This window comes from Anguilla anguilla, chromosome 6, assembly GCF_013347855.1.
Source record: "Anguilla anguilla isolate fAngAng1 chromosome 6, fAngAng1.pri, whole genome shotgun sequence".
NCBI lineage: Eukaryota > Metazoa > Chordata > Actinopteri > Anguilliformes > Anguillidae > Anguilla > Anguilla anguilla.
The window spans coordinates 26,778,379-26,922,557 of record NC_049206.1 but is presented as its reverse complement, the minus strand read 5'-3'; the positions used below and the strand labels follow the sequence as shown (position 1 = coordinate 26,922,557).

Sequence of the window (144,179 nt, the reverse complement as noted above, 5' to 3'; positions counted from 1 at the left end):
TAGGAAAGTGTATCGACAGCATGTAGGGAATGTATCAGTATGTGCACACATGGGATTCTCAGAGCTTTCAGATTAAAGACCAAAGCATCAAGTGGGGCTACCGAAGGACTCTCCCAATTGCTAGCAGATTAAAACAGCGTAATTGCCTGCCCTTTGCTAATGCTGGAGTGAAATCATACTTCCCTTGTTTGGTGGACCAGTTAAGAATACACTATATCAATATCACATTACACTTTAGTTTAAGATTCACAGACATTATGCTGCTGCATTCTGCACAATGTTCAGCCCAGTGATTAATCTCTGAACTGGATGTTCCTCCTTTTGTGGTTCATCTCTATCTCAACACCAGTGTTGGATTTTAGATGTGCATATTGCATTGTGTGTGTCTCAATGTGTGTGTGTGTTTATTCATGCATATGCTTGTGTGCGTGCATGTTTTCTCTGTCCCTACAGATAAGCGTGTAGAGAAATGGCCTCTGATGGAGTCTCCTTTCCCTACTTTGGCCATCAGCATCCTCTACCTGCTCTTCCTCTGGCTGGGGCCTAAATACATGCAGCACAGAGAACCTTTCCAGCTGAGGAAGACCCTGATCGTCTACAACTTTAGCATGGTCATCCTCAACTTCTACATCTGCAAAGAGGTGGGGTTTTTGCTAAACAAGGGAAGACTGGGCATGGCTGGGATGTTATGATTTAAAAAAACAGACCTTATCTGGTGGGAGTTCAACTTTAACCATATTTTGTCATCATCTGTATGCATAAAGATCTGCCATCTGTATGCATAAAGATCTGCCAATGTCATGCAAGAATGCAAATGGAAAGTGCATAATTTAGGTTTGATTGTATTAGTAAAGCAATTGTCTCTATATATATATAAATGCATATACCTCTGTATATCTCTTTCAGCTCTATCTTGGCTCTAAGGCAGCTGGTTACAGTTACCGTTGTCAACCTGTTAACTACTCCGATGATGTAAATGAAGTGAGGGTGAGTATTTCCTCTAAATCCCAGATAAAAAACTGCCCCAGTCTGAGGAGAAAAGGCCATGTAGTCCTGCTGATGATTTTTGAATGGAACCAGCCTCAAGGCATTCTGGAAAAGTCCCCGGATGGCATGCAGAATGAAACCTTAGGAGGAAGCAGACTCAAGGAAGTTGCATGCGCCACTGTGCTTCTGGGGTGCTCGTGTGCTAAGGGTCAGGGGTCAAACTGAACAGCTGTCTGCAATTCGAGGAGGCGTGCTGTGGGGAATTATTACTGCAGCTCCTTGTTCAAATGGGAAATGGAGGAAAGCAAAAGCTTCCTCAAATAGTGACTCTTCCTGTGGCATCACACAAACTGTATGCAGGCATACTTAGCCATTAGTCTTTCCAACTAAACTCAGTAAGAAATTTATATACTGTTATTAAAATGTATTGAGTGTAGAGTAGATGGCACTTGGCATGCATGTTGATTGTTGTATAGATATACTGCATGTTTCATTTGTTTTATTTAATGTTGTATTTCAGCATAGATACACTTGCCTGGGTCTGATTAGATGAGGGTGGAGTGCAAGTCAGGGATGAGGCTTTCTGATGAAGGCCAGCTTGGCTGTCGCAGATAGCAGTGGAGGAGGGAGCTCCGTCGGTCTCGTTGGAATGGACGGGGGAATGCGAGCAAGATCATTGGAATAAACGGGGAATGCCAGCAGGATCATTGAAATGAATGGGGAGGCGCACGCTCCAGCGACCGTGAAAAGGGGGTGAATGGCGCAGAGGGCTGGAGGAGAGGGACTCTCTCTGCCGGCCCTGGCGCCGGGAAGAGGCCTCCCCGGCTAATTAGAAGCTTTTCGGTAAGCGGCTTGAGAGGCCCAGTTTTGCGAGGGTTTATACGATCACTCCTGACCTTACAGCCGAGGCAAGGTTGAACTGCCTCCCAATCTGCTCCTGACCTAGGCACAGGCACAGCGCAAGAGCGCGCCTGAGTCAGAGCGGGTCCACAGAGAAACACCCGGAGCAGACTGCGCCCAACCTAGCAGCCCAAGCCTGGGGGGCTGTTTCCTTTATGGAGCACAGTCATTATTAACAATTTTATTTTAAGGACTGCAAATATATCAGCTGCGGCCATGTTTTATATTATTTTTAATTTGTAGGTCAGCCATTTTATTATATGTGTGTTTGTAAGAGAGAGGAAAGAGGGAGGGCAGACTGCTGTGTTTCTAAATGACATAAGATGGGATCAGCGTTCACTGCAGTATACTGAGAAGGCATATGATTTAGGAAGGCATTTTCTGCTTTGACCTTTAATGCTTCTAACAAACTTGTTCATACGAGGCGTTGTCTGAACACATCGGGCAGCGTAGTGTTCATACCTTTTCTGAAGTAGCTAAACTCGAAGGTGGGATGAGAGGCTGTTCCTTATGGAGAGGGGTGGGATTTTCTCCAAGAATTCAGTGACTTCTGTGTCTATAATCGCAATGCAAAGCCATACAAATGCGCATGTTGGCGAACAGGCAGGCAGTTTTTCTTCGAAGTTGTTCATGTTAGTGGTCTTTTTCTCCTCATCCTCCTTCTGATGTTTACTGGTGGTTGGCAAACAATATTTTAAAATGAGAAAAAATGAAAATTGGTGGGTCGGCACTTCTTTAGGTGAGCATTGTAAAGGAACGATTATATGACGTCTGACTTCGGTAATAACAGTAGCCTAATAAAAATGTACCGTTAAATCAATAAAATAATTTAGACTAGAGTCGAATCTAGAAGGAATGATGAGGCATGTGTTTGACTCCTTGACGTGTGTGTCAGGCAGCATGTGCGTGATGGTCTGATAGCATTGCAGCTTGTTCTGATGTACTGGGCCTTGAATAGGCTGAATAAATTGCATTTAGGTTTTATATGCCGTGTTCTGTTCTGCCAACTGTATGAAGCAAAAAGAATTTTTCCAACGAAAAATTGACGAATCAGTATATCTGCGCACGGGTGACCTGCTGAACAAGTAATATTTTCGAACTGAGCAGCAACAGTCCCGATTTGATAGCCTATTACCGTATATCATATGAATTAAATTGCAATTAATTTATCTGTATGATGTTGTGGATATATTTAATAGTCGTATTATTTTATAGGTTCCACCTGTAATCAAAGAGAATCCACAATATGTCAACAATGGTGCATAAACATAAATAGGCCAAAATAAATAAAACCACTATGAGAAAATAACGTAGGCTGTGGAAAGTGGGCGTGGACTTTGGAATGTCGATTTCGGAAAGTTGCAATAAATTTCAGATGTAGTCTTCCTATTTGAACGTAGGAAAGGGGGGTTTCTGCTCTCTGACCTTCCGAACAGCAGTTAGGATGAAGCATGCAGAAGCCTACCTCTGTTCAACGCTTTTTCAGCCCATCCCCTTGCCTTACTGTGGCTTGGGGTAGGTTCCTGTTTCTCCAGAGGACAGGTTTTGGGTTGTGATTTAAGGAGGTGGTACTGTTTATTAAAACTCAGCTCATAGTTAAGTTTCATCTCTAAGGCTCTGTCCATAATGCTTTGTTTGAACTGGAGGCTATCCTTCACTCTAAACAGCCAATCACAACGCCAATGATGCAACATGCAAAACTTCCTAGAGCCTTCTTCTTCAGTAACCATCTGAAAGTCTTCCTTAGGGTAGATGAAGTGTTGAGCAGGCATTCATTGGGATGAGTGCTTCTCTCTCTAACAGATAGCGGCAGCTCTGTGGTGGTACTACCTCTCAAAAGGTGTGGAGTACCTGGACACGGTTTTCTTCATCCTGCGGAAGAAGTTCAACCAGGTCAGCTTCCTGCATGTGTACCACCACTGTACCATGTTCATCCTCTGGTGGATCGGGATCAAGTGGGTCGCTGGAGGACAGTGTGAGTACCACACCCGCATGGGTGTCTCAGGGTGAGGCAAGAGACAGGGTTGGGCAGGTTCAGGGTGAGGCAAGAGGCGGGGTAGGGCAGGTTCAAGGTGAGTACCGAACCCATGCAGGCAGGCAGGGAGGGAGCAGTGTGACAACCATGGGCGGGGCAATGAGGGGTCAATGTGAGTACCAAGTTGGTGGACACAGGCCTCCTGGAATGGGACCAGGGCTGATTTGAGGCAAGAGGGGTGGTGAATCACAAAGTGCAAGTGGAAACCAATCCCCTCCCTAAAGAGCTAACGCAAGGGTATGAGCTCAGCTCTGCCATGATGCAATTACCTCGATGTAACTACAGTATCTTGGACTCGGTGTAGTGTGTTAATGGTGAGTATTCTGTTTGCAGTGCTTGCTATTTGTGGTACAAGGGAACCTTGACCAGAAATATGGTTTCATCGTGCAATGTCAAAACATCATTTTCATATTTCAATTTTGGTGTATGTTTTAGATTGGCACAGTTTTTTGTGTTCAGTTTATGATACATTACATACTTACAATGGTTTCTAATGACCCGCTGGCATTAGAGTGGTTGTGTAAGGGTATCCAGGGGTTTATGGGTAACATGGGGGTCTCAAACTCCAGTCCTGGAGAGTTAGAGGTTTTTGTGATTTCCGTTTAATCAGCAGGCAACTTAGGCCTTGGGAAAAAGGTGCACAGACCCGTTGGCTAATCCGTGGCGTAAATCAGGCACTTCACTGCAATATAGCATGTCAAAAACCAACAGAGGTCGCAGCCCTCCAGGATTTTGCGGAGTATGAGATCCCTGGGTTAATGCAAGGAACTTCAAAACTGCTTATACGGCAATGTTTCCACTGGCCATACATAGGTGAGATTAGTTTTCTAATTCATACACCATGCACCTCTGCACTGTGGTCAGGCCTGCTCAATGTGACCGTGCACTGTGGTCAGGCCTGCTCAATGTGACCATGCACTGTGGTCAGGCCTGCTCAGTGTGGACCCATCTCTCCCTGCAGCCTTCTTTGGTGCACACATCAATGCTGCTATCCATGTCATCATGTACCTGTACTATGCTCTGGCTGCCTTTGGACCCAAGATCCAGAAATACCTGTGGTGGAAGAAATACCTGACCATTATCCAGATGGTAAGAGAACATTTGGCCATGTAGAATACAGTAAGATAGTCATTTCCCTTGAGAGTGTTTACACACAGTCAAGTAGAATACAGTCAGATAGCGGAATTTTACTTTAATAAATGCATGCAGGACATGTGGAATACAACCTTGTAGACTAAATTCTTCCCTGGGCTGTTAGTTTCATAGTAGGGGGAATTATGCGAAAAGTCATTACGCAGCAGATAGAAGCATGAAATTTGGTACGTATGTCCCTTGGGTGATCCTAAGACATCCTAGAAGGGGTGCCCAAAAAAACCTTAAACAGGAAGTGAGTTACTGAAGAAATTCAAATTGGCCGCCTAAACAGTTGGCGGTTGACTCAAAAGGCAACTAAAGAACCTCATAAAAGCATGAAATCAGGAGATGTTAGGGGATGTTGCACGTTTAAAGGTGCATCTGGCCGGTTTTCAGATCCAGTTCCATGTGACGATCGGACACGCCGCCCACTCCCTCTACATTGACTGTGACTTCCCCCAGTGGATGCACTGGGCTCTCATTGGCTACGCCGTCACCTTCATTATCCTCTTTGCCAACTTCTACTACCAAACCTACCGCCGCCACCCGCGACAGGAGCGCGCCCCCAAGGGCGGCAAGGCCGTCGCCAATGGCAGCTCCGCGGTAACCAACGGCATCAGCAAGGCGGAGGCGAAGCAGGCGGCGGCAGAAAACGGGAAAACGCAGAAGAAGGGGCGATCAAAGCAAGAGTAGGGGGGATGTAGGCATGGGCCAGCCTTGCTACGGACACCTGAATTCCACATTTTGGAGTCGGGGAAGGCAAGCAGACAAAGGGCGTGGTCAGATGCCAGGCCTCCGAAGGTTCTTTGTAAGTTTAATTGTGACCGACTTTTGTGGAGGAGAGGGTGCAGCGGGGATTAGGGGTCACGTGTTCTCAACACTTTCAGGATAAGATTCCCACAGGACATTGCACAAATTATTATGAGCAAACAGGTCTATTGAGGGTTAATTCTCAGCTCCCTCTTTTTACAGTGCTGAATTGGGAAAGCACTGTAAAGAGAGGAGAGCTACTGCCCCCCCGAACCTTCTCCTCCCGAAACCGTGCTGTCAAGCAACAACATACACTTTTAACCTAACTGTCATTTTACCCATTGGATTTTAAGTTTCCTCACGTTGAAAGTTTTTAAGCAGTTGAAAGTTGTTTGCTCATGGAAGCTCGCTAAAGAGAGGTGTGGGACAGATGAGTCGCGTGTTTATGCACCCCGAATGAGCATTCCATCAAGAGATGACCGCCGCTATTGGTCGTCGCTCGGCACTTGAGCTGTGATGTCAGTAGGACTGATCAGATCCCTGCCTGGCAGAGAGACAAGTATCTGATTGCTCAACAAATGGGCGGGCCTGTCATTGGTCCAGGTCTGATTGTCAATGGTGTTCTCTCTGCAGTCACAGGCCATGGCAGTGTATGGGGGCATTGTGTAGGGCCCATTATTGCTACTCATGAGATGATGAAACTTGATATTTATTGAGAATTACTTGTGTGGCTGCTATCATGCCAACAAACTCATTAGCCTGGGTGAGTTGGGTACCTCCTAAAACTGTATAAACGCTGGTAGAGAAGCACCTCCTGGTATTTTTTACAGTTTGCTTAGTGTTGACGTCTGTGTTCAACACATAGAAATATATCATAACTTTATTGAGAATGTGCATATATTTCCCTTGCAATAAAAAGTGATCCTATAACAACAAATAAATAACATGAAATGCAATTTATCATTGCTAGATTGTTATTGTTAATATTTATTTGATACAAAAATTATTTTTATGCAAAGTCATGTGTTTGTTGTTCTTCTGAATCTATGATGGAAGGGAGAGGAAATTGATAAAGAAAATACTGTGAAAGATGATTCTAGATGATTGTTTTGCTTATTGTCAATGTAGTCTTTGGAGGCATTGACTCAGCAAGCAATTCGGTTCATGTATTTCCTTTATTTGCCATACAGTTTTATATTGTAAGTATTATACAAATATTTAATAATATTTAATTAAATTGTATATGATCTTATACATATGTTGGGCCAACGGCTCTGCAAAAGGTCCCTTGAAGTAATGCGGGATTCTTCAGTTTGAGCAGATCCAGGTTTTGTACTTTTACGTCTGATAGCTTGTGTTGGAAATAGTGGTTATTTTTGTAATCATAGAAATTCAGGGTAATATCTGTGTGATTTTGAGTATTTAGGATGCTGGAAAGTTTTTGACCATTCCAAAGAAGAGTGGCAAGTGTCCAAAAATTTGAATAGAATTAGAAATGAGAAAATCCTTTTAATCCTGGAGGCATAAGGAAAGCTCCGTTGTAGAAATCATCAATGATGTGTGGGAGGTCTAGTGAGTCTGCATCTTCTCTGGGAAGTGTAATGAGTCTGATGAATCTGAATCGTGGAACTTTCACTGCCCTTTCACCTATTTCATTCATGCGGACATTTTGTCTGTGAGGTTGAGCATGCTTGACTGTGTTTCAACTCATTTGGAATTCAGCAAGAAGAAATGCTTTGCTACCACCACAAACAAAACAAACGCAGCAGTTTGGAGACCTTCGGTGTGGCGCAGGCGCTCTGAAATATCAGAGGTGAGTTACTTTTTATTTTGTATCCCGTTTCTGCCTGATAGAGTTGACTGAGGATCCTTTCATGCTTGGCGACGGAATCTAGGGTGTCATGTTTCCGGAAAGGTCTGTGAGGTCTGGAAAAGGTCCAGATGCATACAGTACATGCAGAACCCACCCGATGAAGGAGCTGAGCAGACGCTCACCACTGCCCATCCCCACGGCTCCCTTCCCATTCTGTGCAATTGCGTTATTTTATTTCTGTGTCATATTCATTAACATTTGTCTTGCGCTGTTTAGACACAGAATAGTGTAAATATGTATTATCAACCTAGCTAAAACAGAAAATCGTCCATTAGATAGAAAACAGGAGAAATCAGTGTAAACAGGAGAAATCTTCATGACATTTTTGTAAACTCTTCGTACTTTCACAAAGCGTAGCTGACTGGTACAAACACAGCTGAAATAAATGTGATGGCGGAACTCCAGAGCCAGGTTCCTGTCATTTACCTCCTAGTCAGTGAATGTGTCTCTACAAATGGAGTGCTTAAATCATAATCAAAATTGAGTATCCACTGGACTGAGATGGCCGTAAATTTGTGAACTTTTACATGTGAAGGTGAAAGCAGTCATGGGGTGGTCTAAAACCGAAGCGTTGCGTCAGAAGACTATCATTAATAAAAAGCTGTATTTCAGCACAGTCATTGGTAACTGGATTAGGTCATAGAGAGCTGTGCATTTAATCAGGCTGAGCAGTGCAATAGCACTGGGTGTCTGATCGGGCTAAAGTGCAGTCATACAAACTCACTTGCAGGGAGTTCAGTTAGACTGTGGATGTTCACATTGTTGGACCACACAGTCAATGTGAAAACATTAACTGGTGAGGCAGTTGCTGAAATTCAAAATGATCCTTGTATATGGCCTACCTTACCTACCCAACACTCCTTCATGCTCCCACCCCCACTCCACCACCTTCCTGTTCCTTCAGGCAAAACCAGCACCCACTCTCACTCCCACCCCCATCCCTTATAAATGCGACCCACCTCCGGTGGATCGAGTGGTGTACAGTTGTGAGGGCCAGAGCTCTCTTGCACTGCGGCTGCAGCAGACAGATTGGCCTGAGCTCAGGGCTAAATTGGCTTTTCGGGAAAAGAGCTTACGCCTGCATCACGATGGCCATTTACAGGAGAATTGAGGTCGCAGTGGACGAGAAGAGCCTGCTATAATCTTCCATCCTATTTCACACAGGCCATAGGCCTGCAGTCCACAACCCCAGATTACTTTGCCCACAGACCAAGAGAGGAGGGTTACAAAGGGATAGTTTCCAACCCCCCCAGTATCTCACACTTTCCCTCCCTCCCTCATACCATAGAAAAACAAATAAAATAAAAAGTACATTGTATAACTAGGATAAAATAAAATATATGTATTGGAATACATTCAGAATAAACTCAGTGTGTGCCTTTTGATGATACAGAAGGGTTTGTGAAATACATGTAAATGCATGCAAAATGTATGACAGTGCAGTTCAGAAGTATTTGGACAGTGACACAATTTATGTTTTCGCTATACTCTAGCACATTGGATTTGAAATGAAACTGAATATGAGGTTAAAGTGCAGACTGTCAGTGTTAATTTAAAGGTATTTACATTCATATCAAGTGTATCAACTATGTAGGAATTACGTAGTTCCCCCATTTTAGGGGGTCAAAAGTATTTGGGCAATTGACTGGTCAGGTGTTTCTTGGCGAGCTGTGTGATGTTGCATCATTAGTTCATGCACAAGAAAGCCAACAAAAGGTCTAGAGTTGATTCTTATTGTGGCATTTGTATTTGGAGTCGTTCTGTTGTCTCAAAATGAGGAAGTAAAGCAGGTCATCATGTGGTTGAATAATCGGCAGCACAGCTAAAACATTGGGTGTGTCAAGATCAACTGTTTGGTATGTCGTTAAAAAGCAAGAATGCACCGGTGAGCTCAACCATAGCAAACAACTTGGATGACCACAGAAGACCACCCCAAAAGTTCTTCTGAAGCAACCGAGGAGTTTTTCAGGGCTGAAAAGTGGAATGTTCTTGACTGACTAAGTCAATCTCCAGACCTGAATTCAATAACATGTGTTTTACTTGCTGTAGAGAAGACTGATGAGAAAATGCCATAAAAACAGGAACTGAAGATGGCTGCAGTACAGGCCTGGCAGAGCATCACCAGGAAACACACCTAGCATCTGGTGATGTTTCAGGGTCGCAGTCATCGAATGCAAAGGATTTGCAACCAAGTACTAAGTATGACAACTTCATATAAAATGTTATTTCTACAATTACTTTTGGTCCTCTAAAATGGGGAAATTACATGTAGGCTGTAATTCCTACACAGATCAGCTGCTACGGATATAAATACCCTCAAATTAAAGTTGACTGTGTTCACTTCAACCTCATATTCATTATTTATTTATAAATCTGTCACTACAAATACATATGGACTGCACTGTGCTTTGTATATAATTATATACCGTATATAATGCAGTATATTTTCTGGGAAATGAAATGTAATTCAAATGCATTTATTTCCTTTCAGTCGTATGTTGTAAATGCTATTCATTTTGAGTCTCCACGCCCCTACCTTGCTCCTCACATACCCTCTACCACATTCTGTCACCCCCACACCCTCCTGACTTCCCTTTCCCATGTCCTCTTTTCCTACTTTATACTATCCTAACCTCTCTCGCACCTTCACCTAAACTTACTCCATTCATTCAGCAGTCTAACACGCATTCAGGAAGCTGTGTGGAATTCTCAGCAAGATTTTTTCAGTGGAGGGATCTAGGCAGCGCTGAGCGTTCTCCTGTTCCCTTAGAGGCACCGGTGCTGACAACGCTCCAGTCTCTGCGACCTGGGGGGGTTTTATATATCACGTATTATTACACACCAGTATGTCTGCATGTCAGCAGTGCACATGGGACTGCACACACGCTGCTCGCAGTAATGACCTCATGAGTAAGGGTAGTGTAGAGGACATGCTGTCTGGTGAGTCAAGGTCTGCGCCCTTGAGACGGCCATGATTATATCCTCTGAGACGGTAATAGGATTGTACTAGTCCAGGGTTTTCCATCAGGACCAATTAGTACAGCTCAGCACTAACAGGACAGATGCACATAGTAATATACTGTACACATCCAGACCAATATATGCGCCGCACTGCTCATACTATATGCCGGGCATGTATAGTGATTGAAACAGATACTAATTGTGTAAATCAATATACACCAGGGCACATATGTTTCATATGCAATAACACATACAGCATTGTGCATGCATAGTCACTGTACATTGTACTGTACTTCTAGAGACTGTACACACATACCCACACCACAAAACACACTGAGGGTGATCTCTTAGGATAACACAGTCCACCTGACTGGATTATTCTGAAAGTGATGGAAGTAGATGGCACGCTTGAGAGCACAGCCAATTACCTGGAAGTGGGTGGATCCTCTAAGGCTATGATACAGAGCACAGCCTATCACCCCTTGCTCACCTACTGACATCATAATAGCTTTATACACAGGAAGAGTGGGACTGGAAACAGGGCACCCACTTACCGACGGAGCCATTAAAGACATTGTGTCAGTAATACACTTTAAGAAAGGCTGTGACAGAACAGAGAAGTCCTGCTGGTGGAATAATGGGTCCCCCTTGTGCCTGTCAGAAGAAGTTCTAGATGAAAGGAAAGATGTGGAGCCATGTGACTACAGGGTGTCAATTTTTGATGCATTTTTATGGTTTCTTATACTTCTACAGTCTGTATTAGGACAGTGACGCCATTTTTGTTGTTTTCTTGGTTCCCTAAATTGGGGGGAATATGTATAAAATGAGTTGTAATTTTGAGAAGGTTCATGCAATATGGAGCTAAATACCCTCAAAATTCTTGTATCATTTCAAATTTGCTGGAGTACACAGCCAAAACCACACCTATCGGGTACCAAGTAGGACCCCCTTTTGCATCCAGAACTGGCATGGATTTATCAAGGTGCCAGAAATATTCCTTAGGAATGTTAGTCCACTACACAGTATATATGCATCTCATGTAAAAACCTTGAGGAGGATTTATTTATGGAAATTATTATTTCAGGAAAACATAAGGGATGATGTCATAAGGTACAGTGAATGTAGTTTTAGGGGAGATCAGGCTTAACAAATAACATTCTTTCAGAATGTAGTTTTTAACCTACCAGGCTTATGACATGTATTTGAAGTTTTCAATAAAATATTTTAGTGATGTTTTGTTGTCAGGTGAAACGAAGTTGGAACATTTTGTTTTTAAAACGAAGCTTTGGTGCAAATTCAACAAGGCATATTACATATAGACAATTCTTACTACCAGACGTGGGGACCACATCATTATGGAAGGACTTTTCAGTCTTTACAGTTGCAGGGACTGAATATGGATTGAGAAAAACACAGGAGAAACGCCTTCAGTATGATTAAGGCCCAAAACTGAAAATTCACCTTTCAGAAGGACAATGGCCCAAAGCACAAGGCCTAAAGCTATGCTGGACTGGCTTATGAAGAATAAATCAGCACAACTTCACAGGGCTTGAGACAGTTTTTTGAGAAAAATGAATAAAAGTCATCACATTTTCAGAAAGAGAGGGCATATTTGGAAGAGGCTTTACATACACAGGTATACACATTTGCAAGGTATGGTACATATAAAATTATAGAAGATTATACAAATATATGACCAATGAAAAATAATGAAAGTCTTCCATCTGTGATTTTGAAAGCAGAAACATTTGAACATGTAGTCTCATACTGAAAACATGAGGAACAGTTAAACATGGGAGTGAGAGGGTAGGGGCGGATAGCATGATCTATAACAAATCTACATGGATTTGACATAACCATTAATGTTAATAGAATGTGGAATGTGTTGTCATTGGCCAGTGCACAGGTAGACATTTGCATTATGTTCAACTAATTTCAGGAAAATACCTCATTGTGCTCTGAACTGCATTCATTTTACTTGTTAAAATACCCAACTAATTTTGTATTGTATTTAGATGCTTATGTTTTGTAACTGTGCTTGTGTCCTTGAAGTGGAGCCTGCGTACAACAGTACTCATAACAGCACCCACTGGTCGTGTTAGTGCAAATGAGCTAGATATGTATGAAAACTTAAATTTTTTGAATACAACAATGTCTAAATGGCTTGCATAATTTTTTGATTAATTGCCATGCTGTGTACAAAGGTGAAGTCATGTTCCACATTCCTTTCGCAAGAAAGCGCAACCTTTTAATACATGCAAAACTACACACACAACCAATGATCGGTGCAAAACAAATACCGTGACCAATCATTGATCGTGTTATAGGTTTTGCACATGCTAAATGTCTCAATAAATCAGGCCCTAAGTGTTCACCTATTATATTTTCTGAAATATTACATGTTTTCCACAAGGAAACAGTATATTTATTTTTGAGAGTAGCATGGAGAGGCAGTCTGCAAACAAAGTGATTAGATGAATTCAAGCCTGCGTGGGCTGAATGACCTATTCTCATCAGTAGACATGTTCTTATGTCAAAGAATAGTTTTTTTTAATTAAGAGGGCCATTTGCCTTTGATCAAATTGAAAAAAGAAAAAAAAAAAAAGTTCATATGAAGATACACTGGATTATTTGAACTGCCCCAGTAGTAGGGTAGGGCACTAATATGAACACTCACACACCGGTAGGGAGCTAAGATAAACCACATTTTCATGGTGTTTTCATGAACCAGCACTGGCGGATCTTCAGGATGTTTATGAAAAGACAAAGTGTTTGTGCGGTATGTACAGCTAAACTGGTAGGGCACCCATAGAAATATTAAACAGAAATGGAAAGCTATCAGATGGTTTATACATACAGACAATTTTTTTTTTTACATATATTGTCACACTGATGTTCATGTAAACAGATGCATTAGTTCACTGTTGAAGCAAACACAGTTACATTCATATGGACTAAATCCTCTGGAGCCAAGTGATCACATAAAATAAGACTACAGAGAGACCTGTGTCCCTCTCAAGCACCTGTCCCTAGATGCCTGTTTGTGACCATTTTCATCCTGGCCCCTAGATAGCACTGTTCCACTGTATAGAAGAACCAGCAGTTTGTTCTCTTGCGGCACTCAATAGTGGTTATGCAATATATACAGAGGGGTAGTGGAAAGGGACCAAAAATATCAGCTCCCATTTTCCATGACCTAAATGTTGCACACAGGATAATACAGCTTGTCCTCCTATTATATCTAGAAATATCTATCTGGATGGACAGACAGCACTCTGGGTAAATGGAAAAAAAAAAAACTTTATTTTCTTTTTTGGTGAAGTATATCTTTAATTTGAATGTTGATTTTATCAAAATACTATCTCAGTTTATTTTGGGGATGAAAAACGAATAGACTAATCTTACTACATCAAACGAATAGACTAATTACTTATTGGTTCTGGGTGAAACGTGTTCCTCCCAACCTCCCAACATGTTCTGTAGAGTATATGGGCTTGTTTGCTTTTGCAACCAAGAAATATCAAGGCACGTGCATTTAGGACCAGCATGTTTACAAAGGTAAAAAATGAAAACAATCAAAAAGCATTTACTGAAATCATATTATTTCTCTCCATTCACCCAGAGACTACTTCAAATCTGATATGGGTGAAACTAATATGACAAGTCAACCATGCCTTTTGGCTGTTTTGTATATTTATCCGCATCTTTTTATTTTTAACATAAAGCTCGGTGTTAACACTGAGCTCTCTTTGTTCAGTCATTTTATGCATTTACCTACAGTAAGTGAAGGTCATCTTAATGTGGCTGGGAGTAGCTACAGCCATGCATACAGCATCCTTGGTGTTCAAAGTTGGTTGATTTGTGATGATGTGCATGCTAGCAATATTAACTCTAAATGATTATGTTAGTTCATTTTCATTGATTATATATTTTAAAAGAATATTCATATTGAACGCATAGGCCTTGTGACAAATATATATATATATATATATATATATATATATATATATATATATATACGTAACCCCGATCACACATTCGCATGCGCCAACACAGTGCTATGGAATACACAGTAAAATGTTTGGTGTTAATTCAACTCTTAACAGATACCATGTGGCCCCATTCCATAATGTGGGATCAAATGTTATTAGACTGTGTGGCTACGTGTGAAACCTGATATTGAATGTATGATCGATAGTCACAGAAAGCACTCACTACGGAAAACAGGAAACTGAATCAACTATTAACGCCGGCCTCTACTTTTGTTTACGTAACGTCATGAATACTGGAACAATTTTGGTTGCGGTCAAGCAGCGCCTGGTACCCATTGTCAGCGCAGCTGGGTTTTCTATGACGGTAAGAAACAGTTTATAACCCACGAGACTGAGAAATTGCAGCAAAAAAAATAAAAAAAATTTGCAACATATGATGTTATTTCATGCAACATAGTTATGATTTATTTTGCATTTTTTAGAAGTGCGAAACACTTTTACCTGAAGTAGCCTTTTAATTGTATTAGTTTAAAAATATATATTTAGTTGTTTTTTTTTTTGTTGTTGTTTGTTTAAGAACTTTTTTAGAAGCAGAAATACGGTGAAGTTGGAGAAAATAAAATATGACTGGTACGTTGCGTAGTTGTGTTTACTAAAGTAGGGGAAGTAGGCTAGGCCTTGTTTTACATCTAGTTAGCAAACTATGAGTAAACGCGATGGAATTTGTTTACTACGTTTGTGGGGGGTGCTTCTAATATGCCATTTTCCTCTCGTTTAAGTATGTTGTTCGGGAGCCGTTTTATTTATTTATTTATCCGTTTGTTTATTTTTTTAAAATGATTTTCATCAGCTGGTACCGGGTCTTTATCACCTTGAGTTCATGAAAACAATAATGAAATTCCAATAAAATTCTTGGGAAGATTTTGGCTCCTGATATTGGTTCCTCTTTAAGACCACTGCTTCACATTACATTGTGACATGCTTGTTGTTGTTGTTGTTTTTAATCTGTTATTATTATTATTTAACACCTGGCCACTGAAACAGCCACTGAGCACTTAATCGACTAATGAGGAGTCTCTTATAGTTCCGCGATTGTTACAGTTTGAGTGCAGTAATTCTCTTTGAAATGGAAATATACTCTCTCTGGAAGTAGAAATGAAACATCGAAGTCAGAGTTATAGCTTTGAGTAAAGCAATTCAACAGACTAAAACTCCACACAATCACTATTGGCAGTAATAACAAATCAATGTATTTATTACACTATAGGCTATCGAAAAAACCTTGGAAATGAATAATGTGATAATTAGTGAATGTTTACTGATGACAGCTCGAATCATGAGCGAGCGGTGCTACGTACGGATTCCGCGTGGGCGGAGGCATAGCAAGCAATATACGGGACTCAGACTCCAAGCAGAATTAGAGAAAGAATGTCCAAACCGCAGCCGAAAAGGCATCAAAATAAAAATGAACACAATTAAACTTTCACCTGGGCACATAGTTTTGGTGGATCGGAGGTAGACATTGGCAAGGATACGATGGTACCGCAAGGTGCGGCAGCTGTCCATCCTTGTGGTTCTGAAATCAATGATTCAACAGTGGAAGCGTAAACCGAACTACTATTTTACTGCCTTCAGGTGCGTGGACGTATCATATCTTTCAGGTAACAGGTATATTTTTGTTTCTCACCAGCCCTGCAGCTGTAAACCATTTGAGCTAAAATAAAAAGCCTATCGGCGATGGGCGGAGGAATCAGCGCGCTGCAGCAAATAGGGCGAAATCAGGTCGTCTGTCGCTGTTGCTTTTGGAAGGAAGGATGCTTACATTTGGAATTGATTCTGTTTTATGTCAACAAATTATTTATTTAAATTAGAAAAAAACATGTCCACGAAGCCATTCACCGGATCTTCTCCGGAACCAGAACTGGTCCAAGAGGATTTCGTCACGGAGACAGTGACACAGCATGACCAGAAACTACGGGACGAACTCGAGAGATTGGCCGAGGAAAATGAAAACCTCAAGGTGCATCCCTGTCTTTTAATTGTTTTGATTCTCATGTAACGCAGGCATACGAAACAGAGCACACAATTTGAGGTTTGCAAGGTTCTACGTTGACAAAATGACAGAAACAATTTTGTGTGGTGGGTTGTTTATGTCTTGTGTAGTCCTAAAAAAATTTAACATCTACATTTAGGCTTTTAGCAGACGTCCATTGATATGTTACAAATAGGCTAGGCTTACAAGATTGTGTTTGTTGGTTTTTGCTGTTCGTATCAGATCGAAATCGAAGAGATGCGGATGGAAATGGATGAGATTCGAGACACTTTTTACGAAGAAGACGCCTGCCAACTGCAGGATATGCGTCGTGAATTTGAGCGAGCCAACAAGAACTGCCGGATCCTGCAGTACCGCTTGCGGAAAGCAGAGAGGAAGCGGCCGCCATACGCCCAGACCGGCGAGACAGACGGAGAGCTGCTGCGCAACCTGGAGCAAGACCTCAAGGTATAGAGTAGGCTACTTCACGGTGTAGTGGTAATGGCAGTGCGGACGAACCAGCGATTACTGTATGACCACAGACTTTAAATTTAATTAGCTGCGAGTTCTGATATATGTGCATATTGTGGAATTCTGCTTTCGCGGGAAATATTACAGAAAACCAACAAGTTGTTTATACCAAAAATATATACCAACAAGATTTCCAATGCAACTGCCATATCCTGTGAAGGAAAAATTAAGCCCCTGCTGTTTCAGTGGCAGAAATTATGTAGCCTATTACTCAGATCTTGTACGAATAACGCCCCCAGAATTTAAAGGCAAACACATTGTCTCTAAATGCCACCCTGCAATCTGGCATGACCCTCATTGAGTATCACACTCCGGAGAAGTCTCATCTCCTTCCACAGAACCTGAGAGAAAATGTGTACACTTCCCTCTTGTTTTATAGTGTACCACCCCCTCAATTGTGTGTAGCCGAAGTGCAGACATGGAACAGAAAGCATGTGTAAATGAGGGAAATGAGTTTGTTAGAAGCCCTTCCCAGTCTTAACATTCAGCAACACCCTCAGGTGGCGAAGGACGTGTCTATCAGGTTGCACCAAGAGCTGGAGAGGGTGGAGGAGAAACGCACAAAGACGGAGGAGGAGAACGATAACCTGAGACAGCAGCTGATCCAGGCGGAGGTGACCAAGCAGGCCTTACTGAATGAGCCAGACAAGACTAAGGAGGTGAGATCACACACGCAATGCACATATGTGTACACAAACACACACAAGCATCCACAAGTATACACATTCTCACCTGCATGCACATGTACACACACACTTGTATGGTTGCCCTCGTAGGTACATACACATTCATACACACACTACACACACACATACATATTACATTACATTACATTTATTTGCCAGATGCTTTTATCCAAAGCAACATACAATAAAGGCATACCAAAGCTCATTGGAACAACTACAAAACACAGGTCCAATAAGGTACAATACTCAGTTTAACAGTAATTCATAGCCATGAACACATCGAGTCCAGTTCACACAGTAGACATTTCTATGCTAAGTCAAAATAGGAGGCATGACAAACTACAACATCAATATAATGATACAAAGTACATATGCGGGCATACACATGCACAAACATGCACGCATATTAAAATGCACAATGGACACACTAAACCTTTACACAGACGTACAATTTACACTCACATGTATTTACACACCCCCTCATCTTAACTCACAAAAAGCAAGATGACACTTGTGATCTGTCTGTGTAAATCTCACTTTCACAGAAAAGAAGGGGAAGCCGAGATGTACAGAAACCAGACAGGAAGACACCGCAGGCTTCACCGGAGGTGAGACTGAGCTTGAAACATGTCTGCTGTGAGCTTTCACTATGTGCCCCAAGAAGACGTTTAAACATTTTTTTGTTTATTTTTTCTGGCATTTTCACAAAAATAAATGATAATAACTCAGTACCTAGTTTTAAATTACACAATATACAGCTCTCATTATGGTCCAAAAACGTCTGGTTGATAGTTCTGATTGCCATCCAAAAAAAAAAAAAAACATTTAAAATGGTGTCATTTCAGGAGGAAAATGAAGACCTGAAGTGTCAACTGGCCTTGATTAAGGAGGAGGCCAACCTGATGAAGAGGAAGATAGCAAAGACTGACAAGGAGAAGGACAGGCAGGAGCAGGAGCTGCATAAGTACCATTGTTTCTATGGAGACCTGGACAGCCCCCTGCCCAGGGGTGAGCTGGGCGGGCCCCCAAGCCCCCGCCAGGCAGAGCTCAGACTGCGGCTGCGTCTGGCCGAGGAGGAAGCCAACGCCCTGAGCCGCAGGATCGCGGAGCTGGAGGTGCAAAACCAGGGCCTGTGGGCGGAGCTGGGGGAGATGCGGGGGGCGGAGCCAGCAGGAGGGGGCGGGGCTGACCTGCAGCAGCAGCTTCACTTGGCGGAGGAGGAGACGGAGCAGCTGCGGAGGAGGCTGGCCGACCAGGAGGAGCGAATCAGGCGGGTGAACGGCGAGATCCAGGACCTGCGGCGGCACAGGGGCAAACCGCAGGAGGGCGGCAAGGCCGACGCCCTGCAGGACGAGCTGAAGGCCACGCGGCTGCACATCAACGAGCTGAGCTGCGCGGCGCTCCGGCTGCAGTACGAGAACAGCGTGCTCCTGTCCGGCGCCCAGCCGCAGCGCTGCGACAGCGACGGGGGCCAGAGGGAGAGCGACGACGACTCGCGCCCGCCGCCCCACAAGCGGGAGGGTCCCGTGGGAGGGGAGAGCGAGCCCGAGGAGGCGCCGAGCGCCCTCCGCCTCAGCCCCGCCCGCTCCCTTCGCTCCCCGGAGGGCTGCTTCCTGTCCGGGGCCTTCCCGGACCGCCGGCAGATGACCGGCATCCGCAAGGAGGCGGAGAGGCTCAGCCGAACGGTGGACTGGCTGGTCTCCGACACCAGCGGCATCATCGCGGAAGCCCGCGTCTACCTGGCCAGCGGAGGCTGCTCAGGCGGCGCGGACAAGGAGGACGACGGCAGCCGCATTCGGGAGCACGAGCTGCTGTACCGCGTCAACGGCCACATGAAGGCCTTCCAGAAGGAGCTGCACGGCTTCATCGACTGCCTGGAGGTTCCCAAGACCCCAGACAAAGAGGAACCTTTGTCTGTAAGTCAGGTGTGTGCTCCTGTGTGCGTATTAGTGTCTGTGATTACTCTACAATGTGATATCGTTTGACGAAAAGGTAAAAGTTGTAAAACATGCCAATGCATGTTTCTTATTCAAACGTGTTATTTCCCATGTAATACACATGCATGTTAATTAGATATATTTCTGGTATTTTTACAAATACAGATATAGATTATTTCCTCATTTTTATCATAAGGCCTGTGATGTTTTTGTATAGGACAATTATAGACAGGAAGGACGATGATCTGAATGCATTCTCTTGCAAACCTATGATGTATTTATGATTGTTTGCTGTGACGTGTTTGTGATAGGCATTCCCTCAGTCACACTGACGCTTTCTCCCTCTCTGCTCTCGTTTAATGCTCCCTTTTGGTTTTTTTGTCTTGACTCGCCCAGATGTTTCAGCCCATCATTTTACTTATTCTCATCCTTGTGCTTTTCTCCTCACTCTCCTACGCCACCATCTTTAAACTGATCTTTCTTTTCACCCTTTTCTTTGTCCTGTAAACTCTTCATCTCCATTAGCGTAGTCCTGCCTTTTCTCTCGTTTTGTTGATTTTGAACTTTCCATCCTGGGTTTTGCAAATGCAAGAAATTCATTATTCATGCACGGCCGCATTTACGCCACAGCGCCCCCATTAGGCCACACACTGGAGACCACATTCTTTTACACAATGGACTCATGTTATATGAAAAGGTAAGCAAACAATATAAATTACACTACGTGGCCAAAAGTATGTGGACACCTGACATTCAACATCGCATCCAAAATTACGCTCATTAATATGGAGTTAATATAGCAGGTCTACCCTATGCTGCTATAACAACCTCCACTCTTCTGGGAAGGCTTTATATTAGATGTGTAACCTACTAGATGTTGGAGCATTGCCATGGGGATTTGCTTCCATTCAGCCAGAAGAGCATTAGTAAGGTAGAGCATTGAACGGATGATTAGGCCTGGCTTGCAGTTGACTTTCCAATTGATCCCAAAGATGCTGGAAGGAGAAGAGGTCAGGGCTCTGTGCAGGCCAGTCAATTTCTTCCACACTGTTCTTGCGTTTTTGAGAAAACCATTTCTATATGGTCCTCGCTGTGTGCCTGGCAGCATTGTCAATCTGAAATAGGCAAGAGCATTCCCCAAACTGTTGGGGAAGCACAGAATCATCTAGAATGTGATTGTATGGTGTAGCATTAAGATTTGCCTTCACTGGAACTTAGGGGCCTAGCCCAAACCATGAAAAACAGCCGTAGACTAAGGGGTGTTCAGATACTTTGGTCATATGGTGTATATCTTAACCATTTATGGGTCAGTTGCCATGTGCTTAGCTGGAATGTAAACCGCATGTTTAAGACTGTAGACCGCAGAACTGCACATACAACTGAAAGAAAGCTAATCTTTATTAGACAGATTTCACAGATTTCAATAGCCATTCTAGTCTCCTCTAGCCATTCTACCTGAGGTTTAAATTCCAGCTGAGTATGCTGCAATTCACGCTATGTGTTTGCACCATTGCAGATCTTTTGAATGCATACTATACATACATCATATGCTAGTGTGACACCCCTGGCAGGGAGATGCGCCAGTTCCGGGTGTGCACTGTTGGTTGGCGCATGGAGAGAGAGAGAGTGCACCCACACCAACACAAAGTCAAATAAAAACACCTTCACCATTCCCACTCATGGGTTCCAGGTGAAAACAATAAACTAAAACAATAAAGACAAAAGAAAGTAAAATCCAGCGACACCTTTTCAGCTTGCTGCTGGTGTCAGCTGGCCAACTTTTCAGCTGACCAGTTTTTTCGTCTTTGCGTGATGGTACAAACAATACTCAGACTTGCTGTCTGTGTGTACTCCCAGTCTTGGCTCCAAACCATGGAGAGGAACACACCTTTAAGCACCTGGGCTAATTATTTAATGCAACCCAGGTGCTTGTGCTCTCTCCATCAGTCAGCGTTGCGACAATACATTACTATGATCTATTTATATGACAACAATGTTGCTTTAGACATTTTCTTTATATACTGTAACACTATAGGTTTTGGCCCAGAAAGCAATACAAATCCCAGAGTGGTGTATTCATAATTTAACTAATATTTTACCTCTCCTGCTAAAGTTGTAAAATCACACAAAATTGCAATGACGTAGGAGTCATGGCACAAACAGTTGTGTAAAATATGAATACAATCTATTAAGCCAAACTCTTTTTAGAAATAGCACCATGATTTATATGCATGTGCATGTGCCTACTCAAAAATCGTGGCCATGGGGAAAAAAAGAAATATTAGCTTGCAACAATGTCTGCAAGTTGTACCCATATTTTAGTACATTGTGGAACCTCTGCTGAGACAAAACACACTTAATAAATGCAAAATATGTGATGACTTCCTTGAAATTTCTAAATCTCTTTAATAAATATCATTGAGGATGCATTGTGAAAAGTATCTAATGAAATAATTTTTAAAACTAGCTAATTATCTCATTTTCACCATTATAACATTTTCTTGACCACCACAAAAATATATTATTTTATGATAATACAGTATGTACTAAAATGTTATTATTTATTTTAAAAATACGATGTGTTAGTTTGCAACCAAAGTAGCTCAGTTGTGACAAGGTTGGAAAAGATACAATTGATACCTATTCAAAATGGAACATGGCTTTCTCTGCCTAATATTGTAGTTCTTGTACAGAAAAGCCACTGAGCTAGAACTCTCTGATATTGGCTATGGTGCACAGAGTAAAGACTTGGGGGTTGTATCCTTGCAAAAAAAATTTTTTTTGTCTGAATGTGATCATTTGTATGCAGCACTTTGCCTACGTGAATAGAGCTGTCTGAGTGGGGTTACTATTGTTTAGAACAAAGAAAAGCTTTCAAGAAAGGAAGAACAGTATCAGTAGAGAAACAGCATTGACCACTACGTAGCAGATATCTGGCTAATGAAGATAAGGCTTTCTTTTATTAACAGAGTATCTTTTTCTTTTGTGGCTCACTTTCAGATACTTGCCCAGTAATTCAGAAGTAGATGTTTAAAGGTAAGAACTATAATTTATTGTTTTGTGGTAGTTCTTACAAGTCATAAAATGCCTTCAACTGTTACTTTGTTAGTATAATCTCTGTTGGTGTGTTTATTTTGACGGAAACACGCGGGAACATTGATTAAATTATTGTCATTTCAAATAATTTTTCCTCAAGGTGGACGTTGTAGCTGTCTGACTTGCGTTTTGTAACAAGCCTGTTTTCCTCCGTGAAGGTCTCTTAAGTTATTTAGGTCGTTTGCCGAGTGCGCGCTTAGTGCCACGTGACCTGGGGTATTGCGCAATCTTCATCAGAAATGATTGAGAACATAAAAGCGAATATTATTAAGCGACTAATAACGTTTACCAATATGCCACTGGCATGCCGTCATTTCTGGAAATCTCACTTTAAAACATGAACTAGCTAAGCCGGGCCTATTTAATTATATTTACATCATCAGCGTCACAAATTATCGTAGCATGCATGCCATGGATGCCATTTGCCAGATCTGCCAAATCCTATTTGAGAGTAGCAACACAAGTTCCTATGCGCGCAGAGGCTGTGCGATTAAAATAGCAATGTAAACACTCCTTTCTGACAAAATAAATATAACCAAGAATTATGTGACGGCAGTCCCCAATCAGTACCGGAACGCATCTGACATAATGACACTTGATCTTGGCTCCTGCTAGGACGCCACCCAAAGCCTTCATGTCTCACTATAAAACCTGACTGTGCGCTGGAACCTGACTTGTTTACCCGAAAATACGTGCACGGTCAAGAAGGGGCGGGATAGCTGCTAAGAACCGACCCCTATAACTGTACGTCACGCTTAAACCCCTGTGGGTTAGTCGTGCGAGCGAATTTTTCACAAGACATTGTGTAGAAGCGGATGAGAACTGAACTATTGTATCTTGTCTGTACGTTTCTGAACGGGATGCATCCAGACAGTTACGTTAATCGGAACGGAATGTTTTAAAGCTACCGCAATTCATGAATCTTCCCCGAAAATACAATTAATTGAAGTGTCACTGAACATAAAGAGAAAAGGTAAGATGCTACCTTTATGAATAGATGCAATTATAGCAGACCTAAAATTTATTCAACTTTTTTCATGAAAATGAAGTTGATGAAAATAAGCATTGATTAATGTTAGGCTACATCATGAAGTAATAATATGGTAGATTGTTTCAGTGCAGCTGGTTTAAGAATTAACAGGATATTTAGCCGTGATAATAGGTAAAAAATAGTTTAATTCGTTAAAAAATTTGAAGCCTATAACATATCATGAACATGGTAACTTAAAATGTATTTTGGCTGTTAAAAACCTTCCACTGTGTTAAATTGTCAATTCACATCAGTCCTCATCCTTTATTTACTCTGTATCCTCTAGCGGTTGACGTACAGGAGAAAGCTACGATGCATAGTTACAAGGGGTAAAAATAATACCTTACTCTTGCGTCACTTAGTGTATTTCTGGATACTTGTACTTTGGAAGGGGAGTAGTTACTGGGTGTCAGCTTCTGTTTAGGGCAGAAGAGCTACCCCACGCCCCTCCCCCCCTCCTCCAACTCCCCATCCACCTGCTGGTAAACTTTCTGTGGGCTGTTGTATGCCCTGAATGTAAATCATGTAATCATTGCCCAACACTAATGGTATAGGAGACCTGCACGCCTTTAATAGGGTGAGGAAAACCCCAAGAGCCTCTGTATGAGAAGGATGTGCGATTCTGTTGTGGCACCAGGTATGAGTGATGGAAGGAGACGTATTCAGCATCCAGTCATTTCACTAGGTCCGGTCAATATGGCGGCTAAGTGTTACACATTCACAAATATCAAACAGTGAATCGTGGGGTTTGTCACACCTCTGTTTGTGCGACAAATGTTGAGTTGTTTAGGAAATGGTTCCGGGGTTTATGCTGTTAGGCACGGGAGCATGTGGGCAGGAATTATTGCCCCTCCCCTCACTCTGCCACTTTCACTTTGTGCGCAACACTTGATACGGCAGCTCAAACGCAGGCTGCGCAGCAGGAGCTAATGCGTCAAGCACATCGACAGAAAAAGAAATGTCAGTGCTTACATAAATGACCTCATACAATATGATAGAACGGGATGGAGGAAAACTTATCAAATTTATTGAAGCTATTCATTTAAAAAATCTAAAATGTGTAAGCTTGCATGATGTCTACCTATTATAACAAACCCCTCATGCATTAAGTCTGTGTCTTCCTTAAATTTGTCGAATGAATACGCTAATGAAATATCTTTCACGCAGCTGTTAATCAGGAATGTGGACTGTCATACTCAATGACAGTCCACATTCCTGAGTTCTCGTGGTTAGCTTTGGTACCACACTTCCTGTGAGCGTGTAGAGCTGGGCAATATCTAACTTGCCATGCCTGTCTCTGTGCCCACAGCTAGAAGCCAGGAGCCAAGAGAGTTGCCGAGAGACACTGGTAAACAAAAGGACAGAGACTTTGGTTCCATCTGAACCAAGAGGACAGAGACATTGTTTTCATCTGAACCAAGAGGACACATACATTGGTTCCATCTGAACCAAGAAGACAGGGACATTGGTGCCATCTGAACACAAATTAGAGTGACATTGGTGAAATCTGAATAGAGATTCTGAATTGAGACCCAGTTAGTTTGGGAAGAAGTGAAAGGACACACCCATGGCTGCCATGGACCTGCAATGCCGGCTAGACCACGGCGAGGGGAGGTGGGGTCAGGACGAAGCTAAGCTGCTGGAGCGCTTTGATGCAGAGAGAAAGGAGTGGGAGAGCCAGCTTAGGGACATGCAGAAGAACATTGAGGAGGTGAGATCCTGACTCAAACTCATCTACTCCTGTCAGAACTCAAACACATTGGCACCTGTCCTAAACTGAAGTGCACCCAGTCAAATCCATGTTCAAGCAATCGCACCACTACAAATTCAAGCCCATCCACTCTTATTCAATCTCAAACACATCCAAATTTAGCCACATTGAAGCACTCACTCCAACCCACATACTCAAGCATATTAACCGAACCTGGATTTAGGCCCATCCTGTCACATTCAAGCTCAAACACATTCACTCCAATCCAAACTAATTTAAAGCATGCCTACTCCATCCCAAACTCAAAAACACCCTTTTTTATCTAGAATGAAATACACTTATTCTCACCAACAATGAGACAGTTGGATTTGTGTTGTGTGAGTGCAGCTGTGTAGAGCATCCTTTTACAAAAGTAGGTTGTGCACATGTGCGTGTTGTTATGTAGGATGTTGTACAGTAACATTTATGTTGTCTTTTGATTATGTCTACGTGCATGTTGTTGTTTATTACGGGTGTGCTGTATGGTATTGTCTCAGCTGTAGTAATGACTGTGTATATGTGCATGCGATATATAAAGGATGTGTTGTGTGGTGTTGTTTCAGCTGTGTATCGGTTGTGAGTATGTGTGTGTTGTTGTGTATAACGGCTGTGCTGTATGGTGCTTTCAGCTGTATAACGAGGTGAAGGCTCGTCGAGAAGGAAACACTACTGGGCTGGACAGCAAGACTCAGGATAGCTTTCCTCCAAACTTTGAGAAAAATGTTCAACCTGCTCCTTCCAATCATCCATGCAATGGATACTTTCACCCTCCCAATCACCATAGCAATGGCATCAATAACCCCATGGATCACCATGGCAATCCATTTAACACTGCCCTGCCAGATCACCACAGCAATGGTGGCTATGATCCTGTCGGTTGCCAGAGCAATGGTTATAGCTATCATAATCACCATAGCAATGGTGGCAGTCACCCCGCAGACCACTATAGCAATGGCAGGAGGGACTCCGCTGAAGTGGAGCTGGAGGATATCCTGAACAGCTGTTTGGGTCCGGGGCTGAAGCACGTCCCCTCCTCCTGTGGACAGACTGCTTCCCTCAGAGCCACCGACGGATGCCAGGGCGTGGAGCACAGCCAGCCACGCCCCGCGTGCGACGGCGATGAGAGACAGAAGTGCACTGGCGTCGTCAACTCTGTGAGCACCCGCATCAACTCGCTAACTCTTTCAGCTTCCAGAAAAAAATGCGCTGAATTATAGCCACAATACAATTTTCTACGTGACTAATATGGAATTGAGTCCCTCCTTTAGTAAATGGTTCCAATTTTAGGAATTCATGAAAAATATATATTCCCCTCATACAACATATGCATTCAGTACATATACGAAGGGGCATACAATAGTATACAGCTATTTCACTTTATTTTCTGTCTGAAAGGGTATTGTTATATAACAGAAGGGTTACTGCACCGCCATTATGTTTCCATTTGGCTTCTAGCCTGTAGCTGTACTGAACAGACCATGACAATGATTGAGTAATTGCTTGATATAAATACAAAGTATTTTCCATGCTGCAAGATTTGTCTGATTTGTCAGGCACAGTGTGTGCAGCTGATAAAATCAACAGGAGTCATCCAGATGTTACACTTGAGAAACTACACATGGGCTTGCATTTACATTTGACGTTTGCTTTGTCTAATGCAGCTGTAAAGGAACGTTTTTTGTTCGCAAGTCAAAAATGTTATATATTTTGGTACTTTATGTTGGCTGAAAGAGAATTTACTGTAGATCAGGGGACTGAAACTAAAATCCTGGAGGGTCGCAGTGCCTGCTGGTTTTTCAGCCTTGATTTACAAGCACTTTGTTCCCAAGGCCTAAACTGACTACTGATTGAAAGAGAACCACAAAAACCTGCAGACACTGAGGCATATGAAGTTTACAATCTCTCCTCTAGGCTATACTGTGGATCCTTTGACATAGCCGTTTCTCTCAAATAAGGGCCAGCAATCTTATTCAGTGTTTTTGGAGTACCCTGTTCATTTTTTAGTGAATTCCCTCTTGTTATTGTGTTATTATTATTATTATTATTATTTTCAAATTACAGTGACAATCAAAGTAGTCAAGTTCTTATATTTTATTTTACGATAGTATTACACAGCTGGAAGGAACCCTAGGCTGATTTTTGTTCACTGCTAAACTCAATTTATGCCAATTGCTTCTTTGACATAACAAAATATTTGTTAGCCAATGTGAATGTATCTGTTGATACCATTGCCTGAAATGGAGAGAAAGCAGTCTGTGGTAGGGTCATAAGCAGTTATTGTAAAAAATACATATGTTTAAGCAGTTGGTTGGTTTGTGACTATTCATCACACATTGTGTTAGCATTGCGATGGTCTTAGTCTAGAGAGCAGTGGTTTCCAATTAATTTTAGGTATGCTGGAGGACACTCCTTTTCATACCAACCCAGATTATATATATGCATCTTGATTAAAAAGTCAGCAAATTCATATTTATATGTTTCTGGCCCAATTTCCAATTCCCTGCTCTCTACCTGTCATCCAATTTATTCTCTCCCTTCCTCTCTCCCCCTCAGGCTCTGAAAGATATCGCCAGAGTGAGCGAGGATCTTTGCAGCTATCAGAATGCAATCAGGAAAAAATCAAGTGACACAAGGTAATGACATTGCAACACCTCCTGAACTCTTTTGTATCTGCAGTGTGACTGCCCTCGTTCAAGCATAACTGAATTGGAACTGAAAGCTTTTCCGCACTCATGCCTGTTGGATTTTCAGCTGAAGCAGTTCCAGTGATAGGACACATGTCATCTGATTTAATTTTGCCTTTGTCTCAGGAGCGAAGCGGATTCTCCGTGGTTTGAGGAAGTGGAGAATGTGAAGAACAAACAGCCTGATTGGATGAGCCAGCGGGGTGACAACTCCTGGGAAACGGCAAGCAGGGGCTCAAATAAGGCAGACGGGGTCAAACCCTCCTCAGGGAAGCCAGAGGCCCCTCCCATTCCTCCTCGCACTACTTCCTCGTACATGAACAGTTCAAATTCTCCAGAGCCACAATTTCCCGTTCGTGAATCCTTCACCAACAGAAAGTGTCACAGCCCCTGTGTCCTCACAGACAGGAAGTGTACCAGCCCCTCTGTGCTGAGAAAGTTTGAAGCCATGCTACAGGAGAATGAGGGAAAGACTCTGACAGACTCTGGGGTCGTTACAAATATAGTGCCTGCAGAATCTAAGTGCAATACTGGCTCCTTCCACTGCAGAGTCGGAAACACTAAGTCATCCGCTTTCGTGCCTGTCCAAAAATGGCATCCTGAGGCCAGTACATTGCCAGCAGAGATAGACTGTAGAGCAGACTGTAGGCCAGCTGACAGCCAAAAGTTCCCCAGGGGCCATTTTCAGCCAATGGACAGAGAGCCTGTGGGGAAGAGTATGCCCACGGACTTCAGGAGCTCACCTAAAGGCCCATGGAGAAGCCCAGCTATGGCAAAGAAAGGGGTGGGGCAAGGGTTTGAGGGGGAGAATGTCTCTGAGATGGGTGTCAGACCCAGGGGTGTTAACTCATATTCTCCAGTCCAGTCTGTGGATAACAACGTGGGTTCAACCTGGGAATCCAGGTTTCAGGCTGTGAATGAAAAACCTTTCAGGCCCACGGCTCCTGCTTCTCAGGCTCAGTCCCCAGACTTCTGGTACAGCTGCAGAGGGGAGGAGCCAAACCTAAGGGGATATGAGTGTTCTGACAGGTTCCAGCAGGGTCAGAAATTGGCTTTGAATGGCTCAGGACAGCATGAAGACCTCATCGAGCTTCTGGGCATGCTGGGGATAGAGCACCAATATGACACTGCCAAGACACACCCACAGACGCCCTGTCAACAGGAATCACCACAGGTCAGTTCACACATAAACAAAACACACACACACACACACACACACACACATACACACATCGAGACACACAGATGCATGAAGTCCATTTTTTGGACATGCAAGAACTGTAATATGTTATCAAAATTAATTATGATGACTGTAACTCAACAATTAAACCACTTCATTTTTCAAAGAGTATAATTCTACTGTAAGCTGAGCCACCTTGTCTTCTCATGCCTGATGTGTAATGAAATGGAATTGGCTTGTTTGGTAACTTCCTTTACATTTGCGTCTTTTTTCAGGAGAACCAAAAGTCGTCTGTCTCTGTGAAGAAGGCCTTTTCTCGACCCGCCCGTCCTGCAAACCGACGCCCTCCATCCCGATGGGCCAACCGAGTGCCCTCTGCCCCTGTCACTCATGTGACCCCATTTCCGGACCCGCCCCACAAACAGACTCTCAGCCCCTACTCATACCAAATTGAGACAGTTATCATGTGAGAGGGCTTTTAATCTCCAAGCCCCTGATTTCCCTTGTGTAAATTTGAAAGACTGTTTTTAATTTGTATATATCTTTCCTAGCTTTGAAGTGGTTTAACTGTGCTTAAACTGTGTCTGGACACAGCACATTTTAAGAATGCATTACATTCAAGAAGATTTTCACACCTCAACACTGAGTCTCCAGTGTTTCAGTGGCCTAATGATCTCATTTACTAAATCCAATCTTTACATTCTACCTGATTTTTTTTTTTCCTGACTGCTGTGTTCTACAAGTTTCATGGTTCTGAGCATGGCTCCAGAGTGGTGGGTGCATGTGTTTGTGAATTAATATTTCGGATGTACAGTATAGGTCATTGTAATTAACAAAGGGTTGTTCAGTTATAATTAGCAGCAGTATTAAATGTGGTGAATATCGGGTGCTCTTAAACCTCTTTAAACTAAACGGTGATTTTAAACATTATGTAATTATGTAAAGGAAAGTGTGTTTTTTTTTCTTTTCTGATAATAAAGACAACAGTGAGTTTACATGATATGTGTTTTACTTTAAGTTACCAGATATATGTTCTTGGGTTGTGGTTGAAGTGCTGAACCTGAGCCGCATCCATTTTCAGGGATGCTGAGGCAATTTTAGAAGGATTTATTGATGCTCTGCAGTATTCTTTACATAGCTTACTGAATTGTTTTTGGGGTCAAATTTAAGGGAATTATAATCCAAATATTTATGTATTAAATAGCATCTATTTAAAGAAAGATTGACTGAATGTTAATAGGTGAACAGCCAGCGTGGCAACCAATTACTCGATATGAGTGGAAGAGACACAATGAAATCCTGCCTAAGATAGGACAAAGACACATCTGCAGTGTGTGTGTGTGTGTGTGCATTTACAACCCACCACTTTATTAAATTTATGGATGGGTCACTTTATTGTATTGCTGTGGTGCCATGTAAGAAAGAACCTGTGTATTGTTTACAGTAATCTGATTGGTTTCCTAAGTATTTGTTGATTTCTTTTGAAAAAGTTTGTTATTTATTAATTAAAATGGTTTTCGAATAGCCAACAATGTTCTCATATGATTTTTCAACAATAGACTGCTAATGATGAACCTGTTAAAGGATCCCATTAAGCCACAACGCATCAACATATGGGTGATGCATAACAGTGAGTGATGCTTTTGGGAAATAAAATGTAAAAGCATTCAAATACTTCATTGGACAGTTCTTTTGTTAAGCTCTGTATGACTCTGTATGGCAAATCTTGAGTGAGGGCTATTTGTGCCTGGAGTACTGGCAGACCTGATCTTTATTTTTTATTTTATTTTATTTTTCTGGAAAGATAAGCGCAGATTTAAACTTTCAACAGCGATGCTATTGACAGACACATTGAAGAACAGGTATTACAAAAAGTTCTGAAATGCATTCAGTATCATACATTTTTTATGGAAAGAAATATATACACAATATATGCATACCATCAATTTGACACAAGGGTGACATTATGCAAATTATCACATTGGGCAGTGAAATGGAAAATAATCTTTTCCCATTTCACTGCCTAAAGTCTGGGGTTCAGTCAAAATGGCAGAACAATGCGAGAAGCCAAATTCATACAGTTGCCATTTAATTAGTTACACCTATATAATATAAGTCTCCACAACAGTCTGAATTTCTTCACGGCTTGGATTCAACAGTCTTTCGGGATTTTGGTCCATACTGAGTTAATAGTATGACACAGATTTCTGCATTCCTGCAGAGTTTTGGCCACACATTCCTCCTGTGAACCTCCTGCATCAGCTCATTCCAAAGGTGCTGTTTTGTATTGAGATCTGAGGACTAGGCAGGACATTGGTGTAAACTGTTCATGGAAACAGCTTGACATGATGCCTGCTTTGTGACATGACACTTTATCCTGCTTGAATTATCCATTTGAACAGGGGTAGACAGTGGCCATGAAGGGATGCTTATGGTCAGCAACAACACTTAGGTAATGCAGTGGGACTGAAATGATAATTGGCATTAAGAAGCCTAATGTGTGCCAAGAAGACAGTTCCCAAACCATTACACCACCATCCGCTTGCACGGTTGACACAAGGAAGGAAGGATCCATGGATTCATTCTGTTTGTGCCAAATTCTGACCATACCATCTGCATGTCGTAGCAGAAATTGGATTTGTCTGACCGGGTGATATTATCCTGATCTTCAGTTTTGGTGATTTACCCACTGTAGCCTCATCATCCTGTTCTTAGCTGACAGGCGTGGAACCCGCCATGTTCTTCTACTGTTGTAGCCCATCCGCCTCCAGGTTTGACACATTGCACATTCAGAGATGCTCCTCTGCACACCACCGTTGTAAAGAGCTGTTATTTGAGCATGTGTAGCTTTTATGTTACCTTGAACAAGTCTGTCCATTCTCTGACCTTTTTAAAAGGTGTTTTTAGCCACAGAATGGCTGCTCACTTGGTTTTTTCTGTTAATTGCACCATTCTCTGTAAACTCTAGAATCTGTAGTGCATAAAAATCCTAGGAGGGCATTGATTGTAACCCATGCTGAACTATTCTTACTGACTGGACAAAAAGGCAACCTGCAGAAGCCATATGAACAAACCATGGACTTCAGAGTCCAATGAAATTCTCACATGCCCCCTGAGTTTGTGCATGGTAGACACTGGCTACATTATGCTGAATACAGAGTTGGTGCAGGACCTGAGAGAACACACAACACATAAAATTATAGCCATGATCAGTTTGGACCACCTTAGGTAACCCAAAGTTTGAAAAAACCTTTTAGGTAACGCAAAGGTTAAACGAAGGCTTTCAGGGGTGATATTACAGCACGTAATGGATATGCTTCAGGATATCTAGAGGCTTGGTACATCTCCATTAATAAGTATTCACTGTCAGACTTTGAACATGGGACTGATCCCACACAGTCATGAGTAAGATGTTCAAATGGTTTCCCTACAAATGAAATAGGGTACAAGGGAGCTGGCTTGGTACACTGATTTGGCTTACCAGTGATGTGACGTGTTAGGCCTTACAGAATGTAGCCACATCTTCCTAACACCCAGGCCAGAAAACATGTTTTTTTCTAATGGCTAAATGGCCTGCAGGGCCATCGGGAAATTTTAAAGATTTGTTCTCTAAATACTGAAGGAATTACTATTTGCTTCATGGCCCCACCATCAGAAAAGCCTGGTCTAATCCATTTTTGTATCAACATAGGATTATGGAGGCTGTATCGCTGGGAGCTGGATTTCAACTCATCCCCAAAAAGAACTTCATAAAACAATATAGCCAATGTAGCATCAGCTTTCTGCTCCATGATAACCTCCTGGGGAGAAATTGACATAGGGCCAACTACCTTACCGGATCCTTTTTCACTCATTAAGGCTCTATCTCCAGGCAGAATAGCTTCCACAGTGTCTGCAAGTAAAGTCTCATATGTAAATCAATCAATGAAAGGGATCCTTCCTTTATAAAATTGTCAACAGGGGAATAGTGCTTTTTCAGCTCATAGCCCGAGTAATGGCACAAGACATTGTGGCATATTCTTGATAGGCACACTATGGGCCATATGCCATATTACCTAAGCATGCCGCAAATTACCATCAGGGCCGCAAAATTCTGCATTTCCGCATGTTTTCATTTTAGCAGGGTATTTATTGAGGTGGTGCAGTGGGTAGCACTGCTGTCTCATAGCAAGAAGGTCATGGGTTCGAATCTCGGCTTGGGCCTTTCTGTGTGGAGTTTGCATGTTCTCCCAGCCTCCGCATTGGTTTCTTCCGGGTACTCCGATTTCGTCCCACAGTCCAAAGACATGCAGATAGGCTAACTGGAGACTCTAAATTGCCCAAAGGTATGAGTGTGGGAGTGAATTATGTGTGTGCCCTGTGACAGATTGGCGGCCTGTCCAGGGTGTATTCCTGCCTCTTGCCCAATGCACGCTGGGATAGGCTCCAGCACCCCATGCAACCCTGCCCAGGATAAGCAGGTATAGATAATGGATGGATGGATGGATTTACTAAGACTGGTTTTATAAATATGCACAGCCACTGCAAGTAAATTTAAATGCATAAGATGCATGTTGTATATAACTGTACAAAATAAGTATTGCATCTTATTGAACCTGTGTTTTGTAGTTGGTCCAATGACCTTGATATTCACTTTTGTACGTTGCTTTGGATAAAAGCATCTGCTAAATAAATAAATGCAATGTAATGTAATGTAGTGTAATGTAATGAAGTGTAATGTTGTTTCAGTGAGAAGAAAAACTGTATGGGAGGAAATTACAGCTAAAGTAAATAGCGAAGTGAAAAGATCTATAACTGACTTTCAAAAAGAAAATGTTGCCAAACATCAGACAACGCACCAAAGAAAAGATGGCATATAATAAGATTGTTAATTAAAGGGATGGTTGACACAAATTGCATAACTCTGTATTAGCTTTCTTCTGCTTCTCCTGCTATGGTATGTTGCAGCTAATAGTGGAATTGGACCCTCAAATCCATTATTAGCTGCACCATAGGAGGAGAATTAGAAGGGGTATTTTATGCACACTACTTCCCATAGACAATTATTATAGAAGTGTGCAATATTGGTGAACTGTCCCTTTAATTTGGACTTATTTTTGCACAGGTGAAAAATTCAAACAATGCTCATGATAAAAAAATTACGAATCACTTCTTCTATTTCCAATACCTCATTAACATAGGTTCAGGAGCCCCGTTCTCCTCCTCTCTCTCCTCTTCAAACAATTCCACTGCCATTCAGTTGTGCACTGCAACATTGTGGAGAATGCAGCAGACCACAAACAGCTGTGCCACTTTCTCTGAGCTGTACAAGCGGGCTCCACCATTACAGTCCAGACCACAGAATCAGCACTTAAGAATGCTGAATGCGTGTTCCACCAAATGTCTGAGGCAGATGTGCGCCTCCTTGCATCTTCCATCTCTGGTGAAGTCCGGTTTTGGAAAGGTGTCAGCAAACGCAGGCACTGTCACCTTAAAATGTGCAGAGAGAATGTTACCACATCTCATTCGCAAAAACTTCAGAACGCAGTTTTAATATGGAACGATACTTCTCTCTAGGGTTTTCGACACACTTGTTCCTGGTTATGGTTTCACACTTTGTTGTACGTCGCTCTGGATAAGAGCGTCTGCCAAATGCCTGTAATGTAATGTAATGTAATATTTCATGTTGTTTAATTTTGTACCCAATAGCCAACCATCTCCATCGCCATCTCTCAACTTCTCAAACAGGCAACTTAAGATGAAAGAGTCGCAAGTGCATTTGCAGCCGCATTTGTGATGACAAAGCGGACATTGGTAGAATGCATGTGCTTTCGGTTTCTGTACACATGGTCATTTGCTGATGGGGGTATCAGTTTTACATGTTTGCAGTCAATTGCACCAAGCACGTTTAGGGAATCGGCAATGGTTTCCAGAAGGACTTGTGCTGTAATGGGACATTCGATGCAGCATGGCTTTCAGCACCAGCGACAGCGCATTTGAAAACGTGCCCTGCAAAATGCCATCTAATGTCAAGACTGTGTGCTGGAATGACCCAGGAGCCAGCAAATGCAGCGCCAGATCATCTCTAAGCTGATCCAGTAACAGAGATATGGCGTGACTTGGGAGCCTGTAAGTTATTCTCACATTCTTCTCTGACATGCCAAAAAGCAATACTCAATTTAGAAAGACTCTCTAAACATACCACACCTCCTCCCAAGAATGGCAACTGCCGAGATGTCAATCTTGTGCCGAAAAAAAGACAAGCTTTTCCCAGACATTAAAAAACAGTTACGAAGTTAACGCAATTATATTACCACCAGAATGCTGTAAAATACATATGCATTAACCTAAACAGAAATTTTAGAGATTCCGCTTTTCGTTCAGTTTACCACCTCAAACCTCCAGTGCAGCACCTTAGTAAATATAGAAAAGCACTATTTGACTCAATAGCATGTATAAAATTAAAAAGTACAACCACTTCTGAAAGAAATGATTGAGTTGCCCTGTATCTATGAGTATATTGGTGCACAGGATTTGTTGATTATCAGAAACTGCTACCACTTATATAAAAGCAGAAACTTGGACAGTTTGGTCTGGAGCATTAGGTTTGTGTTAACACAGCATGACAATGAAAAAAGTATCCGTGATGATCTCAGAGAGGCAATTGTTGCTGGTCATAAGTCTGGGAAGGGTTATTAAACAATTTCCAGACAGAGTTCCAAACAACATGATGTCTATCATGGTAATTCACCCAGGAGCGCACATGTAAATGCACCTTAATATTAGACCAGAAGATGAGATCTTGCAAGGAACAGTAAAGCTACATTCAGGGTTATACATGCCTCTGTTAACAAGGCAAACGTTTGACTCCACCACTGGGAAAAGACTGAACAAGTATGTTTTCATGAAAGGGTAGCCAGGAGAAAACCCCTTCTCTCCAAAAAGAAGATTGTGGCATGGCTTAGGTTTGCAAAGTTGAACCTGAATGACCAAAAAGACTTCTGGAACTTAATATCAAAGTGGAGTCATTTGACCATAATGTGCTATGCCATGTTTTGTGAAAACCGAATCATTAAATCCACCATGAATTCCTCTCTGTACCACCATATTTTGGAAGAAAATGTAAAATAACCTGTCCCAAGCTAAAGCTTAGCTAAAAGTACAACCGGTCAATGATCCTAAGCACGCCAGTACATCTACGACTGAATGGGTGACAAACAAAATGATCTTTCAGTCATAGTTCAGACTTCAATCCCATTGAGATGTGGTGACAGGACCTTAAGAGAACGGTTTTGTCAGGACAAATTGGCCAGAAGTCATCCAATGTTATATAATGTACTGATAAACTCACTAGAAAATGATTACTTCAGCTTATTGCTAATTACTTTTTAGAACTTGGTGAGGACTAGAGGAGGGTGAGTTATGTCCAAATTTGTGAACCCATAGAACTGAATTGTAATTAACAAGGTTCAGTCCTCTCAAATAAATTGAACCTGAACATTGTTTAAGTAACAAGGTTCAGTCCTCTCAAATAAATATGAAATAAATACATTAGTGTTTCAGGTGGTCGATACACCCCACCCCCCCTACATATAGCGAAGTTTTTTTGTAGTCAGGGGTGCAGTATTTAGTATTTATTAAGTTTGGAAAAGTATAGTTAATCCAATGTGGTTTAGAATAAGTGACATAGCTGAATGTCTGCTAACGATACCAGTAGCTAAATACATCATACCAGCAATAGATAACATGTACTTTGTTTTTCATTGTTAGTCTCTATGTCTTTTCTCTTTTCATATGTTTCTGATAGCTGGTAGTGATAGACAACTCTGTAGAATCCAAATTCTAGTGCCACCTATCTAGTGTTACATGTTCTTTGGGGCCAGTGTCATAGCTAGCCAGCTTAGTCAGTGATCATTTAGCTAATTTATTTTACTCATAATGCCATGCTGTTAAATCACGTGAGCCAACATGCAAGCCACACCACCAGAGATGTCAACCAGACAAACAATCACTAGACTAACAATCCCACGAATGTTGGCCCTTTTTCGTTAGGTCTGATTTTACGGCCAGAACTGTCCGGCGGAAACGCTGTCAAAGGGTGAATCACTTATGGGTCGTTAATTCCCAGTTCGACGCCATCCACAGTTACCCGACCCAGCCCGACATCTGGCACTTCTGACTGAAATAGCGGATGAGGCGTTGTCCTGGAGCCAGAAATCTTATACTGGCGGTGATATAAATGAAGGGGGTCATTCCCGAACGCCAAGTGGTGCCCCTGTGCCCAGAGGGCAGCCGGCGCGCTGGCACGTCCCCAAGGCTGGCTTTCTCAAATATTAATTAGCTGGCCATCACTGGAAAGCTGTCACACGGAGAGGTAGTAAAGCTCTGACCTGACGCCAGGGTTATATTAAAGCCAGTCGGGTGCACGCCTACAGGAGTAGATGATCTCATCACTTATAGCATGAGACAAGGCAGTTTTCATTACGAGGTCACTTGTGTGACCTGAGTTTACACACTTTACTGTGTTTACAATGAGCACAACAAGACGTTTAGTGTTAAATTATCTCAGTGAATTTAACTCTAATCGAGGCCAGACAGGATAAATTAAAACTACAGTACATTATTATTACAGACAATAGATTGAGTTTATTGCGCTACTCTTTGTGGTTATGTGACACTTGTTGATACATCTCTGAAATTTGAACATCAATGCCTTATTAGTCCACATTTCAGTTTCTGCTTCTTTTCTTATTGAACATTCAACTTAATAAGATAGTTTTAGCTAGATAATTAAATGTTTAAAACATGAGCAAGTAGGGCACTTTTAAATGATAACTCTGAACACTTGTACATGTGTATGGAATGAAGAAAAATAAGCAACATCAACAGACCATGTCTTTAAGAGCTGTGGATCAAAAAAGACCAGCTTGGACTATTTATTGTCAACTTATATAACCTATTACCTCTTAGCCCAAAAGGCAGGAGGAGCAATAAACAAATTAGAAGATGGACTGGAAGGTGTTGTCCAGGATGTGCAGGTGCACGGTTTACATTCAGGTTTGATGTCATGACAGCATTTTCTATGCTAACTTGATGTAATGAAGAAACTCTTCTTTTCTTACGTCATTGAGATTAGCATATTTGTGAACCTTTATGACTTTGGTTAATTACAATGCAGGCTGTGCCAATTTCAGTTCGCTTTTTTAAATCTTAATTTCCGATAGGCAGAGGTGAGGTTTCAGTTACAAGTTTTTCCTACTCTCAGATTTATTTATTTATTTATTATGAATACACACATAGGGGTCCAATAAAATGTTACCATCTCTCCCCATGTCAGTGTGAAATATAGTCATTTTACCCTCATATTAAAGTTCCTTCATCAAGAGGTCATCATCATTTATTATGCAACTCCACTTTGGAATATTTTAGTCATCAGTGATATCATTTTAAGCTGTCCTTTGCGTTAGGGAGAGAGAACTGTTCTCTTTCAAGCAGAATGCAGAATGCATTAATGCATAATAATATATTATAATTATTATTATTTCTTTCAGCACACTGACATGCATGCTCCTGTTTTTATCTCTCCATGCTGACAGTTGACCCAAGGTCAATGACTGGAACAAAGGCAGACAAGTCATTCCTGGGCCTTCTCGTTCTCTGACTGCCACTGTTGGAGCCTTGATGGCTGACCGCAGATCAGGGGATGGGATATTGGAGCTGGGACCGCAGACCATGTGTTTGGCATGCTGCCATCCAGTCACTGACCCCGCCCTGATAAAAAAATATGTAATCATCCTTAAAAATATCCACATCAGTCATGCAGCACAGGCTTAAAATAGAATGGATGCAAATCACACTGGATGCCTTATTATTAAAGTGATCATTGGCCTCAAATCTGTTTGCATTGATTTTGTTTTATGAACAAATATGTTAATTGTGTGAATAATCCACTCGCTAGTATTCCTAGCATGATTCCTAGTCTTCACTTAATTGTTTGTCTTGGTGTAGCATATTCTTTCTTCTCCTCATGTTCAATAATGTACAGTAAATGAGCTCAATTTAGTCAAATCAATGTCCACATTTCAAATAATATGCTGAGCGTGGTTATTCTCTGCCAAATGTATGAAGAGCCAGTTGTAAACACAATGCAGAACAAATTCTAGCACAAACTTCTTGGCTTCACTCACAGTCTGACTATCACTCTCCTTCTCTCCTTCCCCTTTTTAGTTTTTTGATTAATTTTTCAGTTTATAAAAGGACTGGTGTTGGAAACTTCTGGGACTTGCTAAAATGACAATTATTATTATTACAGACATTTAGCAGACGCTCTTATCCAGAGCGACTTACATTGTATCCAATTATACAGTTGGATATGTACTGAAGCAATGCAGGTTAAGTACCTTGCTCAAGGGTACAACGGCAGTCCTACCGGGGAATCGAACCTGCAACCTTTAGGTTACAAGACCAACTCCTTAGCCATCATACTACATTACCGCCATTGTATATATTGTGTGCCACAATATATAAAATCAGGAAGTTGGAAATTTGTAGCTAGACCTGGTTATGCTTTATAAGGTGATGATGAAACAACAATTGAGTATGATTATAAATATTACCAGTGGAAAAATAATATTGGAATTTCTAAGAAGATATAAAATGGTGCACATGGCAGGGTAATGCATTGTCTTTTAATTGTATTGTTTTACTCACCTTACTCACCTACTGCTGCCAAGTGACCATCTGTAGTGTTTATAATGCCAGACATGAGGATTCTGCCTTGTAATTGTGCTGGTTAAATTTATGATGAAATTTGTCCAATAAATATTTTTTTTCCTAATTTAAAAGATCTATGTCTGCTCACCCTTTTCACCCTGCATGATTGTTGATGTGAGTTGTTCTGGCATTCATAGACTCCAATATACAGAGCAGACTGGCAGCATTGTCACAGATTCCTTTCTGTCCACTGGCTAGACTGCAAGAATTAATCTGCACCTCCCAAACACAGAGCCATTTGCCCTTGTTCGCATCCATATGCAGCTTTCTATAGCCAGTGCTCGTAAACACACTGGTTATTCGCTTTCTTGTAGTGTAAGACTTCCCATTATCAAATGGAAATTGGTGCCAAGGAATTATTAGCAGATTAGACACATGCACTCATGGGCTGCACTATGTATAGCAAAGTGCTGCGAAAATGCATGTTGCTAAGTCCTCCCCTCACTCTAATCTGTAACTCACAAATTTAGAGCATAGTCACTTTACCCAGTACATTCCATGAAATACACAATACACTCCTCACACTCAATAAATGTTTTTTTATGTATTATAGTGTATGTATTTAAATTTAAATATGCAAATTAAACATTTGCAGTGTAAAGCACCACATAACATATGCACACAGAAGCACAAGTAATTGCTGTACCCTACGGTTGTGTTCTCATCAAATTTGGCCAATTCACAACTTTTCTGTGTCAGAAATGTGGTTTGTTTCATCTAATTGTCATAAGACTTAATTTGTTTTTCCATACTAGTTATCTGAACATATAACAGTAATAATCACCACTTTCATTAAATTTTAGGGTTCTGTCCTGTTTCTGGGAAAATATAGCCAGCCATAGAAAATGAATGGGTAAAACTATATTAAGGGTGAGACTAGATTAAGTCCGTCCAACAGATAACCCCCCCCCCACACACACACACACACACCCAAACATCCACATGCCCTCCCGAAGACACACATGCACACACACACACACACACACACCCAAACATCCACATGCCCTCCCGAAGACACACATGCACACACACACACACACACACCCAAACATCCACATACCCTCTCGAAGACACACATGCACACACGCACACAAACACACAGACACACACACATTACTCAAAAATGAGTGGTATAATTTTAGGTAAACGAGGACTATAGACCAAAAGTTCCAAAAAATAAGTTCAAAACTTGTGATAATGACTGAAAATGAAGTTGGTTATAAAAGTATAACACTACAATAGGGGATAATTTATGCTTTATGATTGCTTTATAAACAGTTAAAATGAACAGCCCAATTTAGGACAGGAACACAAACAATAGAAACATGGTACAAACACAACCCGATAGTTAAGCAGAAACAATTTGCTTCTATTAAGACAGTCCTATGCAGGGTCATTTGAGGACTCAAATTTCACTTTGGAATTCCAGTGACGTCTGAGAGTGCAGAGCTAACTATCCCAGGCACACCTGGGTCTACCTGGGTCAGCAACTAGTATCCTATGTTTTTTTTCTAATCTGAGAATTTATTTGTGCAGACAGAACTCACATCAATAGTGGTCATTTGTGCATGCAAATTAATAGGAGGGGTATGAAACCTTTCTGTTAAAGTGATTTAACAGAATAATTTGTACATATCGGCAGCTAAAAGCACCTCTCTCTTACTCCTGTCTCCATGTTGTGTTTTATACTGCATGTCAGTTTATTATAATAATATTACAATAATAATAATATATATATTTAAATGATTCAAGGTCAATTTCTTCTTATTTATATGAAATCCAGTAGTATAGTACAATCAGTTAAATCAGTTTGTTATTCAAGATGGATTTAATTTAAAGTGGCAAATCACTTTAAAAGCCCTCACTTTTGATTAGAGTACTGCGACTAGTAAAGGTGATATATTCCAGCTGGGCTGTCCAGGCTGTTGGTGCCATGCTAGAGGTGGCCATGTTACAAGCCTACTCAAGTGGTGGAAAAATGGTGGCCTTCATTGGTCACAGTGACCTTACACTACAGGAAGAGTGCGGCAGGTGGCCTGGAATTCCCAGGAAGTGTCCAATTACCAACTGGAATGTCTGCCTCTTCTAAACGGATACTGAAACAGCTTTGAAAGGGGACTCTCCTTCTGAAAGATCCATTTTCAAAACAACTGTTGCCACCTTAAAAGATTAGTCATGACCTACTTTTAAAATATAAAAATATCCAGTAATTTTTTAATGAAAATCTCTTTCACATACACACACACTCTCTCTCTCTCTCTCTCTCTTGCTCTCTCTCACTCACACACACACACATACACACCAAGAAAAAACACACTCAGACTTGCATAGATACAGGTGGAATCCCAGTAGGAAATAACAGATCTCTGGCTGATTTGAGGAGGATGGAAATGAAAGCACAGGAGGCAACTTTTTTCAACCTATATCCCTGACAACAGGGCATTTTTAACTGCCAACAGCTGCAGCATTCTACTGCCCAATGATAGTGCCCATGCTGTCCGAAGCAGTGTACACAACATATTGATGCTGAGCGTCTCCACTTTGCCTATTACTTGCTGTCAGTTCTCCACACAGGACATTTAGACAGTCTAAGATGTGTTAATAACAAAACATATAATAGTTTAGGGAGGTATTTCCTCAACATCCAACAATCATTCAAACACACATTGTAAATGTGAGTCCAGCAGTAATAACATGTCTGACTGTGACTCTTTCAGTATGAGGCTCTACAGGGAAGTGACTGTGATTCTTCCAGTATGAGGTTCATCAAGCTGATTGGCTGTGACTTTGGCAGTGTTAGGCTTTATGGGGAGAATGTGATTGGCAGTATAAAGGTTGGGGGAGTGACTCTGGCAGCATGAGGCTCTGTCTGCACGGCGACAGTGGCTCTGGAAGACACAGTTGTGTGAGAGACAGTGGCTGCGGCTGCCAATAACAGGCCCTGTCCATAGCATGGCGGTTAATCACATGATGAGTGAGCTCAACAGCTGTTCTGGTCAGAAGGGAATTCAAGGCTTTGCGCTCGGACAATCTGACTCCAGTGACCAACTTTTTCCTCTCTCCCTTTGATCTGTTTGCGCCACTCAAAGTGAAGCCCGGAAAACCTTAGCTTTATTAATGTTTACAGGGCAAGGTCATTACAGTATAATGAGGTCAGATAGACTCATGTTCGACACCGTTTGTATATTTTCAGGCGCACAGATGCTCCTCCCAATGCTGTGACGCAGACTGTTCTCTCTTCCACAGAATTGAAAAATTTCATTTTTGTACACTAAAACACAACTTACCGGTATTGGATCTTTGATCATATCAGTACAGTAGGTCTAAGACCTGGCAATTCAATTTTGTCTCAAGAATCATACATTCTGCTACGCTGAAACTTACAATGCATGGGATATTCACTAAAAATAAAAAATAAAAAATATTTTCAGTTTAACATGTTTTCATCATCAAAAAATTTTAATAATGAAAGTTTTTTTTACCTGCCAGGTCTCAGGAGGATAATCGGTAGAAATCTAAAGTGGTAGGACCTGATCCTATAATCAAGGTATTATCAAGGTTATCTTAACTGCTTAGCTGGTTCACACACCTATGTGAACCAGCTAAGCAGTTAAGATAACCTTGATAATACCTTGATTATAGGAGCAGGATTATAGGACCCCTGGGTTACACAATTTTCATAGTGAGAAGCGTTACTGACAAGTAAATTAATGAATAGAGAGATGACTGTCTTCTACCTGACTCTGTGCAGTGCGAGAGCATAACGTGTTCTATTCCCGGACAGAGTGACATGTATTTTTTTCCTTGCATGGAAAGAAGCAGACGTCAGTCCGCTTTGGGAGAATTATGCGCAGTCATGTGACTGGCATGCTATACTTCACTGTTGTCTACCCTTTCTGTCCAGATGACCGAGCACTGTCCAGATGACCGAGCAGACCGTCTGCACTTCAATATTAAACCCAGCCAGACATCACTTTTACACCCGCACAGCTGTAATCCCATGTACATCGTTATCTGAGTGTTTTCTATTAAAGGCACATCTCTCTTCATCCCACGCAGAGCCAGCCCACAGTGTGCCCTTGACCACATATCCGGTCAATATCCCTGTCAGTGCACAATCCAAAGATTTGTTTTAGCACTGGAGGTAAAGGCATGAGGCACTATATCCTTATTTTAAGAGCACATGCTTATTGATTAACCATTTGCCTTGAACAACATTTATTTCTAAAGATACAGGCATTAAAAACATGGAACAAAACGTGCATAAAATAAATGTTTAAAATCATGAACGTTTAAGTCAATTATTGGCCATTTTTATTATATTTAATAATTATTCTGAACCAGTTTTATTATTATACGTGGCTAAGCATGTCAGTTTACATAAAATCCCAAATTAGCAGCTAATTATTTTAGTTTTTATCAAAAAACATTCTAATAAAAAACTGATGTAATCCATTTGTTATGATGACATATTTACTTGAACTGATCACAATTAGCACAGTTTAATGAATAATTGAAGTGCATACAAGTAAAAATGAGACAAATCAATAGCTAATGAATAGTCCCATTGGGCAGAAATACATCTTTGGCAAACATGAGAGTTGCACAGCAATGACAGTGGCTGGTTAAAACCTTGAACACTTATCCTCACCTTAAACACACTTCAGTCACCTAATACATTTTGAGTCACCTTAAAACACTTCAGGTTACCTTATATTTTTCAGGTCATATAAACAAGTCAGGTCATAGTGAACACCTCGAGTCACATTAAATTCCTTTGGTCATCGTAAACACATAGCATTACTTTAAATACTCAAACGCAGACACTAAAGAGGTCATCACCAGTCTCCCTGACACCAATACCCAAGAGACCAAAGTGTTTTTGCGTCTGCTCTGTACGTTTGTGCTGTGACTGCTGCTTAGGCTAGCTTGAACATGTTTTATATTGAATATACACACAACCAAATCTTATTCAGATAAGAAATTATATTGTTAACTCTTCATGTATTCACTTAAATTTTTGAGAACACTGTACACTGTGAGAGGCTTGGATTTAAAAAAAATTTGCTTGAATATTTTGGATATTAATCATTAACATTATATGTTAACATTTTTAGGCTGCACATAGGGTTTTTTTGTTTACTATCCAATTTTTGTATGTTATTCAATATTTCACACCATTTAGTGTTCATACTCTCAAAACAAATTGTGAAATTGATTATTATTTTGACTGATTCTTATTTTCTACAGTCACAGTAATTTGCATTGGAAAGTCAAATCCTGTCGTTCTAACAATAACAAGAAAAATATCATGATGTTTGGGTCATATCACCCAGTTTTATTTCTGAGTCTGTAGCCTACCATTTGAGAATGTTGCATTTGGAGACCATTAAATAAAAAAAGAAACACATCCAGCCATATTGTGTACCTGTATTTAGGTCTATTTAGCAGAATTATTTTTCAGTATAATTGTCAAAGGCCACACAGATCTAAGTGATGCATACAGTCCCCCCTACTGACCGTAAAGTGTAGTGTTTAACAGAAATCATAAATAAAGGTAAGCTGATGTTTTAATATAAAATACACATGGCATTATAAATTAAAAAATAGGACATTCATAAGCAAGATATAAAACCCATCTTGTACATAGGCAATTGAACAACAGATTGTATGTGAAGTAGTGGTGAGTCAAAAAAGCATGTTTCAGATGCATGACGTGGCGAGATATCTAGACAAGTACAACTTAACCTTCCTATAGTGGAGGGATCAGAAAGATCCAAAAAAATAATAAATAAATTAATTAATTAAATACCCAGTTAAGATTAAGTTCCTCTTTACATATGAAAGAAACATTTTAAGGAAATACATTGAGACATGCATTTACAACGGAGAGGGGTACACTGAAGTAAGAACAGGAAGATGAAATCGCTATTAATTAATCGCTCATGATTTTGCCTCCGACAATGACAAGCTACACTGCAGCTTTGCAATGTTTTGCCCTTACCAGGCAAGCCTCAAGTAATTAAATCTTTTTAAATGAGTTTTCCAGTCCTGTTTTTTTGCCTGGATAATTAGTTGAAGTCAACAGTACAGAAGGCTGGCTTATAATGGTGAGGGAGTAGATCTTATTTAGCATGGGGGGGCGTGGGGTTCAAGAGTTCACACTTCAGTCGCAGTGCTGCCCAACAGGCTTTCTGGATCTCATAAGACTGCTAAAGGACTCGCCACCAGGGAGCACCCAATCTGCCTGACCCGACCTGAAACACTTCCTTTCCTGTTCGAACTGCTCCAACCTCCTGTCCGAACCACACCCCCTTATGGATGCGGCCCTGTGTGCTGCCCATTCCCCCCATCCTTATCCTCATTGCCATTTTACTTCTTGCTGCTCCTGGAATCTTATTTGTCCACAAAGGTGTCGGGGTTCCGAGACATGCTCCTCCCCCTTTGCGTTTATGCAGTGTTCAAACTCCGTGGAGCTGATCTGAAGCTGGAGGAGGGAGTTCAGGCCCTCAAGGGACTGGGTGGGGCGGCTAATGACAGCCAGGACTCCCAGGACAGCAGGGGGCCTAAGGCAGGTTAGGTTGCCACCTGCCCGCAAACGTGCGACACCCACCCCATCTGTGGAGTCCTGGCAACCCCCTGTGGCCACAGCCTGGTCCTCCAGCCTCAACCCCACCATGCCATTCAAGGGAAGGCCTGGGATGTCGGGCCTCATCCCACGGCGGTGCCCACGCTCGTCGCACTGGTACTGCGTCATGTGCTCCAGGTCAGCCACGTACAGGAAGCCAGCAATAAGCAACTGAGTGCTCTTCTTGTCCCTGGCAAAGCCCTCCTCCAGATCATGGCTGGAGCTGGCGTCATACTGCCAACAGCCGTTCCAGCCCTCTACTACCAGGACCAGGCAAGCTCCGCCCCCGTGTTCCCGCTCTTCGAGTGACAATAGGGTGGGTTGCAACAGGAAGTCCTCAGGGACCTCCTGCCTACAGAGGGCACAGTGGCAGCTGCGCCAGGGCGCCCACGTGGTGTACAGGAAGCAGAAGACGGAGCTGGCAGGGGAGCAGGACCAGGCACGCGCAACTTTGCAGACAGATGGCACAGTCTGGCACGGGCAGGGAAGGAGAGAGGCACACCTCATATCACAGGGCCCCTCATCCATAGTAATCACATTAATAATCATTATTACAATAATAATATGTGCCCTACGATAGAGTGGCATCCTGTCCAGGGTGTATTCCTGCCTCTTGCCCAATGCTTACTGGGATAGGCTCCAGCAACCCCCCGCAACCCTGCTCAGAATAAGCGCGTATAGATAATGGATGGATGGACAAATAATCATTAATCACAGAGAAGACCTCAGTGCAGCGAGCCATCCTGCGAGAACACAATATGGACTGCATTTTTATATAGCGCTTTTATCCAAAGCGCTTTACAATTGATGCCTCTCATTCACCAGAGCAGTTAGGGGTTAGGGGTTAGGTGTCTTGCTCAAGGACACTTCGACATGCCCAGGGCGGGGTTTGAACCGGCAACCCTCTGACTGCCAGACAATCGGTCTTACCTCCTGAGCTATGTCGCCCCAATATGACTAACAGGGCCTCTCAACCGTGCATAATCATCACATTAATGATCATAATACATGTTCACAGAGAGGTCAGGGGCCGGTGATAAGGGCAGTGATAGGGCTTTCTGAGAACTTTCTCATCATTTATGTGCAGGCCTGCATACATATACACTCACCGGCCACTTCATTAGGTGGCAGGAGTGGCACCGGGGGTGTGGTCTTCTGCTGCTGTAGCCCATCTGCTTCAAGGTTTGATGTGGTGTGTGTTCAGAGGTGCTCTTCTGCATACCTCGGTTGTAACGAGTGGTTGAGTTACTGTTGCCTTTCTAGCTCAAACCAGTCTGGCCATTCTCCTCTGACCTCTGCCATCAACAAGGCGTTGTCGCCCAGAGAACTGCCGCTCACTGGATATTTTCTCTTTTTCGGACCATTCTCTGTAAACCCTAGAGATGGTTGTGCGTGAAAATCCCAGTAGATCAGCAGTTTCTGAAATACTCAAACCAGCCCGTCTGGCACCAACAACCATGCCACGTTCAAAGTCACTTAAATCACCTTTCTTCCCCATTCTGATGCTTGGTTTGAACTTCAGCAGATCGTCTTGACCATGTCTAGATGCCTAAATGCATTGAGTTGCTGCCACGTGATTGGCTGATTAGATATTTGCGTTAACGGGTGCAGTTTGCAGTTCAACAGGTAGACCTAATGAAGTGGCCGGTGAGTGTATATATATATACACACACACACACACATACATATATGTGTGTGTGTGTGTGTGTGTATATATATATATATATATGCACACACATACACAGTATATATCACACAAATTAACAGAATACTTATCTACCGAAAAAAAAAAAACAAAAAAAAAAAAAACAGGTGGCCTAGTAGTTTTGGCCTGTGTTGTATGTGTGCATTCATACTGGCCAATGATCATTATTAAAAATATTTTTATTGCAATAATTATACAGTTTTTGTTCTTCTGCCTCCAAATTATCCACTCATTTTAAGAATGCTATTAAATAATTTTACTGATCTAGATCTATGTCTCCCCTTGGCTTAACAGATAGGCCTATGTTTGAAATTCCCATACTCTGCATTGCAGCTGGATTTCAAGGATCGTTTCAAGCTTCTTTTGGGTACTGTGTGTATGGTGCCGAGAAGGAACTTTTTATATTTAGGTTATTGCCAGTAAAATGTGAGGGATGATAATATACTTTAATGACAATAAAAACTATAATTTATTATTTATAAGAATTAGAACAATAATCTTTAACAATAAAATACCAAATGGTGAACTGAGAAATTTCCACAAATTCAAATCCAAAAGAAATGTTTCCTTGAGTAAAATTTCACCATGCCAAAACAATGTTTTTTAACACCACTCTAAGTGTCACCCAAGGTTGTTTCCAGATATTTTCACACAGTTTGCTTACAGGAGACAAATGTTTGAGCTTTTCAAATGCATTTTCACAAAGTTAAACACATGAACAACCTACCCCCCCACCCCCCTAGCAGCTCCATCCAAATCCCACCCCAAATCTAACCCATTCAAGAGAAAGAAAAATAAAAAAATAAAAAAAGGGAATGACGTCAAAAAACACACAAATTAAAATCTAAATAAACCAAAAAAAGTAAGCGGTCTTCACAATTTCATCTCTTTCTCTTCATCCTCTGGCTCCCTTCAGCAATTTCTGAAAAAAACAAATAAACTATGATAATAATCTTGCCCTTGCCTTTTTGCTCTTTAGAAACATTCACTAATTGGCAGTTACAAACATGGCATGGCATGTATAATAACCAATAACAATGAAAACAAACCAACTGATTATGCAATGCAATGTACGCAATGTAACCCCAATCAACCCCTAATACATAGCAATTTGATTTGACCCTGTACAAAGGAGCTGGATCTTTCGTAATGTGCTGGGAGTATTAGGACTTACACTGAATTATGTCAACACCGAGGGGGGGGTCTATGGTGTGCGGAAATCAGGTGAATTATGGTTATTAATATTATTGTTATTGTTATTAAGGATGTCTTCCAATGGGGCAGAGGGATTATGAAACTGTACGTGGAATACTGATCTTTTTTTTTGTTCCAACAGCACACAGGAAATGGAAAAAATATTATTTAATACTAAAAACAAAATGACATACAAGCACAACGTGTCATACTACAAAATACTTACCCTTTGCCTGAAAACTGACTGTTCTACCAATAGGACAACACTGGCCTGGATTCAATCAACATAAGTCCAATACTCTGACTGACATTAACTCAGGATACTTGAATATTTTAGCAAAATTGACCACACAATGTCTGAATTTTGGTTGAGATGGAATGACCCATGATTCTCATCAATAGAAGAAAAGTATCATTTCATATTACGGCTACATTAACAAAAACATTTCTCAGAGATCTCAAGTGTGAATGTCCGCCCTTGCATGTGCTCGCACACACCACTGTCAGGAGCCCCTATTTGTGTACATTCCATGTTCAAAAGCCAGATTGTGTCCCATATATTATGGGGAAGCAGTGTATTATAATGGGTAAGGAGGTAGTCTTGTAATCTAAAGATCACAGGTTCGATTCCGGGGAAGGACACTGCTGTTGTACCCTTGAGCAAGGTATTTGCATTATATTACATTAGATACAATGCAAATGCTATGTAAAAAGTTGTGTGCATAAGACTGTTGGTTAAATACCAGTAATGTAATGTAATATAACATTAATTCGGAAGTTTGGTGTTGCATTTCCTACTAGTTCGGTAAGGTAAGCACTATAAAATACTGTAGGGCATATTCTGCATTTATTAACTAAAGAAAGAGTAAGAGAAAAGAAGCTTGATAATGTTCAAGATAATTGGAAAGCACTGGGAGACTGGTGAAACATGATCACCTATGCTTCAAAACATCTTCAACTACTCCACCAGTTTCATAAAGTCTTGTCAGTCACCTTCCATAAACTACTGCTAATGCATTGCAGCTGTATAATTAGATACAATGTAAATGCTATGTAAAAAGTCGTGTGAATAAGAGCGTTTGTTAAATGCCTGTAGAGTAATGTAATATTAATCCTTGTTTGCTGTTGCATTTCCTGCTGGTTTGGCAAGGTAAGCACTATGAAATACGATAGGGTATATTCTGCCAAAATACTATAGTGTGTACACCTCCCATAAACTACCCCCTATGATCGATTTCAGGGCACCTGAAGCGTGCTCGAATAACTCAGGCAATGGTTACCTTAGAAACATCTTTTATGTGTTGTGGTTTGATGGTGGCGCTCTTCTCCTCAAAGGCTTTGGTCCTCGATTCCTCTGCAAGGCGATGCAGAAACATCATCACACTCAGCTGCACCTTGGATGAAAAAGGGGATAGAAGAGGAAGTCAAAATCGGCTTCTGTGTCAAAGGCGATTTTGAGGGTTATATTGAAACGAAGGTAAGTGAAAATGGGATAAAAACGATGTGCCACGATGCTTACGTTGCTCAACTTGACTCTATTTTTCAAAAAGCAGCTGCCCACACCCTTGGCAGGCAGAGTTGCGTTGGACACCTTTAGAATCACGTATTGAACTGTATCATTCTGAAAAGCTCTGGAACGCGCCGTTGTCATAACATCAGTCAGAGTTAGATGCGACGTAATATATCCAGCGGAGCCTTTTCAGCATTGCGATCTCCAAGTTTTCACACAAAACCAAGCTAAAAGAGTACGCGTTAGTCAGATGTGAACAGCTCGTCAAATAGCAATACGCATAAACTAAATTTTCTTTTCGACATCTTGCAAACATATGTGGCAACTACTTTAACGTAACGTAGAATACATAGACTATCTAAGCGGAAATCTGAACGTCGCCTATTTAGCTAGTTAACTGACGTTACTCACCATTAAATCTGCATTTGTACCGATTTTTAAATGAGCTTTCTTCTTCATTAGAGATTTCAGGTTTTTCCTTGGCGCTTTCGTCAACATCTTTTCAGATATGAATTCTAAACTGGCGAAATACTACTTAGGACAATTTTAAATTTCCCTGGCGCTTCACAACTGTCGCATTGTGTGACGTCTTTATTGACGAGCGTACCAAAGATGGTGGAGCTCGGACAAGATGGAAATGTTAAGCTTGCAGTCAATGGAGAACGGTGTCCTCAAGTTGTCAGATTTCTGTCCATCCGTACATTTTCTGGATATATACATTTTTTTAACAATACAAATGCTACAGTATCTTCAATCGGAAACTAAAAGCTGTCATTCCACAACGGCAGCTAGTTTTCAGTGGTTAGTTAGACCTATGCAGGAAGAGTGCCATCTGTTGGCTTGGCGGTGTATCGTAACCCACGACTCGCAATTCTAAGAACCTTTAACTGTGATAATAGGCTATTTTGTGCAAACACAAGAAATATTTAAATTTGCGCATATAGCGGTGGGAGGTGGGGAACGGAAAACAACGGTATCAAAATCCGTAATTGTGCTTCGGAGAAGATCAGTATATAGCAATTTTAAAGTGCATAACAGTCTGTTATGTTCAATTAATTAATCAATTTTTAGATAATCCATGCATGTCAGGTATGTCTCTTTAAACAGTCTGGAAGATTCCAGAAATTGATGTAATGACTTTTTAGAAGCTTCTGATTAGCCAATTGTCATAATTAGGAGTTAATTGGCACCCGTGGCTGTAGGCCTATTTAAAGGCCTACCTTTAGAGCCACTGCCTTTTTGCCCTTGATACCATGGGAAAATCCAAGAAACTCAGCCAAGACCTCAGAAATTGTCATAATTAGGAGTTAATTGGCACCCGTGGCTGTAGGCCTATTTAAAGGCCTACCTTTAGAGCCACTGCCTTTTTGCCCTTGATACCACGGGAAAATCCAAGAAACTCAGCCAAGACCTCAGAAAAAAAAATTGTGGACCTCCACAAGTCCGGTTCCTTTTTAGGAGCAATTTCCAGACAACTGAAGGTACCACAAGCATCTGTACAAACAACATGCAAATATATCTTGGGACCACACAGACACTGCATCGTTCAGGAAGGAGGTACAAATTAACTCCCAGGGCTGAATGAACTTTGGTCTGAAAAGGTTCAACTGAACCCCAAGACAACAACAAACAAACCGGCAAAGGAGTTGGCATCAGGTATCAAAGTATCTACATCCACCATTAAGAGAATCCTACATTGCCATGGCCTGAAAGGCTGTCGCACAAGGAAGAAGCCCCTACTCCAAGTCCGGCATAAAAGAATCCAGAATGAAGTTTGCAGGTGATCACCAGGACAAAGACCTAGCCTTTTGGAGGAGTGTTCTCTGGTCAGATGAAACAAAAATTGAACTGTTTGGCCATAATGATCAGCACTATGTATGGAGGAAAAAGGGTGAGGCTTTTAACCTGAAGAACACCATCCCAACTCTGAAGCATAGGGGTGGCAGCATCATGTTGTGGGGCTGTTTTACTGGAAAAGGGACTGGTGCACTTCAGAAAATAGATGGCATCATGAGGAAGGATTATCTAGAAATACTGAAGCAACACCTCAAGACATCAGCTAGAAAGGTAAAACTTGGTCGCAACTTGGTTCCAGCATGACAATGATCCTAAGAATATCTCCAAAGCTGTAACAAAATGGCTTAAAGACAACAAAGTGAAAGTATTGGAGTGGCCATCACAAAGCCCTGACCTGAATCCCATAGAAAATTTGTGGACTGAACTGAAAAGGTGTGTCCAAGCAAGGAGGCCCACAAAACTGAGTTACACCAATCCTGTCAGGAGGAATGGCAAAAAATTCCGGCAAAGTATTGTGGAAGGCTACCCAAGTGTTTGATTCAAGCAATTAAAAGGCATTGTCACCAAAGTGTATGTAAACTTCTGACCCACTGAAAAACTGATACATAAAAGCTGAAATAAATCTGTCTCTTGGCTATTATTTTGAAATGACCTCTTATGGAAATAAAGTAGATATCCTAATTGACTTAACACAGGAAATGTATGCTAACATGAAATGTGTGGAGTTGTGAAAAATTGAGTTTGAATATCTTTAGCCTAGGTGTATGTAAACTTTTGGCCTCAACTGTATTTCTTCATATTACCCAATGCTGAACTGAGTGGTGCAAATTCCAAGCATCCATGTGCTGGCAGAGGTGTTTAGCCATTGGCTCTCTTTAGGTGTGTTACAGGCAGGTGTGTTATAGTGGCATTTTTCTGTCAGTCTCTTGTTTCTTGTGTCTTCTCACAATGACATTTTGTGGCACTTGGGGCTTGAGCAGTGTTTCAGTGGAGGGTAAAAGCATGCACATGTGCCTGAACACGAGTTGCTGAAGAGGAGTGCTGTTGATTCCCTCTGCTGTAGTGTTCTTCCATGCAAACACTGCTTTCTATCCAATGCAGCCTTTGTGTACGACAGTCAGCTTGGACCTCCAACCAGTTTTCAGAGATTTTGGACTGCAGAGCCTGAAACATTAGGTCATTGGAATGAATACACTTAGATTGATTGTAGTGTCATTTTGGAGAAACTGATATCACTGATGTGATGTGCTAAACATCAGGTGAGGTGTGGCCCATAGCCTATACTCAAGTGGTTTGTGATTGGTATGCACTGTGATACACAGGTACCTGCTATGCTTTAACTTATCACATTCAAAGGCAATGGCAAGACATTATTTCTCAAGCTGTGCATATTTCTGTTAATGTTCTGGAATTTAATTCAACAGGTTGAAGAAGAGCTATACCCAGGCTTTGTGTTGCACTGGAGAGTGACTTCACCTTTCATGTTACAGTATTTGAGCACTGGATGATTAGTGACAAAGACTGTGGTAGCAATATGTGTTTATCATTCGATCACATATCAGACGGGTGTTGGAAAATTTGGAGATCACAAAAAGCCAGTGTAGTGGCTTTATGTTGTTCAGCGTGTTCTGAAAGGTGGTCATTTTCTCTGGGTGAAGGAGAAGGCCCTTCATATCCATGGGCTCTGGTACAAGAATCAGCAGGTAAAATCCATGTTGCTGTTTACGCTTGCTAGAGCTATACTAGTGGGAAAATCCCTTCACAGACTGCATTTCTCTGTTAATTGATTGTGTCGGCGAATTGTATCAGACATGCCTCTTCGGTTCTGGCTTCTGACATCATGTTTTGTGTGCCAGTTTAACAATGCAAATGCTGTAGTATGTGAAACATTGCAGGCTTTAATGCCACAATGGTAGTTAACTTTTAGTACATACTGAACAATCACTCATTCATTCACTGATATCACAATATTTGCTGGGCTAGACCTACACCTGATAAAAGCTCCCTTAACATTGCCTTGCTGAAAGATAAATTTGTGGTCAAGTTTGAGCTTGTACACCGATAATAATAAAAAAAGTGTTTTGTGTTTACTCAGGTTCCCTTCGTCTAATATTACTTTGGTCTGAAAGCGTTCAGTGTGACAAACATACAATAATAGTGAAAATCAGGAAGGGGGCATATCATTTTTTGGCACAGTTTTTTTTTATTGTGTTAAAAACTTCTCATAAATAAAAAGAAAACCATCTACATTAAATAATTGATCTGTCAGTATAATATTACTGCAAAACCAATATACCAAAAAGGGCGGCACGGTGGTGCAGTGGGTAGCACTGTCGCCTCTCAGCAAATAGGTCGTAGGTCCAAATCTCGGCTTGGGGCCTTTTGTGTGGAGTTTGCATGTTCTCCCCGTGTTTGCGTGGGTTTCCTCCGGGTACTCTGGTTTCCTCCTACAGTCCAAAGACATGCAGGTAGGCCCTAAATCGCCCATATGTATGAGTGTCCAGGGTGTATTCCTGCCTCTCGCCCAATACATGCTGGGATAGGCTCCAGCACCGCCCACGACCCTGACCAGGATAAGCGGGTATAGATAATGGATGGATGGATATACCAAAAAGAAAGATTTTTTGTTGTATATGTTCCATATAAAATATCTATGAGGTGAAAAATTGTGTTTGTAGATTAGAGACCATGACAAGAAGGCCTGACAATGACTTTAAATGTATTCATTAATGCAATAAAATAAAATAAATAATTCAGCCCACCATTATGATAAGAGTTCAAATGAACTGTTTTCCTTATGTAATGTGTCCTGTTTTTCTGGATGAAACTGAATAGCCTAGCATTTGTGATGGCACAGACTCTCAACATTATCTTCACAATTAATGACACAAAAAGTTGAATGACCACATTCTCTTCAGAAGGTAAGATGAAAAAACACAGGGCCAAGTTGCGTGCCATAATTGAGGAACCACTGCTTTGGAACAAAGCTAGTTTAATTTGTGTGAGTTAAGATATTAGCCAATATTGTTTGTAGTAACATGGCCTCATTTTGATCAATACTTTTAACGGCAGGCCTAGATTTAGCTAGTTTTAATTAATGACTTATAGACAGTGCATTGTGTGCGTTTCTTGGCATTTCTGTACGTTGAAAACGTGTTTTAGTTCGGATAAAATAAACACACTACTTTTTATTTATGTATTGTAAACATTTTAACAGAACATATAAACATAAAATTTACAAACTTTAAAGTCAGGGGTATACACCATTCTCAAACAAAAATACATAAAGCTTCACACACATTCAGGGTTCGCTTTGCTTTGCTATTTTTTATCCTGTGTAACATGTTAAGATAATGTTCAAATTCAATTTTGAACAATACACATGCTACTTACCGTCGACTGAGTTGCTCCCATGACGTCACCATGGAAAAGGTGGAGCTTGGAGAGTGTGGAACACAGTCGGAAGCGAATTGATGCGTTTGGAGAAAGCGGATGTCTGAGGGAGCACACGCTGTCAGCTGGCTGCATGTTATTTTTTTTAATCATTTTTATAACAAAATATTGGTTTCATATATCTCCGGATAACACGGCATACATGTCTTCTCACATTGCATTTTGCGAGTAAGCCTGCTGCTGTTTCCTGTAACCTAGCTACGGCGATGTGAGTACTATGGACCTTGTCCTGCATGTTATTTATTAAATTATTATAATTTGTGTTGTTGCGATGCTTGGATTGCAGATCTTGAAAATTCCAGAGGAAAAGCGCATCTCAAATGATTCCGGATGCGAATAAATTATAAGCTTTATTTGGTTCGAGGCGGTATAAACGGCAAGCTCAGGAGCACAAGGTCCAGGGAGGGGATGCTGCTTCACTTAATGTTACCTCCTAGCTAACGAGTTTATTTTTTAGCTAGGTAGCTTGCCAGCTAACCAGCGAACGCGATAACAAGCTTTGCTTTAGCTAGGTGCAGAGGAGCTAAACACGCCATTTGGGCGAGGACTAACGTCAAATTTATCCCCAGATATGAAGCCAGATTGCTAACAATGGTCATTTAAATGAGTGTTTTGTCATCACACTTGCTGGCTTACTGTGCAATGTTTTGAACAGCAAATTAGAAGTGGTTAGTCAGATAATTAGCCTCGATTGACTTTCCATTGTCGTTCATGGATCCAGATAGCTGCGACAGTATTGCAGGCACTGCGCCGAAAACTAGCTTGATTGCTCGCTAAACGAATGTTTTTTTTTTCACGCATATTTACTTTATTAGGGAGCTAAGCTGCAGAATAAGTGCTACGTACTAAATTAAAAATTGGCCTATTTGAAAAACAAGCAAACGTTGATGCTAATTTCAGCATCCTCAAGCGGCTTCACATTGTTTACATTGTGTTACTAGGGTTGACTATGATAATGATTCTGCAGATGTGCACAGAAAGCACTCGGGGTAATTGTCCGCTAAATGCGTAACGTTTCATTTGATTAGTAGGCTTTCAAATCGCCGGTTTCTGTTGTTTGCATTGAGTGCAGTTGGATCCCTTCGAAAATGTAGTACCTCATCTTAATGAACATGCGTCGTTTAAATGCAGGCCATTTATCTGTTTGCATTGTTAATATGGCCAGCTAAGTGCAAAGAAGCAATTTGGTCCCAACATCACAATGCCCAGTTTTACAATGCCTTTCAGATTGTTGTACAGAATAGGTTACCCCTCTTACTCAGTAAACGGTATCTCGTCATTTTAGCTAACACAGATTAAACAAGCTGTATTCCATAGCAATGCTACCAAATGTTTCCTCAATTATTTCATGCAACTTTTCCTTGTGTCTTTTTATCTTCCCATCTGAAAAGAATGTGGTCATTCAAACTTGTTGTGTCATTGATTGTGAAGTTAATGTTCTTAAGGGCTGAGAGTCTGTGGTCATTGTGGTTATTTCTGAAGGAAACCCTGAAAAGTTCCAAACTCTCAGTGCTGTATAGGTCTGTGGATGCCCCGCAAAGGCGTAACTTAGTGGATGGCATACCTGCCACCCCAGTACTTGCCTATGTGTTTATACACATATGTTTATAAATATTGTCTAACTCAGTCAGTTATATGTTCAAAAGGCGAGGATAATATTTTTATTTTATTTTGGCTCATGATATGTATCCTAAATGAGATGGATTGTGGGATAGTTTGCATATGTGCATGTAAGTGCATACATGCAAACCATATCGAAATCTGTCACATTTAGGATGAGTGAGCCAGAGTTCACATACTTCTCTAATACGACTTATGAGGCAATCCATATCAACAGGACTGAGGTGTTACCATAACATTTTAGATTTAAAACTAAATGATAAGCCAGTAGGCTCCCTGTGGAATATATTTGCTATCCTGTAGATTGCCTGAACAAGTTTGAAAAAAACATGAAAATTTTATTTAGCTGTTATGGGGAGGTCAATTCTGCATGGGCAAAACTACGGGAATCCATGGTTAAGCTGCTTTTCTCACTTTAGGGTGGCCATTGCCACCTTGCTGATCTAAAGGGCAAATAAACAAAGAACAGCATGAAATAAAATTAGAAAAGATCTCAATGAACTTGAAAACGAATTGGTTGTTTATTCTATCAAAACTGAGAAGATGACTAGGCTGTTTTAAATTTTTGGTTGGGTAACACATAGGCTATATAATATAAAGGTGAACATATAGCCTAATGGCATAAGCCTTTGTTGATACAGTAGAATTATGAGAATTAGCCTACTATCTGCTTTTGGCAACAGTGCATGTTTACACAGTAGCAAAGGAAAAATGGGATGTTCCCTTTATACAGGAACTGAAACAAAACATATGAAACCCTTATTTGTATATATGTCTATTTAACACAGTTTTTCCCCATGGCAATTTTAGGTGCTTTTCATATATCTCTGAAGTACTGACTCATGTACCTAATCAGAATCTTTAGTCATAAAACTGTGGAATTCTGTTAATACGAGCAAGCCATTTAAAAACAAAAAAGGGACAAAGCCTTCACTGTACAGACCCCTAAACTGTAACCTCACTGCCAGAGACATCAGAGATGCACAAACATTTTTTCTCTTAAAAAAAACATTTTGTAGCACTGCTTTTTATTCTTTTTCCTCTTAACTGTCTGCTATCAGCTGGGGCCTCACAAAGGAGGATTACTGAGTTAGCTGCATCTCTGAGTAAAATGCAGAACAGCTCTTTTTGCTTCAGTGTTCCCGATTTCGGAGGGTTCTGGGTTTTACTCAGTGCAGTTACCCAGCTGACTCCGTAATCCTGCTTTGTGATACAGGCCACCTGGATAAGGGTTACCAAGCTGAATTTGCTGTGTTCCTGTATGTGTAGCTTTTAGCATACTGCATTACATTTAGTTCATCTGCCTTATGACATTTTTGTGCCCATTTTATTTTCATTTTCCTTCTTTTTGTTTTGGAAAGCGCAACGGACATCTTGTAAGAATTGCATTTGATAAATGAAGTCCAACATTTTTCATTTTGAGACATTCAGAAACGGCTGTTGATTGCTGCACTGTCATCAACGTTTGATTTTTCTCTGTATGTCCTTTCCCAAGGATTTGTAACATTGGAGGAGCAGAGAGGTAAACATCTCGACTGAAGGCTTGAGTCCAGCAGGGTGTGATGGAGAAGGAGAGGAAGTCAGGTTATTTTGCCAGGTGAGAAAGAAACTGCTGCTCTGGGCTTTATGATATTGTGACTGCACTCTTCTTTCACGTGCGGTTTGAGGGGAAGATCTTCCCTTCTCTTTGTGCTGTACTGTAGTGATTGGGAGGCGTTTCCTCCTTCTACTGTGTGGATAATTTATAGGTTTTCTTGTGTGCATCATTCTGTGGTGATTAAGGGTGGACTATACTGTGGTCATTGACAGAAGCTCTTGCAGTGACAGTTTTCAAATGGAATCATAGACAGTAGTGAATCATGAGTTATGCTTTTCTTTATATGTTATAGATCATTGCCCAAATTATTCAATGTTCACATTATACACAATGCAACATTTAGGCCTACATTTTACACACCCAGTTTCATTATAGTGATCATAACCAATATTTCGTCACGCTTGTCTGATCTGATCATCATATACAGTGAACATTACATTAGACATTTTTTATCTGATGATCTTATCCAGGGGGACTTACACAGTTCATGTTGTTTTTATTTATGTGCAATACTTTTATGTCCACGTTAAATACATCACTCAAGTGTTCAACATCAGTGCCCCACCTAGGAAGCCTACAACTTCGAAGCTGCAAGCCCAGTTCCAAACACATTGTGCTATGTTGCCGCTCGATACCATAGCCAGTATTTTATAACGGTTGAAAGATTGATTTAGGTCTCATTGCTTTCCCTGACACTGTTTTAGGGTTTTTCATGGTCTCTCTTCTCTGTGTCACTGTTGTCCTCTAACTCAGATGGATGTAGTTGCATTTTTTTGCCTTCTAATTAGCTTTGAGGAAAAGCATCTGCTAAATTGATGTAATGTAATCTAATGGACTGTTGCCTTGGTTGCTCTTGTGAGGTCCTTGGAGATGCTGAATATGCAGGCGAGTTGATCCAGGTAGAGGTTTAATGGGAGAGTCACGTCCAGCTAATCAGCGTTCGTTTGCTCTGGTCTTGCCCTCTGATAATCCTTGACATGGATAGGGAGGGAGGGGAAATGAACATTGAAGCCAAAGCACTGAAGGTTTCTGATCCTGTTAATGATTTATCAGAGAGGTGGCTTGGGCAAAAAGCAGACGGGGGTGTCTGGTCCAAGGTCTCGCTACCTTTGTAGCTTCTGCAGGACCCTGAAAAGCCCCGTTCCTCTTCTTACACTTTATTTGTTTTGCAGCAACTTCTGGGACTAGATAAAAGCTCTCTGATGCCTGGACTAAGGAAGCAATTGAGCACACTTGTCAGAAACCTGTAAAGCTGTTTGTCCTAAACATTATGGTGCCCTGAAATGGAGTGGGGGGGCGGGGGGGGGGTTCTTGTATTTTAAATGTCTTGGGTTGGTTGGTTCAAGCCCCTAAACCGCCTATAAGAGAAAGCACACAAAACTCTTAGGAGAGTAAGTTAGCAGGACTGTTGTCATGAGAGTATTGAATATGTAAACCATAAACACATCCCTCAGGTTGAAGAGGAGGAAGCAGACCAAACAGAGCCTTTCACAGTCCATGGCAGCTGGGCAGAACCAATCAAAACCATCCGTAGCGGGTCTCCCAAACACCGCCGTAGATCAGGAGAAGAACGCACCCTCTTCAGTGACTGGCTTAGACACCCCTGGACCAGTAACCATACCTGCAGACCTCCAGGGAAAGTCCCTGGATGAGGGCTGCCCCAGCAGTCCTGTCCTTGACAATCCAGGTAGTCACACTATGCCTGTGCAGGGTTTCGAGTCCACTACGCTGCATGTGCTGCTGTGGGGTTACACTGCAGAACACGCACCTTTGGAAGGCTTACAGAGACAAAGCGGTTAAAAAAGAAACTTTAAGCTAAAAGTGGGTTTTGGCTAACTTAGACGTAAGTAACATTGTTAGCGCTGATGTCTCAAAACTTTGAGAGTTTGTAGATGGGCAGGCAACATGTTTGAAATTGTATTCCACAATTACATCCAGGTAATGTATAACCAGCTCCCTGAGCTATGCAGTTCAAAACGTAAAACCTGAACCTTATGCAGTTTTACGGATCATAACGTACTGAAGTTTAAATTGTATATGAAAACTATATATATATATATATATACACACACTCACACACACACACTCACACGGCTGGCTAAATAATTAAGCCAAGTGCCAGTTTTGAAAATGTTTTACCTGTTGTGTTAAAATCATAACCGTTTCAGTGAACAAGGCATTTTAACTAACAAGATCATTACTTAGGTTTATTTAAATTACAAAAAAAGCAACATAGTGTGTGCCAGTTGAACCTTTACATTTGTTTTACAGTTCAAGTTGCATTAGGTATTTGAGTGATACTTTCAATTGAAAGCGTTGGAATCATTTTATAAGTGATCATTCTGAGCTCATGTATATATGTGTATATAAACATATGTATATATATATATATGAGTATGTTTTTATGTACAATTTAAACTTCACTAAGTTATGATCCATACCACCGTATATGCTGCATATTTTTCATGGTTGGAACCATGTGACATTGTTAACTTTGTTGCTCAGGGTAAAAAGAGGTAAAGTGCAGAACTGCTGTAAACAGGAAGCCGGTAATGCACAAATCCGGTGCCTATATGTAATAGAAGCCTGACAAGAAGACAAAAGGGCCTGAAATTCATATGGTCCTTGCATCCTGGTATCCTGGTGAGTCAGCTGTTAAAGAGAACATATCCAACATGTCCTCGACTTCACGCCATCGTGTTTCCTGCAAAGAGGGAAAGGGGAAAGACAAACAGCACAAGCCAGGAACAATGTCCTCCTCAATCACAAAATAAATTGAGCAGAATATGACCAGTAGTGTAAACGGTGGGGAACGCAAGAGCATTTGTGCACTTTACATTGTTCATATGCTGCACCTGGAGCGGTGTTGCATAACAGTATAATGTTGACAAAACCTTGTCGTTTATGGGTTCGGGAACAGCGACGTGTGATTGTGCCAGCACGGGCTTTGTCAGCTCTGTAAACTTTAATAGTGCAACTACTGTGCATCACGCTGCTTGTGTAAACACAAGCTCAGCTCCATTTTCATTTCCTGAGAATATGCTTGAAAAGCAAAGGTGATGAGGGCGGCATGGACGTTTCATGGTGGCGGGGTTGCAGGTTTTCCGCTCAACAATATGGAAGCTGAACTGGGCTCTGTATAGATTATGATATATGAATCGGGTGGAAGAAAATCAGCTCTCCAGGGGGAATATGGTTACAAGAATGTTAAATGTCTCTCGTTCTCCCCCCCCCCCCCCCCCCCCCATATTCCCCAACATTCGTGTCAGATGACATTACGCGTTCTAAATGTCAGATGAAGAGGGGCAGGAGGAAACCCCCAGGAACGGTCGAGTACACAGTGAGTGCCTCCCCCGCCCCGCTCCACACGCAGACAAACGCCCTTCATCACAGTCTTTCATCAGTCCACCGATATTGACATCACACCTCCCCCAGTGCTCGCATCACAGCCCCCCCCCCCCCCCCCCTCCTCCACCCAGAGTGCTACTGGAGTACCCGTCACATGGGCACACACTCCACCTGTCCTTCCTTTCTGTAGGTGGAGCCCCAGGACACTCTGAACAGCATCGCGCTGAAGTTCAACATCACCCCAAACAAACTAGTGCAGCTGAACCGGCTCTTCTCCCGCAGTGTGGTCGCAGGGCAGGTGAGCTCTCCTCTGTTCGATCTATTCCTCAAATCTGGCTAGGCCGTTACCTGAATTTCCAATTGCCTCATTTCCCCCTACTGCCTATGTATATACATCAGTCATACCTTTATCTGTACAACTGTTAGTTTCCTTCATATCTCGCATATGGGCATATACACCTTTTTTCTTTGCCTGCTGAGAAAAATACACATTATGGTTTAATGGCTCCAGTGGAGGATGTGTGCTGATAAGATAAGTGGGGGAATTTGGGGTTAAAGTGGAACCTTCAAGGCGCACAATTCTCCTTCCCTCGCGCATTGTAATTAACTGGAGGTTTCTTAGTGAAGCCTGTGTCCCATCGGGTTCCTGACTCTCCTCATTTGCTGAGGCTCTTTGTGTGAAGACCGCTGCAGAAGACCAGTTAAAGCTAACCTGCCATCTGCTGCATCCACAGACCCTGTTTGTCCCCGATGTTGGCCAGTCGAGACCAGGCCTCGATAGCTCCGCCCCCAGAACCTCCTCCGGACAGGATCACAGCAAGCAGCCGGTAGGAGACCTCTCGGTCGCACTCCCTTACCCAGCCAGTGTCTGTCAACCCCTACGCTACCTCTCCAGACAGCGTCATCACTGATTTAATGTAGTCCAAGCATAACCCTTCTTCCTCCACATTTGGTAATAAAGCTCACTGAAGAACAATGGCTAGAGCATCACATAAAAATCGTCAAGCAAGACAGTTGATGACCAGCTTCCTTATTTAAGGAAGCATTTTCCATCATCAGCACTTCCACTGGATTAATGGAATGAGTGACTCACTGATCAGTGGCTGAGTCGTCAATAGGCTGGCGCCATACTGTCCACGGCAGCACCAGCCTCCTTTAATTATGTATCATGAGGCAAATGAATCGTTTTCATATGTTCCTTGTAGTTTCTGTATGCATTTAAATGTGGATGTAACAAATTCTGCTGCCGTGAGAATGCGAAATGATGGTGTGTCTAACCTGGTTTTCAAGACGTGAGTAATCCATATGGAGTTGCTGAGATTTTTGTTATTTGTGAAATATCCGTTGAAACAAGGGTCACACTGAAAAGGTGTCGCACAGCGATACACGGTGCTGCGTTACGTTAAATGGAAGTACTCCTGGGACTCGTCCTTTTTATATATATTTTTTTACAAGCCATCACGAATGATTATGAGTGGGCAGGTTTTCAAATGTCTATGGCGTAAAACCACAGCAGCACTTCCATTTACTAAAAAGCTTGGGCAAAGTGCGTCATCAACAAGAAGCATTATAGGGTAGTGTTTTAATGAAAGGGCTGCAGCGTAGGAGTGGGCAAAGCGTAGGAGCTGGCAATAACACGGCTACCCACTCAATGCATCAGCATGTCACCGAGTTATGAAGTTATGAAGGCTGTTGCAGTATGTATGCAGACTCAACAACAGGGTAAAGCTAGCGTGTAGCGTTTCTGCGCTTGGGTGCTATTTGAACGTGTCTGTGCAGGTTTTTTGTGCTGAATGTGCCATCTCTGTGCAGGATGACCCTCTGTGCAGGGAGGCAAAGCCTCTCCACAGGCTGCTCTCCCCGGCATCGGAAGACGAGGAGCCAGTGACGGTCAAATTCCTGAAGATAAGCTGCAGATACTTCACGGATGGCATGGTACATTATGACTTCATGACAGCTCATCACCTGGTCAGGGTGTGTGAGGGCATCTACTGGGAAGGAGGAAGGCAGTAGAGGCTGACTGGCCCATAAGCCATAGGGCCAGAGACTTGCCCCATCCCCACAGAATCAGACTATGGAAGTCTAGTCTATATGTTTCTTTATACAGAATATATTCAAAGAGTGATTCGGCAAAAAATGCAAAACTTTCGACAAATTTTAAAGAGTAAATCCAGCGTAATTTTGTATTTTTCAACAAAACCGTGTGAAAAGAACAAAACGTACAATGCTTCGGTTCGGCTCAATGTTGTCTGACATTCTCCTACCCTATTTAGTGATCAACCAGGAAGCCATCATTATTTAAAATTATCCTGTAAAATCATTATATACAGCTCAGAAATACATATTTTCATTTTCAGAAAATGTGCCCTATTATTATGAAAAACATGGTCATTGTAGTTCTTTATCGAAAAAGCAAAGGTTGTTATAGTAAAAAGTGCAAAGGCCAGGCTATTCGTAACGATAATAGCTACTGGGATATTGATAATATCTAGCGTTGGCTAGATGGAAGGATAAATTCATTGCAGGTTTCACAAGAAGAAAATCTCATCATAGAACCTCAGCTAAAACATGAAAAATAAGTATACATGTTTCTGAAATTAAACCTAGATATAACACAATGACTCTAGCAAAGTGCTCTCTCCTTCCTTTTTCTTAAAACCATCCAATGAAAGGCTTACATTTACCGTTGCTTTGAGTAAAGCTGGGGGCATTACATTACATTTATTTGGCAGATGCTTTTATCCAAAGTGACGTACAATAAGTGCATACAAGGGTCATTGGAACAATCGCTGTGGCAATCACTGTCTGATGTCTGTCTGGGTTAGGCTGTCTTTATGGCAGAATGTGATTTAAGGTGTACTGAGTCTGCTGTTTGTTGGAAAAACATTTTTAAAGCAAATGACGAAATCATGTTTGTGGCTGACTTCAGCTAGCTAACATGACACCCTCATTGCTGACTTGCTAATGTGGCTGTACATGCTGGCTAATGTTTACGATTATACTAATGTTGGTTAGCGGGTCTGTTATGGTATCAGGGTAGCTAATATTTCCCACAAACATGATTTTCTGATTTGCTTTGAAAATATTTTGCAAACAAAACTGCTGACTGACACTTTGCAAATGAAGCTTTTACCAGTCTTTGAGTTTGTGGTGACATTTGTTTTGCTCACTTGAGGGTGCATTTGCTAAATTTTGGGCGAGAACAAGATACAGCCACATATACAGCAGCTCTACAGAATGTTAGCATTTGGTGCATACTGGAATGTTTGCCCATGCAAACCCCCTGAGACATTTCCCCACAATTCTGACACAACACTGGTCTAATAGACACAGCATAAATAATGCATTGCCTGTGCTGCATGTTCTGTTCTCTGCCAGAACCACAAGAGTGGAGGAAAACTGAACTGATCAATGGTATCAGAAGCAGCACTGAGTAACATCTAAAATAGAACTCCACCAGTTCCTGTGCTGTGATGTTGTGCTGTTTATACAAAAAGGAAAAAATGTGGTTTAATCAAAACTGGCTACTTTTTAGAGAATACCTTCTTAAATCTTAGCAAGCATTTGTAGCTTATAGGCTATATTGGACTGTAGTTATTTATGATGGAGGCATCCTGGATGAGGATAAGATCTGATTCAGAGAACTCCTGTTGGAGTTCAGTGGGAAGAACTTCCATGAGACTAGTTCAGGATTTCATATTGCACTTTAGCCCCGATTTCTACCGACTATGCCCAGTGCACTGGTCAGTGTCTCACTGCTAAATACTGGCTCTGACTGGTTCCAGTCTCCCTCTTAACCTCTGTGTGTTGGTCACAGGGCGTGGTCGGTGGGGTGATGATTGTGACGCCCAATAATATCATGTTCGACCCGCACAAGTCGGACCCGCTGGTGATCGAGCATGGGTGCGAGGAGTACGGTCTGATATGCCCCATGGAAGAGGTGCTGTCCATCGCGCTGTACGACGACATCTCCCGCATGGAGCTGAAGGATGCGCTGCCATCGTAAGGACCTGCTGCTGGGGCAGTGAACCCCCCCTCCCTCCCGTGCTCTCCTTCATTCCTTCTCTCTCTCTCTCTCTCTCTCTCTCTCTCTCTCAAATCTACTTCTCTAGCTCTATGTTTGAACTCTACCTTTCTCCGCATTTCATTGTCAATTAATCACTTTATTTCACTCTCTGTCAGTACCATTTACTTTCTCTCGTCAATGGAGTGATCTCCTCTCTGGGCACTAAGTGTCTTAACAGTCATCTCCCGAGCTGCACCTGGTTTCTGTGTGCAGAACCGAAGTCTTAAATCATCACACATCTATTGATTTAAGTGCTTTGAGTTATAAAATTTTATTCTCAGTTATTTTATTATTATTATTATTCTTTTATTAGTATTACCATTATTATCATTATTATTTTATCATTTTTTAAATGATTATGGCCATTTTTACTATTGTTTTAAGTATCAGTATTAGTTTTGTTTTCCCATGTTGTTTTATTTTTTGCCATTTTGCGTTTTGATTTTTCCATCCTCCTCCTGGTCACCCCTCTCCCCTTCAGAGACCTACCACAGGGTCTGTGTCCCCTGTACAGGCCCGGGACTTGGGGCGACATGCCCTCCGAGCGAGAGCTCAACCCCTTCAGCCGCTTCCAGAGCCCGAACCGGGACAAGCGGCCCATCATCCTGGACCACATTGACACCATCGTCACGGAAACGGGCAACCAAGAGGCAGCCGAGAACTCGTCACCGGACGAGGGGTTCACCGAGCTGGAGGTGGAGTCTGGGAGTAACATGGGGGTGAGCATGGAGGAGCTGGAGGAGAGCCCTGCTCCACAGGGCGAGACAGAATCCCAGCCCCTGGCAGACAGAACCCAGGTAGTCCCAAACGAGCCAAAGATGGTGGAGGAGGAGATGGAGAAGGTGCCTGGACAGAACACCCCTGCGGAGGAGGTTGTACCCCAATGCAGTTTTGCTCATGGGGAAAATGTCACAGGAGCTAAGCATTCTGGGATAAGTAACAAACAAGCGGACCAACCTACAGACAAGGAATGCACAGGGACAGAGAAGCTGCTGAATGGAGGTACTGACTCTGCAGAGGTAACAGGGTGCCAGAGTGAGTTGAGGCACGATGAACATGCAGCGGATTCTGGGAAATGTAGTCAGCCGAAACCAAACCCAGCTGTGGAGGAGATGAACTCTTGGCTGAGAAAGAGGATGCAGGGACCAATTGAAGGTAATAAACACATCACACAGTGATTGCTAGTCATTAGGCTTAGTCCAAATATTGTTTACCAAGACTATGAAGTTCTACCATTGGTGACTAAATTATTTTGATTCCTTAAACTTACTTTGAGTTTGTTTTTCCAACTGAGAAAAACAGTTGTGTTCCTTTTAAAATGAGCTCATTCAGGCACTATTTATGGGATAACCGTGCGAGTCTCTATTTTTCCTTCATGTCATGGTTTTGTGTCTGTGACAAATGTCTTAAGTGTAATATGGCATGGCTTTTATGTATGCTTATATGTTATGTCCCCTTTCTGTAGATATGCTGCTGAATAAGGAGGACAAGAGTAAGACTCCGCCCATGTTCCTGTGCTTCAAGGTTGGAAAACCTATGAGGAAGTCCTTTGCCATTGGCCGAATGTCAAGCCCCGCCCACCAGTATGGCAGGAGCAGAAAGCAGCCAGAGTATTGGTTTGCAGTCCCTCAGGAAAGGTGAGGCTCTTCAGTGCAGCAACTCAGTTTTTAAAGACCAGCGCTGCACTGAATTCTGTTCAGAGAATGGTGTACTTACAGTGACATTTTTCACAAAGAAGCTTTTCATGGAGGAAGCATATTTGAGATTTGGGTTGCACATAGCTTTTGCACGATAATCAAAGTTATCATTGTGGGTTTTTTTTGGCTCTATAGGTGTCTCCTTTAAGACCCTGTTGATATCACAAGGATGCCATGTCTTTTTTCAATGTGAGACGGTCACATGGTCCAGCTGAATCGAGACGGCTCCCTCTCACTTTTTATATCTGTCCAGCCAAAAAAAAAAAAACAAATAGGGACTTTGATTGCGTTTTTTTTTTTTTGTATTTGGCCGCCAACTCTTAAATCAACTATAGTTTCTCCATAGGGAGGCTTCCGTGATCAGAAACAAATGGAATTTTGTGTCCATATTCACATGGAATGTTGAATGTTGAAAAGGCCATAATTTTTGACCCCTGTGCCTAACCTTCTGTATGGTTGTGAATGTGCACAGTATTCACATTCTGTTACCAAAAGTAAAAGCTCATTGGAATATATGTATGACAAAGGAACTAAGTTTTAGCGTGGAAGAAGATAACGCACCCACTGTGACAATGAAGTTCATATTACACTTTGTTAAATGATTTGTGAACGCTACGTCATAAGCCTGGTTTGAGCCAAAACACTTTGTACCTTCCACAGAGAGGCTCTTTTGTTATATTTTTAAACTTTGAACCTTAACAACAAAAACATAAGCTGAAACTGACATATTTATCTCCTCATGCTGAAAGTTTGAAAAATTACTTAGTCATCCATACGTTACATTTACAGCCAATGGAAGGGAAGCAAAGTAACCAGAGCCAGTGTGATAGCCTAACCTATTGAGTTTAATTGGACTCTTGACATCACTTCTGAGCTAAACCATGAGGCCCTGCATTTTGTTCTAAAAGGGACTTGTGTCTTAGCCGGACATATTATGCACAAAAATTTGGGGGGGTTTCATAATCTATCCACTTTAACATCCTATAATTTTAGTCTTTCTACAGACAACATGAAATTGTCCATTTTGTGCAGTAGCACCACCAAGTGGCCCGTCAGCATCACAATTAATTGGCGTGTAATTTCCTCCTGTACCTGCCTCTACAAATCTGCAGTATTTCATGTCATTTTACACATCCAGAATTTTTAAAGATTGAGTAATAATAGCCAGCCATTAATCACTTAAACCATCTGAGGGCTGTGTGTGTGGCTGTGTACCTGCACATGTCTATATTGGTGCATGTTTGTGGACAACCTCCCACGGTGGCCCATCTCATCTGTGATTGATTGATCAGGGTGGACCATCTATACAACTTCTTCGTCCAGTGGTCTCCGGACGTGTACGGGAAAGAGTCTGGAGAGGCGGGGTTTGTGGTGGTGGAGAAGGAGGAGCTGGACATGATTGACAACTTCTTCAGTGACCCCACCCCCAAAGGCTGGGAGGTGAGCCGCTGCAATGCCACATGAATGCATGCAGCTGAAGATCTTAAAAAAGTTCATGTTCATTATCCATCCTTCATCTTTCATGAAAATAACCATTTTATGCACAAAACACATTATGCACACATGAAATGTGCACACACAGTGAAAAATGGTAAACACCTGCATAGTCCGTTAATAAGTTACTGAACCACTATATGTGGCCTGGGCAGCCATGGCACCATGGCATAGAGTCTGCCGGCATCTACCAGGAGTTCTGCAGGGGTAATATGACACCACCCTTCAATGCCAAATTCGGCCAACTCATGCTTAGTTGGCGAGAGTGGAAAATGCTGCGTCAGGCTTCGTTCCGTGGTGTACCGTAAATTCACGATTGGGTTCAGATCTGGTGACTGAGAAGGCGTGGATAACGTCAGTGCCGTGCTCCTCGAGCCACTGTGTGACTATTCATGCCGTGGGAACTGGGGCAGTTTCATCCTGAGAGAAACCCCTCTCTGCAGGAAATAAATGGGCGGAGATGATTACTCCGTACCATTAAGTAGTGATTGGCCTTGCCTTTTAAAAGGCATGAATGCATTCAAACCGTGTCGGATGCTCTGCAAAAAATTAAAATAAAAACTACCGCAAGTTTGTTGCACAGAGGTTATATACAGTTAAATGCAAAAGCCTTGGGACAGTTTTGTTGAATTGTTTTTCCTCTGTGCTAATACATTTTTTATTTTAAATCAAATGGTGACTGTGAGGCAAAATTTGCATGGTATGAATATATTATTCTTAAAAAAATTAATTTAATTGATTTGGTTTTTAAACGGGCATTGAACTATATTATAACAATGCCATTCAAACTGTGACAGTGTGCATGGAGTAGTTTGATCATTCATTTATGGACTAGTTTCCCCATTGATATGTCATGCACCTTCTTTTCACCTGTAACATGACCTTGAGTTTTTAATCTCTTAGTTTGGTTTTGACGGTGCTGTTGTAGTTTTGACATGCGGTTCTGGTTTTGGCTGTGTGGTTGGAGATTTTCTGTGCTGTGGGATATTTGCTCATTTTGACTGTGTACAGTTTGGTTTTAACCGTCTAGGTTTTCACCATGCGAGTTTCGACCGCGGTAGCTGTTTTGACCCTGCCATTGGGCTGCTTTTTGACTGTGCGGTTGCCCTGCCCAGATCATCACGGTGAACGAGGCGAAGAGGCGTCAGAGCCTGGGGAGCTTTGAAGACGAGGAGCCGCTGGACCTGCTGCCCGTGCTGACCGACGCCAGCCTGCTGCTTCAGACGGCCCAGATTGAGAAGGTTTGTCCTGATCCCTGAACCCCACGATCCCACATCCATAGCCCTGAATCCTGCAAGCCTCAAGAACCTCGAACCCCAGAGGCTATTACCCTTTCAGCTTTCACCAAATGGCCTCCTTGTACCCACAGCTGGCCTATCACTTGCCGGCACGCACTCAGGGGTATCCATGGCAACTAGTGTACAGCACAGCAGTGCACGGAACAAGCCTGAAGACACTGTACAGGAACCTGGCTGACCTTGACTGCCCTGTACTGCTCGTCATTAAGGACAGGGACAACCAGGTATATCACACACCACACAAACCTCCTGTACACACACACACCTGTTTTATACATCTTTGTCATGCGTATACACTCTTATCACGCACACGCCTTTACTAAACGCGCACTACGTACATCGCACGTACAGACCCGTGTCTCGCACACGCTCTTGTGCTATCCGTTGAAACAACTTTGTTGCAAATATGCATACCTCTTCAACAAACTGAACTCTTTCACTGTATTCTGTCCCTGCTCTCTCCCTCTTCTCTCTCACTCTTCATTTCTCTCCGTTTGCTTTTGCTTGAGGTGTTTTACCAGTCTTCCGTCTCTTCCTCAGGTTTTTGGGGCCTTCTCGACACACCCCTTCAGAGTCAGTGAGCACTGCTATGGCACGGGGGAGACCTTCCTGTTCAGCTTCAGCCCAGAGATTAAGGCACACTGTCCTTTATCTTCCCTCATGCTCCACACTGTCATTTTGCTTGGGCTTGTTTTTGATGTGTGAAGTTGAAATTGGGCTTTCTGCTGCAGGTCTTCCACTGGAGCGGGGAAAACTCCTACTTTGTGAAGGGAAACATAGATTCTCTACAGCTGGGAGGAGGGGGGTGAGTGTCACTGCGTCATTCAGTGTTACTGTCGCTGAAATATCACTGTGACTTTCAGTTAATTTCAAAGGTGCCTACTTGCAGAGACAAATTTAAGATTATTTGGATTCAAGGATTATTATTTTTATTTTATTTTTTGGCATTATGTTTTCGGGTTGTCTGTCTGTCCATCCGTCTGTCCTGATTCTTGTGAACGCGATATCTCAATAACGCCTTGAGGGAATTTCTTAAAATTTGGCACAAACGTCCACTTAGACTCAAGGATGAACTGATTAGATTTTGGTGGTCAAAGGTCAAGGTCACTGTGACCTCACAAAACACGTTTTTGCCTTGAGGGAATACAAAACACGTTTTTGCCTTGAGGGAATTTCTTCGCATTTGGCACACACGTCCACTTGGACTCAAGGATGAACTGATTAGATTTTGGTGGTCAAAGGTCAAGGTAGGTCACTGTGACCTCACGTCTGTCCCATTGTCTCGTGAACGCGATATCTCAGGAACACCTTGAGAGAATTTTTTCAAATTTGGCACAAATGTTCACTTGGACTCAAGGATGAACTGATTAGATTTTGGTGGTCAAAGGTCAAGGTCACTGTGACCTCACAAAACACGTTTTTGGCCATAACTCAAGAATTCATTCTCTAATTATGACAAAGTTTCTCACAAATATCTAATAGGATAAAATGATGAAGTGATGACATTTTATATCCAAACTGGCTACTGGTTGGCGGAGGCATACAACCGCAAGGCAGTATTTCTAGTTTTTTCTGAGTTGAATTTGTTTTAGTCTCTTTTGTGTGCATGTGCGTATGTGTGCATGTATGCGCGTGTGCTTGTGTTTCCTGCTCTGAGTCTTATTTTCTGCATGTTTTTAGGGGTCACTTTGGCTTGTGGCTGGACGCTGACCTGTATCATGGCTCCAGCTCCACCTGCTCCACCTTCCGCAACCAGCCTCTCTCCGCCGAGCAGGACTTCACTGTTCAGGACCTTGAGGTCTGGGCCTTCCAGTAAAACCCCCTCTCACACAGAAGAGAGAGCGCCTTTAGTTCTGGGCTAAGACTGTTTCCAGTAAACCTCTCTCACACACAGGAAAAAGTCACTTGCTTCTTGTCTAAACCAGTGTCCAGCTCTCACACATCCTAGCATGCAACAGATCCAAACTCCCAACCACTACATGCAGAGCGAGGATGATGCTAGAGGAATGCCACGTTTAAACCCAAAATGGCTCCAGACTGTGAGGAGGAATTGTTTACAGACTTATATCACCATTAGCTAAGGGCTGCTTCATTTTGTATGTATTCCACAGCCGATAAATGTAAAACTGCTTCTAAAAATAAGTTTGCCAGTAAATGTAAAACCCTACTTGCCAATAAATGTGAAAACATTGTTAGAAAATGTAAAAAGAATTTTAATGCTGAATGTTAAAAAACAAAAAAACAAAAAAAAAAAAACAGAGGTCAATGTGAGAAATGCCAGTAAATGCCCGACTAGCAGTGAATATTGAATGAACCTTAAATTATGGAACAAAGTTTGTGTATTGAGAGAACTATGTACATCCCTTTAGGACAGGTTTACATGAAACAAGGAGTTTGTATCTAAGTCATCTTATTTTTGTATTTTATCCTGGCTAGCTGTGACCTCAACAGCTTTTCAAAGGACAGCAGTGTAAAGGCGGTGGCTACTTTATGACCAATTCCAGGCATTCCAGTGGTGGTATACGCTAGTGCATCCCTTGCTTACTGCATGCACAAGTAACAAAATAAGGACTATATTAAATTATATTATAGGCATATTTTGCCTCATTCACAAGACTTTTTAAATTATTCTTTTGTTCTTAAGAACAGTTCCCACGAAAAATCAAGGCAGGATTCATGAAACGTGCAGAAGTGAGGAAAGTATTTGCCCCTTCCTTATATTATTGCATATTTGTCCCACTGGATGGTTGAATTTTATTTTCACAAAAATTTTATATTAGACAAAGGGGACATTTTTAAATTATTGTTTCAGTTATTTAATGAAAAATGTACGTTATCAAATCACCCATGTGAAAAAGGTATTGCTGCTCTCTTAAATCTAATAACTAGTTGTACCACATTTAGCAGCAAGAACTAAGATGAAAACTTGGTGTTAAAAAAAAAACATAATTGTAAATTTTAATAAAAAATAAAAATGAGTTTTGAACGAAACAAAAACTAAAGCTAATAAACCCAATCTTAAAACTAACTAAAACTAAAATATAACTCAATTTTTGAAATCAAAATTGAGATTAAAGTAGTTAAGTAAAAATGAATAGCCTATTTAGAACTATAATTTCCTTGCTAAACATTCAGATTTTTCAAATAAGAAACAAAATGAAGGCCGAAGTGTTCGTGGAAACATTTGTGCGTACAGTTAAAGATCAAATCTAATTACACGCATGCTTCATGAATAATGTCCATTATATCTATACTTCGAGAACGTATTTAGCTAGTGTACAAGCAAATGCAAAATTGTGGATTTGCATTTACCATTAAAAATTCTTTTAGATTTACTGGCAATGTTTTTACGTTTTTATGAGCAAGTAGGTTTCTACAGCGATCAGCAACTTATTGTATTTTGTTTTTTTAATCTGGTGATTTGGATCTTATTATAAATCCAAACTCACCATGATACAAACAGGTTATCAAATTAAGGATTGACCAAATATTTTTTTTATTTCGCTTTTTATATTTTCATTGTGTTTTTTTATGTTCACCAACATTTAAATGAAATGTTATACAGAATTTTTATAATTTTCTTTCTTTTTTTCTTTGTTTTTGTTACATCAGTGGCACCACTGTTTGTTCATGGTTCATTCCCAAACTGAAATCTAGGGTTGATTCATTTGAATCACTGAAGTCATAATGTGACAGACTTTATTTTTAACTTTTATATTTGTCACGATTGAAAAGCTTTTTTGTTGTAATTTTTAAAGGGATTGTGCAATTTATTTTATCACCAAATGTATTTATCAGTTTGTTTTATATTAGCAGTAGTGATTTGATTCATTTCAGCCCCACCACCTTTTCCATGTGTCCAATGGTAGCACCCTTCAGGAAATTGAGGGAAACAACATTAGGGGCTCAGTTGAACCATCTGATAAACCTGCAAGTCATAATTGAGTTATTATCACGGATAATGTTATTTTACCAGGAATGCTCTTTGTTGTAGAAAAATGGTGGAGGCTGAACTTACTTTTGTATGTCACCAGTTTACATAAGGGTTCCACAGTCCTATCCAAGAAGGGCTTGTAGGCCTGTGCCCTCCAACCCTTTTTGGATAAAATTAGGGATTTGTTAAAAATATTTGAATCTGCTCTTTTTTCAGGGTCTCTTCTGTAGCATAGGTTAACATTTTGCTCATACTGAAAGTTGGATTATTCCACATCATCCAAAGTGTGTGTGTGTGTGGGGGGGGGGGTTGATAGGTTTAATCAATTGTTTTTTATAAGACATTGCATGTTTGTTTAGTTTTTTTCCACCTCTGTCCACAGCGTTGTGCTAATAGGTCTTCTCATTTGGCTAGTTAACAGCTGTGTGTGTGTGGGTCTAAACCAACTCTGATGATGATGGAAAGTTTTGATAAAAATATGATTTGTTGGTCAGTTAAGAAAGCCTATGGTTTTTTTAGAACAGTTTTTTTTTTTTTTTTTTTTGGTAATAAACTACTCTTAAACACTAGCCTAATTCCCACAGGCTATGGCCAGTATAGGCAGCGCACCCATAGCCTTACACGTTTCAGTTTGGACAGTAAATGACAGTAATAACTCACGCATTTTCATGTAATTTAATTAGTCCAGTTTTTGTTGTTGTTTTCGTGGTTTTGATACTTTGTTGGAAACCAATGTCAGGGTAGAGGTCCTATTCGTTATCCAAAGAGGTCCATGCTGCATACATCCCCTCTCACTTTCTTGTAGTTGCCGTATTATCAGAATAACTGAAGGCTCCATTTCCAGATAAAGTTACTGAATTATGTATGACTCATCTGTAGACTACATTGAGTCCTGATTTGAGATGGTGTCTGTGTGAATATATGATCCGATTAACTACCAACATTCACTGCCACAGATACAGATGTACATAGATGGCTAAAAATGAAAAAGGAAGTGAAGTGTTCAGTATTAATCCTCGCCCTTGGAATTTGTTATCTTTTGTAATTCTTAGAAGGGAATTGATTGGATTTAGGGGCCATATAAATACACGTTCCCTTGGAAACAAAGACATTTAAAGATTCAGTGGCATAAGTGGGCCCCCTAGGGGTCTACCCCTGCTACTGAGACCTGTGAAAACCTTTTTTGATTTTTAAACATAAAACATTCTACAGAATTGTGTAATAACTGCCATCTTACCAAGAGAGAAGGGATCTTGTGTGTGACAGCAATCGAAGATTGACAGAAAAGCGATGAACAAATAAAGGGCTTTAATAGTGGTGTCAATGTCATTTGTCAAAACATAATGCATTCGTCAAAATTTTTGACAGGCATCAATCTGGTTTATTTTTACACTTTGTAATTCAATAATACGGTTACCATAGAGCAATATCGGCAATAAAGAATCTTCTTAAAAACATACAAAATAATAATCAAATCATTGACATCCCATTTTGTGATACGGTTGTTTGTTGCAACAATACAATGGAATATTGTATTGATCAAAGAGAGATCTAAAAGTGATTTACATGTTGGCTTTGGTTTTTGGTAGATTTCATTGTAAATAGAGCTTAATTTTGTGTAAGTGCACTGTGACAAGCTTGGGCTGTCATCTAAACGCTAAGCATTTACTCGCCATTTCTAGAAGATGAAGCATCACAGGTTGTTTCAATGGAAATGTGTTGTGTTCAGTGCTGCTGTGTTTGGATCAAAGGGTAAAAATAGGAATTGACACTTTATAGAAGCATTTTATTTTGCAGGAGCTTGAAAATGTGATGAATATATGAATTCAATGTAAAGTTGAGCCATTTCCTTTGGTCTGACAATCCCTAGCATTTAACTGTTTATCACAACCATTCTATTGGCGTGTCCCCTGCCAGCACAAGATTCCAAACCCACCATCTCCTCTGAGAACTTTTGTCATGTGTTCGTAGTAACTGTTCTTGCTAAAAGTGTCTTGCAAACTATCTCATGTTGTTACCAGTTCTCTTCTGCATCGTATCAAATGCAACCCCCACTAACTGTCTACAAAACATTTCCGTGTAATGGCAAATGCTTACTTTAAATCTTTCACCACGTAGTATTCTCAAAGCCATATACAGGTAAATGTGGAATGGTCTCTACACTCGAAGTGCACTGTTTTGTTCTATATTCCATATGTGTGAAGCCAAAACTTCTGTAATCTGTGGTATTGCCGAGACTATATTTGCTGTGTTGTCCAAAATGTTTAATTGTAAAATAAACTATATATGGGCAATTCTAATTCATCTCTGTTCCTGGTGTTCATCTTTCCAAACCCTTACTGAGAGCTCATTTGGTGTGAAACGATTTTCAGTAGAAAATTGATTTTATAGTTTCAACACACTAGTAAAATTGTAATTGCAGTGCCTCACAGCAAGAAAGTACCAAGTTTGAATCCTGACTGTGAGCCTTTCTGTGTGGAGTTTGCAAGTGCTCCCCATGTCTGCATGGGTTTCTTCACACAATCCAAAGACGTGCAGTAGGCTAATGGAAGACAGTGAATTGCCCATAGGTATGCATATGTGAGTGAATGATGTGTGGGCCCTGCGATAGATTGTAAACCTGCCCAGGGTGTATTCCTGCCTCTAGTGCATTGCATGCTGGGATAAGCTCCTGCCCCCGTGTGATTCTGACCAGGAATAAGCAGTTTAGAAAATGGATGGATGTTCAAAAGGAGACATTAGAATAAAGAATATGTCATGTGTATGTTACTACCTTTTTTTCCCTTGATGAGCAAATTCTCCAACCCCCTTATTTATCTTGTTCACTTAGGAGGGGGGAAGCACAGAAACTTACAGATGGACACTATACAGAAGTGGCATGGCTGGAAATTAAGCCTGCAGCCATATGAGTATGGATTGAGAGTTGACTGCTCCAGACTGTGCCACATGGTGTTTCAACTCCATTACACTCTTGCCATTTTTTATCATTTTTTTTTTCCAAGCAGAAATGAAGCAATTTCAAACAATCCAGTCGGATTAAATAAAAAATAGATTGCACATTATAATTAATAATGTTTATTGTCATGGTGGTGAGAAGATGTTTTGCTATAGGTACTGAATGTGTTTATGTTTGGCCTCACAGACTTAACTGGTGATCATTTATTAATAAACCATCACCATCATACTTTGATTTCTTCTGCATCTTCCTTTCTAGCTATATTGCAACTTCACAAATACCAAGAACCCAGATATAAACCCCACAAGAGCCGGTGCGTATGTTTCTATGTGCAACTGTGTCCCAGGCACAGTGGTATGTACACTTGAATTTTGGAGTCAGCCCCCACACCTCACTCAGAACTAGGTACACGTCATACAAGACCTCTGAGTACTGGGTTGGGTAACAAGTCTCAAAAGATCTCTAGCAGTTTCTAGCAGCAAATTCTAAGTCAAAAACCTCTGAGTTCAGAGTTAGGTAACAAGTTTAAGAGTTTCTAGCAATAGAACTCAGTCACAACACCTCTCAGTACCCAATTAGATAGAAATTCTCCAAATTTCTAGCAGTAGAATCCAATTCATTTAACAGAAGGCTGGTGGGTGGAGGTGTGAAGAGCTGTATTCAACTGAGGCATACATGTGCTGAGGGTTGCACCCTATTTAACTCTTTCTCCCATTCTAGTGGGGCTTCTTTGTTTGCTTGCCTCATGATGGTTCATGAGTTGTCATACTCTAAAACATAGGCCATGAAATTATATTGATGAAGCGTGAGTGAAATAGTCATATTTCATTTTTGGAATGGTAAATTTTATATCTTGCATTCCGATTAAATTACAAACTCAGATCAGACGTTATCTGACAACGTGGCTACAGCATGTGGTGGCAAACTACTTTGGAGTTACGTGAAAAGTAATCTATCCCTTTAAGGCGGAGCGGCGATTTCGATTCAGGACCTAGGCATGTGAGCGCAACAACATTGTTCTTTCCTGGCTCTATGTACCAGTGATTGTCATACAGGAAGACATTCGTAAAAACTTGGATCGTAATTAGGCCAGCCACTGAAGCGCAAAACAGTATGGATCACTGCAATGAATATGACCAAAATTGTATCTTCTGTGAGATTGTACAGAGAAAAACTGATACCGAAATACTCCAAAGTGTAAGTATGCAATGTGCCACGTTAAAGATATAGAGCTGAAGTAAATTTTTTATTCCGCGCTGTGACGTAGCCGGTTCAGATTACGGCTGAAGCGTAGTAGTCTACCGTATTTGCGTTATAGAAAGTCAATTTTCTGCTTCAAAAGTACCACTCCTAAAATGCTACATATGAACTAATGCGCGACACTTCTGCTAAAAGTATTCAGACATGCTTGGTAGACTATATCCCGGAGTATTAACCTACGTCAAATGGCAGGTAACTTATCAAAAATCTAACTTTTCAATATTTCTTCCCTTTTCACAAATGGGATCAAAACAAAATTACGGTAAACTGCGTAGAAGCAAGAAACGCCTTACGTCAGTCGTCCACTTTTGAAAGGGAAAAACGTACGCACAGAATCATTCATATTCTGGATCAGAAAATGTTGACTAAATACAAAATCAAATATGTTTCCATTTTCATAACTGGATGCAGCAGCAACGCAAAACCTTGCAACGTACTTTATAATGAAACCATAAGCAGCCATGTTATTACTGTCACAGGAGAGGCGGTATCATACTGTAACTGGTGAGGGTTTTTTTTAGCCTAGGGAAGGACGAGGAAATGAGCAAAGATCGTAGATGATCTAATAAGATAATCAAGACAATTTACAAAATTAGGCAGAGGAAGTGGTACTCTGCTTTGCATAGGAATAAAAAATATCGTGTCCAACCTTGTCACAAGTGAGCCGTTGTACAGTACAGAAATTAAAGCATGCCCCCCCCCCCCCCTTTTTTGTGAATAATATTGGTAATGCCTTGGAATCAAGAACCATTACAGTGTTTTGACACAATTGTATTCAGTTCAGACCTTCAAATTTGTGCACAAACTAAAACAATGTCAAATCTGAACAAAATTCATTTTACTTGCTTGCACAACGCATGTACATCTGCAAAAAAAATGGTTTTCATTCCAAAAATGGTTCTGCATACAAAATTGACATCAAAATGTATCAATTTTGAAAAAAATGTACGAGGATTTGAATTGGTCCTATTGTAATGCTATTTAACGAATCTACATGTAATAATAAGACTTTCCATTCCTAAGAATAAATTTTGGTTTCGTCAAAACATTGGATATACAGACTGCCAAATCTTTTGATGCTACAGTTTATCATTTCAACACAATAAAGGAGCTTAAAAAAAAAAAAAACATGAAATAAGTTGATGCAGCAAAGGGGGCAAAATAAAAGAAAGAATCTTTCTTGGGGGTAGGCTTTGCCTGCTTCAATAGTTTGACAGTCTGAAAAGCAAAAGTTAAAAGGGTGAGTCTGAATACCCACAGTCTACACTCAAAACATCTGAAAGACAGGGATATGTGAAGTTAGTAAACAGAAAACAGCTGAATTGTCTAGTGTAGTTCACCGCATGCCTATTCTTTTACAATTTTTTTTTTTCATTTTTATTATATTATTCCTTTGCTTTTTGGCTGGACCGCAACAGCAGAGCCAGCCCTATAACCGCAAATGTCTGTGACGGAGTGAGTGATGAAGTTACACCATTGATCGGCCGAGTTATGAAGTTACACCATTGGTCGGCCGGTCCAGACATATACTAGGTTTTGACTTGGTCTTGTTCGATGTAGTGGTGGGCGGACCGATTCTTTTCACAGTATCGGTTCCTTCGAATTGACACATGTAAATGTACCAAACTTTTCAAACCTCTCGAGTTTTGATACTTCTAAAAAATGGTGTCAGTTTCTCTGTGACACTCTGTTAGTTTAAGTGGTAAGCTGACCGCTCTTGACACTATTTATAGAATATAAACTTTTTTCGTCAGTTATTCCAGGAAACGGGGTGAGTATTGATACCAAATAATTTTTTTTGGGTGTACAGTAAAACATCTGATTTTTGCTAAGCTGTGTATTATTTATATATATTACATTTTCTGAGTAACGAGCCCATGCTTGTATGTAGGTAGGCTATATAACCCCAATACGATGTTACAGAAATGTGACTTGACTACATCAATTTGTCATTCTTCCTGGCATTCGAACTTGTTCAGTGAGTGCAGGCTGCCTGTCTCGACTCAAGTCTGATTCAACTCGCTCATTCATTGACATCTGGGTTCGAGAGAACGGTTCATTCGATCTCGTTCAGTGAGTGCAGGCTGTCTGTCTCGAGTCTGATTAAACTCGCTCATTCATTGGTTGTTCCGCTTGCTATGCTTTGAGCGCTGCACCTACCGTAGCAGGTAGCAGTTTTGAGTGGAAAAATGCAGGGAGAATCCGATTCATGAGCACTCGGACGTTCGACAGGCTGACCCGGTACATACCGGACACTAAAAAGAATAATTCAAAAATAATCGTTTGTTCATTTTTGCCCATCACTAGTTCGATGGCGACCAGGAAAATTACTGCCCAGTCGGTGCTGGACGCATGTTTGGAGAGCAATGCTGACACGTACAAGCAAGGCATTTACTTTCCTATTCCAGTACTCTTTTTTTCATTTTGTTATATTATTCCTTTGCTTCTTCGATACTGACCTAGCAAATTACTACCCAGCAGGCACTGGACGTGTGTTTGGAGTGCTATGCTAAATGCAAATCGGAGAACATTTATTTCGGTACCGGTCTCGCTGGGTGCTCCGGCGTCTCGCGATCTCTGTCCATTTGCCATATTACAGTCTCCTAGCATGAATCTATGGTAAAATAACAGATAGGACAATTTTGTACTGAAAAAAATGATATGCAAGACGTGATGTGCAATATACTGAACAGCAAAAATCCGAGGGCCCCCCAAAATTGGGAAAATAGGTCTAGTCCTCTCAGTGTTAAAATGTGTTTTCCAACTTTAGCTGTTTGATATACTTAAATTCTTATGTGTTCTGTCCTTCTGGCAGGATGAAGAGCTGTGCTGCTTCCGAGATTTGGTACCTGGAGCTAAGCATCACTACCTCGTCGTTCCCAATACGCACATAGTCAGCTGTCTTTCACTCAGGAAGGAGCATGTGCCCTTGGGTAATTAAAAAAGGAGTATTGACATACACTATTCATTGTTGCACTTCCAAGTTTTAGCTTTAATGTGTGGCTGGCTGAATTTTAGATATTCACCTGATGTCAGATGGTACAGTAGTTGATGTTTTTAAGGAGTGAGTCTGTGGTTGTTGTAGTTATTCATGTGGGGAACTCTGAGAAGTGCAAACTCTCAGTACTGTATAGGTATGGGGTGTGCCTACCAAGCATATTAGTGAACGGCAGACCTGCCATATCATTCAAATTGTGCTGTCTTCCAAAACAAGGGATGTCAGCCACTGCTTCTTTTCACATTGCAGTCGCCAGGTGGAGCTTGCACGAAGGAAGACATTTCATGTGCAGCCTGAGCACGCAGAATGTGGGCATCCAATTGACCAGTATGGGTCACTGTGCTATGAGGCATGGTTACCCTCACCCTCGCTGGGCAGCAGTTATGGCCACTGTCAGCTCTAGCACGGTTCAGATTCGAAGGCAGACCAGGGCACATTACATTTCTGACATTTGGCAGATGGTCGTATTCAGAGCGATATACAATGAGAAGACAAGTGCATAAATTGGTGTTAAGGGCAACAGTAACCATATAGGTGGAAGGGAAATACTCAGAAACCACAAATGGAAAAACCTTGGATCAACTAAAATAGTTAAACCTGTTAGAGAAAATACAAGAGGATTACACGATAAATACAACTTATCAAAATACATCAATTAACCAAGACAAACACTGGGACAGTGCCTTAAGAGGATGAGCCATGTAATAGTCCCCTAACTTGTGTTATTTGCTTGACTGGTTGATTGATCAGCCAATTGTGTTTTCTTGGCAGTGAAGAAGATGATGGAGGTGGGAAAAGCTGTGCTGCTGAAACATAATTTCACTGATCTTCGTGACATCAGGTACAGCCCCCAGTGCCTCAACCAGTTGTCAGAAATCTAATGAATGCATCATTTTTTTTTTTCATTGTGGAGGAAGTCGTTGTAAAGTTGTATGTGGCTTTGGATAAAAGCGTCTGCCAAATAACTGTAATGTAATGAAGTTTCATTGACTGAAAAAGATTATAAGGAGCTAGAGTCCATATTTGACACAGTTGTGGATACTACTATCTATACTGTGGGTAAATGATGACCCTAAATCCATTGAATGGTCTGGTGTCATCATTATGTATTATTTTGTTGTTACATTGCACTTTGGCCATGATGCATTGATCCTGGTGTGTTTCTAAAGAGGATCACTGATCCAAGTGTATTTGTCAGGAAGATCACCGATCCAGGAGTGTTTGTCAGGATGACTACTGATCCAGGATTGGTGTTCCAATATCACATCGGTTAGGTGTGGTGCTCAATAGATCATTCTGATCCAGTTCAGTGTTCCCCTGCCAAATAATTCAGGGGGTTCAGAGGGCTGTTTATGTTGCCTGCATATTCTGCAGAACATCTCCATAAATACCACTCCATTAAGAATAATCAACCTAATCAACTGATTTCCCCCCCCCCCCCCCCCCCCCCCATCAAAATAAATAAATAAATAACTATATATTAGGCTAGGTATACGTTATGGTTTCACTAAAAAGAAGTAGCCACTCACCCAACACCATTTTAGTTCCCCTTCACTCAAAATATGTGCAAAATATGTTTTAAATAAATACGTTTATTTCTTTCAAGTGATGTGTGCAATTAATGAGGTAGTCGAGAATTAATGTGTACAATTAGAGTAGGTCAGGTGATGGTATTGACAAGCCAGTTATTCACAATACAATTATTTTCTTAAAGTTATTTATATGAATGAAGGTATGAACTGTTCCACTACATTGCAGTCTGTTTACATGTATGGGATTCTTGTGCAGAACACTTGTTGCAAATGCTGCATGCATAGTCCTCAAGATCACCAGGCGTTGCTGTCTGTCTAGGTTGGGGTTTCATGTCCCTCCTTTCTACTCTGTGCCTCACCTGCACCTACATGTGCTGGCACCTGCCAGTGAGATGGACTTCAGATCTCTCCGCAACTATGGGCCTCAATCCTTCAGGTTTCTAACAGTGAGTATTTACTGTGCACGCTCCCAAAGCCCTCCTCACAGTGAGAAGCTGCTCTCCACAACCATAAACAAGCTTTTTTGTTTGTTTTTGTATTCAATAGATAGATACTGAAAGACTGAAATTGTTGCCTGTGTCCTTTACTTTGCATGCCATTTTGGAGTTAAAGATAATGTGCAGTTTGTTTCTTGTTTGCCTCACTTGAAGGTTATCCAACTGTCCTTATTGATAAATGATAAACAGTTGAGAGCCCTGTTCAGATGTATGTAACTGATGTGACTTTTTTTGCAGGCTGAAAAGTTGCTCAAGAAGCTGAACTCCCAGAAGGACCAGCCTAGTAAACCCTGACTTTATTGAATGTGTCATCTGTATCATCACTGGAGCGACAGTGTAGCATAATTATTTGAGAACTGAGATTTTAACTCCGAGATTGTAATGCATCATTGAGCGAGTTCCTTTATCCAATGAATTACTTCAGTATATGTCTAAAGGTGTAGTCATTCATGTAAAATTTGAGGACTAGAAGTGACTGTGCAAATTCCATTTTGAGAGGGGCTCAGAGAATGACAATTACACAGTCCGGTGAGCAGAAAGTCTCACGTAAAGAGAGACTAGCAAAATGTTTACTGATTATTTATGTTGCTGTTAAAGCTTTCTGCACCATACTCTACACAAGCACTTTATCAACAGAGAGAGAGAGAAAGACTGAGAGATGACGACTGGCCGGCTGGCTGGCTGAGAGAGAGATAGGAATGTTATCTTCCATCCATCCATCCATTATCTATACCCGCTAATTCTGGTTAGGGTCACAGAGGGTGCTAGAGCCTATCCCAGCATGCATTGGGTAAGACGCAGGAAGGAATGTTGTCTTGCTGAAGGTAATCTATTTCCACTGGAGTGTCCTGTGGCTGTTAGGGGGCAGTCTCTTTTTTGATTTGCATCAAACCACACAGACAAACACCTGGTTCCACATACACAATTCCACCTTACAGTTCCCCCTTTGGCCCAAAAGAAATGCAAGGTTAGGCCACATTCAACACTCATTCAACGCTAAATCAAAATTACAAGGCAATTTAGAATTCTACAGTGCTTTACAACATTCCATCTGACTTTTTTTAGTTTTTATTTATTTTTTGGATGTCAAACAAATAAAATAAGACCAATCAATGTTGTGTTGTCTGTTATTCTACACACAGGGATTGAGTACGTTGCCAAGTAATACAATGTTCAAAAGTTTCAAACAACCTCCATTCATGAAGTGTTCTCATATCAAGGGGGTTGCTGTACTTATACTGCAAACATATCCCATGAAATCTAATAATATGTAGGTTTGAATACAAATTCATTGCATTTCACATATTTTAAAATACGTACAAATATTTATCAACCAGGAAGTTTTTGCATTTCCTGCACTTTTATCATTTTTACCAGCCAAAAACCAGCAATTTCCAGCAAACAAAGTCTAGTTCCAATGTTGTTTATCAAAATTCTAACTCCAAATAGGCCTCTTATTTTTGTTGATTGACTTCAGTTAGGGTTTGTTTTCTGGCAAGCCATCCAAAAAGCCTATTGGCATGAAGGTTTCTGATGGTTGATTTGTACACTGGACTTTTTGTGGTCAGGACACAGCCAACTTTTCTAGATCACCAACTGTGTGTGGGGGCAAAGTGCTCTTTAATCTACCACCAGCCAGGTTTTCCATTGAATTCCTTTCATTCCTGGCCATTGTGTGACAGAGAAAGGACAGAGCAAGCCAGCTAATGTGGGAAATACTCTGTGACACTTTGGAACTAGTTGCAGGTTGTCCATAACTCCTAACGGTGGTGGTGGTGGTCAGCACAGAAAGCTGTCCAGTATTTTAGTCAATGAAATCATTAGAAAGAAGAGGCATTATACTGCATTGTACTGCATTGTAAGGACAATAGTCTCTGTTTTGTTTGTGCATCTTTTGCATCCAGAATACACAAATTGTGAGGCAGAGCAAGCTGGTCGAGCAACACTGCCAGGCATTTACCGGCATTTCAGAAGTTGCTGGGTGTAAAGACATTTGACTTTTAGTAGATTTTTGGAGTTTCAAAACAACTCCATTCCAAAACTGTCTATTGTACTTCACAACAAATACTGTGGTATAAAGAATCTGTTTTAATTTTTGTTTTTTTTACATGCCTTATGTATATGAATGTTGCTATGTTGGGTATACCAAAACAAAGTACAGCTGTAATCGGGTTAAATTGGGATTTTGGAGGTGGGTGGACCCTGAGATCTGGTGTGAGGTGGGTGGAAAAGGGTACAAACCAATGAATGTCTCAGCTGAAAATAATTGTATCTTTAATGTATTGTGCACATAATTGTAATTAAGGAAAACAATGTTTTTAAAAGAATGTATACTATTGATGCAAGCTTTTACATACAATATTTCAAGTTTATTGAGTGTCATTAATGCTGATAATTTGTTTTACTCACGAAAATAATCGGTCATCCTCCTCTTTTGTCCTCCCTTTCTTCCTCCTTTAACTGTTGAATTGAAACAAAATAAAACCAGCGGCAACTGGTGAGCTGAAAACTGGTGATGCGCAAAACTTTCCTTTATACTAATCATTGACCTCAATATGTTTTAATTAAGTTTCAGTGATTAACAAGCATGCAAACTATCTGACTAAGCAATTGGAAAGGGACACACAGCTTCTTCGCATTGTGTTAGGGCGGGGGTCGGCAACCCGCGGCTCCGGAGACGCATGCGGCTCTTAAGCCCCTCTGCAGTGGCTCCCTATAGCTTTGGGGAAAAAAAAAAAATATATATATATATATATGGAAATAAATAACTGTTTTATTTATTTTATTTTTTTCAAAGGGAACACTTCTTATTTTGGAGATCGAGGTGATATTGTGACACACTGAAGAAAAAAAAAACTGTTTAATATGTCGTCAACTACAATATGCGTCACACCCCCGGCGCCTCTCCGGGCAGTCTGAATGTGGCTAATCTTGAGTTTCTGACCCCAGGTAAGCTAACCATGGATAAATCTAAAAAAAGAAAAGTCTCTGAGGAAAATAGAGGGTTTAACTCAGCGTGGACAGATTCATTTGCTTTCACTACTGACGATGCGGGCTTACCTGTATGCTTGATATGTGGCGAGCATACAGGAGATAGTAAGACGCGGAAAGCCGTTCACAGATGGAGAATACATGAAATAATCATTTATTAAAATATCAGAACATCTATTCTCGGACTTCAAAAACAAACGTGAAATTGTTCAGAAAATTAGAGATATGCCTCTATCAGCAAAGACCGTCAAGGACAGGACCATTAAGATGGCAGAAAACATCACCAGTCAACAAATTAAGGAGATTAATTCAGCTCCAGCATACTCAATCGCCTGTGACGAGTCAAGTGATGTAAACGATATTGAGCAGACAGCGCTGCTAAGTCACGTCTTACATCCCTGATATAGAGAAGCTCTGCAGTGATGTTCAGAAACAGAAATCACATTAAACAGGTGAGAACACTATCATTTAATAGGTTATTATTTTGCAAAAACATATTTATTTTAGAACCTGAGCTGATGTAGTTTTATGTTCAGGCTCGATGGTTGATTGCTGTACGTGGCTGAGGAGAAAACAAGAGGATGACAACACACTGAAATGGACTTAAGTCATAATTAAATACAAACTGGCCTATTTTTATGTTTACTCTTTTTAAAGTTATTAAGCTGCAGCTATACATTTTATTTATTTCAAAGTGGGCTACTTTTTTATTTTATTAATGTTCTACAAATAAGACTGAAATGGACTTAAGTCATAATTAAATACAAACTGGCCTATTTTTATGTTTACTCTTTTTTAAAAGTTATTAGGCTGCAGCTATACATTTGATTTATTTCAAAGTGGGCTACTTTTTATTTTATTAATGTTCTACAAATAAGGAAATGACTGAAATAGACCTGCATGGTTCTTTGTTTGTATTTCAAAGTAGGTCTACACATGCCAGTGTTTTTTCTCTCCTTTTTATAAGAGTTTGAGGTTTTCCTTTGTTATAAGGTAAAAACAGCAATACAATGTCAACAGTTGTCTTTTTGTTGTTCTATGATTTCATAGATGCAACAAACTATTGTTCTTTTACAGTGGATGACAAAAAAAATTGGAAACAAAAATTTAATTAGTATCTTGTATGACCTCCTTTTGCATTAAAAACTTCTGTCAAACATACTAGAAATAAGCTTTTGGATAGATTCAAATCCCTCTGAATATAGTATAACTATATATAAAACTTTATACACTGTGTTATCTTCATTTTAAGGGTCAAATAGGTTTTGCGGCTCCAGATGAATTTTATTTAGGGGAGAGGGGCCAAAAATGGCTCTTTTGATAGTAAAGGTTGCTGACCCCTGTGTTAGGGAGATTAAATGATAAATGTGATTTAGAAAAATCTGTTTTAATCTCTAAGCAGTGGCGGAATCTTCCCCTGATTTTCCTTGATTATCAATGCAATTAGTTTAATCCACAAAATAGGCCACTCTTGCAATACTATCATATATAGCCAGCTCTCCCCAAATAGGCAGTTTTAACGAGTAGCCTAGGCCTTAGCCTCCATTTATTTTCATTTTCAGTATGAAATTTTGCACATTTTAATCAACATTAGGCTATCTGTGGATACATGCACTTTTTTCTCCGCATTCGAATTCATGCCAAATATCTGCAATGCGTAGATTGTAAACAAAACTTTTTGTTTTTGCTGGTTATTCTGAAAGCTAACACGGTAGATAACAGACTGGTGTATCTTGTTTGTTAAGTGTAGACTACTTGGTACTTAAAATGGATTTTTAACGGATAAATTGAATTTATGATTTAATCCCCCTAACACGGTATGAAGATGCTGTGTGTTAGGCTACTTGCCATCCATTTGATTTGTCCGATCGTTGGCACACTTGATAATAAAGGAAAAATTACTAATGAAAACAGGTTGAGATCAATGATTAGATTAAAGGAAAGTTTTGCGCCCCACCAATTTTCAGCGCACCAGTCGCCGCTGAATAAAACGTTATGTATGTGGGAAATATTCAATCCTAGCTTAGCTGCTGACCAGCAACCTGCTGATTTTGCTCAAGCAATCAAAGTTGCTGTTAATAATAGCCGGCGTTCGTGGGTCTGTTTATTCATCTCTCTTTAAAATGTTGCATAGATTAAATGACATGTTAATGAAATTACCTACCGCGTCCGCTTCCAAACAATCAAGACAATCAACGATATTTTTTCTTTCTGTGCCTGTCTATATAAACGACTGTTCCTCCTGAGTTTTTTTTCTTCGGATTTTTGATTGGTTGAGCGAGTAACTGGCTAGAGGGAACATATGGACTGGAGCATACAAAAAATGGACTGGATTGTCATAATTATTTGTAAAACTGCCGGTCAACATTATTTATTTATTTACCCAAATTTAACCCCTGGCTGTAATGTATGTTTTGATAAACATTGTCACACCTACCCCAAACAAGTAATTAATGGTTCTGTAGGTTTCACTTTTGTTTTGAACACAAGGTGGTAATACCACACACTGCCTCAGGTTAGATGACAAGTCTGTGATACAGCTAAATATTCAGAAATGTAACGGGAGCACCAGTAATATCGCTTACCAAAAACCACACAAGGCCATTGCTAGTCTCTGCTTCAGTAAAGAGCTAAGCCATGAAAGCAAACATTTCTGGCTTCAAACTGGTTGGACCCAGGATGGAGAGGAGCTGAATTGACCCAGTATTTTACAGGCTTGACTCAGGATCTTCTAGACAGCACCCCCTCACCAACTCTAGCCCTCAACCACTCCCTGCTGCCCTCCCTGTCCTCCCCAAGCCCCCATAAGACTCCCCCCCCCCCCCCCCCCCCCCCCCCCCCCCGCCCCTCGTTACACAGGCTCCCTCCCCTTGACAGAGGACCAAATGACTGACACCACATATCCAGGTCCCCCTTCCTCCTTTCTCAGCCTGTTCATTAGCACCAGTCAGGTAAGGAGAAAGCTGATGAGGTTTTGACCAGGCAAGGCTGCTGATCCTGACAGTGTCAGCAGAAGAGTACTCAAAGATTGTGCAGGCATCATCTAACACCTCTTCAACCTCTCTGTAGGACTGAAGAAAACATCCTGCTTCGTTCCAGTGCTGAAGACGAGTTGCCTCAGGGCTCTCAATGAATACAGACCAGTGGCACCAATGTACATATCGTGAAGACTTTCGAGAGGTTGATACTGCATCATCTTAGGCACCCTAATGAAGGATTACCATTATTCTCTGCAGTTTGAATACCTGATAATAATAGGATAACTCCCCATTCTACTTTTTTTCATAGCTTAAAGGTGGCTATTGGTCAGGGAGGTCATCTTTTGAAGTAATCTTTTGAGGTGGTGTTGGGAGAAGTCCAGATTAATAGACCTGCAATAGAAGGAAACTTACCTGGACGTGTTATTAATCATTGCCATCACTACCAACACCAACACCAACATCACCATCATCATCGCCATCGTGTTATTAATAGTTGACCTTGCAGCCAAATGGAGACAAAGAGTTTCTACAATCAGTGCAGCAAGCCAGTGCTAGAGAAGAGACCTGAGAGACCTGAACTGCTCCTGCCCTGCTAAGGACAATACACCTCAACCAACTAAGGGTTTGATTGCCAAGAAACAGTAGGCTTGATGAAATAACCCCACTTAGGTTTAAATACCCATTTACTTGACTTTTTTCCCCCAATTGCAGGCAACTCCACTGTGTGCTCTTCCGCTCAGATGATGGAAAGCCACCAGGGAAGAAGCAGTAGAATGGGTCATACTGAAGAGCTCAGTGACCATCAATGTGGCACTGTCATAGGACACCAACGTTCCAACAAGGCAGTTCATCAAATTCCTGCCCTGCTAGAGCTGCCCCAATCAACTGTAATTAATGTTGTTGTGGAGTGGAAACATATAGGAGCAACAACAGCTCAGCCGCAAAGAGGTAGGTCATACAACCCCTGGTGCTGAAGCGCGTAGCATGTAAAAATTATCTGTCCTCAGTTGCAACACTCACTACAGAGTTCCAAACTACCTCTGGAAACAACATCAGCACATGCACGGTTCGTCAAGAGCTTCATGAAATTGGTTTCCGAGCAGCTGTACACAAGCCTAAGATCACCATTTGCAATGCCAAGTATTGGCTGGAGTGGTGTAAAGCACATTGGACTCTGAAGCAGTGGAAAATGTGTTCTCTGGAGTGATGAATTACGCTTCACTATCTGACAGTCTGGCGGACAAATCTGGGTTTGGCAGAATGCATAGTGCCAACTGTAAAGTTTCTGGAGGAGGAATAATGGTCTGGGGCTTTTTTTCATGGTTTGGACTAGACCCCTTAGTTCCAGTGAAAGGAAATCTTCAGGATGCGGATATGCTACAGTATATAATAACATTCTAGATAATTGTGCACTTCCAACTTTGTGGCAACAGTTTGGGGAAGATCCTTTCCTGTTTCAGCATGACAAGGCCCTCGTACGCAAAGCAAGATCCATAAAGAAATAGTTTGCTGAGTTTGGTGGGAAAGAACTTGACTAGCCTGGACAGACCCTTGACCTCAGTCCCAACAAACACCTTTGGGATGAATGTGAATGCTGACTGCGAGCCAGGCCTTACGCCCACCATCAGTGCCCAACCTCACTAATGCTCTTGTGGCTGAATGGAAGTGAATCCCCACAGCTATGTTCCAAAATCTACCGGAAAGCGTTCCCAGAAGAGGGTTACAGCAGAAAAGGGGGGTCCAACTCCATGTTAATGACGATGGTTTTGGAATGAGATGTTCAACAATGTATATTCCTTTTTTTATACAGACATATATATATATATATATATATATATATATATATATATATATATATATATATATATTTTAAAGGCCTCATATTAACAATAAAATGTTTCAGTACAATTTTTAGGCCTAAATACACTATATTATCTACATTAACTAGCCTATCTGAATAACTGAATACATTTTTCACTAGTTTAAGTTTTCATTTGGTTTTCAATTTTGATTTCAGTTTCAGTTTAGTTCCTGTTTTAAGAACAGGTTTGCTAGTTCTAATTATGCTTGTTTTTTCAATTTTTATTTTTTATTTCAGTTCACGATAATATCCTTGTTGGTAATATGCAATTTATTTAATTTATTGACAAACATTATTGATGATTATGAGTATATATGAAGATCCACAAGCTAGCAGTCAAACCCAACACTTAGAAATAGCTGTTATTTACAATTTTGGATAACTTGGCTAACGATCCCTGGAGAAGACAGCACATCTTTAGTAATTGCATACATATGTTTACGGAGAGCAATGGATGGCTGATGTCTGCACACAAATCTGAAGTCAACATGGGCTTTTATGGGATTGCTTGAGCGTTTCGTTATGCTATCACATGAACAGGCACTCGAATACACCATTGATACAAACAAATGGTCTGAGAATGTTTCATGAATCCCAAGCTGTTTTCATAGCGATCTTACAAACAAAACAAAGAAGAATTTAAGAAGTTTGGTGAATGAGAAATATTCCCAATGCTTTATCACTATCTATCAATCTTTATGTAAATTAGATGAATCTTCTTAAGTATTCAGATGACACTGTGATTGTGGACACCACCAAAACTAAGAAAATACTCTAGTCTATTATCAACCAGTCCAAACAATGGGGTGAAACATTTTTTTTTCACTTGGATGCAGAAAAGAGAAAGGAAATGGTCATGGACTTCAGAAAAAAACAATCCTCCGTGATACACCATGCCATTGGAGAAAAAACAATAGATTAGAAGAGGGTAATATATGGGCACCATTGTTGACAGCAAACTGGAGCCAGTTGTCCTCAAGTGCATGTCAAATATCAGTACAGACAGTTCTTCTTCTGCAAACTTGTTTAAATTGTCTGTCAGTATCTAGTAGCATTTTACACCTGCTTTAAAGAAACAACCCTGACCTTAATCCAGCCTAACAGTTTGGTTTTGCTGTCTAAATAATAACAAACCGGAGGTGAAGAGAGTAACATTACTGAGTAGTAAGAGCATAGGGAGATCCATTAGGGAAGAACCATCAGAAACAGGCAGCCGAGAAAGGACAAAGTATAAAAATTCTTCTCTCACAGAGACCTTGCTGTCAGAAAGAAGTCGGTCCCAACAGTAGACCCAACAGCTTTGTGCCAACATACACATTGCCTCATCAATGACTCAGCCCTCCTCAATTCTAATGTTTAATTTAATTTTCTGATTCAGCATAGTCCAGAATGCATTTTAGTGTTTCCAGATCGGAAGCAATTTATATAATAATATAACAATAATAGCAGCAATGCACTTAAGGAATCTCTAAATTCAATTACTATAATTTTATTTCTAAATACAATTTATATATATTTTTTTTTATTTCTTGTATGCTAGCTGCCTCACCTGAAGTAGGAAAAATAATGTTATGCTAGCTGCTTCACCCTAGGAAAATTATTATTATTATTATTATTATTATTATTATTGTTATTATTAAGCAGGTTTTTAATGTCACTGCCAATGTATCTTAATGTTGCTACTGTGTGTTTAGCAGCAGGCTTCCCTTCCCGTAAATAATGATATAATATTTTTAATAGGAACAGCTGAAAATTATGCAAAAACTGAGAATGGAATCATGATGCAGAATCAGAATGATTGTATTCAAAATGCTCTCAGGTGCTGTGATGTAATAATCACGGAATGCAGTCCATTGTTATCAGCTCTTGCTTTCCCGTAAGCTCTGCTTGCTCAGTTTTGTGACGTCAATAAAGGCCTTAGCTTTACATTACTATGACAGGGAAATGTATGTTCTATTGTTTAATTCAGATAAAGGAATGGTGAGGAAAAACTGGTGCTATTTAGAGAAGCGCTGGCCAATTGTCCACAACAACACAAAAACTGTATCCTCCAATCACCGACCAAACTAAAGATGCAGCCTGGATTGCGATTAGAGTAAAGGGAAGACTGAATTACCAAACTTTCTCAGCCAGAAAAGGAGAACAGCACAGGGTTATATCATCAATGCTACCTTAGGTAGGGCACTCTTACCTTATCGACTCTCTCTTGTGCTACCTAAGTAATTTAAAACATGTAACATGTAACGCAAAGCGTTCGAAGTTTATCATTCTGGTTTAACACAATAGTTCTGATCTTTGTTTCGGTCAATTGTCTTTGTAACTTGTGTTTTTGTCAGGGCCCCTTTGGAAAAGAGGTTGCAATCTCAACGAGGTCTTCCTGGTTACATAAAGTTTTAAAAATAAAATGAAGACCATGGCAGGGATTTCTAGAAGTGTGTTGCTGTTTCCCATTTTAGGTGGAGATTGTGATGAGGTGTCAGTGGCTCTGGTTGTTTGTTGGTATCTGGTGCCTGCTGAGCGGTCCTGTCTCGTGTGCCCCCACACTGCCCTCTGCTGACCTGGAGGACCTGCAGTCCATCAGCTCAGAGGTCATTGTGCGCAGGGGTCCCTGCAGCGCCACCTGTGGGCTGGGGCTCCGCACAGAGGAGAAGTGTTTACTGGAAGGAGGTGGGACTCCCCGGGACTGTCACGAGCACAAGGTGCGGTGCCTGCTGACCTGGCAGTGTGGCCTGCGCACCCTCACCGCACCCACAGGGGGCGCTGTGGTGCTGGACTGTTTGGGCGAGGTGACGCAGGCTCAGGGCAGGTTTGGTTTCTTCCTCTCCTGGCGCTATGCCCGTGGAGTGGTCACCACCGATGACAGCCTTTTTGCCCGCTGGCACACGCCGGTGCTGGATCAGGTGACGCTGGACCCCCTGCATGAGGAAAATGCCGGAACCTACCGCTGTGACGTGCAGGACAGCACCCACCGCATGGTCAAAAGGGTGTACTTCGGGGTTAAGGTCCTGCCCCCAGATGTAATACGCCTGAACTTTACCAAAGCCCTCAGCCAATGGGATATCACAGACAAGAGGCTGAATCCAGGACCAGGACCGGAGCCTGTCTATTCCTATCTAACACAGAGGGACATGGTTCTGTACAGTTTGACTGTGGCAGCCGTAGCTGCGGCTCTCATCTTCCTCTCTCTCCACTATGGCTGCCAGAGGCTCACTGCCACAGCAGCAGTGATATGAACTCTGATGACTAATGCATGCGCAGCACAGGCAGATCCTCTGTTCATAAACAAAGGCATAACTATAAATCAAGCTGTGCTGTCACGTGTCTTTAATACACTTTAATTACATTGCAGTGACTTATTAGATGCCATATCCAGAGTGACTTATAAAAGTGGAGAACGTCAGTGTTAGACTCAGGAAAACAGAAGTGCAGTTTCACCAAGAAGACAAAAAAGGCCCACCTATAGTCATTGATAGTATTTTATGCCAAAGACAAATTGCTCTTGTGCATGTGGCAGTGACACGTTTTTTGTTGTTTTCGGCTCTGTACTTGAGTACATTGGATTTAAAATAAAACAATAAATATGAATTTAAAGTGCATACTCTCAGCTTTAATTTTAGGGAATTCACATCCATATCGGGTGATCCATTTAGAAATAACAGCCCCTTTTTAATACAGTCACCCCCATCCTCAGACATTTGGTCTCCACTGCATGTGTGTGTGCATGTGTGTGTGTGTGTGTGTATAGAAATGTGACATCAAAGTTCAGAAGTAAGCAATGAAATGAAAAGTATATCAAGTACAAAGAAAAACACGTCTTTCCAGTGGGAGTAGATGTTCAGGTATGCCTGCAGATCATGAATACAGTTAAGACTTTTCAGCCATTTCAAGCAGGTTTGAGATTTATATTGTATGTGCATGTATGTGAGTTTATATGTTTGCTGATGGGAAGGGTCATATATTTGAGGGACATAGTATTGCCATTCAGCGTCTGTAATAAAAAGACAATACAGTGAATGACAATATAAATTAATATATGAAGTAGTCCAAGTCAATGGTGTTGATGCTAGCCACACGTAGCAGTTAAAAATTTGGCTGATACTTTTCTACATATATCAACCGAAGACACCCCAAGACATGCTTTGAATTTTACTGTTGAATACAGAGAAACTTGACTTTCTGACTTCATCTTTCTGCTTTAAGCAAATGATGCTTAGGGCATCATTTGCTTAAGAGCTGAAACTTAAAACTGAATAGTGGTTTTGAGAAAAAAGACTTGTGAAATTTGAAGTCTGTTTGACTTCAAATATGAAATACTTACAGTAACTGCCAGCAGCCCCATGTACAGTGCCCTCTGTAATTTTGAACATATTTTATAATGAAACATGATGAAACCAAAAGGTATAGAAATACCCTTTAATAAAAAAGCTTTAACCATTAGTGAATTGTTTGATTCTAAATCTAAAATTGTGTAGATCATGGCCAAATCAAGAAAAATATGGCTTATTTTTTTCCCCAAAACATAACGGAGCTCTCAGTACATAATTAATTTGTACCTTTTTTGCTTGTATTAATACCCATATAGAATATTGAGATATTATTGTACTTTCAAGGTATATTCGGGAAATTTTTTTGTTAAAGAAAAAAAAGGCACCTCCACTGTACCCTTATTTCTGAGGGTGTACAGTGGCATTGGAGTCAAACTTCTGGGTCAAAACGATTTATTTCAAGATTGCAATTTTAAATTCAGCATTGCTAGTGGCCAATAGGTACCAAAATAGTTCATCTGTGCAGAAAACAATTGGGTGCCTATGCCTATGGTGCTTAGCCCAACATCAAAATTAGTTTAATACAGGTAGCCAGTGTAGGGAGATGACAAGGGTAGTGACATGCCTGAGTCTGGTGGAGCTGTAGATCAGATGGGCAGCTGCATTCTGAATGAGCAGCAGAGGTCTGATGCCAGAGGCAGGTAGGCCAGAAAGGAGAGAGCTGCAGCCGTCCAGACAGGAAATGATCAGCGCCTGGACTAAGAGCGTCTGTCTGGGTTGCCTCTGTATTTCAGTAAACCTGTAAGTTCTACTCATTATTGCCAGGGACTGTTTAAATGGGAGAAGAGGCTTCATCATCTCCTGTCAAGGGAAGAGCCACCATGCACTGCCAACCACTGACTCATGTGTTCCAAAATAAAAACCTATATACTCTCCATGACAAAATATAATTTGTTAACATTACAGTTAATGCTGGTGCATGAGAGTCCTACTCACTTTGCAGCTCATGTCTTGACTGCCAACTTATCTCACCCCCCCCCACCCCCCATGTACATGTTTAAAATTCTAAATAAATCAAAAGTGAAGGGCTTTTTAGTTTTTCCTTTATATAAGATTTGTTTTTTTCTATACAAACTACAAAGTGAAGTCTTAACAGCAGGAAGTCTGGGAAGTTTAGGAGACAGTTAAATTTTAGTCCCCAAGTTGCAAATGTGAACACTTAACCAGGATTAATGTATTGTACATTAGTGCTTACTGTATAGATCAACTAATAAATATATTTATTGACTAAGTCTTCATCAATTTACATATACCATGACACTAAACGTGGAACTACATACAAGTTTATGGTTTTATGTACTCATCATGTATGTCTTGGGAAGAAGTGCATCAGTTTGCATACACAAATTTGAGCACACGCAAACACGAACTTGTGAGAGGTTGCAGGACCAGCTCAATGTTTGTAGTGTTTTCCTCCTGCAATTATCTATTTTTAAAAAAAACCTGCAAGCAGCCCCCACTTTGCAGCAACATGGCTGTTTTGGCCCACTTGAGTGCCTTGATCTCTGTAAAGCACAGAAGCATATCAATTGGTGGCAGTCATCTTAAGATCGGAATGAATTTGTCTGTCTAACTAAATCGGGGAAACAAATTAAAAGGAAAAAACTAAAAAAGGAAACAAATTGAATGAAAAATAAACTTGGAACAAACATATTTTTCATAGATATGAAACGTAGAAATATTTCATTTATGACTGCACAGACATAATTTACTGGGTTTGAGCAGCACAAATCTCAGAAAGGTGTAATGTAAGTACATCTCCAGTTGGGAGCAGCAGAGTTACATACTTTTTCAGCACTTATACAGATCCTATTCAAACTATTTGAGCATGACATCTAAATTATTTATCTGAGTGAGGCCAAGGTGAGAAGCAGTATTGACCTAACCTTGCAGTAATGACAGAAGGAGCCTTGACACAGAACACATTATAAACCAATGCGTTTTTTTTAATGGGTGGTTTTATGTCGTGATCTTGTTCAAAATATCAAATAGACAACCAGTAAAATCTAAATAATGTTTCACACTAATAGTGGCACATTATGTGAGTTTTCTTTAGTGTGCTGTAGCTCAAACAGTTAAAGCTGTAGTTCATTCTGTCAAGCAGATGAATACATCATCAGGCAAGTTTTAAGGTTTTCAAATGAAGCATAATAAAAAAAAAATGATATGAATATCACACTATTCATGCAGAATCATATCTGCAATCTATTGTTTTTATTTAATTCTAGTCTGCATCAGATATATAACATTAGCAGGTAAGATGATGCATGATAAAAAGTTATGTCACATGACTCAAGTCATTTCCCTGCCCATCTTCTTTGTCTTGGCTGTTTGTTGATTTCAGCTCAGTGCTCCGCCTGCTTATCGACAGTCACTGGTTAAACTGGTCCCTCCACCTACAGAACCGGCAGGATCTTCAGGGTGGAGCAGAGGGATAGCTCTGTTTTTACTATCTGTGACTTGGAATGTTTGCATGACTGACTGAGAAATCATAAAAAAAGACTTCTCACCAACTTCACGCACTGATCGTTCATCAACTTCTATTTCATGATCAGGGGTTGGAAGCCTGGGCAATGTCAATAGCTGTCTGTGACTGTGATACGTTTGGGACGCACCTGACCTCATCCCACCAGGAGTAGGCTTGGTTCCTTGGGTTACCCAATTCCAACGATATGTTAGTTCCCCAAAGGTTACCAGCTGTCATCAGTACCCCTCATCTCCAAATATTACTAGGTCTCCTATAGTACTATGTGTGATATGTAGGGTGTACAATAGCCACTTGCTGTCCTGTAGTACTATGTATGGACTGTAATGTGTAAAATAGTCACCAGCTCTCCTGTAGTGGTATATGGCTTGTAAGCTTTAAAACAGCCACTGGCTCTCCTGCAGTACTGTTTGGCCCAAATGTGCCTGAAAAGGTTTGATTGGAAATTTCATATACAGTATATTCCGAAATGGCAGGAAAAAAGTGTTTTTAATCTTTTTTTTTCTACTCCTGCACTCAGTCATTTTACAGACACATTCTGTAGCAGTAGGTCAGAAAACCACGGTGGTTTCGGAATAATGGGTCACAATGTCTGCTGTGGTGCTATTGCAATGAAATTTACTCATGACTCATCTCTGTCTCCCTTAGTCCAAATGTAAGCATGCAGCATTATAGGATCCAAGGACTCAGAACTCGTAACCTAAGGTTACAGAGTTCCATATATATATATATATATATATATATATATATATATATTTGAAAGCATGCATGCATTATGTCTAGTGTTGTGTTATACAAAAAAAGTACCACCTTGTGGAGTATTTATTAGATGAAGACCAGGTTCTAGGGTTAACATTTACTCAGATTTAAACAGTTTAACAGTTCTAAGGTTTCAGATATGGAGGTATTTTTCTGTGCTCTGTGGAGTTATAGACCTATTACTTATAAAAAATATCCAATAAAAAATCACACCCCACCTGCTACAGTTCATCTAGAAACTATGAACCAATTTGAACTTCTTTGAACTACACTATACCGATGTATGAACTGAAATCTCTAGTTCCGCTGAGAATGCGGCTTTTACTTTTTGTCATGGAAATATAAAAGAAGGTGTGGTCCAGAGGGGTCTGTTTACAAACCTGCTGATGAATAATTCAGAGTTTGTGTATGTGCGTGTTTGAAGAGAGCTGCTCAACGGCAGATATGATCTGTCACCGGGATCCAGCTCAAGACAGACGTCTTTACCTGTCATCAGGTGTCATGTATAAACCCCATCAGATTTAATGGCTAAATGTGTCATTTGCTTCATCAAAATATTATGCATAGACTGATATTCGTATTTTTATCCATAGCTGAGTGAAATCAAATGTAAATCAAAAGTAGATATCGTAGGCTATAGAAAAGGGCGTGTGTTAATCAGCCAGCTATCAACCGGTATTGCACCTGCACCGTGGACTTTTTTAGATTCAATTTAACCGGTTTCCGGGAGTCCTCGAATGTGTAAAATGACAAGAGTACTATCATGGTAAGGAGGAGTTTTAAATTATTCTTTATTTTTATTATTTTTTATTTAATCAGTAGTGACATGACATATAGGCTATGTAATCACGTTTGATCCTGTGAAAACAAACATAGGCGTGGAATGTAAAGCCCAATCTTTTACGGTTATCTGGCATTTTTGTCAATATATTTGCTTATGTAATTTGTATTATTACAGATTATCTTTCCTAACAAGCTGGACGTTCGTCATAAAAGTCTGGAACATGTAACTACTGATGTGGAGTTTGACTTTGATTGCAAATCAGGTTTATTAAAAGGGCTTACGCGTTATACAAATAGCTTTCAGTTTTGAAAACGAGTGGCCAGTTTTTGAATCAGTCAGACATTGCCTTTCTTTATTTGTTTACGCAAAAAGTCGCAGCCTACCTACCTTATTTATCTCGGTGATTTCCCTTGTTTTCTCTTTTAAAATAACTTTAAATTAACCCGTCAAGAGCACATTCGCTTTCTTAAACACGATTTACTTTCTTAAGATTCTGAAATGACTTAGGCTAATTGTATACATTTTTCTTTATTCAAGGTTATTACGTTTATTCAGTTAATTCACAATCCTAAACAGTTAACCCAGGTGGGTTTCATTCAACAGTAGGCTACTGCAATTTGATGTGAAGCGAAAACAATGTTTCCTGAATATTCTCAGTTAGGGTATGAGTCACTTAAGGCTGGGCATAATTCAAACTGTCATCGCCCTGCGTTAATTCCAAGGCATGCTTAGCAGAAATTCGTTGTGAGGCAGCAGTAACGCGCGTTTTGTTAACGAGCCAGTCGCATAGCTAGGACTCATATTTCACTTAAGGTATCTTTACCTGCTTACTCCCCTCCGACAGCCGCCTGCGGAGTCAGACATGGCGAACTTCCTATCACTGTAACGGACACCGTGCCGCGCCTGTAGTTTTTTGAGGAATTTGCACGCGACAGATTAGACTATAGTTCTATTTGAACTGAACAATCAAGGGAGAAAACCGGAACCTGACCTTTAGAATACGATAAAGGAAAACTTTTGGCGATTGTAGTGAGTACAAGTGTTTTCATTGTATGACGTTGTGTGGCTGTGTAGTGCCCATGCGAATTCAGAGTCGTTTTTTTCTTTCTTTCTTTTACTATTGGCGGTAATCTGTATTTTTGGAATCCATATGAAGGTGTTGCCTGAATAATTGTGTGTAATTATCTTATACAGAGCAATGGAAATGGCTGAATTCGAGGGAGTTTGGAAATGATTATCTTTATATATAATAATAAATAAGTAATAATACAATTCGCGTCGGACTCGATCTGTAAGGTTTTCCTTCCATGTACAATCGTCTTCTTAACAAAGTGTATAAGTTACAGAATTAAGTGAAAAGGTTGCCGGGTTTTCCAGTGTAGCTAACTGAAAAAATAGTTTATGTACCCGCCAGCCTTTCAAAAATCCCATATCCATTGAAACATATACAGCCTATTTCTGGCACGTGTGGCTTGGAAGGAAAATAATTTGGCTGTATTATGGTTGGCGTGTGTGAGCGTGTGTCTCTGTGTTTGCGCGCGAACACTCATCCACAGATAATATAATGTAATCCTAATTTTCCTGTATTAACAGAGTGACAAGGAGAAAGCCAGGGCTTTGGCATGCATTGGAAACTTTGTGTCAAACAGCATCAGAAAAAACAGCGGTCAGCATCTTATCTCTTCCAGCCGTGTGTTCCCGGGCAGTGACACGACCCTCGCATGCCAGCAGAGGACGGGGCTCGGGGAAATTGTAGAGGACCTCAGTGAGAGTGTGGAGCAGGGTGTATCCGGACCGCATACAGAGTGGGGCACCAGCAGCAGAGGAATTGCCGAGGCTCCAGAGGGAGGGCAGGCCCCCTCAGGGAACAGCAGCAGCACGGCAGACAGGAGCGCCGCAGAGGAGAAGAATGCTAAACATCTGAAAACAGCTTCATCTTCCCCTTTTGGCAAAAGATCAGTCCATAAGTGTGACCGTGCAGCTACAAATCAGCTTCTGCAGGTTTACCTGGAAGAGACAAACCTGAGCGGCAGCCCAGAGACGGACAGCCAAGCACAGGTCATACAGACTGCTGTGAAGGTCCACTTGCCTGTTGTTTCCAAACCTTTCAAGGCAGAGTTTGCAGAGCTCGAGAACAGGTCAGTAACACGCCTCGCTGGGGCTCAAAGTCATCGCGTTTCCCTAGTCTCTTCAGAGGAGGGAGACACTGAAGCCATGGGGCGGAAGAATTCAGGGAGGAGGCGGTCCCGAAAGAACTCCCAGGGGGACAAGGAGAAGGACAGCCCAACGAATGGCCCCCCCACAGGACTGGTTTTACCTGAGCCAAGTAGCCCACAGGACCTCAAGGGGGAACCAGCAGATGCTCATCACTCAGATTCCCCCCTTGCCACACCAATTTCTCCAGCCCCTGGTGATCCGGATGCTCTGGAAGGGGGCGCAGCATCACACTGGCCTCGCCTGGCAGCAGAGGAGAGTGCCCCTGAGGATCGGGTGGAGAGACGTACTGAGACCGCCGAGTCCAAACGCAGAAGCATGAAGGTGTCATCCACACAGAAATTCTTTGCCAAGAAAGTGCTTGTGAACTCTGACCTGAGCCCAGAGAGGGACAGCTCTGTGGAGGAGAGGCTTAAAAAAGAGAGTGGGAAAAATGGTGGAACTAGGAAGAAGTCAGAGATTAAAATGTGAGTATGACAATTATTTTTTATTTCAATTTGAAGGAGCAGGTTTATCTGAATTCACAATGGAAAACACCTTTATGTAGTTATAACAAGTCTATTTATAAACAGTAATGCAAATCAAGCTGCTTTTTGTTGTATTTCCCCCGCAATCACCAATGCTCCCCCCGCTCGCAAAAACAAATCACTACATACCATTTTTCAGTTATATGCTGTTTTATTAAATACAATATGAAGAAAACTTGGAATTAAAATTTCATTGTTCCTTACTTTTCACATAAATACTTTTTTATAAAAAAAAATCTTTTCATATATTCAGTTTTGAAAGATTCCATGCATTGAAATTCTAAATTGTTATAATGGATTGAAAAATACATGATGGGGCATTGTATGTGTATTATTCATCCTTGTATCATGATATAAAATAGCAAAGCATGCTCAAGATGTTTATTTGCTCACTCTTGGAAGTAGGCTATTTACTCTCAAAACATACAGACAAAGCACTTTTCATTTTTTAAACTCATTGCTCAGTTTGAGGACAGGGCTTGTGTATGGTGTGCTACACTATGATAAGCCATGTGAAAATGGAAGATGTGCAATTATTGTTTGCACATTTTGGAAAATTGGAAAATAATCTAATTTTGTTTTGATGTATAGTAATTTTTCATTAATACTTGTGCACACTTTTAATAGGTGACCCACTAGAGGTACTCACACTAGTGTTTAGTTAGTTAGCTTATAAAACTATGGAATTCAACACCGATTTACGTCAATACCACCAAAATCAACCAAATCATTTCCAGCTTCAGATAAATTTAGGTGGACATGTACAAGCCAATACAAATCAATCCCGGTGATTGGAGCTTTACCACCCCCACCACATTAATGGGATCTGAAGCTGCTGTTTGCCATCAGGCCTGCTGCCAAAACTGCAATATCATACACAAAGGTTGATAGACATGAGACAAAGTCTTAAAATTGTTTCATCTTTTTGAACTTAAGTTTAATTATTTTGCTACTGATCATATTGACACAACTTTTAGCTATTCTCTGTACATACTACTCTTAAATTTGGGCATGTTTATGAAAGCAAAACAGGCTATGATGCCAGTTTAGTCACATTTTTTGAGTACAGTCAGGGAAAATAAAGTGACACATTACATTGCAGTACATTTCAGGCATTTAGCAGACGCTCTTATCCAGAGCGACTTACACAACTTTTTTACATAGTATTGGCATCCATTTATACAGCTGGATATATACTGAAGCAATGCTCAAGGGTACAATGGCAGTGTCCTACCCGGGAATTAAAGCTGTGACCTTTAGGCTACAAGACCAGTTCCTTACCCATTATACTACACTGCCACCCACAAGCAGGCTTCATTAAAATGTTTGTCCAATGAATCAGTTTTTATATCCAGAGTGCCTTACAATGAAAGTTTAACCTCCCTAATCTCTATGTTTTATGCAGTACAACAAATCTGAAAAATGAAACATTACAAGTCAAGCCCATCCGAGCCCCTGGAAAGATCGCTGATAGAATCAGCATGTTTGAGGGACAGGCTGCCATGCAAGCCAAAAGTTATCATGGCACCCAGAGTGTGGATGGACCACCGAAGCCAGCCAGGACGTTTGCACAGAAGGCAAAGGTAGATTTAAACGTGGACATCCCAAACACTGGAAAAGTAGAAAGGAAGTTACAGTCATCTGACAGCAAGGTTGACAGTGATGAGAGGTCAGAGGTCAAGGATCAGGGGCATGCAGTTGCATCTGTACCCTTAGGTAAAACAAGGAAGTTAAGAGATCCAACTAAGTCAATTTCACCTCCTCCCACTGAAACCAAGGCAACAAAAGCAATGCCATTTGTGAAGACCTTTGAGGACACCCATGAGAGAAAAAATGACACTGGTATAGATGATAGTCCAACTGGTGGGGCACAAACAGGTGCTGTCACCCCACAAGAGAAAGTCACAAATACAGTGAAGCCCAGAATCCAAAAAAGTACGTCCTCTATAATGGTGGCACCAGGACTGGGAAGAGACGCCTCTTTAACTGCCAGCTTTGTTTCCTCAGACAATCAGCCTTACCCAAAGACACAGCGCAAAGAAACCTCTGAGCCAAAAGATTTGACTGTGAAAGATATACCTCCTGCCTCTCTGCATATAAATGAGCCAAAACCCACAGAAGACCTAAAGGGATTAGACTCTGCCAGTGAGCCTCCAACAACTAAACAAGCCAGAGAACCCTCTCCAAATAAAGGATATGCCAAGTCAGCCTCTAGATTTACCAGACGTAAAAACAAGGATAGTCTTAAGACTACAAGTCCTAACAGGCTCAGCAAACCTGAAGGAGAATCTGACTCTGATATGAGTGGTAATTCTATGATGGACCAACATAAAGTTAGTACAGTACCTGAACAAGAATCTAAAGCTATTGGAATATCTGTATCAGAATCAAGGATCATTTCAGGACTTGAACCAGAATCAGATACCATTACAGCACCTGAACCAGTATTAAAGTCGTCTCCAGACCCTGAATTGAACTGGAAGACAGTTGCAGCTTCAAAGCTGGACTCAAAGATTATTATACCACCTAAGTCTGACTCTGTGTCAAAGGCAAGTAAACCAGTTGATTCAGAATCAAAGCCTATTGCAGCTTCTGTTACAGTTTCAATGACCAGCACAATATCTGATCCAGACTCAGAGATCAGTATAGCTCTTGATCGAGACTCAAAGACTAATATAGTGACAGCTGCAACTAGGTTTTTGGATAGTGTGGATGGTAAAATTAATTTGCACAATAAAAAGAGTGAGGTACCAAAGTATAAATTGTCTGAAACCCCAGAAGCACACACTGCACTTAGAAACACTAAGGACAGTAGCGAGAATCGACCCACCCATAGGATTAGGATAACTGGGCCTGAAACCAGAGCAAAGAAACCTATGCTAACTTCTCCACATGAAGTGAAAAAACAGGACACACTTACAGAGGAAATGTCAGCAGCTGAGCCAGCTGTGGAGGTTGATTCATCTATGTCAATCATGCAGATGGACAAGGTAAAGAAACCCCTCTCCAAAGAGTCCATAGAAAAAGCAAGAGAAGATCAAAGTGAGAGCAGACCTAAGAAAGAAAAGACCAGTCAGGACACAGAGACAGAAATGGCAATACATATCCAGCAGGAAACCCTGTTGAAAGATGGCTGTGATCATACTGTGCATGATGTGAACAAGCTACCAACAGCAGGTCACGCTGAGAAAAATAAACTCAAAACTAACGCCGGCTCCAGAAAACCAAAACAAGCTATCAAATCCCCAGCATCTAGTGAACCACAAAGTCAGCAAAATGATTCCATAAACAATTCCAGCCTTAGTATATCTGAGACTAAGGGATTGACTGTACCATCAAGTGAATGTAAAATTATGGACAGCAACAGCTCCCGATTAATAAAAAAACAGACACAGACAGAAGAACAAGGCTTAGTGAAGGCACAGAGTGAGAGTATGCTGGTGGAAGAGAATCAGGCAGATAAGGCTGACCCAAAGAGTGAGAATGCTGCTCCAGGGAACAGCTCAACTGAACAGACAGTAGTTGTGGCAGCAGCAGATCAGGCTGCACCTGTAGAAGGGGTTAGTGAGATATTGAGACAAGTACCTGCTGATGCCATGAGCTGCCCCTTAGACAACCAAATATCTGGTATAGAAAGCAGTCAGGATAAGACTGCATTTCCAGCACAAAAGCAGAAACCATCACGTTCTTTACAGAAGAGCTGGGAGGCAAGTGGAGACCTTAAGTCTGACACTTTGCCTAAAACCCCCAAGGCAGTTTCAGAGGTAGATGAGGAAAACAAAGCTCCATCTGCCAGTCAATCACAGTCCAAAAAACTTGAAAAACCACAAAAGTCACCTAATGAAAGCTTAAAGCAGAGTGAACATGCAGTTATACTGCCTGTCTCACCTGTACTACGCCCACCTGACCCTGCAAAAAATAATATTGATACCAAAGTAAAAATGGGGCAAAAGATGGAGATTAAAATGGGGAAAGAAACAAAGGGAAAGTCAAGCAGCACCCAGACACTTGTCAATGGTGCACACCAACATGTCCTGGAGTCCACCAAGGATGAAGCTTTGTTTCTCTCTGATTCAGTTAAGGATACAAAGACAATATCAGTTCCCAAAGAAATTGAAGGAACAACATCCAGTACCTGTTCTCCTGCGAGAAAAAATCTTCTTGCCTTCTCAGCTGGACAAGATGCTCCATCCAGTTGGCTAGATGTGGACTCCACATTAAGGGGACAGAAGCAAACAAGCCTTAGGAACAAACTTAGCCCCTCCATCAGTGAGAACAATCTACTGGACACATCAGATGAGTTTGAGGACTTCATTAGTAAAATTAAATATTTGGGTGCACCTTTCTCCTTACCTCTGAGAAAGCACAGTGATCTGAAAGCTCCCCCTCCCCCCTTTGTTATGCCTGCAATAAAGGAAGACCTCCTTGAAAAGCACTTTGACCCTGAGGAGTTTCAGTTTGGCCTGAAGAAAAACAGGAAGGGCCAATCCCCTGGGATGTTAGTCAAACTTCAGAGTGCAGAAGTCAAGAGACAGATGAATCCCAAACGGGCCAGTACTGAAAATAGTTTGATCTTCAAATCCTGCGAGAGTCCCTCCAGGTTTATGCGGGAGAACCAGAAGACTGAGGAGGAAGTGACGGTGAAGGAAGAAGAGGAGTCTGAAAAGGGAAATTTGCACCTGGGGAGGCGCTCTATGCTCTTCGACCTTGTCAACTCACGCTTTCAGGCACCCAAGCCCAGTGATCAAGTTGACTCAACCCTGAACAAGGATGTGCCTTCCATTGAGACCACAGAGCCCTTCCTGCCAGTGCCACTAACTTTGCCTGTCACTCTCCTTCCTCGGAGGAACAAGGATTCGTGTAATCAGCCTATTGACCAAGGTCCCTCCCCTTTACCTGCACTCTCATCCTGCTATGATGACCAACCAGTGGATTCCCTGGGGAAATGCCTTCCGCAAGAGCTGAGAAAAGCCCAGCTGCTGCCAGGCACTGTTTCGCAGAGTCTGAAGGTTAGCTGTTTTACTATCTTATCGGTTCACACAGATTACTATGATTTAAATACATACATGGCATTAACATTATAGACAAACACATTTGTAAAGCCATATTTCAGTAGCTGTAACATCTAAATGAAGTATGTATGCATGCCAGTGTTAGGCATAATCAACCGAAGGAGCTGTAGGAAGCTATTGAATTAAAACTTCAGCTACACCACACTGTATCACACAATAGAACAGAAGATCCCGGAGGCATTTGACTCAATCTTAAACTGATTGTTTTTAGGCATGTTTGTGTAATAGGATAAACAAAATCATACAGCAATTATAGGGAATTATGGACTCAAGATTAATTGTGCACCAATTGTGCACTGACTTGTTTAGCTAGAACTCTCACTATTAAGCTGTCACATGCCATGACACACCCCAAGCTACCTAGAATAAATTTAAAACTGTGCCAAGCTCTTTGGAAAACTGTGCTGCAAACTCCAATTATTCACTCAGTATAACTAGATTTGTACTGCAAATTAATTTGATCATGTTTACTCCCCTATTAGGTAATTATCAGTGGATTCATAGAAATTGGCAAATTATTTAATCACCTATTCTCTGTCCAAGAGTGTCAAAATCCTCCTAGCTAACTAGCCAGTTAAATTTAAGTTGACAAATCATGAGCTAGTTAGTTGCACTGCTTAGTGAGTACATGTTTGTAGTGTAACCTATTGGTTTGTTACAGAAGCCACTGCACAGCTGTCGTCTTGCTTGAGAGCAGGCTCTGTCCTTTGGTCACAACTTTTAAAAATTATAATGGTTGGGTCTTAGCTAGCTACCTGAACTCAACAACAAAAGCTGCTGGTTGCCTCCTGAAGATATCATTGTGCCCAGATATACAGTAAAGTCAGTGACAGGACTTCCTCTTCAGACACCAGTTCCCTCCTCATTCAGAGTTCATCATTAATCACTAAGCCCCTTCTACAGAAATTTTTCACTGGTAATCCAGTATTGCCCTGACAATGCTACAGCACATCATGGTGGGATATTAAAAATGATTTATTGATAATGAAAAATTTCAACTCAATTATATAAAACAACTAAAAGGTACAGGAGATAAAACAGTTACAGATATGTTGTATTTTCTCTTAATTAAAGATTTAGTGAAAATTGCATAGAAAATGTAAAGCCATATGTTAGCTGTACTATCTTCATTACTGTCTTGTTATGAAGATGGTACATCTTCATAACTGTCTTGTTTTTAATCTTCACTGAGCTGAAAACCTTTTTATCGTTTCGTTGTCATGATTTGTGTCCTAACGTGATGGTTCTTCATACATGTTTCAGCCTGACTTTGGGGTCAGTGCTCCTGAACCTGGTGGGACGGATGCCTCCTTAAGTACAGGCCTTCACATGCTGGACAGGGAACCCACTGCTGCCCCTGGGCCATGCCTTTACGAGGCTCCATCTCCTCTGCAGGGCCTCTGCAACATGAATGCTGATGTGAGTGGCTTCGTGGCCCGTTCGCAGTGCTATTACAAAGGAAGAGAGGAAAAAATAAGCTTGACTGTCTGACATTTTTGTGTTTAATGCCATTTTCAAAAGCAAACCCCTAATAAAGCAGAACTACTGTTTACATCTATATAAATTAATTGAATTGTAAATAGTGGCTTATAAAGGACAGATATGCAAGAAAAAATGCTGTTTTGAACATTGGAGAATTATTTGACAATGATTATTGCATTGTCAACTCATTGTCATGTTATCAGTGGTATGATTCATAATAGTATAATGCAGTGTCTAGCAAATATGTAAATTTCTGCAATCCATGCTTATTTGGTGCATTACTGCAAAACAGTACATAGACACAAGAGATTGTGATGCTTCGGGTCAGTAACTGGCAGAACCTATTGGCAGGGCTACATGAAGATGATGCTGAAATGTTTATAATGTATTTACTTTTATTTATTTACCATTACCATTTAACATGTGTGGTTTCTTTGCAGGCACATGAGGATGCTGGAGTCTACAAACGCCCAGGAAAGGTGGGTAGAGTTTTCTAGAGTTTCTTACGTGACGAGATTTGAAGATGCACATGCAGTCTTTTAGTACCAAATTCATCCATTCAAATGTTTGGTATGGCATTGAATTATGGGATATCATAGAGCGGTATAATGATGTCCACATGTTTAAATGTAAGAGATTCCCAGCTTGACATCACTAACATTAACATGCTCTAAATGTGAGTATTCACTTGGTGGTGACCATCTAAAATCACGTGAAAGACCTCACCAAGAGTCTCTTCCTGTCTTTATAGATTGTCATTCATGAGCATGCTCAGTTAGCTGGAAAGGCTTTTGAGATCTTTCGGGACATGCCAGATGCCACCTCATTGAAACTGTCACCTGTTATTTCTGTAAGAGTGGTAAGAGGATGGTAAGTCTGAAGGCTTCACTTATTTTGTGTTATGAAGTTTACTCGAGAATTACAAATTTTTTTTTTTTTTTTTAATGAAGTGAGCTTCACCTACAGTTAAAAATATACAACATATACATGATTCTTATAAATAGTTGATTTTGATACGTGGTTTTGTGTCTATGGCTTTCCTGAACTTTGGCCTTTCCTGGAATACTTTGCAAACAAACAGTTGGTGTAAGACATCAAATGATGCTCTTACTTTACTTTGATTACAGAAACACACTGATGGAACTGCCCCTCAGACATGGAATTGAAATTTTTTAAACAGAGCGCTTACCACAACATAAAGCTTTTAAATTCCCTTTTTCACCTTGAATATTTTCATTTGATTTGACATTGACAGCTGTTCATGGATATGGTTGCAGACTTCAGACCGCAAGCTTGCAATCTGGAATGAATTTAATTCATAGGGTGGAGTGTAACCATCTAGGTTTATGCTTATTTTTTCGGTAAAATATAAAAGAAATAATAAACATGAATGCTGTCAGTGGGGACACTGAATAGTTTGGAAGCTTTATGAACACAGACAGTTGTTGCATTTTCACGAGACCGTAACTAGATAATGCTGCTATCTTCTTGCACACAACTAGAACCCGTTTTCCAGCCCACCTCTGACCTATGCTCCTGCATCACTCCAGACATGTCTCTCTGCTGTCCTTCCAGCTGGCTGCTCTATGAGATGCCTGGGTTCCAGGGCCGGACCTTTGCTCTGGAGGAGGGCACCGTACAGCTGGTGAACGAGTGGGCCAATGAACCGCTGTCCGCCCACTCTGTCCCTACAGTCCCAATGGTGATTGGGTCTATCCGGCTGGTTGTCAAAGTGAGTGTCTCTTCTCTGTTCTGCTTATGGTTTTGCGCTGCTAAACTCTGCATAAATCTGAACCAATTCCAAATTGTCATCTAAGTATTGATTTTGAGCAAGAAGAAAGGTTATAACTTTATCGTAAATGTCATTGTCTTCCAGTCTGGTTCCCTTCCACAGTCCAAAGACATGCAGTTTAGGCTAATTGGCGAGTCTAAATTGTCTGTAGGCATGATTGTGTGAGTGAATGGTGGGTGTGCTCTGCGATGGGTTGGCGACCTGTCCAGGGTGTATTCCAGTCTTTGCCAAATGCATGCTGGGATCGGCTTCAGTCCCCCCATGAACCTGACCAGGAATAAGTGGGGTAGATAATGGATAGATGAATGGATGGCTGGGTGGATGGATGGTCTTCCATGCCCCTCCCCTTTTTTCTAAACGTGTATATTTTGTTGTGGCTGTTCTGATTGTGTTGCATTTGTATATGTGTTCAGATGCAGTGTGTGTTCTGATGCAGTCTGATGCACATGATATGTTGTTGGCTGTTCTGATGCAGCGCATGTTATGTTGTTGGCTGTTCTGATGCAGCGCATGGTGTGTTGTTGGCTGTTCTGATGCAGCACATGGTGTGTTGTTGGCTGTTCTGATGCAGTGCATGATATGTTGTTGGCTGTTTGAATGCAGTGCATGTTACGTTGCCCACGGTCCTGATGCTGTGTGATATACTGTGTCTGTTCATCTGATGCAATGTGTGTTATATACTTCCCAGGACTACAGCATTCCCAGAATTGACCTGTTCACGGAGCTGCAGGGGATGGGAAGGAAACTGACCTTTGAGGACGATACAGTGGAGGTGTGCGCATTTGGAATTCCACAGAGCACAGCCTCCATCAAGGTCCACTCTGGGACGTAAGTGTGCAGTAGTCCGGTACATAGATGTCCAACAGTCTGAACTATGAATTTGTAGCAGTGTGGGGCATAAGAGTGTCAATTAAGTGCAGCTGGAAACAGCAGATGAGAAGGAAACTATACACGCGGCCTGTGGAACCACTGGCCAGCGATGAGTCAAGTACAGGTCTGCTGAATGAGACCCTCCCTTATTGGACAATGATACAACCAGTTGTGCACTTTCCTTAGAGGGCTGCCAGCCACAGCAGCCACAGTCAGAATTCAATACCTGACTCTGAGTGGCCATAGCAGCAGTAACCCAGTGCTTTAGCAGGAGGGCAACCCCTTTGACCTCACTTTGTTACCTGGTATTTAACATTTTTAGAATATTTGGTCCCCATACTGTGCTTTTCAGCTTTCAGTGAAGAAGTTGGAGTCATAATACATTTAAAAAATTCAGCACTCCAGCACTCTCGCACTCTGATTTACATGCAGTGATCCCTAGTCAGTGATGTGGCTGAACCTGTGTAAAAGTGAACACATGGGCAATAAAATTAAAAATTTAGTTAAACAAATGCATCTTGAAATAGTTTTAATTATTCCTGCATCCCAGAGAACCCTGCTACCAGTCAGAGGAAAAGATCTATCCTGGCCGTACTGTGGTTGTAACACATGTCAACGGCTAGGTGCTAATCCCAAAATGGAGCATCGCATTAGTTCTGGCAGGCCACGAGAGTCAAGCCGCTCCGGCTGAATCAGCTGATGCTCAGCTGAGTGATGTTCACGTATCACAGTACATTCACATAACAGGGCGGTCTACTTAAACAGCCCCCATCTACTCATTTGGCTGCTCCTCCTGCATGCAGCTATCTGCACGTTGTGTTGCAAATCCCCTCCACCACCCCAGTTCCGTCCCTATGTGTTAAGAATTTGCATTGCTGCTGGATCTGTTCTGTGTGTACCCCTGTAGGGGGGTTTGGCTGCTGGCCTCCCGGCCTTATCCACGCGGACTGCGTGAACAGAGAACAGAACAGAGCCATACCGCCAAACAAAACTGTATTGCCTTTATTGTTAATAAAGATCTTACTTTGATGACAGTGGTCCTGACATAACAATGGATTATGAAAGTCTTCTTGTTGTTGGAAGAAAATTTGGAAAAGGGTGAACATGAAAGTAAATGGATTTTATGCATTTTACACATCTAGCACACAATAAACATTCATATAATTCTTGTGTGTAGTATGTCACAATTTTAAATTATTTTATTTATTTCAGACGATGATGTTAGCATATGGCTTGAGCTAATAACATCTAAAAATATGAATTTGTCTCCCATCTGCAAATAACCAAATTCCTTTTGCTTGCAGTTCCAAGCTGGCTTTATAAAGTCATGTGCTTGAGTTATGGCCCCAGAGGCAATAGAGAAACCTGCTATCAGGTTGTCATTCCTGTGGTGTTTTACAATCACAACCAGTCCAAAGGTGTATGAGTTCCATGGTTTATACTGAGAGTCACAGCTGGTCAGAATGTGTGTGAGTCCAGTGGTTTATACTGAGAGTCACAGCCGGTCCAAAGGTGCGTGAGTCCTGTGGTTTATACTGAGAGTCACAGCCAGTCCAAAGGTGTGTGAGTCCTGTGGTTTATACTGAGAGTCACAGCTGGTCTGAATGTGTGTGAGTCCAGTGGTTTATACTGAGAGTCACAGCTGGTCTGAATGTGTGTGAGTCCAGTGGTTTATACTGAGAGTCACAGCTGGTCTGAATGTGTGTGAGTCCAGTGGTTTATACTGAGAGTCACAGCTGGTCTGAATGTGTGTGAGTCCAGTGGTTTATACTGAGAGTCACAACTGGTCAGAATGTGTGTGAGTCCTGTGGTTTATACTGAGAGTCACAGCCGGTCCAAAGGTGTGTGAGTCCAGTGGTTTATACTGAGAGTCACAGCCGGTCCAAAGGTGCGTGAGTCCTGTGGTTTATACTGAGAGTCACAGCTGGTCTGAATGTGTGTGAGTCCAGTGGTTTATACTGAGAGTCACAGCCAGTCCAAAGGTTTGTGAGTCCAGTGGTTTATACTGAGAGTCACAGCTGATCTGAATGTGTGTGAGTCCAGTGGTTTATACTGAGAGTCACAGCTGGTCTGAATGTGTGTGAGTCCAGTGGTTTATACTGAGAGTCACAGCCGGTCTGAATGTAGTTTCCTAATATCTCACTCTGCATTCCAGATGTCTCCTCACGTGCTTGTGCACATTAGAAGGGCACAGTCTGTTCGGGTTTGTTTATGGAGATGCTGAGTTGTGCCAGCGCTGTTAAATGTTAGAGGGAAGAACTCTTAAAGGGGCAGCCCTTTCTCTCCATGTTACAGTAGCAGCTGTTATGCAGGACTTCACAGCATATCTATGATTCACTCAGGACTCCCAATGGCAGATATTTTATCTACTGCACTCAGCTGGCAATTTACACTAGGTTATAGTCATCTCAGTGTTGACCTTTGAATATTTGCACACGCTGATTTTGGTGACCTCTCGCCTCTGGTTATCTTTACATTGGCAATGGTCTTCATATCACTGCAAAATCTCTGACCTATACACAGTATAGCTGTCAACTGGACAAAAATGTAAATATTGTATTCTGTAAAATAAAATAAATTTGATTATTGATTATTGTGTTGGCATATTATGTACAGAATCGTTATAGTTGCTTCCTGTTATGCATGCTGTGTCTACAAGGCAAAGGAAGGTAACGTGACAAAAGATTGTGACAAAACAAAGGTTAACCATTATTTGCTAAATGTAAATTTACTAACAATATTCAAATTTGCAACAATGACCCGAAGTAAAGAAAAAGCTTGACTATCACGTCATAACATAAAAACACTTAGTCAACTACTAGTGCCACTTGCTTTCCATACATCATCTAAAACATGAATCAGTGATGGTATGGTAGTTTTTTTTAAATTACTGGGTTGACTATTCTTCAGTGGGAAAGGGGATCTTTTGAAGTAAAAGAAATGACGTTCTGAAACACGGCATGCATTTACCTTTCAATAACCACAAAAAAGCACTTATTTGAACTTATTTTTAACCCTTAGAAAATTAATTTAATTTCATATTTGAAGAACATCAAGATTTAGAAATCAAATTCTGACAGCTGTAATACACTGTAATGACAGGTTCCTTATAATTCAGGCCCAGAATGACAATATTTTCAGAAACCTGCATATTTGGGTGACTGCTCCTGAATTGTCAAGTCTGAATAAGATGGTGAATTTACACAGCCTTAGTAGGCACCTGAATCTTTTGACCATAGGCTCAAATAGTGTCTGGTTCACTCAGACCTGCTGGGTCCTGTTGTTATATAAAACATTTTGAGGCTAAACGGATGCAAGCAGTGACATGCCTGTTTGTGGGTTACTAGGTGGATGGTCTTTGCTGATCCAGGGTTCAAAGGTGTGCTGTCAGTGCTGGAGCCTGGGGAGTACCCCTGTCCGGAGGCTTGGGGGTTCCCCACACCCTATGTTGGATCTCTGCGGCCCCTCAAAATGGTGAGTCCCAGGAGCCATGTTACAAGGAACACGGTTTGGTTGTGGCGATGGTAAATGTTCTTTTTTTTTGTTTTGAGTTATTGAGGCAACATTCAATTTCCACCCCAGTGGAAAATAAAGTTAAACACCTGAGAAAAAGGTAAAGCTTGTTTGAAAGATAAGTATGCAAAAAGTTTATTTCAAAGCATCTCGTGTTATTTCCTTTCTCTTTTTGACTCAGCACATCTCTCTCCTTTAGTTTTTTCTTCCTGTTCTCCTGTTCTGTCCTACCTTGTCACCTGACTGTTTGCCTCACATCATCTGATGCCTCCTGCATATGACAAATTATTCCAAGTTCAACTGTCCTGACCTTTTATGACCTGCCCTGTAGTTCTCACAGCTCGGACCTGCCCAGGACTACAAAGTCTGTTGTTTTTCTAGTTTTTCCACATAGTGTCATTAAGGCGTATTTTTAATTATTGCTGGGACATCTATTTTTATGACAATTATTAACTGTATGTGGGACAAAAAGCTCTTCCGACAGTTTTAATCTGCAACCTCTGTGTCTTTCAGGGTGGACTAAAGGTGGAAAATACAGCTGAAGTAAAGGTAGAGTGCTTTTATTTCATTCCTTTTTTTTCAGTTCATGGTTGGAGGTTGGATACACACTCTCTCAAAATATATACTGTATAAAGCAAGTGAAATTCTGGGAGAAAATAGCACTGTAGTGAATGGCTTTGTTTGCAACGTTATTATAAGTGCACCTGATAAGGGCTGTTAATCCTCATGGTACTACTCTTAACACAGTGCTATTATGTCATTATTGATAGTATTTCTGATTTTATGCATTCATTTTTTTTTCACTCAGAGTTGGCTGAGGCCTACGATGTCATATGTATTTTGAAAAATGGTTCTTTGTGTTGATGTGTGATACCCAGAGCTGTTGGTACCCCTCCATTTTAAAGAATAGCATGAAGACATTTTTCCTCAGGGGGAAATGTGTTGATTTTTGGCTTGTTGTAACATGTATCTGGAATAGGAACACCACACCCACGGCATAACCGTGTTGCCCTGAATCACTTCCTGAATCAAGACTTCTCCCTCTGCGGAGGCCTCCATTTAATTAATCTCATATTTCAGGCGCTGCTGTATGAAAAGCCTGGTTTCGAGGGCCAGTGCTTGGAAGTCGATAGCCAACTAGCTAGTTTTGGAGGAAAACTGGAGAACGAGGATTCAAATGCAGAGAGCCCGACCTCGCCCACACGGAAAATCCCTTCTGTGGGCTCCATTAAAATTCTTGGCGGACTGTGAGTGCCGTTTTCACATTGTATGAATTTCAGAGTAACTTAGGCTTGAAAATGTTTCTTTTCACATGCTTCTTAGCGGCATCTGTATGTAGATGAGTACGCAAGTGCATTCTGTCCACCAGCTTTTGCATTGACCCACTCACTTCATCCGTCCTGCCCTGCAGCTGGGTAGGGTACAGCCAGCCTCGCTTTGAAGGTCACCAGTACATCCTGGAGGAAGGAGAATACTTTCACTGCGGTGACTGGGGAGGTGCCAATAACACACTGCTATCACTGCGACCCATACTCACTGTGAGTGTAACCCCATTGCATCCATTATCACCACAGCATGACCTCGCCATAATCCACACTGACTCAATGTCCACACACCATAACAGCACTGCACCCACACCGACTGTCATCATCACTACACCGTCGCTCATGCTGACCAGCAATGTAACCATACTGTAACTCATGCTAACCATGGGTATAACCATACCATAACTGGACTGTAATCCATGCCGACCTTAGGTATAATCACACTATAACCATACCATAACCCTTACTGACCTTAGATATAACAACACTATGACCATTCCGTAATCCATGCTGACCGTATGTGTCTGCACACTATAACCATTCTGTACCATAACCTGTATAGCTGGTAGACATAACCACACTATAACCATACCATGATCCATGCTGACCATTATATCAACAAACTATAACATACTGTAACCCATGCTGACCAAGGGTAAACCACACTATAACCGTTTCGTAACCCATGCTGAACGTAGGCACCATAATCCATGCTGACAAGGTCACTTGTTACATTTCTAAACAAGCACCCAGATTTTAGAAAACAAGCTCAAAAGACCGCTTTGGGAAAATTAAGCCCAAAAGTATGCCAAAATTAGCATATTACCGTATATGCGATCTTGGCAATACAAATTGTTATAGTTAAGGTGGGTGTTTGTTGCTGAAAATATTTGATATAGTCATGGAGCAGTCGTGGTAAAGTTGTTGAAAACTGGAAAATGGAAAATCATGGAAAACAGGAAAAAATATTTAATTCTATGATTTAAAATACACGTAAGATTGCTTTTTAGTAGGCAATATTTATGTAAAAAAAAACTGAAAGAGAGCCATGACTGTGCTGATGAAAATTTAATTATGTGGATTTTCAAAAAAAAAAAAAAAAAAACCTGTATGATGCTTAGATGGTGATTGTGACCTAGCCAATAGCACAAATGCCTCTGTACATACACTTCTAGTATTAAACAGAAGCAGAGTTCTTCCCACTTTAGTATTTTTGTATTTGACACAATCTGTCAGAATGCAGTGCGGTGAAGAATAAGTATCCCGTATTCATATCTTAGAAGGGAGTTTTGTTTTTTGTAATCAAATACAAAGAAAGTGTCTACACCTGGTCATTACAGTTAGAAAAATCCATACATGCATTGTGATAAAATACATTTAAGGAAAAAAAGATTAATTAAAAAAAAACATATGCAGGGGTTACCATGGGCGAAGTTTAAAAAAAAAAGAATCCTATTTTAATAGGTATACATCCAGATACAACATGCTCTTTAAATGTGTATGTATCCAGATAGCACATTATATGTATGCCTGTGTATGTAAAGGCACTAGTAATCCCTCCATCGTAATATAAACATGTCTCTCAGCTGAGTGTGCCTGTTCTGAATCATCTTTTTATGATGCAAAAATGCTCACTGGTCATAACTATGATTTTGGCGATTCAGAGAGGATTAAGTGTGACCATCAGCACCGATTTCTGTCGTTCAGAAAGGGACTATTAGTTCTGTGGTTTTAGTTATTGCCTTTTCCACTACAGGACTTCCAGTCTCCACACCTGAAGCTGTTCAGAGAGAGGGACTTCGGAGACAGGGCGCTCAGCATAGACCTCTTCGGACCGATGGTGAACATGGAGCCGACCACGTACGGGCTGAAGACACAGTCCATCGACGTCATCGGGGGCGTGTGCGTGAGCTTGTTTTAATTTCTCTCATAGCCTCTTCCTTCACTCCATTATAATCCCACAATAACTTTAGTTTGGAGAGTATGACTGTTTTGTGTGTTTAAATTGGAAGACGTGGTCAGGAGAGGAATGGTACTGTGCAGTTAATTACCTCAGGGTGACTCATCCATGACCACGCTTAGCTGGAAAATTGGCCAAGCTTGTGGCTCATCGTTTATTTATTTTTTTACTCCGTCATTTCTTCCCCTTCCCCTTCATCTTAAATAACTCCTGAGTTTGTACAAAGAGTCCAGTTTGGGAAAGCGCAGAAACAGCTTGAAATGCAGCTTTGCCCATCGTTTTTACAGGCTAGATTTATATGGTATGCTAGTTAGCAGAGCCCCTGATGTTGAGTTTTGCTGAGAAAAAAAACTGGTTCCTATGACGAGTTGGCTGTTGGCCAAGTTGGCCCGGACAGTTTCCAGCAGAGCCAGGTTGTCATTGAATATTTTATATTTTTATAATTTGCCGCACGACGGTTCCCTCAAGTGTCATGCGACAATAACAACGTATTTTCAACTGAGAAAAGTGTTGCATGACATTTTTTCTTAATGTTCTACAGCTCTGGTATATTATTTTGTCACAGGCACCATCATCCCTTTTCAGGCAGTGTAATTGAACAATTATCTAAAGAAATGGTCAAGAGATTTGCCATCTTGTTGCCATAGAGACAACAGAACCCTCCCCACAGGCCTTCGTCTGAGGTATAATTGGCAAACGTCATGTGACACCTTCATTTATGTCGAGCAACATTTTTTGAGTGCTGTGCAACAAAGTATGAATTAGGCTTCAATGGCTTTGAAATTGAGCCAGTTTGGGAGGAGTTTTGGCCATCAGAGCCCACTTGATATTCAACGTTAGCTAGCAGACCCCAGATTATGTTATAGTTATAAAAGGATGCGCATGTGAGCATTCTGGTGAAAATAGGTTCTGGCAGTCCTCAGCCTGCTCAGCTGTGTACTGCATAGATAACCACTCAGCTGTGCTATGCGGGATGGCCCTGCCCAGAGACAGGTTTGGACAGGGCTTTTGTTCCCAGGATGTTCACGCCTTGTTTCTTCTGACAGCCAGTTAGTCATCTGACAGCCACACCCTGTGCCACTGGGCATAAACACAACAGCCGGAGAGCAGGAGCGGTACAGGGTAAATCTCAGCATGTCATGAGAACAGGCATGGTACAGCGACAGCAATCTCAACATGTTATGAGTATGTTGTGGAAACAGGAGTATTATTCAACAGTAGCAGAAATTTGAGGAATGGTACAATAGCAGTCATCTCTACATGATAGCATTTTATGGGAACAGGAACATTACAGTTGCAGTACGCTCAGTATGTTATTGGAACAGGAACATTATAGTAGTAGTACTCTCAGTATGTTATGGAAACAGGAACATTACAGTAGCAGTACTCTGAGTATGTTAAGGGAACAGGAACATTACAGTGCTACCATCATGTAATTAGTGCAGGTTAGTATTTCCATGGTTTTTTCCAGGGCTGCTTTTAATGGTCAGCACATGGTATGGCGAAGACCAATCCAGATGAAAGCCTATGGAATCTTCTGCATGGGTGTTTATTGAAAACCATGTTTTGCTGTATTTCGTTACCAGGAGTGGTTGGTTTGAAGCAGTCCTTCAGCATTCCACTGCATATTTCAAATATTTATAGCCATTGATGCTCAGGTGCAGTTATGTAGGACAGTACACTGGGGAACGGCACAGGTTAAATTTTTTTTTTTATCTCTCTCTTTTAAGCTTGACAAGTATTTGAAAGTTAAACTCAAGAAAGGTGTTTGGCCAAGACAGCACTCAGCGGATGGCCCTATAGAACTGACTGACCTTTCTTGGCTTTTATTTGGGAGAACATTTGATTTGAGACTTGAGATTCAAGCCAAAAAACTCTTTTCCACTGTTCTTAGTCTGAAGTTCTGACTTATTTTTACAGACAGCAGCTTGTCTGTGATCTAAGATAACCATGAATCTTGATTAAAGAAGGAGCAGCTAACCCCCTGTGGGCCAGACATATTTACCTGATGTGCTCAGGTCAGGGCAGGTGCTGTTTAGAGAATAGTGATGGCACTGCACTCTGGGGAATTTTTACAAGGAATTTTGACTCTGTCTTTCCAGGGTAAAGATATTAGAAGAGAGACATTAAAAGCATGAGAACCCCATGGTCTTGGATTGAATCTCCATAGGGCGATCCAGGGTACAGGAGGGTTCAGTATGAACTGTATGCCAAAGGCGCATATGAAAGGTCTTACTTCAACTCCGCTCGTTTTATCTTGGCTACGGGCTGCGGCGTGAAAAGAAGTAGGCTGCTATCACCACATGTTTCAGTGGAGAACTGCAGATGTCTACACTCAAATTACCATTGAGGATTGGGGATAGTATCTGTGTGGGACCTTTTAGAACTACAAACACCATGTCACATTTGCAGTACCTGTTATTGCACTTTAGAACTACAAATACCATGATGCATTTGCAGTGCCTGTTATTGTACTTTAGAACTACAAATACAGTGTCACACAATGATTCATTCACTTATGTTTCATAATCAACCTGTTGTTTGGGAATTGTCTCTTTTACAGGTGGGTGGCTTTTGAGGAACTGGGCTTTTCTGGAGCAGCATATATTCTGGAGAAAGGCCAATACTGCGGCCCAGAGGACTGGGGTGGCCAGAGCTCCACCATCGCATCCCTACAGCCAGTCTTCCTGGTGAGAAGCATCTTTACAATGCTCGTGCAGTCTGTGTCCTATAAAAAATCTGATATCCGTTTCATACGTGGAGATGGGTATACACTGTGATGACGTGCACATAGTTCAATTAAGCAGCTGAATTCAGTGTGTTCATTGCACATATGACTACTTCATGCTGTAACCTGTGTTTTCCAAAATGTATTTAGCTACCAAAGACATCATAAAGCAACAAATGTCTACCTGTGTCTGACTATTTACAGCAGATATGAGATAATGTGACAAGCTTTTTTCTGTACTTTGTATATCCAGCAAAATAGGAAATGGACTTTACTGACCCTCATGTACAAAATCCTCCCTGTTGCACTCAACACATTTAGGAGCTGTCTCAGGACAATTTCCCAATGTGTATCTCTTAATGCTAAAAGATTGCACACAGGGAGACAGTGGGAAGATGTATTTATCTATTTTTATATTTTGGAATGGGTTGGCTGTAGATTGAGCGATTAACTTTCTGGGGTTACCAGGCGAGGGTAGTTACACTCCACAAGGCCTTGAAAATCGTAAAAGATTGTGTCAAGAGAAAGGCATGCAGTGGCACCATACTTGGTAACATCAACTGTTCTTATATGAGCTTGAATAGCTGCAGATAGAGAGTTAGTTTTCTTTGAGCACTGAGTGTGACATTTATCAAGTTAATTTGTTGTGATTTAGTAAATCTGACCTAGAGTTGTATTTCTTGCTTCTATAAGTCATTTAATATATTTAGCCGTACAGTGTTTTAACTTTTGGTATTTATATTTGATTCTATTTATCTGCTGTGGCATTATGTTTGTTCTTACCCTGTATGCATCTTGTTCTTCATCGTATCCTTCAGGATGATTTCGGTGCTGCAGCCAAATTTAAGGTGAGTAACTTGCTTTTTAAACTGATTTTGCTTTCAATTTTCTTCAAAAAAGTATCTTAGAAAATGTAATTGTTATGGCCAATGAAGTCCACTTTATGAAGTCACATGTTTGTGTGGAGGACTGTAATAAACCTGCATAAAGTGAAAGCTGACAAGTTAACTCAAAAGTTGACAAATTGATCCAAAAATATATTTCATTTTTGCCTCAGGTGCAGTTATTTTCTGAGCCTGAGTTCCAGGGTGATGTTCATGTTCTGGAAAACAGCGCCCCCTTGCTGCCGGAGGGATTCTCTGTGGGTTCCTGCAAAGTGCTGTCAGGCAGGTGAGTAGCACAGGGATGTTTTCTACATCAATTTCTCTTCTCCTTTCTCTGACACTGATATCCTTTCCCTTCCCACTTTCCCTGTTGAACAAAAATGTGAAACATTTCACTTGATTTGAGGACATTAATATATGCCATTTTCCAATTCTGTAATGTTATGTCTGAATACAGTTCAAGGCCTTAAACTGAAGTGCATTGGATTAAGACAATGAAAGGACATTGCCAATGCAAGTCAAAATAGCTTTGCTAAGTATATATATATATATATATATATATATATATATATATATTTGTATATTTAGCATAGGTATGAATGAGAAAATAAAATCTGAAGTTGCAACTATCAAAGAATGCCTGTGACCATTCCCAGATATTTACGCTCTTCTCTGGTTTCTTCATTGTGTTTTTGTGAATTGCTAAACATTTGCAATTGTGAAACTTGATTTTTTATCAAAATGTTGGAAGAGAACTTTTCTACAGCAACAGTATTTTAAGTGTTTTAATTTCCTAACTTGTCAACAAACATCATCGTAAATTGGTTCATTTACGTTGCAAGCACGACACATCGTACAGTGCTGTACAGCTGTAATGTACAACACCCTTTTGGTTGCAGACAAGAGAAGGAAGAGTGTGGTGCTCACAGAACCAGTCAAATTGCAGAACTCAGAGTTTTTGCTGACTCACCCTGAGAAAAGAAAGAACAGATACATGCTCTGAAGGCAGTGAAAATGGCAGCCGGAGTAACATTACACCGCTGCTGTGTTCCAGCTGGCTGGGGTTCGAAGGTGTGGAGTTTGATGGTGGCATGTACGTCCTAGAGGAGGGAGACTACCCCAACCTGAAGGCCATGGGTTGCATACACCCCGACTCCACCGTTTGCTCCCTGCAGACTGCTGGCTTTGTGAGTACAGAGACACTCCTCATCACCTTTCACACACGTACCTTCCTAGCCCTGTTTCATCGTCCTGCAGCTTCACATCATGGAGGAGGCGGAGCCATGAGCTCTAATTACTTAAATTTCATGTAGTGTATAAAGCAATTTATTGCACAATTTATGCTGCACTGAGGCCACGTGATCCTGCTGTGCGATACTATTCAGTGTTTCCCACATGTTGAGAATTTATTTGTGGGGGGGGGGGGGGGGGGTGGAGTTGTGGTGAGGATGGGAATTTTGTGCGACTCACGGCTCACGCTGTTGTTATGAAACACTGCAAACTTTGTGTTCAGAAATCGGAATGCCATGAGTCTACGTTAAATACAAAAAAAATATTTTTTGGCAGGGGCTAATCTATTCGGGGGGGCTGCCCAAATAATATAAATATATTGGAAATGCTATTTTTGGATAATCTGAGTGATTGTGAAAGCATATTATTGGCTATCCTGAAAGCATTTACATTACATTACACCCGTTCTCTCCTCTCTGAGGTGCTCTGTATCTTACAGTACAAGGTGAGCTACACAGCTGGCATCGTGCACATAAAATGCCGATGAGGCATATGGAGCAGGTCAAACGATGGCCTATATAAACAACAAACTTAGTATGAATCAAACATGTCATTTTATTCATTTGATGTGATATTTAGACCAATAATGGCAGGTAGCAGTCCCAAATCCACAGATTTTTGAAAAATGTATTGAAAAGATTGCATCTCTAGTTGGCCTCCTGGAATAACTAACATCAGGGTAGAATCCTTACAGTGAAAAGCACATAAACACTGCGTAATTCAGATGTGATTCTCACTAGGAAAAGCTCAGAAATGCAATGCGTTGTTTGGGCAGAATCAGTTCTATTCTGGAGGAAATGCATTAATGCTGCGTGTTATTTATGAAATCAGTGCAGAATCACAGTGTGCTTGTGCAGATCACAGCCCTGTGCCTTCCTAGGATTCATGCAACATTGCAAGGACTGCATGAGCTGCCAGCCTCCATGCACATTACCTGACTGAGCACTGACTGAAAACAAACAGAGAGCCTGTTTGCATAGTCGGGTTTTGGCAGCTACCACCTTGTCTCAAGTAAACAGTGTGGCTGTCCAGCTTGAAAGCGTTACGTTTCATCGTGAATGACTCTGGGTCAGGATCAGCTTTCCATACATGTTCTGGTTTTACAAGCTATGTGTTAAACCTCTCTAATTGTCAGTGAGTGTTCAAAACAAGTATGCTTCCATAGCCTTGATTAACATGTTACATAATCAGTAAAAATATTAGAAATTAACAATAAGAATGTCCTGAATTTTTGCCAAAAAATGCATGTGTACGATATATGAATTTGGTGTCGTTTAGTTTTTCCTGGTGTTTGTTCATTGTTTTGTATGTTTACTGATTTTGATCACCATTCAGAAATTCAATTATATCACTTTTGGCTTATGTCTCTCTTCTCAGAGATACGCTAGTCCTGCCTACATTCAGATGTTGGCTGACTGTAGAAACCCATAAACTGATTCTCAGCTTACTTCTGTAGGCGGATAACTTGTCCCCTGAGCCTCCCTGTCAATAGCAGGCTAGGCGTGTAGAATCACTGCAGAATCAATATTGAGAAAAGCTTGTTAGCGCAACTTGCAATCACAGTATTTGCTCAAACTAATAAGCTGCTTCTCACAGGAAGTGTCTTCACATCATTTATATGACACAAAGAAATGATGTATCTGAAAGAGTTTATCTGTTCATTTCTCTTCAATATCGCAAGGTTGATGATGCCTCTCTCTCTCTATCTTTCTCTCTCTCTCGCACCCTCAGGAGTTCTCTCTTCCCTCTGTCACACTCTTCTCTAAGCCCAGTTTCACAGGAAAGAAGGTGGTTTTGAATGAGGCCGTGGTGAACCTGCAGCTGACTGGATGTGACGGCAGAATCCAGTCAGTGGTGGTGGATGGAGGGATGTGAGTAACGCAATCCTATTTAAATTTTTCCATCAACTTTGCATTGTTGGTAAAGTGTTGGCCAGCGCACTGTGTAGCACACACCACACCCAGCTGTTGACTTTCCTCTTGGGATCCCATAGAAGTCAACCAACTGTAACTGAGGTCTTTCTCTTGAGAAATCAGCTTGGAATAATGTAGCTGTGGGCAGCATTAACCAGACAATCGCAGCTCCCCGAGTGATTCTGCTGCCTTTGTGTGTCTCATTTGTCTTCAGACTTTGTTTTTTCTCTAGAGTAAAATAAAATACATACAGCAGTCGGGTGGCAGCTCTAGCATGTACCCAGCAGGAGTCACCAAGGGAAAGCAGTCATTTACCATTCAGGGTAGAATCATATTTCAGTGGTACCTGTAGAAATCAGGACGTTTAGATTGATAACAGAACCACTAGTATACAGTATTCACCGGTTGGTTTACTAACTTTAATTGATTAATTGTTATCATATATTATTATCAATTATTATATCAACTCGCTATCCCATGACAAACATATGAGTAATTTATTTGTTTCCTTCAGAAATCATTTTCTGGGTCTCTGGGTCAGTTTGAGTATTATATTGAGACATGAGGAGAGTATGCTAGTTTATCACTAGGGCTCCGAATCCTATGGAAACATGCCACTGATGTGCCAAATTCATCCGGGTTGTGCTAACTGTGGTTACGGGGGTGGAAAATATATGCAGGCTGCACCAACACCCCTCTCTTGGGGGTATGGGAGATTCCTGCCTCTGGCATGATGAGAATGAGCCAGAAAATATGGCTGTGAGCCCAGAGGCTAAGAAGATGCCACCTCAGACTAAAAATGTGTGTGTGTGTGTGCGTGTGTGTGGTCATGGGTGTGGGTGTGTCTCTCAGGTGGGTGCTGTACGAGGGGTGTAACTTTCGCGGACGTCAGATCCTGCTGCATCCCAGCCAGGTGAACGATTGGTGCTTGTTCAGCAGCTGGCAGCGAATAGGATCCCTGCGGCCACTTGTACAGGTACACGACAGCGCACTACCTCCAAAATCCATTCTGTTGGGCCCCCTGCTGGACAGAACAACATATTGCACCGGCAGTGTAGTACAAAAACAACTGAGTCATGAAATGGAATGCAGTGTCCTGTGCCCTTAAACCTCTGTTTTTCTGCAGACAAAAATGTATACTTTACCTGTGTTAATATTGACAGTATCTGTGTGTAGGGTTGCAATGGTTCAGAACATTTTGCTGATTTTTCACAGCAACTTTAGCTTGGGATCTTGAGAATTTTGTCAATAACAAAAGCATGTGCAAACAATATAATCTTTGATCTAAAATCAATCTTCAAAGACTTTCACAATTGTTCTATGTTTTGGTCTTAATGCTCCGCTTGTTTTTCATACTCACATAAAAATGAAAAGCTGTGTCATGATGACCTCTCAGATGAGTGATTAGTTCAAGTTAATGACGATGCTGCTTCATGCTGTTGTCACGTTAGCTTCCGCCAAGCAAGTGCATCCAACCTGCTGCAGTCGCACTTATTCACACAAAGATCGGTGCTCTTGTGGAAGAGGAAAAGTATGCATGGTATACCTTATATAGTGATGATTGTTTTAAAATATGAAAAGACTGCGGCACAGTACCCTCAGGTTTTAGGTCATCTTAAAAAAAAATCCACGCTTATTGCGACAAGTAACTTGCCATCGGCATTGCCAATTTGTAAATGTGACAAGCCCTGCATTGAGCCCCATTTCCATGAAATTTGTCGTTTTGCTGCTGCCATGTATGTAGATTTGAATTTTCATGTAGATTTGAATTTTCATGTCTCAGATGGAACATTGTGTCATTTCCCTGGTAGAGCAGTTGCATGTCTTTTCATTTATTTTGGGTGCTTTGCGAATCAAATGTAACTTTTTCTGGCAGGGCAGCAGTTTAATGAGTGCAAAATCATCACTATCCTTCTGTGGATCCCCCCCCCAGTGCATAAAATATACGCAAAATTTGCATGAATTCCTTACATCTAGAAATTTTCTGGATTTTTGCTGCCCTACTTATGTGCTCTGTGCAGAATACTTCCCCAGTATGTATATGTGATGTGCTCTTAGACTCAGTTGCGTTGACCCTGAGACACAATGTGATTTTTATGTATTGTTGAAAAGAGAAGATTCAATACTTACTGAACTCCTAATGTTAAGTGAAATACACGCTGCTAAGCCTAGACTATCACTAAACACTGACGTTGGGAAACGTCCTCAAAAGCTACTGCCAGCATCTCCATATATGTTCAATTTGTGTATATGATTTATGGCCTCTGAAATCTCATTTTCATGTGAACTTTCAGTTATGGATTTGACTGTGTGGTAGAAATAGCTTGCTTATGTACTTTCTTAGTGCAGAAAATTACAGGATTAGCATTAAGCATTAGCTTTGCTGTATCTTACACATTTTTTTGTAAAAGAATGGCTCTATAAATCCATGCCTCATCATTTAATGCTTTAAAGATATATTTAGGTTGTGAATACAGTATTAAAACTGTATTCACAACTTTTAGATACTTTTTGTCATATAGTATATATTTTTCTAAATCAAGAGAGTTTAAATCCCAAAACAGCCCCCGTATAGATTTTTGGAGAAAATTGCTATTTTCTCAGTTTTAGAAGTACAATATGCAACTGATTAAGATGAAACATGTCAAATATGTTGTCTTTGCAGAAAAAGGTGTACTTCCATCTGAGAAATAATGCGACAGGCTTACTGATGTCACTGTCGGGGACCCTGGAAGAAATTCAGCTGATGCGTGTTCTGGCACTAGAGGATACAGGTGGACTTGAGCAAGTCTGGATGTACCAGGACGGACTTCTGAAGAACAAGGTACATCCCTATGACAATGGTGGAGGTGGGGTGGACATTACAGTCCTGTGACAGTTTCAGTGAGGAACAAAACCAGGATGGAGTCATGTGACAGCTTCGGAGAGGAACAGAAACATGATAGGTTCATGTGACAGCCTCAGTGAGGAACAGAATGGAGTCCTGTGACAGTTTCAGTGAGGAACAGAACCAGGGTGGGGTCATGTGACAGCTTCAGTGAGGAACAGAACCACAATGGGGTCATGTGACAGCCTCAGTGAGGAACAGAATGGGCTCCTGTGACAGTTTCAGTGAGGAACAGAACCAGGATGGGGTCATGTGACAGCTTCAGTGAGGAACGGTCTTGATGAGGGTCTTATCCTGGCCGCTGTGCTCATGCTTTGCCCTGTGTGGTAGATGCTGGAGGGCTGTTGCCTAGAGATAGGCGGCAGCATTGCCATGGCAGGCAGCAGGCTCACCTTCGTGTCTAAGCCTGAGAAGGAGAAGCAGCTGTGGAGCATCACTCAGGACGGGCTTATCCGCTGCCGCAACCACCCTGACCTGGTGCTGGAGATCAAAGGTAAGTCAAAACCATGCCCCGACTTCCTGTCTTTTTGAGAATGGGGGGACTCAACACAAAAACAGCTGTTTCTGTAAAATGATAAAACATATATCCACATAAATACTGTGAAATATAAGTTGATTGTTTCATATTCATCTTTTGATCTCAAATGCACTTGCTTTAAGTACATAGCAAAAATAACAAAGTTCACTCTACTGTTACCATACTTTTGGAGGGCACTGTATTCAAGAGTTCTCAAAGAACTGTCAGTAATTATTATTAAGACTATAGAAATATCAGAGACAGTACTCATTTAGGAAACCAGTGGCCTGTTTAGGCGGTACATCTTTTAAAATCCAGGAATCTACAGGTACTGAACAAAAATGGAAACACCAAAGCGGATCACTTAATTGGGTGTTTGGCCACTATGTGTGGCCAGTACAGTCTATGCACACTGTGGAATAGAGTCTGGCAGGAAGACTACAAAACCACTTTTTCATGAGAATGTCAAGCTGGCTTAGTTGATGGAAGTGGAAAACGCTGTCCCACGGATCTTTGCAGAATATCCTGTAGATTTTTCAATGGGTTCAGATCTGTGAAGGCGTTTGTTTTCCTAACGAATATCATAAGGTTATTTGAAATCATAATATAGTTTAATAACTAGGTAAGTTTATTATGTCCTTTATACAAAACACAAAATGCATTTCTGCCTATCTGCATAGATTGCACTGTAGAAAATTACATTTGCAAAATGTGTTGCTACTCATTCTTTTAAAGGTGCTGTTGCTATACAGACTACAAACTCCTAGTGAAGCTGTATATTTTATCTCCTCATTTTCAATGAATGAATTATTTCATTTATGTAGAACTTGTCCAAACATTCAAAGTGCTTTACAATGATGAGTGGGACTTCACCTCACCCACCACTAATGTGTAGCACCCACCTTGGTGATGCACGGCAGCCATTTTGCGCCAGAACGCTCACCACACATTAGCTAAGGTAGAGAGCGAGAGAACATTTTTTAGCCAATTAAATCAGGGGATAATTAGGTGACAAGTTTGAGGAAAACCCGGTTGGGAATTTAGCCAGGACACCGGGGAACCCCCTATTTTATGCCAAACTCAGTTTATGGTGCATTCTGGGTGCTGTGGGCAGACAGGCATGGATTAAGAATTATTCCTAATCCATTCCTGTCTGCCTGGCAGATAATGCTCCTGTTAAACAAAAACTGCCTCAAGTAATGCCACAATTTTGCCTTGCTTTGAATGCCCTTGTGGAGTCCTTATGTAAAATACTACAATGCTGCTGCATAAAGCCAGTATTCCACACTTGTGCCTTACAATAATGTGACTGCAGTGAAATACATGTTTTGTGCTTTAACAGGTTCTGTGCTTTACAGTGTCCGTGACATATATAATACAAGTTGAAGAGCTGGGGCCTCATTTATAAAATGGTCTTACGATCAAATTGTATATTTAATAGATGCTTACACAGAAAAACTTGACTAAGTAGTTATTTATAGAATTGCACTTTGGCTGTGGTCCTCTCTCTACATTCACTTTATACTTAATGTAAGTTAATTACCTGCTGGTTTTGTGGAGGTGCTGTATGTTTGAGGGTGCTTGCAAATTCCCTGTAGTGGACTGTGATTAGAATAAGATATAATTTATAATTCATTTTAGACATGAAGGGTGCAGAAAATGTTGAAATGCAGACTTATTTAAAATAGCTGTTATTGGATGCATTCACAAGAAGGGGTAATGGTAAAGCATGTCCACGTGTGTAAGATGCAGATATACCAATGTAAGCAACTTTGTCAGGCTCAGTTATTTTTTATAAATTGAGCATAAGCACCACTTGTGAAATTATTTTATGATAACATTTAAGCTTTAATCCAGTAACATTTTTATAAGCGAGACATCAAGTTAAAAACCTTAAATGTTCCAGTGTATTTATAAGCTACACATCAACCTGAATAACTTAAATCGCTTCCGTATGGGTCATGGAGAATGTATAAATTCTTCTCTATAAAGGTGCCTCCATTCTCAAATGATTAAGTCATCATTGTTAGCAGTTCTGTTAAAATGTTTATTTGCTGTGCAATTGTTTGTGTTTCAGATGTCTCAATTTAACATGTTTTCAAGTCACTTTTTACTTTGTATGTGTCAAGTATCACTCATTGGATATACTTGTTTGAGCTCTTTTCACTTTGGTAACCAGTTAGTCAGTGTAGTGTCAGTGTCCTGTATATACAGTGCACTGGAATTGCATTCTGTCCCCTTAGCTCCACCATGTGGTTTTATTTAAAAGTGCAACTAAAACTCTGCTTTACATGACCATCAGCAGTGCTTAAAAAGGTTGAATGTTGCTAATGAGATGATGCTAATATCCTGCGGTTCATTTTTTTTCCCTTTCTTTTCAGGGGGTCAACAGTACGACAGGAATCAAGTCATTCTCAATACAGCTGATGAACACAAATTGAACCAGAGATGGTGTGTGGAAATCCTGTGAGGAGCAGAAGAGAAGAGAACTTGCCCCAGTGCTCTGTGGGGCTGTTCAACTGTGGGCCCTGAGCTTATTGATCAGCGTGCATTTATTGATCTTTGCCAAACAGGCCAGGAAACCCACAGGATTCCACACTCACAGGAAAGCTGGGACAAGCCAAAGACCAATATATCGCACTCCTTATGATGGAGGAAAATATGATATTTTTTCCGCAAAAGACATAATGAAGGCGCAGTTGTGGATGTACTGAAAGAATGGGAAGAATACATCTCTACAGCTGACATTAAATTAAAAACAGCACTGCTGCTTCAGTTCAATACACGAACAGACTTTTAAACTATATATATTTACCTTTTCAGTGTTTGCACCGTGGAGGAATAATGCTATTCCATCAGTGTTATTCATGATAAGGGTACGACAGTAAGAGTAATTACCAACAGGAACATTTTGAAAGGCAAATTACGTTTTTCTGTATTTTTGGTTTATTGTAAGAAAATGTGTCTACCCGTGTGCTGTCTGAAGTTTTTTTTTAGGCTTTATTTTTCGTAGAAGTGTGTGAAACTGGGTTTGTGGAACAGGAAAGTGGAGGCTCGGACTGTATTCATGTCACTTTAGTCACCTTGTCTGAGACACGTTAGCCTGGTTCACTCTCCATCTCTCCCTGTCTGAGTTATTCATTAATATTCTGGAAGGATTCAACCTCCAGATCCAGACAGAATGTTACTGTTTTTATATAGGCTACATGCATATTATGGATTCTTACTCTCTTTTTTAAAACTCAAATATAGATAGATTATTCTAGAATGTGCTCCTCTGCTGATATGTTTAAATATATATATATAATGACCAAATATAAAATTGATTACTTTTTTCCCATTTTACCTGATGTGCTTTACGGGCAAGTTCTTCGAGGGATAAACATTAACATTTTTCCTACATTAAACAGTGTTCTCTTAAATACAAGGCTGTCTATTGTACTGTACATGTATACAGTTAGAGTACTGGCACAGATTATGGAAACACTGCATTTATAAAGTGATTGTGATGATTAAAGCAATGTTTTAGAGCAATTTCTGTTTTTGGCATAAATGTAAAATGTAATAAATGCAATATGTACATAAAACAAAAATGAATAAATAATAAGCATATGTGTTAAACAAGTAATAAGCGTTACACCTTCCTATATGTATTAGGTCATACCTACATAACTGAGCAGTCTAATGTACCTTGCTGTTGGAAATTTTATAATCACCTTGAACCTGTATTTCTTTGTCCACTATTTTTCTACATAAAATGATAATATTCATAAAAGACCTTTATTTTTTGGCTTGTGTCATTTATTTCAAATAATTGGTAGTCAAATAATGTCATTACTATTCGTGGTCAAGAAGAGAACTTTTGAATACATTTTGGATGAAAATGGCTTTGAGAAACAACAGAATGTGCACAGATAAAAGTAATAAAAGTTTTGAGAGCATTAATTTTCTAATTTAAGCACAGTATTTCTATAATTTGTGCCAGCACTGTTATATGAAAATAATTATGTTTCATTTAATATACGTTTAATAATTCAATTACTTGTGAAATACATCTAAAGGGGTTTGAAAGGGAATCCACATTGGCCATTGTGCATATGGACTGATATTCAGCTGTTGGTAATACTATGGTGTAGAGAGAAAACGCCTCTAGGAATTGTAGAATAGTGAGGGCAGATCATTGAAACATTCCCATTTTCACATTCCTCACATCATCACCTGTTGATGCACTTATCCAAATAAATCAGATGCACAACGAGGTTTAATAAAATACCATTACAGATATGACTGCAGCAATTTTGGCTGAACATAATATGCAATATCAACAGTGAATCATATTTGGTAATTGATGGCAGTCACCACCTACCATATTAATCAATACCCAATTCGTCCAAGTCATATTTATATGTATTAAGAAAAATGGAGCATATGAACACATATTAAGGTTCAGGTGAGCCTAGGTATAAAATGATAAATTAATTTCCATATTTTTAGTTTAGTAAGTCTGACTATTAATTATATGTGAGGTATTCCATACAACCCATGTTGTACTGTATGGTTTCTATAAGTTCTGGTACTCCCCTCCTGTACCACATACTGTACCACAGGACAGAGTGGTAGGCTCCCCATTCACCATAAGCTGTGCCACACTTCTTCAAGACACAGAATGGTACTTTCCAACTGTACCATAGACTGTATCGCACTTAGTACGCAGAGCGGCAGTGCTGGCCATAGGGTTTTGGTGGCCCAAAACAAGAATGTTATTGTGGCCCCATAGTGCACCAACATAAATCACGCCCACAACTTAAACTTGAATTGTTTGGTCCCTTGATGGCTGTGGCCCTGAAAAACTGAGTGTTTGTTTATGCCAGCCGGCCGGCTTTGCAGAGCAGTTACAAATACGTCTGCATGGTTGTATATGACAGGCTTAATTAATTCTACTTTAAGAACAGGAAACAAAGCTTTAAGCTTTAATGTTTTATTTAGACTCTTTTCATGTCATGTGGAATTATTTACCCTCTTCACATTATGTCTAAAATTCTGATCCAATAATCCGAATCTGTAATATTTTATTGAGTGTGAGGAAAATATTAAGGAAATTATGAATATTAAGAACTGTTTTTAGGAAGAGCATGTTATGAAAGAGCACCGTTTTAGGCCTTTTAATTCATCAACAAATTGATTGCAACAAAAACAAACAAACATTAAGTCCCAGTACTGTGTTTGAGAACACCAGGGAGGTTGTGTGTGAGTATGACTCCATTCTGATTACTAGGGTTCTGTAACCAATGTTGTGGTACACAGCTAGCCAGCTAACTAATAAGTCAGTGAGTGCATGCTTTCATGTAGTTGGCTGGGTAAAGGAATTACAGGCAAAACTGGTTTTGTTTTGCAACCTTACTGATTATATGTTATGTAAACATCAAACACAGAACAAGAATAGATATTTAAAAAAATAAAAAGTTATTTGAGGAAGTAAAGGCCATTTATCTAGACTGCAAGAACTGAGAATTGAGCTGCCATAAGCTGAGCAGAGGTGTCTGTCAGTCAAAGTCTGTGAGAGGAAGGTTGGGTTACCTCTTATCACTCAACTGGCTGTGAAAACCAGACAAGCACATCCTACTGGGTATCCTACACCAAATTCTCTATGTCCTTGTGACCTGTACCTGCTGAGGGACATACTGCATACAGAGACAGAACATAAAAAGGTATCAAATGCATGCAAACTCAGAATGCACTTTTCTAAAACATATGTGTTTCAGAGTTATTATCCATGCCTATCCAAATATTTCCATCCTACTGTTAGTATCATTTTTAAAATCCTTTCAATGAACCTATAGAACAACCCATTAGGAATGGATAACAGTGGGATTGGTTTAAATGGGATGTCCGTGCCATGCAGAGATCTGTGAGTAAAGTCCTCCCACACTGCACCTCTTCTGCTCCCCTGTCCCCTTCCAGCCAGTCACAGCACTGCATTTCATGCTCCACAGTCCCCTGAAACCCAATCACGCTGTAGCCTCCAATGCTCCATAGCTCCCTGCCAGCCAATCACAGCACCATCCCCTACGCTCCCCAGCCGGCCAATCACAGCTTAACCTCCCACGCTCCCTTGTCACTTAGTCCGTAAATAAATGCACCCCCGTCAACAAAACAAAAAAAAAAAAAAGACGGGCTGTAAAAAGTGATGATCCCAGACAATCCTGGGGTCCGGAGAGCTGGGTGTCAGTGCACTCGTCTGTAGATTGTTTCATTAGCGCTGAATGGAGGGCAGGCCTTGGCGTCACTGCAGAAAACCCCTCCATTGAGCGTTGCCCGTAATCCTCCTGACAGAGACAGAAAGGCATCCTGCCGCACGACTCGGGCGCGAGCTGGCTGCCGTGCCACAAAGCTCCCGGACAAAGGGCGGATTTCTGAGAGATTACCTCCGCGCTGTTCAGCTCTGTCACAAGCCATACATTTCTCTGTCAATCTAAAACGGTCCTGCCCTGTGCTTCTCATGTCTACGCTCACAAACTTTCTATATATTTGTGTATATATATATATATATATATATATATATATATATGTATGCGTACATAGAAGGGTTACAAATTAAAGGAAAAACCTGAATAAGAAGAAGCATAACGAATGCCCACATTTCCACGGCATGTATAAAAATGGCCAGTTGACTTCGATTTTGTATCAAGATGGCAACAGGAAAAGATCTATGTGACTTAGAAAGAGGGTTCATTATTGGAACATGGATGGCAGGAGCTTCAGTCACAAAGACTGCTCAACTGGCTAGTGTTTCAATAGGAACAGTGACTAAAATAACATCTGCATTTAGATCTATGGGAAAGACATCAGTAAATAGGGTCAGAAATTGTGGTAGAAAGAGTACATTCAATGACTGTAATGCTTGTGTATTAATGCAATATGTAAGGAAAAACAGAAGAGCAACTCTTCCTCAGGTGACTGAGAATGTCAATACAGGACATGTTAGAGTGTCAGCAAGAACAGTTTGTCAACAACTACATAGAGAGGGATATTGTAGTTGAGTTGCAGTGCATAAGCCCCTCATTACAAAGACAAATGCGCCTTTGAGAGTTCAGTGGTGCAAAAACCGTAAGCACTGGTCTACAGAGATTTGGAAAAAAGCGATATGGTCAGATGAGTCATTCTTCATAACATTCTTGACAAGTGAGCAGTGAGGTGCATGTGTGGCATACACCAAGAGAAAGGTACAGGCCTGAATGTTTGACCCCTACAGTGACGGGGTCTGGTGTCTCTGTTATGCTGTGGGGGTCATTTCCCTGGCTTAGATTGGGTCCACTTTTCCATTTAGAGGGAAGGGTCACTGCAAATCAAGACAAAGTTATTCTTTGTGATCACCTTTATCTATGATAAAACATTTCTATCCTGATGGGAGTGGTCTCTTTCAAAATAAAAATGCCCCTCATCCACAGGGCATGAGGAGTCACTGAATGATTTGATGAGAATGAAAATGATGTGAATTATATGATATGGCGTTCACGGTCACCAGATCTCAACCCAATTGAACACCTATGGGAGATTTTGGACCACTGTATTTGACAACTTTCTTCACCACCATCATCAAAACATAAAATGAGAAAATATCTTTTGGAAGAATGGTGTTCCATCCCTCCATTAGAGGTCCGGAGACTTGTGGAATCTATGCCAAGGCACACTGAAGCTGTTCTTCATAGTGGCCCAATAGCGGGTAGCACTGGCGCCTCACAGTGAGAAGGTCCTGGGTTCGAATTCCGGACTGGGCCTTTCCGTGTGTAGTTTGCATGTTCTCCCTGTGTTTGCGTGGGTTTCCTCCGGGCACTCTGGTTTCCTCCCACAGTACAAAGACTTGCAGGTAAACTAAATGGAGACTCTAAATTTCCCAGGAAGTGTGTGAAGGAATGGTATGTGTGCCCTGCAACAGATTGGTAGCCCCCCCCCCCCCATGTTCCCTCTGATACACTCAGAAACCCAACAGTGTGATCCCTATGATACACTCAGAAACCAACAGTATGATCCCTATGATACACTCAGAAACCAACAGTATGATCCCTATGATACACTCAGAAACCCAACAGTATGATCCCTATGATACACTCAGAAACCCGACGATATGATCCTATGATACACTCAGAAATCCAACAGTATGATCCCTATGATACACTCAGAAACGCAGCACTATTTTCCCTATGATACACTCAGAAACCCAACGGTATTTTCCCTATGATACCCACAGAAACCCAGCGCTATTTTCCCTCTGATATACTCAGAAACCCAGCGCTATTTTCCCTCTGATATACTCAGAAACCCAACGGTATGATCCCTATAATACACTCAGAAACCCAGCGCTATTTTCCCTCTGATACACTCAGAAACCCAGCGCTATTTTCCCTCTGTTATCCACAGAAACCCAGCGCTATTTTCCCTCTGATACACTCAGAAACCCAACAGTATGATCCCTATGATACTCTCAGAAATCCAACAGTATGATCCCTATGATATACTCAAAAACCCAGTGCTATTTTCCCTATGATACACACAGAAAGAGAGGGGATGAACAGAGAACAGGAGGGAGTGAAAAAGTGATGAGAGAGAGAGGGGGGGAATCATCAACCTTGAATATTAAGATGCATGAACAGGGTGGGATGGTACAAATGAATGAAATGGGCGAGGCTGTGATGCTGTAGATGGAAGACGAGTAGGTTATATTAGTGTGGATGATGAGGCACGCGCAGGGCAGAATGATGAGTAGGGTTTCCTGATTCTACAATGTGCGGAACGTAGTTAGTGGCAGTGCCATACCAATCTGCACCACCAGAGGGCTGTGTGGAGCTGCTTACTGGAAAGAGGTGTAGAATGAGCAGTCTGGGGTGATTCATGTCACAGACACACTGATCCTGTGGCTGCAAAACAGACAATGGCTCCATCAGATTGGCGGGAAACGTACAACTGTGGCATTTAGAGCTCGTCTCACCATCAGCCGAAATTCTGCTGCCTCAGCAGGCTGCTCCTGTCACCCACTGCAGCCCCCATCCCAAATAAGCCTGTGATATCCAAAAGTGCCTCCATCCAAAATGAGTCTAAATATACACTCATCACGAACAAGTCACCTTTCTCCAATTGTAACCAGCTATCATGACAAACAAACACTGGCTGTAACCCCGACCCCCATTGCAAACAAGCCTTCTGTCTGAGAATACACCAAAAAATTACAAACATACTTACAACCTACCAAATGCACCCTGCACTTCTGTCATGTTTTTACAAACTTGCCGAGCCCACACTCACCATAATCACAAATGTTTTTTTTTTTTTTCCCTGTTATGATACTGCTTTGTAAAAAAAGGGGTTCCTGATACACAGACAGGTTGGACTCCCTCTCTCAACTATACAGTCCTAAGGCAGTCGCTCCAAGTTCAGTAGTGATTATATCTATGCTCCAGGTGGTGATTCCAGCTGATTTACTGTGAGACTGTGCATTCTTTCACTGTACTATCACGACAGAACAAGTCACTGCTCCTGCGTTTAGCATACTGTGCACCTTAGTTCCTCATGTTAATGTGAATCGCATGTGCAGTGAAACAGAAATCCAATAGGATTGGTTTAGAATAAGAATTGATGAAAGAATTCAAAATTTTTTGGAAGAAGCCAGGGCGGCATGATGGTGTACTGTGGGTAGCACTGTCGCCTCACAGTAAGAAGGTTGTGGGTTTGAATCCCGGCCTGGGCCTTTCTGTGTGCATGTTCTGCCTGTGTCTGCGTTGGTTTCCTCTGGATACTCTGGTTTCCTCCCACAGTCCAAGGTCATGCAGGTTGGCTGATTGGAGACTCTAAATTGCCAATGGGTATGAGTGTGTGAGTGAATGGTGTGCGTGCCCTGCGATAGATAGGCGGCCTGTCTAGGGTGTATTCCTGCCTCTCACCTAATGTATGCTGGGATAGGCTCCAGTATCCCTGTGACCCTGCCCAGGATAAGCGGATATAGATAATGTATGGATGGAAGAAGCAGATTCCCTTCATCTCTATGCCTTTCTCTATTATACTGCCCCGCCCTCAGCAGACACCATGGCCTCCTAACAACATATACTCACCACTGGGCAGATTTGAGCCTTCTCTCAAAGAGCCTAATTTATACTACATTCATGAATACATGTTGTTTGAGGTACAGTGGACATATACAGGGCTGTAGCAGTTGTCAAAGATATATGCTGATACACCTTGATGTATACAGGCTGATGTTAGCATTAGGGCTGATCAATTTCATTTCTTGTCTTTTGAGGCTTTCTGCAAATGCAAACATTTCACCTTAAACATTGTTTTTTGTGATTCATTTCCTTAGTTTTTACACCAGGAGGTTTAATTAATACTTGGTATTATTATGTATGTAACCTTCATTGGAAATTGCTACCATATGAAACAAAAAAACATCCTGAAACAAGTATTGATAAGATTTCATGGTAGTGTATCAAATGTTGAAATCATATTTTTCCCACGGCGCGCAGGAACTGCTGCCATGGGTTACGCATGGCAAATTGTGGTCACTCACTCATTCACTCATGGATGACCTGAATTATGGTCACTCACTCACGGACGACCTTTCAGGGACGTTTTGTGGGACGCATGCGCAGGTGCTGCCAGCTAAAACGTGTCTGCAGAAGTGAGTTGCACCGTGGGTCTGGACAGTTCCGTGCTTGTTGTAACACTGCAGTGCATATGTACATTGAGTATATCACCATAGTTTTGAGACACATTCCTCCCAAACATACAGTGCCTAGCCCACATTCAATACTACCATGTGACACGAAGTCACCATTTAACACCCCCCAATCCACGACATTACTTTCCACAAGTAATCAACCACATGTAAGAAACTTTTTTGTAGATGAGAAAATTTCTCATCTACAAAAACATCTTACTTTTACAGATAGATTGTGAAGCAATTTACCATTAATAAGATAAACTCACATGTGTTATGTTTGTAACACACTGTATTCCTTGACATAGAGTGAGAGCACCTATTATTGACCACCTGGGGGGCGGGGGGGGGCATAAATATGTTGCACCTGAAATGCCAACGTATTTAGTTCATATTTATTCAAGAGGACTGAATGTTGTTATGTGTATATGTATATATATATATATATATATATATATATATATAACTGTCAGTCTTAAATGTGAAAACTTAATCATGGACACTAAAGTATTTGGGGAGAATGAAGAGTTAAAAGACAAAACAGTGTTAAAAAAGTATGGAAGAATGAAGTTTTTGTTCTAACCAGACCTGGGTCAAATACATATTTGTTTTGGACAAGATCAGTGAAGTGTAGAAAAGTATTTCAATCCAAAACAAATACGTATTTGACCCAACTCTGCTTCTAACCACACTATAAAACCTGATTCAGCTAATCAAGGTATTGAATAAAGACCATGCATAGACCATCAGTTGAATCAGGTGTTTAAGTGCTGGTCTGGACAGAAAGTTTGCACCTACACCAGCACTGCTTGAAAAAAATGGACACCACCTGGTTTACCCAGAAATAATGTATGTCCAGTGGAACACCTGCAAATTATAAAGGTGTTGAACAGAACTGAAACATAATTTCTGACTGAACAATGTGAACAAAATAAGGCCAAATAAACATATGTGAAGGTCACATTGGAAACAGATATGAGCAGGCATTGTATCTGTATTTCCGGGCATACACTGTCCCTACTTTCAAAACCAGGTTGTCAGCATTTATGGAGGAAGTGCAATCCAGTAGTTTTTGTAACATTTCTAACCACCAGTGCCTGAATTCCAAAAATAAACAGTCATTATTTTGCTGTCAGCAGAATGCTGAGTATTTCAGTTAATGTGAATGACATCACTGTGAAACATGACAAGAGTGCTTCCCTCACAAACACAAATAAATATCTGATATTATATAATGTACAGTGTCTGCCTCTGCCAAAGCACAGTGAGTAGAACAGACTGGTCTTAGACCAAGGTTACAGAATGAAGATCACAGACTCGGACAATGCAGCAGGGATGTGTGTACTGCTCTTTTACAAGTGAACTCTGCCATAAAATCCCCCTATACCCAAAAAAAGACTCCCATGAATGATGTCAGAAACTCACCATCTTAGTGTTTTCTCATTAAAACACTTCATGCATCCCTGGGTAGTTGTGAACACAAATGAAGAGTAAAGAAGGGTGGGGTCAGTCAAAACAAAGTCTTCATCTGTGCTTAAAAACTTAGACCACTCCCAGTGTCCCTGCTTTTATGAGCCATTATTAACTACACACTTATATACAGATACATTAAGTATATGGATATATTATATACAGTGAGCTTCATAATGTTTGGGACAAAGACGTATACAGTATATTTCTTCATTTGGTTCTGAACGCCACAATTTTAGATTTGTAATCAAACAATTCACATGTGGTTAAAGGGTATATTGTCAGGCTCTTTTAGGTACTTCTAAGCAAACATTAACCTGGCCATCCTGTTTTTGTGGCTAACTAGTGGTTCGCATCTTGCAGCATAGCCTGTGTAGTTCATTTCCGTGAACTACTTCTGGGGACAGTAATCGCTCACACATCCACGCCTGCCTCCTGAAGAGTGTTTCTGATCTGTCTCTCAGGTGTTTGGAGGTTTTTCTTCATTATGGTGAGAATACCTTGGTCATCAACTTTAGAGGTCTTCCCCGCCCTTCTAGGCCCTTTGCAATCACTGAGCTTACCAGTACTGTTTTTCTTCTTAATCGTGTTCCAAATAGTTGATTTTGTCAAGGTTTGGTCGAGGAAGGTTTGGTCTGTCTCTACTGTTCTTCATATTTCTTAGCCACATAACGGCTTCCTTGACTTGCATTGGCATAACTATGGTCCTCATGTTGACAAATGCCAATAACAGACTCCAAAGACAATCAAAAGGCTAGAATCAAAACTAGACAATGAAAGCTCTCTTATACCTGCATTATGGAAGCAATTGAACACAGCTGATGCACCTTTGATGCCATTTGTCCCAAACATTATGACACCCTGACATGGGGTGGACTATTTATAAAAAGGTCTGTAATTTCTACATGGTGAAGATAAAATGTATAAAAATGCCCTTAAATAAACACTGAGAATGTGCACTTTAAATGATGTGTTTGATTACAAATCTAAAAGTGTGGAGTATGTGTTGGTCCCAAACATTATGGAGGGCACTGTAACCCTTATGCATCTTGGCTATGTATTTACACAGTTCACGTAACATAACATAACATAACATAACATAACATAACATAACATAACATAACATAACATAACATAACATAACATAACATAACATAACATGATGATGAGATAATGCTAGCCATTCTCCTGCACTAAAGTCTACCTACTGCTCGGTTTCCCTGTAACTAGATAGTATCTAGCACCGTATCAAGCCTGGTCTTGAAAACCCCCTGAATTTTTGGCTCTACTACATACATGACCTGTCAAGCAACTACTCTTTGTGTATGTGAAAATATGTTCACAGCAGTGACAAGAAGATGGGTAGCATGGGCCAGCTGTGTGTGCTGTGTGTGTGTGTGTGTGTGTGTGTGTGTTTTGGCACTCCTGTTGTATCTCACGGTCAAGGTAATGAAAGGAATTGAGTTATTTAGGGGGTGTATAGAGAACTTGCTGGGGAAAGGCTTACTATGCATTATGGTGTCTCGTGCAAGAGTGCACATATGCTTACTTTAACGTGCATTATGCTGAGAGTCAGGGGTGCAGTGTGGCGTCAGGATCTCACATTTACCTGGGGGTGGGGGTTACTACTATTTTGGTTTCACTAAAAAAGCCTGCCTAGTTTTGTATTATTTGGTTGTGATGGAGAAACATGCATGTGGGTGGGTAAAGGTTTGACAGGTTACTCATTTCTCTTTTACACTAACATTGTTGCGAGACAAGGTAGATTGTATAACCAAGTAACAGTTGAATAGTTGACTAAGTCACAAGCAGACTTTTTGGAATGACTTGGTGACTTTTGAAGTGGGATTTTAATTACTTGATAGTGAAGCTTAATTGTACTTGATACCTCAGTTACATATCCATTTGGTTGGCTGGTGGGTTGATACAGTATGTAGGCAGACAGTC

The 144,179-nt window shown here is 41.0% G+C and overlaps 7 protein-coding genes and 1 pseudogene across 12 annotated transcripts in view; 7 read left to right on the top strand and 1 right to left on the bottom strand.

Annotated features, from left to right (window-relative positions):
• LOC118229157 (elongation of very long chain fatty acids protein 4-like) overlaps positions 1 to 6,762 on the top strand; it is an 8,541-nt gene extending 1,779 nt beyond the window's left edge. For both annotated transcript variants that reach the window (XM_035420869.1, XM_035420868.1), the window contains exons 3-7: positions 454 to 641; positions 907 to 987; positions 3,691 to 3,862; positions 4,884 to 5,011; positions 5,453 to 6,762. In XM_035420869.1, coding sequence (XP_035276760.1) covers positions 454 to 641; positions 907 to 987; positions 3,691 to 3,862; positions 4,884 to 5,011; positions 5,453 to 5,749 — 866 coding nt within the window. In that variant the 3' untranslated portion in view covers positions 5,750 to 6,762. The remainder of the gene's footprint in view (positions 1 to 453; positions 642 to 906; positions 988 to 3,690; positions 3,863 to 4,883; positions 5,012 to 5,452) is intronic.
• Positions 6,763 to 15,947: 9,185 nt separating this feature from the next.
• LOC118228777 lies at positions 15,948 to 20,484 on the top strand (annotated as a pseudogene).
• A 2,328-nt stretch (positions 20,485 to 22,812) lies between these two features.
• On the top strand, positions 22,813 to 30,553 carry LOC118228776. 2 transcript variants are annotated; one of them, XM_035420189.1, is made up of 6 exons: positions 22,813 to 22,854; positions 25,254 to 25,655; positions 26,324 to 26,848; positions 28,248 to 28,327; positions 28,505 to 29,552; positions 29,834 to 30,553. In XM_035420189.1, the coding sequence occupies exons 2-6, from the start codon at positions 25,512 to 25,514 to the stop codon at positions 30,026 to 30,028; spliced, it is 1,992 nt and encodes a 663-aa protein (XP_035276080.1). In that variant the 5' UTR covers positions 22,813 to 22,854; positions 25,254 to 25,511; the 3' UTR covers positions 30,029 to 30,553. The 2 variants fall into 2 exon arrangements, with proteins under 2 accessions (XP_035276080.1, XP_035276079.1); XM_035420188.1 differs by lacking the exon at positions 22,813 to 22,854 and adding an exon at positions 23,591 to 23,887.
• An 18,517-nt stretch (positions 30,554 to 49,070) lies between these two features.
• On the bottom strand, positions 49,071 to 52,128 carry cenpw (centromere protein W). Of its 2 annotated transcripts, none has more exons than XM_035421954.1 (3): positions 51,759 to 52,128; positions 51,118 to 51,231; positions 49,071 to 49,565 (listed from the first exon to the last, which is right to left on the bottom strand). In XM_035421954.1, the coding sequence occupies exons 1-3, from the start codon at positions 51,843 to 51,845 to the stop codon at positions 49,539 to 49,541; spliced, it is 228 nt and encodes a 75-aa protein (XP_035277845.1). In that variant the 5' UTR covers positions 51,846 to 52,128; the 3' UTR covers positions 49,071 to 49,538. The 2 variants fall into 2 exon arrangements, with proteins under 2 accessions (XP_035277845.1, XP_035277844.1); XM_035421953.1 differs by lacking the exon at positions 51,759 to 52,128 and adding an exon at positions 51,357 to 51,609.
• A 4,462-nt stretch (positions 52,129 to 56,590) lies between these two features.
• On the top strand, positions 56,591 to 77,952 carry LOC118229707 (nuclear receptor coactivator 7). Of its 3 annotated transcripts, none has more exons than XM_035421949.1 (16): positions 56,591 to 56,805; positions 59,713 to 59,814; positions 61,269 to 61,501; positions 63,084 to 63,160; positions 63,359 to 63,460; positions 63,897 to 63,989; positions 64,975 to 65,097; positions 66,980 to 67,164; positions 67,710 to 68,383; positions 68,694 to 68,865; positions 70,218 to 70,365; positions 71,535 to 71,660; positions 71,789 to 71,941; positions 72,258 to 72,353; positions 72,449 to 72,522; positions 73,398 to 77,952. In XM_035421949.1, the coding sequence occupies exons 2-16, from the start codon at positions 59,780 to 59,782 to the stop codon at positions 73,531 to 73,533; spliced, it is 2,427 nt and encodes an 808-aa protein (XP_035277840.1). In that variant the 5' UTR covers positions 56,591 to 56,805; positions 59,713 to 59,779; the 3' UTR covers positions 73,534 to 77,952. The 3 variants fall into 3 exon arrangements, with proteins under 3 accessions (XP_035277840.1, XP_035277841.1, XP_035277839.1); XM_035421950.1 differs by having other exon boundaries at positions 56,592 to 56,805; positions 63,084 to 63,154; positions 63,353 to 63,460; positions 67,743 to 68,383; XM_035421948.1 differs by having other exon boundaries at positions 56,592 to 56,805; positions 63,084 to 63,154; positions 63,353 to 63,460.
• A 1,632-nt stretch (positions 77,953 to 79,584) lies between these two features.
• LOC118229708 (histidine triad nucleotide-binding protein 3-like) lies at positions 79,585 to 86,007 on the top strand. The gene is made up of 5 exons (XM_035421952.1): positions 79,585 to 79,804; positions 82,683 to 82,800; positions 83,637 to 83,706; positions 84,717 to 84,843; positions 85,132 to 86,007. Exons 1-5 carry the CDS (start codon positions 79,721 to 79,723, stop codon positions 85,186 to 85,188), a joined length of 456 nt encoding a protein of 151 aa, XP_035277843.1. The 5' UTR covers positions 79,585 to 79,720; the 3' UTR covers positions 85,189 to 86,007.
• Positions 86,008 to 87,797: 1,790 nt separating this feature from the next.
• tmem81 (transmembrane protein 81) lies at positions 87,798 to 96,202 on the top strand. Its single transcript, XM_035423794.1, has 2 exons — positions 87,798 to 87,843; positions 95,184 to 96,202. The coding sequence occupies exon 2, from the start codon at positions 95,196 to 95,198 to the stop codon at positions 95,958 to 95,960; it is 765 nt and encodes a 254-aa protein (XP_035279685.1). The 5' UTR covers positions 87,798 to 87,843; positions 95,184 to 95,195; the 3' UTR covers positions 95,961 to 96,202.
• Positions 96,203 to 100,946: 4,744 nt separating this feature from the next.
• Positions 100,947 to 133,832, top strand: LOC118229110 (beta/gamma crystallin domain-containing protein 1-like). The gene is made up of 22 exons (XM_035420797.1): positions 100,947 to 101,062; positions 102,674 to 103,761; positions 105,227 to 108,830; positions 110,157 to 110,312; positions 110,816 to 110,854; positions 111,127 to 111,245; positions 111,951 to 112,107; positions 112,856 to 112,995; positions 116,385 to 116,511; positions 117,064 to 117,099; positions 117,631 to 117,797; positions 117,962 to 118,088; positions 119,632 to 119,777; positions 122,399 to 122,525; positions 123,382 to 123,411; positions 123,621 to 123,733; positions 124,502 to 124,634; positions 126,469 to 126,608; positions 127,503 to 127,626; positions 129,316 to 129,474; positions 129,868 to 130,030; positions 132,436 to 133,832. Exons 1-22 carry the CDS (start codon positions 101,060 to 101,062, stop codon positions 132,522 to 132,524), a joined length of 6,987 nt encoding a protein of 2,328 aa, XP_035276688.1. The 5' UTR covers positions 100,947 to 101,059; the 3' UTR covers positions 132,525 to 133,832.
• Positions 133,833 to 144,179: the final 10,347 nt, after the last annotated feature.

Bases quoted from the DNA above. Each gene is read 5' to 3' on its own strand.
- LOC118228776 (XM_035420189.1), top strand. From the start codon at position 25,512: ATGGCTGCCATGGACCTGCAATGCCGGCTAGACCACGGCGAGGGGAGG. The intron at 25,656-26,323 runs GTGAGATCCTGA...TGGTGCTTTCAG, and splicing joins TGCAGAAGAACATTGAGGAG to CTGTATAACGAGGTGAAGGC. The intron at 26,849-28,247 runs GTGAGCACCCGC...TCTCCCCCTCAG, and splicing joins GCACTGGCGTCGTCAACTCT to GCTCTGAAAGATATCGCCAG.
- LOC118229707 (XM_035421949.1), top strand. From the start codon at position 59,780: ATGGAGAAGGAGAGGAAGTCAGGTTATTTTGCCAG. The intron at 63,461-63,896 runs GTGAGCTCTCCT...CTGCATCCACAG, and splicing joins GCAGTGTGGTCGCAGGGCAG to ACCCTGTTTGTCCCCGATGT. The intron at 68,384-68,693 runs GTAATAAACACA...CCCTTTCTGTAG, and splicing joins GATGCAGGGACCAATTGAAG to ATATGCTGCTGAATAAGGAG.
- LOC118229110 (XM_035420797.1), top strand. The intron at 103,762-105,226 runs GTGAGTATGACA...TGTTTTATGCAG, and splicing joins AAGAAGTCAGAGATTAAAAT to TACAACAAATCTGAAAAATG. The intron at 126,609-127,502 runs GTGAGTAACGCA...TGTGTCTCTCAG, and splicing joins GTGGTGGTGGATGGAGGGAT to GTGGGTGCTGTACGAGGGGT.
- tmem81 (XM_035423794.1), top strand. From the start codon at position 95,196: ATGAGGTGTCAGTGGCTCTGGTTGTTTGTTGGTATCTGGTGCCTGCTG.
- LOC118229708 (XM_035421952.1), top strand. From the start codon at position 79,721: ATGGATCACTGCAATGAATATGACCAAAATTGTATCTTCTGTGAGATT. The intron at 79,805-82,682 runs GTAAGTATGCAA...TCCTTCTGGCAG, and splicing joins ATACCGAAATACTCCAAAGT to GATGAAGAGCTGTGCTGCTT. The intron at 84,844-85,131 runs GTGAGTATTTAC...CTTTTTTTGCAG, and splicing joins AATCCTTCAGGTTTCTAACA to GCTGAAAAGTTGCTCAAGAA.
- cenpw (XM_035421953.1), bottom strand. From the start codon at position 51,488: ATGACAACGGCGCGTTCCAGAGCTTTTCAGAATGATACAGTTCAATAC. The intron at 51,232-51,356 runs GTAAGCATCGTG...TTTTCATCCAAG, and splicing joins ATAGAGTCAAGTTGAGCAAC to GTGCAGCTGAGTGTGATGAT. The intron at 49,566-51,117 runs GTAACCATTGCC...TGTTTTTTTCAG, and splicing joins ACATAAAAGATGTTTCTAAG to AAATTGCTGAAGGGAGCCAG.